The sequence below is a fragment of the Ursus arctos genome, unplaced genomic scaffold (assembly GCF_023065955.2).
Source record: "Ursus arctos isolate Adak ecotype North America unplaced genomic scaffold, UrsArc2.0 scaffold_1, whole genome shotgun sequence".
Taxonomy (NCBI): domain Eukaryota; kingdom Metazoa; phylum Chordata; class Mammalia; order Carnivora; family Ursidae; genus Ursus; species Ursus arctos.
This window is the reverse complement of record NW_026622763.1, coordinates 74,230,448-74,374,626: the sequence shown is the minus strand read 5'-3', so window position 1 is coordinate 74,374,626 and position 144,179 is coordinate 74,230,448.

Below are 144,179 nucleotides of genomic sequence, written 5' to 3'. Positions count from 1 at the left end.
ACGCAAAGTTCTGCTGATTTTTAAAATTCTAATAAGTACAAAAGTAACCAAAGAGCTTTTAAGTGATAACTTAATAACTGAAAACTGGTGTCATAGAAAGTTCTTTAAATTTTTTTTTAGAAAACTAAGTGTAGACTTCTACAGTATTTAGAATTATTCTGGAATGGTCCCATTGTTTTGGAACGGTCCTGTTGTGTATAAAAGAAATGTGAAGGAGAGCAGTTCACTCGTCCCAAATTGCCTTGTTTTATGCTTTGCAAATGATACCAAGTTGTTTGCTTCCTTTTTGCCTAACCCAATCTCTTTTTTACCTATTTCTTCTTTGACACCCATCACTGTATTAAATCAAACAGGCACAAGTGATAGAAAAAAAAGAGACTATTTAGTACTGGATTCAGAGGCATCAGGTATAGTGGACTGTTTTTGGTAGGATAGGGCAGTTTGCTTCATGGGACCTCTGCTTGAATCATTTCTTAGGTATCCGCAGACAACCTTAGATGGGAACCCCCCCCCCCCAACCACACACACACCTGGATTCCTCTGTGTAGGCAGGAAACTGTGTTCTTATCATGAAAGCTGAGCAATTCCATCATCCTGCTTATTTCTAAATTGGATTACTGCAGTGTGACTTGTACGGGGGCATAATGTTGGATAAGGATGTTAGCAGTTCTAGAATCTAACTCAGAGCACTTTATTCTGAAGATTCCAAGGTATTCCATGAAATGAGTGCCATGATCTAGAAGAAAGGTCTGCACAGGTGAGGATGTGGGAATGTACCTGTGTCAAAACTTTATGAAATGGGCCATCAATGTTCTGTCCTTGCTGAAGATTTTTATTATAAACTTGAAACATCCCTATATCCATCCATTTATACAAATAAAGAATTCATTCAAATGTTCTTCACTTCTGCAATAACTATGTTTAAAACACTATGCTAAGAGTTGGGGGAGAGAGAGGAATAAAGAGGAATAATGCACTAATTCAGGTTTTAATTTGATAGGAATTGCCTATGGCCTTCTACCTCTCCACTTGTAAATAGTCAAAATTTATTTGGTTACACATTCTACTGGATAATATCTAGAGAGTGCCATCATTTACTGCTCAATAAATGCTCACTGAAATTAATTAAAAAAGAGAGCTATGATTATAGCTGTTGTCATTCTTAGGTGATTCCAGACAAGAGAACATCTGGGATTGTGGAACTTTCCATGCCCTTAGAAAACCTTTCTAAACGATTCTTAAACTTGGTGTGTATGCGTTTTAGCCTTAATTTCCTTGCATTCCCTACAGCTCTCCCATTACCCACCTTATTTTGCTCCATTCAAAAGGCCTAATTCTCAAATCATGTGCCAGTTTTGTGATGGGCATTTTACAAGAACTTTGGATTGAACTGCGTTAGTTTAGTTTGCTTCTAGGGTTGCTGCCATTATGATGGGGTTGGTCATTAATGCCCCATGGCTTAGTGGGAGGGAATTAGAAGCTATCACAATTGTGGGGCCAGTGAAGAATAGAAGAAACCTGATGGAAGATGAATTTCTTTGAACACAGCCTACCAACAAGGCCATGTGGCAGCCACTTCAGCCCATCAAAGCTTTCTTGGAACATTTTCAGGAAGAACTTGATTGCAAGCTATGCCTGGCTGCTTTCACTTCTCATTTCAACAACACTGGGCATATTTTCTAAACTCTTCTGAGCATAATAACAGACAAGCTACCCTGTAATGCAAGGCTATAATTCCACCAAGGGGTGCTGGCGGTGACATGTACCATGAAGTCAGAATCTGAGTGGTTTGTCACCAGAACCCCCAGGGTGGAATTATAGCCTCATTCATTTCTTGCTTATTTCTTTAATATGTAGATGTCACTTTGCCTCTTCCATCATCTCCCCTATAGTTCTTGCCCCTCATTTCCTGGCCACCAAACAATACTTTATCTCCTACTGTTTTGATAATTTCCTAATCAGTTAACATTTTTAACTCTGTGATATGGATATGTTTCTGCTTGCTTATTCTTGTCAGAGGTTTGCTGCTGCAGGGTCAGATTACAAAAGGGTCATTAAATTTGGGCCCTGGAACTAGTGACCATAGGGCCCTGTTCAGTCTTGCTTATAAAGGAGGTTAACTTTAGATGTAGAGAAGCAAGACCAGAACAGGGTGACGCTTGGGGGAGGCTGTAAGGAAAGACTGATAGAGCAAAGAAGGTCCAGATTCAAACATGGAAGAAGGAGCTTCCTAATAGTTTGGTGAGTCTGTAAATAAATAAGTACATATACATTTCCCCACGTGTATATAGTTTTCATGAATATGTACATATGTGTGTGTTCATGAAAACTAGCATAAAGATAACAATTATAATAGCTTTAAACTGTGAGAACTTACTTTAACCTTCCCAAAAACCTAGGGTCCCACATGGTTCTACTGTCATTTGTCTGATTTTTTTGGTAACAGAAGCCTTGATGAAGAGCATGTCTTTACTGTAGATTTCCTCTAAGTGAGAATTCAGGGATTTAACCTATTACAACCCATAGGAGACATTACATGTCTCTCTTAACCTAGAGTTTCTCATTGATTGCTGCCAAAAGCCTTTTTCATTTGAATGGCCCCTTCAGTATTTATTTTTTTTTCCCTCCTGTGTCTCTCTACTGTTTTTATCCTGAGCTCTCACGTAGGATATCCCCAGTTGCTATACCTGACCTGGAAATTTGAGTTTATCTTTCATTCAGATGGTTTTTCCTATAAAGATTTAACATCCCAGGCCCTGGAATTCTGGTGAATGATTCTGAGTGAGTGTTTTTACTAAGTTCCAAGCACTAGGTTAGTTCATTTATGTTTTATGATAGCCCATTAGATTTGTATATGGTTGCTATCCCATCTTATACCTGTAGACAGTGAAACATCAGTTCTGTTAGGTAGGTTGCCTACGGTCATCACATTAGTAGCTAGAAGTCATGACTTGAACTCAGGTCTTCTGCCTTGAAAACTGATAAGCTGGAAGGTAGGTCAACAGCAGGGTTTCTTTGGGTATTAACTGTTGGAGGTGAGCTCAGTGATTAGGTGAAAGCATAGAAAGGGCCAACAGGCTCTTTACCTTAATTTCCCCACTTGGATTTCTCCCTCCATTCTCTGGTTGAAGCACGGTAGTGCTGTCCCACCATCTAACAGTCTAATTATCTCTTCCATCTAACACAGCCCATAATGTTCCTTGGTTGTGATGTTAATATTTGCTTTACTTAAATATCCACTTCCACTGGACTTCTGTGTTTTGTAGGACAATAAATTCTCTGTCGCTCAAGCCTGTTTGTTTTTCCTGTACTGATAAACAAAAACATTTCAAATGATATTATTTCCAATAATGCGTACTTCATTTCATTTTTCTTCAGTGGCTTAACTAGCGAACAACATTGAGCATATCTTTTTGTTTCTTCCTCTTTCTAATGGAGTGTCTCTAATTTTTTATGATTCAGTGTGAATTTTGTTGCTGATTTTTAATTCCTTTTTCATACAGTTAAAACAGCATCCTTTTATTCTTTACTTTTTTTTTTGTTTTTAGAACTTCAGCTTAAATTTTATCAATAATATTTTGGCACTTACTAATTATATGGTTTTCTTCTTTAACCTATTAACTTGGTGCACAGCATTAATAGAATGTCTAATGTTAAGCCATTCTTGGAGTCTGAAAGAAATCTACTTAGTCATGGTATATTCTTCTTTTAATACACTGCTGGATTCAATTTGCTGATGTAGTATTTAGAATTTATGCATCCATATCCATGAGTATTCTATTTTGTAGTAGTGTGCATTATTTTTGTGAGGGTTATGTAAGACTTGTAAAGTGAATTAGGAAGCTTTCTATTTCTACTTCTAAGTTCTGGAATAGCTTAAACAGATAATTTTTCTCCTGTTGTTTTAATGGAACTTGCCCATAAAACTGACAGGGCCTGGCATCTTTTCTATTTCTTCAATAATCTTAAAAATCTTTTTTTATCTTTTTCTGATTTCCCTTCTCTTACTAAGTGGACTCTGGTAACTTTTATGTTTATTTTATTCAGTCTTTTAAATTTACTTGCTTGATTTGTATGCTTTTTATTACTTTCTAAATCACTCCAGAGCAGATTTTATTCTCATTCCTGGCTAATAGTGAGTTTTGACTATATGCCAGGCACTGTTCTAGGCATCAAGACACAACTGTTACGAAGACAGGCAGGGTCCTGCTGTCATGGGGTTCATTAAGGAACATTTTTGTTCTCTCTCTCAAGACAATTGCCAAATGTTTGGGTTTTATTTATCGCTTTGCCTGTTTAAAACCCCTTTCTTTTTTGTCTTCTAATAAATTAAGAGTTTATTTTTGTATTCTTTCCTTCCATTTTCTTTTATTTACTTTCTTGCCACTCTTTTAACGTTTTATATTAAGTTCTACTTAGTGTTAATATTGACTTTTCTTTTTAACTAAATTTGTCTAGGACAGTTTGCCTATTCTTTCATTTTCAGCAATTTTGATTCTATTGTCTTTTATAACTAGTACATTATTTAATTTTTTCTTTGATCCAATATAGTAGTCTTTTAAAAAGTATATTTACTTTAAAATATGAAAAAGCCTTTTTTATTATAAAAATATGTATTTACCATTAAACAGCAAATGAACAATAAAATTAAAGTATAAAACAAAATATAAAATTTCTATCCCTAGAAATAAAAATAATATTTTCCTGACAGATCATTCTTTTTATATGGGTGCACACACAGACACTTAACTTTAGTCAAGTGGGATTATATTCTGCATGCTATTTGTAACCTTCTTTTTCTTCACTCAAAAATATGTCAGGTTCACCTTTCCATATTTTTAAATATAGCTCTGTAGTATCCATTTCAATGATTGTATACGACTCCATCTATCTTGTAATAGGAAAATTAACTCATTCATATTTGGAGTGCTCACTACTATGTTTGGCTTTTATTTTTATCAAGTTATTTTATTTTTATGTTTATGATTCCTTGCTTCTGTTTTCCTATGTTTTGGTGTACTGATTGTTACTCATTTCTTTGAATGTCTTAAAAGTTATAGAACCTTGGTATATTCTTATGATTTACTTGGAATGTTTTAAAGTTTTCGATGTTTTTTCTTTTTAAGTATTAAGAATGAAACTATGATTTTATCTTTAAATAGAATTTTAGCACATTTTAAGTACTGCTGTCCCTTGACTGTTATAACAGAATACCATAAACTGGATGGCTTAAACAACAGAAATTTATTCTCACAGTTCTTGAGGCTGGGAAGTCCAAAATCAAGGTACTAGCAGATACCGGTCTGGTGAGGTCACTCTTCCTGTTTTGCAGATACCTGTCTTTCTGTTGTATCCTCATATGGTAGAAAGCAGAGAGGGAGGGAGGTAAGGAGGGAGAGTTACGGATCTCATATCTGTGTTGTTGTTGTCTTTTGTTCTTGTTCTTCTAGTTCTTCTTCTTCTTCTAGTTCTTCTTGTTCTTGCTCTTCTTCTTCTTTCTCTTCCTCTTCCTCTTCTTCTTCCTCCTCTTCCTCTTCAATTTTATCTTTAAGGAATCCCTACACCCAATGTGGGGCTCAACCTTAACCCTGAGATCAAGAATTGCATGCTCTACTGACTGAGGCAGCCCGATGCCCCTGTGTCTCTTCTTATAAGGACAATAATCCCATTCATGGGGGCTCTACTGTCATGACCTAATTACCCCCCAAAGACCTCACCTCCTAATACTGTTATGTTGGGGGATAGGATTTTAACATATGCATTTGGGGAGAACACAAATGTTCAGTTCGTAATCATGGGCAAGGAATTGGTCAGAGACTTAGAATGGTTCCAAATTAGCTTTTGGCCCACACCACCCTAACTTCTCTTAGACTTCTTGAGTATACTAGATATCAGGAGATCTCCTGCATCAGTATCCTTCTCACCTGCACTAATTCCCATTAAATCCTTTAACATTTCAGAAACGTAAGTAGAACTTCCTTCTAGTATCGAAAAGCGGTACTTCTCTATCATATTTGCTGGGCTATTTTGGCAAGAAACTGAAAGAGTAGGTATTATATATATATGAGTTTAGTTTGCCATCTTTGTACTTCAGTAACAAAACCTATGATATTCACTATCATGTCTATCTTTACTATATATTGCTGCATAACAAACCACCTCAAAACTTAGTGGCTTAAAGCAAAAATTGACTTCTCATGATACTCTGGGTACACTGTATGTAACAGGGTGTTTTTTTTCTTGGAGTCTCTCCTACAGTTCTAGTCAGTACCTAGAGCTGGAGTATCTGAAGGCTCATTTGGGCTGGACTTTCAGGGTAGCTTTTTCACTCACATGTCTGCTGCCTTAATGCAGCATGTGGACTCTTTCTCTGCATAGTAGACTAGACAGACTTTTTTTTTTTTTAAGATTTTATTCATTTATTTGACAGAGAGAGCGCACAAGCAGGAGGGGCAGCAGGGAGAGGGAGAAGCAGGCACCCCACTGAGCAGGGAGCCCAATGTGGGACTCGATCCCAAGACCCTGGCATCATGACCTGAGCAGAAGGCAGATGCTTAATTGGCTGAGCTACCTGGGCATCCCTGGACAGACTTCTTACAAGAATCCAAGAAATTGGAAGTAGAAACTACCAGTTCTCTTATAGGCTAGGCCTAGAATTAGCATATCATCCTTTCCACCACGTTCTTTTGTCCAAAGTAGACAGAGCTTGTATCTGGTATTTTTGCTGTAAGCATCTTTACCATAGACATCTTTGCTGCAAGCATTTTCATTGCAAATATTTTTGCCAAATAACTAATTGGCTGTAAGGCAACTTTGCCATAAAAGATGAAACCAAACTGTCAACCAGTTATTTTATTTCTCCATTGGCAAAGTTCCCATTTATATATTATAAAAATCTTAGCCCTCATAATGGTCTATACAGTGACAAGCAGATGTGGTGGTCTTAAAATACTGGCTGATAATAACGATATATATTGACTTTATAGAAAATATGGTGATAAAACTTACTAGAATTGTTAAATAAGAGAGTGTAAAGCCAGATTGTATACTATACTATACTATACCAGAAAATGAAAACATATCAGTTACAATGATAACAAAGCTCAGTTACAAATATGTTACAGTGTTAGCATTCTTTCCACATTTCTAATAGAACTTTGAAATGTCTATCAACAGATATGTGACAATATGGCAAGAACAAACAACAGTGAAGGCTTTCACAATTCAATACAAAGCTCAGTTATAAATACGCATCCTAGTTATTTGGAAAACTGATACCTCTCTTAATGAAGGAAGGAATTCATAATTCATTAATTTTTTCATGTTTCTTTTTTTAATGTTCCCCTTTTATTTTTTGTTATTGTACCTTTACAATAGTAAATTCCTTACTAATAGCCAATTAGTAATGTGGCAAAAATGTTTGTGGTGAAAATGCTTGCAACAAAGATGTCTACAGGAAAGATGTTGACCGTGAAACTACCTAGACCTGACAGAGCCAACCCTGATTCAGTGAGGTAGAGGAATACATTCCATCTCTTCATGGAGGAGTGGCATGCATTACAGGGAGGGAAGGAACTGATGGTGGCCATCTTTTGGAAACATGCTGTTCACAGTTATAATAGTGATTCAGGGAAATGCTAACACAATTCAAACATTTTAGCAGGCAAAAAATAGTAATAATAATTAAAAAGAGAAACCTAAGTCCCGCTTTCTTTCACTCCTCACCTTTAGTCTCAGTTTTCACAGTAAATTTTTCCTGTTTTTAACTATTATGCATCTCTATCTTTATCACTTTTATTAATAACTTGCATGGGATATGATAAATTCAAATTGACCTGCTCTATGTTTGCTCTCCTTGAATATTTTCTGCCAAATATTTATACAAGTTCTTTTATTAGCTGTTCTTATAGCTTTAAATAATATCTGAACTTTTTATATCTTGGTCCATCAACTTTAAGGATTTTTTAAAAGATTTTATTTATTAATTATGAGAGAGAGAAAGCACACACAAGTGCCATGCAGACTCCACACTGACTATGGAGTCCGATGCCGGGTTTGGTCTCACAACCTTGAGATCACGACCAGAGCAGAAACCAAGAGTTGGACACTTGGCTGGCTGAGCCACCCTGATACCCCTCGGCCCATCAAACTTTAGACTGTATCTCATAACTTCTGATTGTATACATTGTTAATTGGTTGTTTAGCTCGTTATGGAATTGAAGATTCAGTATCATTATTCCTTCAGAACTTTGAAAATACGGCTCTTTTGTCTTCTAACATCTAATCTTTTCTAAATTTTTCTCTGTAGAAGCTTTTTGAAACTTCAATTTGGTATTTTGAAATTTCACTGTATGTTTGTAGATGTCAGTATTTTTCATTCATGTAGTTTAGTACTTGGTTGACTCTTTGAATTTCATGATTTTTATCTCCTATTAGCTCTAGGATATTGCCTTGTATGATTTACTCAAGATTTCTTTGTTCTCTCTTTTCAGAACTTCTTTTAGTTAGATATTGAAACTTCTACATTTATTCTTTTATTTTCATCTGTTTGTGAATGTGATTTACTTTCTAGGAGAGTCACAACTTTATTGTCCAGTTCCTCCATTAAGTTATTTTTTGTCAGTTAAGTTATTCAGGGTTCAACATTTAACTTTAATTATTTTAAAGTTTTAGCTTTTAAGAGCTCTGTCATGTAGGACTCATTAATTACAACTCTATGTTTTTGCTTTATGAATGTGATACATAAAATCTCTCCAAGCATATTCTATTGTTTCTCAAAATTCTGTTTTCTTTATCCTATCGTGTGTTTAATTCCTTTTGGTCTTTCCTTCTTTTTTTTTTAATCCTGTTGCTTTATTTTTTTAATTTAGTTTTTTATTTTTTTAAAGATTTTATTTATTTGTCAGAGAGAGAGAGAGAGCGAGCACGCACAAGCAGGGGGAAGGGGCAGAAAGAGAGGGAGAAATGGGCTCCCTGCTGAGCTGGGAGCCTGATGTGAGACTCGATCCCAGGACCCTGGGATCATGACCTGAGCCATAGGCAGATGTTTAACAGACTGAGCCACCAGGCGCCCTGTTGTTGCTTTATTCTTAAATATACAGTGGTTGTTTGGTTATGTGTTATTAAATATGAATAAATAAATAAATAGTTAAATATAGGGAGCTAGCTTAGGTTTTTGTCTTGTAAAGTTTGTTTCCCAACAGGTCTCTTTCTTGGATGGAAAGGTTGATCTTGAGTTTTGGGAAGTTGCACTATGTGTCAACAGGCTTGCTTCTTTCATGTTAGTTGGCAAGGAGTTGGTGGAAATCAGTCGGGTAACTAAATTGGATTCACCCCAACCAGTGAAAGCTCAAATAAGGAGGGCTTCATTGTGGAATGCCACCAGCTCTTAAGGACACTTAAGACTGAACTGGAGTTCTATGGAGTTCAGTTGAACTGTTCAGCTATATGATTTTTAGCCTTGGCATATTGAGGGTACTTCAGGAATTGTTTTGTGTAATCCTACAAATAATCCCCTAGATTTTTGCTTTATTTCTTGAACTCCTCTTTGTTGATTCTAATATGGCTCTACCTTTGGGAGAAAAAAAAAAAGTCTCTTGTATTCTGGGCAGAGCTCCAACAGGTTTATTCTCTAATAGATTCTTTCCACTTTCAGTATTGCAAAAATTAGTCGAGATATGTGATTTTCTCAGGACCCTGCTTCCTATATTCTGATTAATTCTTAATTCATCCCCTTTTTGTACATTGTGATATTTGTTGGGTTTTGAAAAGGAGGGGAAATAAACATATAAATTTAGTTTTCAACATCACTAATCATTAGGGAAATGCAAACCAAAATTATAATGAGATGCCACCTTGGACTCACTAGGATGGCTACTATTTAAAAAAAAAGAAGAGAGAGAGAGAGAGAAAATAACAAGTGTTGGTGAGGACGTGGAGAAATTGGAACCCTTTTGAACTGTTGTTGGGAATGTAAAATATAAACTAGTATAGCCACTATAGAAAACCATAGGCCAGTTCCTCAAAAAATTCAAAATAGAATTTCCATATGATCCAGCAATTTCACTTCTGGATATGTAACAAGAGTATTGAAAGCAAGGACTCAAACAGATAGTTGTGTGCCCATGTTCATAGAAATAACCAAAAGAATGAAGCAACCCAAATGTCCATTTATGGATGAATGCATCAACAAAACGTGTATACATATATGAAATATTGTTCAGCTTGAAAAAGGGGGTAAATTCTGCATGTGCTACAACACGGATGAATTTGAGAGGACTAAGATGGTCATGCAAGTACTAATACTGTATGATCCCACTTACATAAGGTACCTAGAGGAGTCCTATTCATAGAGACAAAAGTGGAATGGTGTGTGTGTGTGTGTGTGTGTGTGTGTGTGTGTGTGTGTGTAGAGAATTAGAGTTATGGATACGGAGAAACAGCTTTGTAAAATGAAGAGTTTTGTGGATAGAGGATGGTGATAGCAGCACAACCATGTGAATGTATGTATTTAATGCCAACGAAGTGTGCACTTAAAAATGGTTAAGGTGGCAAGTTTTACAGTATGTTTTACCACCATTAAAAAAAAGATGGGTCATTTTACATTTCCACCAATAGTGCATGAGGGTTCTATTTTTACCCCATCCTTGCTAACACTTGTTATTACTTGTCGTTTTGATTTTAGCTGTTCTAACTGATGTAAAGTGATACTTCATTGAGGTTTTGATTTGCATTTCCCTTATGATTAGTGATGTTGAACATTTTTTCATGTGTCTCTTGGCCTTCTGTATGTCTTCTTTGGAAAAATGTTCATTCAGGTCCTCTGCCCATTTTTCAATCAGATTTTTTGTAGGTTTTTTTTTGGTGTTGTGTTGTATAAGTTTTTTAAAATATATTTTGGATATTAAACCCTTTTTGGATAGTTTATTTACAAATATCTTCTGCCATTCAGTAGGTTGTCTTTTTGTTTTGTTGATAGTTTACTTTGTTGTGCAAAAGTTTTTTATTTTGATGTAGTTTCAGTAGTTTATTTATTTTTTTTGTTTCCATTGCCTTAGGATACGTATCTAGAAAAATGTTGCTGTGGTTGATGTCAGAGAAATTACTGCCTTTGCTGTCTTCTAAGATTTTTATGGTTTCAAGTCTCACATTCAGGTCTTTAATCTGTTTTGAGTTTATTTTTGTATATGGTGTTAGAAAGTCGTCATGTAGTTGTCCTGTTTTCCTAGCACCGTTTGTTGAAGAGAATGTCTTTTCCTCATTGTATATTCTTGCCTCCTTTAGGTCATAGATTAATTGATCATATAATTGTGGGCTTATTTCTTGGATCTCTGTTCTGTCCCATTGATCTGTGTGTCTATTTTTGGGCCAACACTATACTGTTTTGATTACTACATATTTGTAGTATATCTTGAAATCTGGTATTGGGATATCTTCAGCTTTGTTCTTTTTCCACATTCCTTTGGCTATTTGAGGTCTTCTGTGGTTCCATACAAATGTGAGGATTATTAGTTCTAGTCTTATGAAAATGCTGTTGGTATTTTAATAGCGATTGCATTGAATCTGTGTCTGCTTTGGGTAATACAGACGTTTTAACAGTATTAATTCTTCCAATCCATGAACATGGAATACCTTTCCATTTGTTTGTGTCATCTTCAATTTCTTTCATCAGTGCTTTATTTTCAGAATATAGGTCTTTCACCTCTTTGATTAAGTTTATTCTTAGGTATTTTATTCTTTTAGGTGCAATTACAAATGGTGTTTTTCTTTTTTAATTTCTCTTTCTAGTATTTTGTTATTAGTGTTTAGAAACACTACCGATTTCTGGTTATTAATTTTGTATCCTGCCACTTTACTGAATTTGTTTATAATTCTAGTAGTTTTTTGGTGGAGTCTTTAGGATTTTCTATGTATAGTATCATATTGTCTGCAAATAGTGACAGTTTAACTTCTTTACCAATTTAGATACCTCTAATTTTTTTTTCTTGTCTGATTGCTGTGGCTAGGACTTCTAGTACTATGTTGAACAAAAGTGTTAAGAGTGGTCGTCCTTGTCTTGCTCCTGACCTTGAGGGAAAAACTCTTTTTTTTTTTTTTTTGCCATTGAGGATGATGTTAGCTATGGGTTTTCATATCTGGCCTTTATTTTGTTTAGGTATGTTTCCTCCAGCCCCACTTCGTTGAGCATTTTTATTATGAATGAATGTTGAATCTTACCAAATGCTTGTTTCGCATCTATTGAGATGATCGTGTGACTTTTATCCTTCGTTTTTTTGATGTGGTGTGTGACATTGATTGATTTGCTAATATTGAACCATGTTTGTACCCCAGGAATAAATCCCACCTGATTGTGGTGGATGATGTTTTTAATGTATTGTTGTACGCATTTTCCTAATATTTTGTTGAGGATTTTTACATCTATATTCATCAGGGAAATTGGCCTGTAATTTTACTTTTTTGTGTGGTGTTTTTGTCTGGTTTTGGTATCCAGTAATGGTGGCCTGGTGGAATGTATTTGTACACCTGAAACTAATGTAACATTTTGTGTCAGCTATACTTAAATTTAAAAAAATGTTAAAAGAAAAAGATATTGGAGGCAGTTTTAGGGATTTGAACTCCAGAGGCAGACTTTTAGCACTCAAATCTCAGGTAAGTTGTATATGCTAGCTGAGTCATCTTAGGCACGTTACCTCAATTCCACACACTTCAGTTCTACTGTCTATAAAATGGGGCTACCTCATAGGGTTGTTGCAAATATTTAATCAGTAGCAAATGTAAACACTTATATAGTGCCTGGCATATAATACTGGCTTATTAGAAATGTTCCTACAGCAACCTCTTCTCTGATTTTTATCTTTTTTCTTTGACTGTTCCCCATTATATTATTTGGTCCCTCTCAGGTTTGTCCATTCTAGTTGCTCTAATTCCTTTTTTTTTTTTTTTTTTAAAGATTTTATTTATTTATTTGACAGAGATAGAGACAGCCAGCGAGAGAGGGAACACAAGCAGGGGGAGTGGGAGAGGAAGAAGCAGGCTCAAAGCGGAGGAGCCTGATGTGGGGCTCGATCCCATAACGCCGGGATCACGCCCTGAGCCGAAGGCAGATGCTTAACCGCTGTGCCACCCAGGCGCCCCTAGTTGCTCTAATTCCTAATGCTGTTGAAATCTTATCTTTCCTCTCCCTGATTTTTTGTGTCTTGTGCTTCTTCTCTACCCTCAACTCTCTTGAAAAATGGTTAATTTACTATTCACATTACCAACCAATTAGAATATTGATTTTTTTCACATGATGACATTTCTGTGAGGTCTCCGATACCTTTTTTTATTGTCCAAGCATGCTTTCTTACCATTTATTGGAAGCTTAAGAACCCTAGAAGAGTAGTTTCTGGATATTTTAAGTCGTATCCTATTAGATAATAAAAAGAATGATAACACTTTTCATTGCCAGGTTTTAATCTTAGTCAATTCAGTGTTCTCCCTGTTTTAGCCTAGGTGCTCCTAGAAGCCAGGCCAGAGACAAAGGACCACAGGCAGTTTATTTGGAAGAAATCACAGGGAAGAGAATTACAGATTGAGGAGTAAAAGAGAGAAGAAAGGAAAGCAAATTCAAGAAAACATGTTTTGGCCACGGATATGTATAACTGGTGCTTGCTTCTGAGAGATCTTCTATGAACTTTTAAGAAATGCATTTCAAAGAGGGGAAAAAAAGAAGCATTTATTTATCTTTCGGCTCAGGATGACCCCAAGGGCATTAGTTTTACTACAGTTCTGTGTTTCATGTGCATGACTCTAAGCAGATCTCTGTGGGTGTTTCATACCACATATCATTGAGCTTTGCGACAGAAAGTGATATGTGTGCAGCATTGGTCTGAGATAAAGTACTCTTAGCTTGCACCTGTGAAAAATTAGTCAAAGGCCACGTGGAACTTGTTCTGACAGAAGCTGTTGTAAGGAGTGGTACTGAAAACATTTTGAGTGGTGCACCAAAAGTGTCCAATGCAGTATACTCCTTACACCACTCAGAGCTACTTATGTTCTCCTTAAATTCGATCTGTCATACCTTCCTCTTCAAAGTGGAGACCAGATACCATCTCTGTAAAAGTTTAAATGAGAGAGTTAGTGGAACAGTTTATATTCACTACTGTTGAAGCTGGTTCTGAGGCTATAATTTGTATGTGTTATCTCACTCTTCCATGTGTAGTTCTAATTTTTTCTCACCCTTGGCTAGAACACTGGTTAATCAAGTTGCCTTAGATTGATCCAGATCATTATTGTCTGGCTGAGCACTTAGACCTTGTTAGGCTTTGGTTGCAAGAACTTTACATTTATCATTAACATGGGTCATTGAAGTGCCAACGGACATTCCAGTAAATCCAAGACATTTTCTTTCTGGACCACAGTGTTTAGTACCTGCTCTAGTTGCCCATTGTAATAAAGGTTGGTTACTTCCTGTAAACACCTTTATTTACTTTCATGCATTGTAATAAACCCTAAATGACTATATGGCAGTAGTTTCTCCAAATATAGTGGTGCTCTTTCAAGTGTCTCCATGTAGAAGCACTGCCTTTTGGAATCAGGACTTTTAATGAAGCAGAAACTAAGCTTCTGGGAAGAAGAGCACAAATTCTGCAAGTAAGTCGTAAGAAGTGATGGTGAGAGGTGACAATTCCATTTCACCCCTTGGTTTTGGGGCTTATAAATTCTAGTTTGGGAAACACAGCACCAAATATTTCCATTAAGTTAGTTCATACATTATATCACATAGAAGATAGTGTGCCAAACATGAAAGGTATTTTTCCTGAGCAGATACTTAACTGAGGTTGTAATATTTCTTTAATATGCTATTCTTTTAGGTTAGCTGCTTATAAGTAATGAGGTGTGTAAGACCAGTTGACTGTGGTCGTATGCTCACTGGCATACTTTGTTATAAAATGGATCTCTTGATCAAAGACAGTGTTGTTCATGATATCATGCCGATGGATCAAATACTCTGTAATCCTCTGAGTGATGATTCTGGAAGAGACACAGTGAGCAAGGAAGATACAGGTTTAATTCTAGTAAGCACAAACTGTTCTTCCCTTCAGAATGTAAGGGATCAGATGTAGTCCACCTGGCATTGAGTGGTTAGCTGGTATACTTGAGGGGCGGTATCATATCAAAGGCTCATCGTTAGTTTTTGCCAGTGGCTGGTTGGGCTTTCTTCAGTGACAGTAGCTATATCAGGCTTGATGACAGAGGGAGCCCATGTTGTTTCCCTGCATAACCTCCATTCCTGCCATCATTGTTACTCCATTATGGACCCATGGTTCCAGCACTGAAGTAGCGAAGAGCAGAGGCTGAATGACATCCTTAGGTTTATTCTATCCCCTTAGTTGTTGAGTGCCTCTGTGATAGATGCTGTCTTATGAGTATTAACCTGAGACCCAAAGATTCACATACTTTATACCTTCTCACGTAGGTTATTCACATGCTTCTCCTTCCTTCTGCATTGTCTCTTGATTTTTCAGTTATGCTTCTTCCATATTCCTAACCAGCTGTCCAGCTCTGGGAATCTATGTATAATTGTCCTTTATGCCACTCCTGTCTCCATGTAATTGAATAGGTAAGTGTTCTGTCCATAGGACTTCTCCACACCCCCTTTATAGCTAGCACCAACACATCACACTGTGAACTATGCCTAGTTTTTTCTCTCTCCATCAATTAGTGTTGGTAAAATCCTCCTGAGCCCATGATTGTCAATTAAAGAAGAGATGCTCAATGCAACAATAGTAGATGCCTCGGGAATTTTCACTGCCTTTTTATGTGATTTATTTGTGCCTTCTGGACTTCGAACATACCATTTCCATCAGATGATGTATTGTTGCTTTGTCTGTCTGACCTTATGGCTCTATGGATTGATAATGCCTAATTCATTGTAGGCAGCTTTGGTTGTGTAGTCGTCTGGTTTCTCATGGTCAGATGCTCAGACGTTACTAAGGGTTAATAACAAGCCAGGATTAATTTTGTAAACTTTAAATGGTTCTCTGTAGCAGAAAGCATGGCTTTGCTACAGAATGCAAGGATATGTGCTGAATCTCCTATGACTTGCCAGAGACTCCACATAGTGTTCTTATCTACCATGGCTATGTCTGTCACCATTGGCTTACTTTGCCAAGTAATATGGTATGAGTGTCAGGGCAATTTATACTATGGTCTAAAATTGCTATAGATCCTTCTCTTGCTCTGGGTCCACATAAAACTATCACTTCAGAGTTATTTTATAAATAGTACATTCTCAGATGTTGAGTATGTCACTTTCAAAATCCAGAAAGTCCCCCAAAAGGGTTGTATCTTATTATTAAGTTTTAGGGAACAAACTAGTAATAGTTTGCAGCAACATATATTTTTACCTCAGAGGAGATGCCCTAGCTTTGTCCAAGTCTTTGGATCCTTGAAATATTTGCTTAACATGGCAGACTTCTAATTTTTTGTGGGTATTTCTGCAGCATGATGTTCTCCAGAAGGTCAGGATGTTCAAAATCCCCCACAGATTATATTCTGACAGAGAGCAATAGAGTTAATATGGCTCTGAGGCAAGACAATGACTGTGCATTGGGTCCTTCCTATTATGCAGGTGAATAGTTTTGATCCTCTTTAATGAAGTGAATTCAGAAGAATGTAGTCTTCATTTCAGGAGCTGTATAACAACTACCAGAGGTGGTGTTCATCTATATCAGTAAAAATGTCATATTCACAGTAGCTGTTTAGGGAGCTACCACTTAGTTAAATTTTGTTGTGGCCCACTCTCATTTTTAATGATCCATCTGGTGTTTGTAGTGACCAAACAGGTGAACCAAATGGGATTATGATGAAGAATATTATCCTTTGTCCTTGTGGTGCTAGTCTCTGCACATTCTCCCAGAACACAATATTGCTCATGATTTATTATCTTGATTAAATAAGAGCAATTTTAGGGGCTTCGTTTAACCTCTTTTCATAGTATAACTTACTCCACTGATCAGGGAACCAAGGTGAAGATTCTGCTAGTTACTAGGTATGTCTTTAACAGTTATACAGTTAGTGCCGTAAAAAAACCCCATCATAGTTACATAGACGCAGTGAACCTACCATGAGGTGGACTTGGGCCAAGATTCCATATTAGGTCTGGCTAAGGTATCTTTGTAAGGTGTTGCCCTGGATGAATGATCCTATATTAATAAATTCTTTCTTATCCAGTCTTACATTTTAGTTTCTTAGTCTAACCCTTTTAAGGTACTCTTTCACACATAGTCCCATGATTCTTACCAAAAACATTTAGACATGATTTCCTTTCGTTTGTAAGCTGTTCCCTCTCCGAAGAGTTAATAGTGTATTTTCTTGCTGAAGCTGTGTTGATATTCAATCCGGGTCACTGTCTTGGTGGCAATCAGGAGAGCTAGGAGCAAATCTTAAGGTAACCTAGCATTATCTTGTGAGGTTGTTGGCTCAGGTGTACTCATTATGGGGTCTTCAGTCAGTGGAAGACTGCTCTCCTCAAGCAAAGGAAAGGAGACTGCTTTTGTCAGCATTGAAAATTCAATGGAATTTAGTTCAAGATATAAGCATACATGCCCAGATGTCCCTATTGCAGGTCCTAGAGCCCTCTTTTTCCCTAGCAGGGCACTTCTTTGGCATAAGACACCTGTCGATGTTACACATGTAGTTATACTTGTACCTCTGACATCCTTGTACCTCTATCCCTAATTCTCATCACATTTTTTCCTGCAACTTCAGGAGATAAGGGAGGCTCTGATTCTTACATTTCCTTAAGGCTTCCAAAGCAGTTAACAAAAGTTGGTCAAACTCTGACTCCAATTGATGGAGAAGTCTGTTGGTTCAGCAAAAGTCAGCTGAAGTAAATAGTGTGACTGAGAGGATGTATAAGAAATGTCTGATACATCACAGTTCTCACATATTGTAGGATAAGCCCCCTAATTTCGTAAAGCTCTTTCTCCCAAAAATGCTTTAACTGAGTCTCCTATGGGCCATTTGACTGTTCCATAAGGCCAGCTTCCTTTTCGTGATGATTTGGATAGTAAAATCAGTGAAATCCCTGGATGTCAGCTCATTGTCTAACTTACTTCACTGGACTCCACCACCAGATACTACTGCTATCATCATCTCTAATCACTGTTGCTGGGCTGTCACATATAATAAATCTTAAATTTTCCTTAGATATTCAGGCTATTTTAGGAACTTAGCCCAAACTAGGGAATTTATTATATACAAATAGGGCCATCCCTCATGAGCAAAGGCAACTTTAGAGACTGACTGCTCTCTGTTTCTGATTATTCCTCCCAACCCCCTCACTACACAAATCCGTGTCCTTTTCTGCATTACGGGATTTGCTTATCTATGGATTTTGTTTCCTTGTAACTTTAGCTTGCCCTGACTCTGTGTCATAGTTTCTGTCTGTGGATCATCCACCTTCAGTTCCTTGCTGTTAACTGTCTCAATCTCCCAGTATCTCCCAGTTCAGATTTTTTAAAGTGACTTTATTCTAGGTCATGTTATTCCTATCTCGGTGGTCATAGGTCAATTGTCTGCATCTGGCTTTGGGATTTACCAGTTTTTCAATAAGCTGGGGATGGTGGGGAAAGAAGATGTGTAGTATTAAACCTGCCTAAGTATAGCTTCCTTCTCAATGAGAGCAATGGGTGAAGCATCTTTCCCTGGAAGAGGCTGTGAGTGCAGTAGCTGCTAGCAGTGGTCTATTAACATGTAAACTTTCATAATCGAACTGTTTTAATCAAGATGGAAACCCCATGGTCTGTCTCATGAATGGAAGGAGACACAGAAAAACATTTTCTAAGTCTGCTTATTGTTTTTTCTTCTGTTGATTTATTTGTGTATCTCAAATATGGCAACAAATAATGAATGGATAAGAGTTAAATAACTTTCATTCTCTTTTAATTTACAATTAGTTAAGCACTTTATTTTGTTAATCCAATTAATTCCCCACAATTAAATTAATCATCTTTATATGTAGATTTGTTATATGAAATACTATCAAATGTTTTATTATGCTTTAAATTTTAGAAAGCAGTTTTGTACCCATTACAACATTAAGTCCTCACAATAACTAGATTTAGGTGTGACAGAGATTGGACTAAACTCTTAATGTAAATGAAGAAACTGCTGAACATTTTGCCTGTGTCATATACCTAAAAATTAGCAATGTGCAAATAGAATCCTTTTCTAGATTACCATTCAAGTGCAGTATCCTTTATATCATACCATATCATGTATGTTTATATATGTACATACAGATTATATCAATGAGATCCTGCTTTGTACAATTTCATTTTGTTTTTACAGGACTCTGGAAATACATACACACATGCACACACCCACCCACACACACAGAATCTGTGATAGTTTCTTTAGATGTGAAAGAAAGGGGTTGGGCTAGATGATTTCTAACATCTCTTTTATTTCTTACATTCAGATTTTTAAAACTTAGGCACCATAGCATCCTTGGAAAGTCTGCTTTTATCATACTTTAAGCCATAATTAGTATATTTCTCTCTTTCACTAGAAAGGCCTCCTGAAGGCTGTGCCAGTCCAGATATGTATTTGTGCTCTTAGTGCCAAGGATGGCACCTTTCACATAGTAGGCATTCAATACATTCATCAGAATGAAGCAACAATTGGAAATCAAATTTTAGTTCATAATTCTGAAGACATCACATCTTATTATTCATGGTTATATTGAATTAGAGGCCTTGAACAATTGAAAATCAAATTTTAGTTTTCAGTTTAGAGCATTAATATTATTAGAGTCAACCTAAGGCAAAATGATGAAGTAGGCCAAGTGAGTCTTCAGTGATTCTACATTAACTCCTCTTTTCCATTTGGTGGTGAGTATATAATTCATTCACCAAAATGTTCAGAATCCATAGAAATAGAAAGATAGACATTGAAAAAGGCAGAACTGGATAGTAAGGATTTAATAAAGTTGAGTTAATAAAATACATTTAATGAGATCTAAGATACTCTTCTGTAAGCAAATAAATGACTATGAAAAGTAAACATGGCTTGATTTTTGTTTAGATGATTCAAGCAGAATAGTATAAGAATGAAATAATCCACTTAACAGTAAAGTGAACTGTGTTCTTCATTCTATAGCTGTCACTAGCTTGCTTAATTCATTGTGATTGGTTCCAGTGTCAATGACTTATCTTAAAAATAACAAACTTAAATGAGACTTAGGATTTGCTGCAATGAAAATATTTCTTAAAATGTACCTCTTGCTATAAAATTGACACTGTGTTTCTGTTTTGAGGACAAAAAAGAACTTAATAATGTTGAAATACATATTTTGTGCTAGTATAATACAAATAGTAGATATTTACTATTATTGGCATAGATCTGATGACTGCATATCAATTTTTATTCTTGTAATTCATTAATAATGTAAAAATCATCTGGAAGTTTAAGCCTCCACAATGGAAGGATGATTGAATATGTTGATGTGTATGTGAGCTCTCAATTAGGTGTCAGAAGTACTTGGATATCAGAAGTACGAGGATAATTTTAGTACTATGAGTTTGGGATGACCACACTTCTCATAAGTTGAAATTCCATGCCTGATTTATGCTTGTTTTCATTTTTAAGAGGCAATTCATTTTTAATAACTGCACCCCATATTTTGTTTATGTCACATATGTTCAATCTAATAATTTATTTTGTTCACTTTATGTGATTTTCTTGACTCCTTCTGCTTTTTCCTTTTCAAGCATTAAAGTTACCATGGAAATGGTGCCATTGGCGTCATGGGTGGGCCTTTTAAACAAGTATATTTAGTTGCATTTTGTGAGGTTTTAAGATTCAGACCATGTCACCAAGCGAGAAAAATCAAGGTTGATGTGCGTTTTACCTCCAATATATATTTTAGCACATTAGTTACAGAAAGCTATGTTTAAGTAACATTTTGATCAGGAATTGAATGACAGAAAAATGAAAGTTAAAGTTCTGCTAGTAATGCTGATTGGTTCATATTATTGAACCTCATATATTGTTACTCATATATTGTTAATAGTCTAATACTAATGGTGTATAACAAAAATCATCTGTGGCATAATGTATTATCTGTGTACCTCCATTTGCAAAATTTAAATTAAGAAAATTCAGCATATGTGTTTTTTTTTTTAAATATTGGTACTATGACATGCCTTTATAGGTCATGTGACAAGAGGATTTTAAACCGTTTACTTGTATTTCTAACAGAAGTCTTGATATGGAGAGAATTCTATACTATGAAAAGAACTTATCATTTTAGTATATTTTTTGTAGATTTGGAATATAAAGATGCCATAGGTATTTTTTATTTTCAGTATTAGTTTATATTCTTACCCCCAAAACTCACATTCACGAGTGTAGATTTTCATAAATGGTGTCTTGAAACATTTCTCTAATAATATTTGCTGAAATTTTATACAGTATTGCTTAGAAAAATGTTTAAAAATGTCATTAAATTAGCAAATCTTAATCTGTCAAAATATTTTGTTGCTAATAAAAAGTCATATTTAAATTTAAATATAAATTATATGATATAAATTAATATTTAAATTAAATACAGATATGAATTTAAATATAAATTTAAAAATATAATACACTGGTGGTCAAATTATGGCCCATAGGACATATCCAGTTAACTATCTCTTTTTGTAAATGAAGTCTTACTGGAATATGGCCATAATCATTTATTTGTATTAATTACCTATGACTACTCTCATGCTATTAATGGCAGACTTGAATAGTTGCAAGAAAGCTCACATAGCCCACAAAACAAATTATTTACTCTGTCCCTTTACAGAAATTGGCCTACCCCTGACATAATAATCTCATATTAACCCCATTTCTAAGCCAACAGCCAAACTAATGGAAAAATGCAATAAAACTGACAGACATATAAGACCATTTGCTAACAACGTAAGACCTATATACATTGTTTTGGGGGCAAATTCTCCCCCCTCCCAATGTTTCCTTCCATGTAGAATGTGCTCTGTGAATGTAATGATGCTGGCATCTTTCCAGATCCTTAGTTATACTATATGAGAAATAGGTGAGTTACCTGATTGGTAAGTTGGGGAGAAGAACTGGAAATATATCTGTCAGGGGAAATGATTATTTCCCTTTTTGCCTGGGAGCCAGCTGCTTCAAAGACCATGCTGAATTTGGCCATGTTGTAAGTATTCTGGTAAGTGCTATCCCTATGTAAGGAAGTGTACCTTGGGACAGTACTACTTGAGACTGGACTTCTCCAGTATTTGGAACCCTTTAGACCAAAGATACAAACCACATTCTCAGTATCTGCCTTATTAGTAATTAAATTGGCATTGTAGGTACCCATCTGATTTAGTCTTTTTTTGATAAAGTAGATGTATATTTATTAATACAGAAAGATAAATTCATAATGAAATTAACTAGAGAGAAATAGAGAAGCTCCTTCTGTATTCCCACCAACCTTCCATTTCAGCGAACACTCTTGCCAGTTAATAAGACATCAGTTTTTTTATTCTAAATTTTACACTTAAAAGGAAAGAAGTAAGCTCTCCTTATAGAAACATTGTGTTAAGTTAAGCAGTAGCCTCAATAAGTGTGAGAAAGTCCTCTACAAAAGAATTACAGGTAGTAAAAATGGAAAGAATGATAGAAAGTCATCATTTTGTAACCCCTAATGCAATAATCAATTTAAGCAACAATCATGAATGGTTGAACCTAATAAGTGAAAGGCTGATGGGGATCCTTATAATGAAGGAATTAGGAGATTACTACACAAATCCACTGATGAATCTTAGTTTAAATAAAGAGAAACAGACATTGTGGTGCCTGATGTGATGCAACACAAAAAAACACCACGCACTGTTCCTGCCAAAAGTTAACCTGAATCTAATTAAGACTCAGGGGCTCGCTTGTAGTTACAGAAAATATGGGAGAAAGAAACAAATGAAGTGATGGCACAGTGAAGAAAATAGACAAATCCACAATAAGAAATATTCTATAGGACAAATCAATGATATGAGGAAAGAATTTAGAATAGATTACTCTGGATTCAGAGAGACTTAAGAGAAATAGCAACCAAATGTGGTATAGGGACCTTATTTAGATCCTGTATGAACAAAGGTAAACATAACAAGAAAAAATGTTTACCCTCTTTAAATTACTTTTTCTTGATATTGTTTTATTGCGATAAAAAACACAGTCTTACATTTACCATTGTAACCATTCTAAAGTGTACAGTTCAACGATGTTAAGTATATTTACATTGTTGTGCAGTAGAGCTCTAGAATTTGTCATCTTTCAGAACTGAAATTCTACACATTAAACACTAATTATCTCTCCCCTTAGCAACCACCTTTCTTTTTTTTTCTGTTTCTATGATTTTGACTACTTCAAATACTTCGTCAGAGTGGAATCATACAGTATTTGCCCATTTGTGATTAGCTTATTTTGCTTAGCACAATATCCTTGAGGTTCATTCATATTATAGCATGTGACAGGATTTCCTTCTTTTTTAAGGCTTAATGATATTCCAATATATGTATATATCATATTTTCTTTATCCATTCATCATTTCATGGACATATGTGTTGCTTCTACCTCTTGGCTATTGTGAATAATATTGCAAAGAGCTTGGATGTGCAAATATCTCTTCAAGATCCTGCTTTGAATTCTTTTGGATATATAATCAGAAATGGGATTGCTGGATCATATGATAATTTTATTTTTAATTCTCAAGAAACCTCTGACTGTTTTCCACAATGGCTCCACCATTTTACAATCCCACCAATGGTGCACAAGGATTCTGATTTCCCCACATTCTTGCCAACATTTGTTATTTTCTGTTCTTTTGATAGTACCCACGCTAACGGATATGAAGTGATAACTAATTGATTTGCATTTATTTTCTTATAAATAAGTTATGGATTCTTTATTGATATTCTTAATCCATTTTTTAAAATTATTTTTAAGTAGAGTTGACACAGTGTTACATTAATTTCAGGTATATAACTTAGATTTGACAAATTAATACATTGTATGTCACAAGTATAGCTACCATCCGCTTCAATACACTTCTATATCCTTGACTATGTTCCTTATGCTGTGCCTTTATCCCCATGACTTAATTATTCCATAACCAGAGTCCTGTATCTTCCACTCCCTTTCACTGGTTTTGCCCAGTCCCTCCCCACTGGCAACCATCAGTTTGTTCTCTGTATTTATAGGTCTGATTCTGCTTTTTGTTTATTTATTCTTTTTTTTTTTTAAGATTCTATTTATGACTGCAATCATGTGGTATTTATCTTTCTCAGTCTGCCTATTTTACTAAGCATTCTACTTTGTAGGTCCATCCCTCTTGTCTCAAATGTCATGATCTCATACATTTTTACAGCTCTGTAATATTCCATTGTGTATATATACCACTTTTTTAAATGCATTCATTTATTGATAGATACTTAGGTTGTGTCCATGTCTTGGCTATTGGAAATAATGCTGCACTAAACATAGGGGTGCATGTATTTTTTTGAGTCAATGTTTTCATTTTCCCTGGGTAAATACCAGTGCAGAATTACTGGATCATATGGTATTTCTATTTTTAATTTCTTAAGGAATCTCTGTACTGTTATGAAATATTTACCACCATCACTTCACATAGTTATCTTTTTTTGTAAGTCTGGTGAGAATGCTTAAGATCTACTCACTTAACAAATTTCAAATATACAGTATAGTATTTTAACTATAATCCCCATGTTGTATGAATCCTCAGAACTTAATCCATTTTATAATAAAAATTTTGTACCCTTTGACCAATATATGCCCATTTTCCCCACTCCTCACCCTCTGAAAACCACCATTCTGCTCTTTGTTTCTATGAGTTTATTTCTTAATACATATTCAACATGTAAGTGATACAATATAATATTTGCCTTTTTCTGTCTGGCTTATTTCACTTAGCATTGTATCCCCCAGGTTCATCTATGTTATTGTGAATGGCAAGATTTTTTTTTTAATGGATGAATGATATTCCATTGTATATATACATGATATTTTCTTTATCCATTAATCTGTTGATGGACACTTGGGTTGTTTCATATATTGACTATTGTGAATAATGCTTTGATGAACATGGGAGTGCAGATATTTCTTCAGGATAGTGGTTTTGTTTTTCTTGGATATACCCAGAAGTAGGTAGCTGGATCATTGTCTCTGTTTACAAATGACATCTCATTTATCAAAAATCCTAAAGACTCCACCAAAAATCTCGTAGAATTAATAAATGAATAGAGGGAGCTCAGGAAGATGGTGGAGTAGGAGGATACTAACCTCACCCCATCCCATATTTACAACTAGATATCACTCACATCTGCGTAAATTTTCTAGAGAGTGATCTAAAGACTGACAGAACAAACTCCACAACTAAATGTAGAGAAGCAGCTGCATCTGAGAGAGTTAGAAAGGCCAGAAATGTGTTTGGGAGCTGTGTTCAGGAGAGGAGGGAGATGTTGGTGAGCAGAGGGAAAGAAATAGTCCCTCACACCAAGGAGCCCATATGAGGAAGGTGAATCCTCATAATATCTGGCTTTAAGAACCAGACGGGATGAATTCTGTGAGTTTGTATAACCAGTGGGACTTGGAGCTTGGAACTTTAAAAGTCAGCTGGCTCAGTACTGGGTGAGCAGGGAGGATGAGTGATAGCTGGGTCCCTACCTTTAAAGAGAAGGTAGCCTGCAGAGAGGCAATATAGAAGCCATAGTTCGTACAACTCCTGTGGCAAATAGGAGGAAGATCTGTATATACATTTTGGAGCACGTTGGGGACTTCTCTGGAAACAAAAAAGCTGGCAGGTGCCATTTTCCTCCCCTGTGCCTCAGCATAAACACAGGGCCACCTGCGAGAGGCAGCCCTATACAGACACTTGATACCTAACCTGCTAATAGTGTGCCCTGGCCATGCATTGTCCTAAGGACTTGCCCACTCCAAGCCTGCTGGCCTTGGCCCTGGGCTCAGCATGAGTACTGTTAATTCCATTTATGCCACATGTGCACCCTGCCCAACTGCCACATTCAGAGATGCTGCATGCCTCTAGCTGCCATGCTTCAGGGATCTGGCTTAGGACTAGCAGCTCAGTGAAAATTTTGTTAACACTGCTGAGCCACCCTAGGGTCACACCTTCTCAGAGCTGGCCTGCCTGGGTCTCACTAACACCACAGAGAGCAAGCATAGCCCACAACAGGCAGAGAGTGAAGATGCCTGGACTGAAGGAGAAAGCAACTCAGACAACAGCAGGATGCAAGCAACACACATATTAGACTCCCCTGAAGTGCCATGCTCTGGTGAGCAGGGGACAATGCACTGGAGGGCACTATAGGACCTCTTTTTCATAAAGCCATTACTTTCAAGAGCAGAAGACATAGCTGACTTTCCTAACACGGAGAGTTAGACAAAATGGGGAGATAGAGGAATATGTCCCAAATGAAAGAACAGGACAAAATCACAGCAGGAGATCTAAGTGAAATAGAAATGAGTAATATGCCTGATAGAGAATTTAAGGAATATAAAGATACTCACTGGACCTCAGAAAAGGGTAGAGGACATCAGTAAGTTTCTTGACAAAGAGATAAGAAATAAGATGTCAGAGATAAAGAGATCAATAAGTGAAATTAAAAATATAATATATGGAATAAATAGTCCGCTACAGGAAGTACAGGAATATGAAAGTGCCCTGGAGGATAGAGTAATGGAAGGGAATGAAGCTTAACAAATGAGAGACAAACAAATACTGCATAATGAGAATAGACTTTAGAGAACTCGGCAACACCATCAAGTGTAATAACATCCCCATTATAGGGATCCCAGAAAGAGAAGAGGGGAGGGGCAGAAAACATATTTGAAGCAATAGCTGAAAACTTCATGAATCTGGGGAAGGAAACAGAGAACCAGATTCAGGAGGCACAGAGATCTCACAAATTCAACTCAAGGAGGTCCACACTAAGACACAGAGTAATTAAAATGGCAAAAAATAGTGATAAAGAATTTTAGAAGTTGAAAGAAAAAAGACAGTTACATGCAAAAGAATCGCCATAAGACTATCAGGTGATTTTTCAGTAGAAACTTAGCAGGCCAGAAGAGAGTGGCACAATAGATTCAAAGTGCTGATAAGGGAAAAATCTGTATCCAAGAATACTCTATCCAGCAAGGCTATCATTCAGCATAGAAGGAGAGATAAAGAGTTTCTCATACAAAAATTAAAAGAATTCATTACTACTAAACCAACCTTACCAGAAATGTTAAGGGAGACTCTGAGTGGAAAACAACCATAAATAAGAATAAGAACAATAAGATACAGAAAGCAAAAAAAAAAAAAAAAGTTACTTTGTAAAAATCTATCAAGAGAAGCACAAAATAAAAGGATGTAAAATATGATACCAAATATCTGAAACATGGAAGGGAGAGGAGTAAAGAACGAATTCAGAATTAAGTGAACATCAGTTTAATATAAGCTGTTAGATGCAGATGTTATGTATAAACCTAATGGTAACCACAAATCAAAATACAGTAATAGATATGGAAAAAAAAGAGTAAGAAATCCAAGTATTTCACAAAAGAAACTCACTAATCATGAGGAGAGCAAGAAAAGAAAGGAATAGGGAGGAACTACAAAAAAACCCCATAAAACAAGGGGAAAATGGCAATTAATACATATCAATAATTACTTTATAAAAGGACTAAATGATCCAGTCAAAAGATGTAGGGTGACAGAATAGATTAAAAACAAAACCAAAAAAACCCCAAGACCCATGTATATGCCACCTTCAAGAGACTCATTTCAGACCTACTGACACTTGTAGACTGAAAGTGAGGGAATAAAGAGAGATTTATGCAAATGGGAGTGAAAAGAAAGCCAGAGTAGCAATACTTATGTTGGACAAAATAGATTTTAAAGTAAAGACTGTAACAAGACACAAATAAATGGTACAATCCAACAAGAAGATACAACAGTTGTAAATATTTATGCACCCAACGTGGGAGCACCCAAATACATAAAGCAGTTAATAACAAACATAAAGGAAATAATCGATAGTAATAAAATAATCGATAGTAATAAGATAAAATAATAATAAAATATAATAATAGTAGTAAGTGGACTTAAAACTCCACTTACATCAATGAATAGATCAAACAGAAAATGAACAAGAAACTGGCTTTGAATGACACATTGGACCAGATGTTTTTAACAAAAAATTCAGAATATTCCACCCTAAAACAGCAGAATACACATTCTTTTCAAGTGCAAATGGACCGTTCTCCAGAACAGATCACATATTAGGCTGCAAAACAAGTCTCAACATATTCAGAAAGATCGAAGTCATAGTATGATGCTATAGAACTAGAAATCAACCGTAAGAAAACACCTGGAAATCACACAAACACATGGAGGCTAAATAACATGCTACTAAACAATGGATAAGTCAACCAAGAAATCAAGACAAAATCCAAAAATACCTGGAGTCAAATGAAAATGAAAACACAATGGTTCAATATCTTTGGGATATAGCAAAAGACATTCTGAGAGGGAAGTTTATAGCAATACTGGCCTGTGTCAAGAAGCAAGAAAAATCCTAAATAACCTGACCTTACATCTAAAGGAACTAGAAAAAGAACAAACAAAAGCTAAAATCAGCAGAAGGAAGAAAGTAATAAAGATTAGAGCAGAAATAAACAAGGAGCTGGTTCTTTGAAAAGATCAACAAAGTTGATTAAACTTTAGCCAGACTCATCAAAAGAGAGAGGACGAGAGAGAGGACACAAATAAATAAAATCAAAAATGAAAAGGGAGAAATAGTAACTGACACCATAAAAAGACAAAAGCTTATAAGAGAATATTATGAAAAATATATGCCACAAATTGGACAACCCAGAAGAAATGGATAAATTCCTAGAAACGTAACCTCCCAAAATTGAATCAGGAAGAAATAGAAAATTTAACATACCAATTACCAGCAATGAAATTTAATCAGTAATCAAAAAACTTTCAGCAAACAGAAGTCTAGGGCCAGATGGCTTCACAGGTGAATTCTACCAAATATTTTAAGAAGAGTTAATACATATTCTTCTCAGACTATTCAAAAAAATAGAAGAGGAAAGAAAACATCTTAATTCATTCTATGAAGCCAGCATTACCCTGATACCAAAACCAGATAAAGAGACTACCAAAAAAAAAAAAAAAGAGAGAGAGAGAGAGAATACAGGCCAATATCTCTGATGAACATAGATGCAAAAATCCTCAACAAAATATTAGGAAACCAAATTCAATAATATATTTAATCATTCATCACAATCAAGTGAGGTTAATCCCTGGGATGCAAGGGTGGTTCAGTATTTTCAGGTCAATCAATGTGATACATCACATCAGTAAAGGAAGGGATAAAAACCATATGATCATTTCATTAGATGCAGAGAAAGCATTTGAGAAAGTACAACACCCACCCATGATAAAAACCCTCAACAAAGTAGGATTAGATGGACTATATCTCAACCTAATAAAGGTCATGAAAAACCCACAGCTATCATCATACATAATGGTGAACAACTGAGAGTGTGTCTGCTAAGGTCAGGAACAGGACAGGGTTGTTTACTCTCACCACTATGATTTAATATAGTACTGGAATTTCTAGCCACCACAATCAGACAAGAGGAAGGAGAAAAAAGACATCCAAATTGGTAAGGAAGGAGTAAAACGTCCACTATTTGCAGAAGACACATTGTATGTAGAAAACCCTAAAGAGTGCACTAAAAAACTATTGTAACTGATAAGTGAATTCAGTAAGGTTGCAGAGTAGAAAATCAATGTATAGCAATCCATGGCATTTTTATATACTAATATTGAGGTAACCAAAAGAGAAATTGAAAAGATAATAAAATTTTGGTGAATGAGAAAGAGAAATTTAAAAAAGCAATGTCATTTATGGCTATAGAAAAGATAATAAAATACCGGCGAATAAACCTAACCAAGGAGGTGAAAGATATCTGTACTCTGAAAATGATAGAATACTGATGAAAGCAATTGAGGATGACACAAACAGGCCGAAAGATATATCATGATCATAGATTGGAAGAACAAATATTGTTAGAATGTCCATACTACCCAAAGCTGGAGGTATCACAAGTCCAGATTTCAAATTATACTTATATAAGTACATGAAAAGGTGTTCAACATCAGTAATCATCAGGGAAATTCAAATCAAAACCACAGTGAACCATCACCTCATACTTATTAGGATGTCTGTTACTGAAAAGATAAGTGATAACAAGTATTGATGAAGATGCAGAGAAAAGGGAACCCTTGTACACTAGTAGTGGAAATGTAAGTTGGTACAGTTGGTATGGAAGACAATATAGAGATTCCTCAAAAATTAAAAATAGGTCTATGATATATTTTGAAATAATTTTTGCAAATGATGTGAGGCAAGAATGTTTTTTCTCTGCATATTAATGTCAGGTTGTTCCAGAAACAGTCTTAGAAAATATACTGTTTCCCCCGTGAATTACCTAAGCACCTTTCTTAAAAATCAGTTGCCAATAGAATGGTGAGTCTATTTCAGGATTGTTCTGTTCTGTTAATCTGTATGTCTGTCTTTATGCAAATTCTGCTCTGAATTGATTATGTAGATTTATAATGTCTTCAAATGAGTTAGTGCAAGTTGTCGAACTTTGATCCTTTGCAAAATTATTTTTTTTAATTTTTTTTATTTTTAAAAGATTTTATTTATTTATTTGACACAGAGAGACAGCCAGTGAGAGAGGGAACACAAGCAGGGGTAGTAGGAGAGGAAGAAGCAGGCTCCCAGTGGAGGAGCCTGATGCGGGGCTCGATCCCAGAATGCCGGGATCACGCCCTGAGCCGAAGGCAGACACCTAACGACTGAGCCACCCAGGCGCCCCTACAAAATTATTTTGTGTATTTTGTTTTTGCATTCTTCTATAAATTTTAAATTAGTCTGCCAATTTCTGCCAAAAAGCCTGGTGATATTTTATTTCAGTTTTAATTGTGAGATACTTTTACAGTTGTAGAGACATTATAAAAATAGTATAGAGGTTCCCATGTACTTTTCACCCAGATTCCAATCCCATTATGTTAACATCTTACATAACCATAGAACAACTGTTAAAACTAAAAATTCTAACCTGGATACAATAGTATCAACTAGATTATAGAGCACATTTGGATTTCATCAGTGTTTCTACTGATATGCATTTTTTATTTCAGGATGCAATCCTGAATCCAATGTTGTATTTAGTTGTTAAGTCTCTTTAGGTTTTTTGATCCTGACAGTTCTCAATCTTTCCTGTCTTTCACAACCTTGATGTTGTTGAAGTGTACAGTCAGTTATTTTGTTGACTGACTGGATTTGTCCATTGTTTTCTTTTCTTTCTGTTTTTTTTTAAAGATTTTATTTATTTATTTGAGAGACAGAGCACAAGCAGGGGGAGCAGCAGAGGGAGAGGGGAAAGCAGGCTCCCCCCTGAGCAAGGAGCCGGATGTGGGGCTCTATCCCAGGACCCTGGGAATATGACCTGAGCGAAAGGCAAATGCTTAACTGACTGAACCACCCAGGCACCCCATCTGTTGTTTTCTTACAGTAAGATTGAGGTTACGATTATTAAAAAAGATATTACAGAGGTGCTATGTCTTTCTTGGTGTATGATATCAGAATATACTTAATGTTAGTAGTATGTCAACATTCTAGTATGATGTTAACTTCAGTTACTTGGTTAAGATATCATCTTCCAAGATTCTCCACTCTAAAATTACCATTTTCCCTTTGTAATTACTAAATATTGTGGACAGATACTCTGAGACCATGCAAATTTTAGGGCACTAAAATACTCTATATTATGTAATGATGGATACATGTCATTCATTATATATTTGTCCAGACCCATAGAATGTACAACACCAAGAACGAACCCTAATGTATATTATGGACTTTCAGTGATTATGATGTGATGTGTAGGTTCGTCACTTGTAATGAACGTACCACTTTGGTGGGGGATGTTGATAATGAGGACAGATGTCCATATGTAAGGATAGTAGGTATATGAAAAGTCTTTGTACTTGCTCTCAATTTTGCTATGAACCTAAATCTTGTCTACAAAATTAAATCTTTAGAAAAATAGGTGGATGTTGCTTTGTATATATTTCCTACGTAAATTATAACTATGGTTTACTAATGGTGATTTTCTATTTCAATCAGTCTTTTACTTTCATTAATTGGAATATTTCTGTGAGGAAAAGTTGTCCATTCTCCCTCATTTGTTTACTGAATTATTTATTTAAATTATTATAGTATTTATGTTTGCTCGGGTTGTTCTGTTGTAGCTATGGGAAACTCATGTTGGCCTCTGCACTTCAATATGCTCCATCATTTTTTAAAGCATTTCTTTACTTTTGTTACTACTAGATATTCTAGGCATATTTTTAAATTTGCTTTCTCAAGCCTTGGAATCACCCAGTTTTTCAAGGATCTCTGGTTTACTTTGTGAAGGAAGCAAGATCTACGTGCTATTCATGCTTGCTGCTGTTAGGATTGATCTTAGTTCCTCAGTGATTAGAGTTAAGAAAGATATATATCTATAACTATATATCTATATATGAAATATATAGATATAATGCATCTATATACACATAATAAACCACATATGCACCTCTGTGATTATTTCCATATCCATTTGTGTGTGTGTGTGTGTATATACACACACACACAATTGTTTTTGCTCATGAGACCATGTTGACTTCATCTATCCTTAGTAGGTATTCGGAGGCCCAATTTAAGATATTATGATGGAATATGAAATTAGGAATATGGAGTTGGGAAGAGATATGTAAATAAGGTCATATAAGCTGAACAGAGGTACAACACTGGATTTATGATATTGACCAGAAAGTAGTCTTTTTTGGTAAATATCAGTGCATCCTGAAGAGTAATGCGTATACTTGTAGACGATGGAGGAGTGTTCTATTAGCAAAGTTGGTTGTTAGTTTTCTTATTTATCCTTACTGGGTTATCATATTTTGGTTGTCCCAATTCCAGAGAGAATAGTGTTACACTTTCCAACTGTAATTGTACATTTGCCTATTTCTTCTAGTAATTAGGTTTTTTTATTTATAAATTTTGAAGTTGTTATTGAATTTATACACATTTGGGATTTCTGTGTATTCGTGATGAATTGATCCTTTCTCCTTGATAGAATATCCTTTAATATCCCTGGTAACATTCTTTGTTCTGAAGTCTACTTTGTCAGGTATTATTTTTAAAAAATTACTATTTGTATTTACGTGGTGCAATTTAATCCTTCCTTTGACTTTATTCTATCAGAGATTTTATATAAGGTAGTTTTTTTTTGTACACAGTACATATTTTAGGAATTGCTTTTCAAAAAACACTCTTAATGATCATGACCTTTTAATTAGAATGCTTAATATTACATATAATTATTGATGTGCTTAGATTTTTATCATATTACTACTTGTTTCTCTTTTTCTTTTTCTATGCCTTCTTTTGGATTAAATGCATATGTATTTTTTAAAATTTTTATTTTAATTCAGTTAGTGAACATATAATGTGTTACTGGTTTCAGAGGTACAGGTCTGTGATTCATCAGTCTTACATAATACCCAGTGCTCATTATATCACATGCCCTCCTTAATGTCCATCACCCAGTTACCCCATCCCTTCTCCCTCCTCTGGCAACCCTCAGTTTGTTTCCTATGACGAAGAGTCTTTTATGGTTTGCCTCCCTCTCTGGTTTCATCTTGTTTTATTTTTTCCTCTCTTCCCCAATGATCCTCTGTTTTGTGTTTTAAATTCCACATATTAGTGAGATGATATAATAATTGTCTTTCTCTGATTGATTTATTTCGCTTAGTATTGTACCCTCTAGATATAATATATATTGTACCCTCTAGTTCCATCCACATTGTTGCAAATGCAAGATTTTTTTGATGGCTACATAATATTCCATTGTATATAATATATCCATTGTATATATGGACCACATCTTCTTAATCTAGTCATCTGTTGAAGGACATCTCTGCTCCTTCCACGATTTAGCTATTGTGGACAGTGCTGCTATGAACATTGGGGTACATATCGCCCTTCTCTTCACTACGTCTGTATCTTTGGGGTAAATACCCAGTAGTGCAATTGCTGGATCATAGGGTAGCTCAATTTTTAACTTTTTAAGGGACCTCCACACTGTTTTCCAGAGTGGCTGTACCAACTTGCATTCCCACCAACAGTGTATGAGGGATCCCCTGTCTCCACATCCTCTCCAACAATTGTTGTTTCTTGCCTTGTCCATTTTGCCATTCTAACTGGTGTAAGGTGGTATCTCAGTGTGGTTTTGATTTGAATTTCCCTGATGGCTAATGATTTTGAACATTTGTTCATGTGTCTGTTAGCCATTTGTATATCTTCATTGGAAAAGTGTCTGTTCATATATCTGCCCATTTTATGATTTATTTGTTTCTTGTGTATTGAGTTTGAGTTCTTTGTAGATCTTGGATACCAGTCTTTTATCTGTAGTATCATTTGCAAATATCTTGTCCCATTCCGTGGGCTGCCTCTTAGTTTTTTTGACTGTTTCCATGGCTGTGCAGAAGCTTTGTATCTTGATGAAGTCCCACAAGTTCATTTTTTTCTTTTGTTTCTCTTGCCTTTGGAGATGTGTCATGAACAAAGTGGCTGTGGCCGATGTCGTAGAGGTTACAGCCTATGTTCTCCTCTAGGATTTTGATGGATTCCTGTCTCACATCGAGGTCTTTCATCCATTTGGAGTTTATCTTTGTGTATGGTGTGAGAGAGTGGTCAAGTTTCATTCTTTTGCATATAGCTGTCCAAATTTGCCAGCACCATTTATTGAAGAGACTGTCTTTTTCCCACCGGATGTTTTTTCCTGCTTTATCAAAGATTAGTTGCCCAAAGAGCCGAGGGTCCATTTCTGGGTTCTCTCTTCTGTTCCATTGGTCTATGTGTCTGTTTTTGTGCCAGTACCATGCTGTCCTTGTGATCACAGCTTTGTAGTGCAGCTTGAAATCTGGCAATGTGATGCCCCTAGCTTTGTTTTTCCTTTTCAACAGTTCCTTGGCGATTCAGGGCCTTTTCTGGTTCCACACAAATTAAGAGCTGTTTGTTCCAGTTCTTTGAAAAATGTCATTGGTATTTTGATTGGAGTAGCACTGAAAGTGCAGATTGCTCTGGGTAGCATGGACATTTTAACTATGTTAATTCTTCCAATCCATGAGCATGGAATATTTTTCCATCTTTTTGTGTCTTCTTCAATGTCTTTAAGGAGTGATTTGTAGTTTCTAGAATATAGATCCTTTACGTCTCTGGTTAAGTTAATGCTGAGATAATGTATGATTTTTGGTGCTATAGTAAATGGAATGGATTCCCTAATTTCTCTTTTTTTCAGTCTCATTGTTCGTGTATAGAAATGCAATTGATTTCTGAGCATTGATTTTGTATCCCGCCACATTACTGAATTGCTCTATAACTTCTTGTAATTTGGGGGTGGATTCCTTGGGTTTTCCATATAGAGTATCATGTCATCTGCGAAGAGAGACAGTTTGACTTCTTTGCCGATTTGGATACCTTTTATCCCTTTTTGTTGTCTGATTGCTGTTGCAAGGATTTCTAGTACTATGTTGAATAATAATGGCGAGAGTGGGCATCCTTTTCGTGTTCCTGATCTTAAGGGAAAGGCTTTCAGCTTTTCCCCATTGAGAATGATATTTGCTGTAGGCTTTTCATAGATGGTTTTTATGAGATTGAGGAATGTACCCTCTATCCCTACACTCTGAAGTGTTTTAATCAGGAAAGGATGCTGTATTTTGTCAAATGCCTTTTCTGTATCTATTGATAGGATCATATGGTTCTTGACTCTTTTCTTGTTGATATAATCTATCGCACTGGTAGATTTGCGAATGTTGAACCACCCTTACATCCCAGGGATGAATCCCACTTGGTCATGATGGATAATCCTTTTAATGTACTGTTGGATTCTATTAGCCAGGATCTTATTGAGAATTTTGGCGTCCATATTCATTAGGGAAATCGATCTGTAATTCTCCTTTTTGATGGGGTCTTTGCCTGGTTTGGGGATCAAGGTAGTATTGGCCTCATAGAATGAATTTGGTAGTTTTCCTTCTGTTTCTATTTTTTGAAACAGCTTCAGGAGAATAGGTATTATTTCTTCTTTGAATGTTTGGTAGAATTCCCGGGGAATCCATCAGGCCCTGGGGTTTTGTTTTTCGGAAGGTTTTTATCACTGCTTCATTCTCTTCATCATTCATTGATCTGTTTAAAAAATCAATTTCTTCCTGTTTCAGTCTTGGTAGTTCATAGGTTTCCAGGAAGGCATCCATCTCTTCCAGGTTGTTTAATTTGTTGTCATAAAGCTGTTGATACAAGTTTCTAATGATCCTTCCTATTTCCTTGGTGTTGGTTTTGACCTCTCCCTTTCATTCATAATTTCATTAATTTGGGTCCTTTCTCTATTCTTTTGGGTAAGTCTTGCCAGCGGCTTATCTATTTTATTTATTCTTTCAAAGAACCAGCTTCTAGTTCTGTTGATCTGCTCTGCTGTCCTGGTTTTTAATTCATTGATCTCTGCTCTTATCTTGGTCAGCTGCTTTCTCGTGCATGGATTAGGCCTGTTCTTTTGTTGCTGTTCCAGCTCTTGAGGTGAGAATATAAAAACTGCATTTGAGATTTTTCTATTCTTTTGAGTGAGGCTTGGATGTCTATGTATTTTCCCCGTAGGACTGCCTTTGCAATGTCCCATAGGTTTTGGACCATTGTGTTTTCATTCTCGTTGGTCTCCATAAATTGTTTAAATTGATTTTTGATTTCCTGGTTTATCAAATCATTCTTGAGCAGGATGGTTCTTAGTTTCCAAGTGTTTGAGTTTCTTCCAAATTTCTCCTTGTGATTGAGTTCCAATTTCAAAGCATTGTGGTCTGAGAATATGCAGGGAATAATCTCAGTCTTTTGGTATCGGTTGAAACCTGTTTTATGACCCAGCACGTGATCTATTCTGGAGAGTGTTCCATGTGTATTCGAATAGAATGAATATTCTGTTTTTCTGGGATGTAGTGTTCTATATATATCTATGAGGTTCATCTGGTCTAGTATGGCATTCAAAGCTCATTTCTTTGTTGATTTTCTGCTTAGGTGATGTATCGCTGATAGTGGAGTCCCCTATTATTAACGTATTTTTATCTATATGTCTCTTTATTCTGGTTAAGAGTTGGCTTGTGTATCTTGCTGCTCCCTTTTTGGGGGCATAGATATTTATAATTGTCATATCCACTTGTTCGATACATCCTTTAAGAATAATATAGTGTCCTTCTGTATCTCTAACTACAGTCTTTAGTTTAAAATCCAATCTGTCTGAATGAGAATTGCTACCCCAGCTTTCTTTTGAGGTCCATTGGCATGAAAAATGGTTTTCCATCCCTTAACTTTACAGTCTGGATGTATCCGTAGGTTCAAAATGAGTCTCTTGTAGACAGCAAATGGATGCGTCATGTCTTTTTATCCAATCTGCAACCCTGTGGCGCTTTATGGGAGCGTTTAGGCCATTCACATTGAGAGTGATTATTGAGAGATATGATTTTAATGATGTCATGTTGCCTGTAAAGTCTTTGTTTCTATAGATTGTAACTTTCTGTTCTGTATCACTCTTTGGTCCTTTTTACTTTTATAGAACCCCCCCTTAATATCTCCTGTAGGGCTGGTTTCGTGGTTACAAAATTGTTCAGTGACTGGCAATTCTGGAAGGTCCTTATCTCTCCATCAATTCTGAATGACAGCCTTGCTGGATAAAGGATCCTTGGCTGCATGTTTTTCTCTGAAAGAGCTTTAAAAATGCCCCCCATCCCTTTCTCTCATTCCAGGTCTGTATAGACAGGTCTGACATAATCCTGATACTTTTGCCTTCATATGTGAGAAATTTCTTTGGCCTGGCCACTTTCAATACTGTATCCTTGAAGCTAATATTTGCGAAATGCACTATGACATGACGTGGTGTAGGTTTGTCATGGTTGAATTTGGAGGGGTTCTCTCTGCTTCTTGGACATGAATGCTTGTTTCCTTTGCTAGATTAGGGACGTTTTCAGCTACAGTTTGTTCAAATATCTCTTCTAGACCTCTGTTTTTCTCCACCCCCTTGGGGATGCCGATGATTCTGACATTGGAACGTTTAGTTGAGTCAGTAAACGCCCGTAACCTACATTCTTGAGATTGGATTTTTTTGAGCTAAGTTTCCGTTTTAACTTTCTCTTCTACCATCCCATCTTCCAATTTGCTAATTCGTTCTTCTGCCTCATTTACCCTGGCCGTCAGAGCATCTTATTTTGACTGCATTTAATTCATAGCATTTTTAATTTCTGCCAGATTCGCTCTCATTTCTGCTCTTAGAGATTCTATATTCTCCTTAATATTTTCATTAATATTTTTTTCAAGTCTACACATCATCTTGACCATTGTTACTCTGAACTCCATTTCTGATAATTTGGTTATATCCATATCCATCAGTTCTGTGGCAGAGGCCACAGACTCATCATCTTTTCTTTGATGGGGGGGATTTCTCCTTCTCGTCATTTTGATGAGGAGAGTTTGTGGGGTTGTCCAGAGCCCAAATTATTGACCAGGACCCAGGCAGTGTGCTCTTTTTTTATATGACCTTAGGGATGTGGGCTTCTTTACTTTTCAGCCTACCTTCTTGGGGAGGGGCTTGCTGCGCTGATACTCAGGCAACCCTGTTTGGGTAGAGTCGCCCTGTGCCCTGCGAGGGGGGCTGGGGTTGAGCACAATGTGAGCCAGTATTTCTGGACTTTTGTTTTCTGGCGGCTTTCCCTATTGGTTTTCTTTGCCTCTTCTGAGAGTCAGAGCAGCAGTGGCTGAATCCTAGCCTCTGTCTCAGAACAGAGAGATTGCAGTCCACTCTCCCCTGAGCTCTCCTGGCCTCTTTAACTCTCTTTGTGTCGGTGCTGCTAAAAATCCTGCATTATCCCGGGATTTGCGCCCCACAGCCTGTGTCCCAGCCCTCACTTCCAGGGCTAGCACGTCTCTGTCCTTTGTGTTTCTAACACCGCCAGCCTCCCCCGCGTGCTCCAGAGATCCGTTTCAGTGTGGTTTGCGTGCGCTCCGGAGCTCTGGTTTTCAGACTGGTCGCACGCGTTCTCCTGCTCATGGTCTCAGTCTGCTCTCTCACGGGTGCCGGTCCGCGAGTCCGGCCTGCTCCCTAGTGCAGGTGACTACCGCTTCCCAGCTCCCGAACACGGAGGCTTCCTCCCCCTTCCGTTTATCTTCCGATATCTGTGTGCGGATTCACGGCTCCCCGCTTTGTACCTCAATACTCAGAGCTGGAGATGTTAATTTGTAGAGATCCAGATGTATCTTCCTATGTCTCAGACTGATTTCATGGGTGTTTAGGATGATCTGGTAGATACCCAGCTCGACTTAGGGGACCAGCTGAAAAAGGGGACACCTACTACTCTGCCATCTTAACTCCTATAGTTTTCTGAGTACAGATCCTCTGCCTTTTTTGGTTAGGTTTATTCCTAGGTATCTTATGGTTTTGGGTGCAATTATAAATGGCAGTGACTCCTTTAATTTCTCTTTCTTCTGTCTCATTGTTTATGTATGGAAATGCAACTGATTTCTGTGCATTGATTTTCTATCCTGCCATGTTGCTGTATTGCTGTATGAGTTTTAGAAATTTTGGGGTGGAGTCTTTTGGGTTTTCCATATAAGGTATCATGTCATCTGCAAAGAGTGATAGTTTGACTTTTTTGCTGATTCAGATGCCTTTTATTTCTTTTTGTTGTCTGATTGCTGAGGCTAGGCCTTCTAGTACTATGTTGAGCAGCAGTGGTGGTAGAGGACATCCCTGCTGTGTTTCTTACCTTATGGAAAAGCTCTCAGATATTCTGCTTTGAGAATAATATTTGCTGTGGGCTTTTCGAATATGACTTTTTTGATACTGAGGTATGTTCCTACTATCCCTACACTGTGAAGAGGTTTAATCAAGAAAGGATGCTGTACTTTGTCGGATGCTTTTTCTGCATCAATTGAGAGGATCATATGGTTCTTGTCCCTTCTTTTATTTATGTAGTGTATCACATTGATTAATTTGCAGATGTTGAACCACGCTTTCATTCCAGGAATAAATCCCACTTGGTTGTGGTATATAATCCTTTTAACATACTTTGGATCCTATTGGCTAGTATCTTGGTGAGAGATTTTGCATCCATGTTCATCAGCGATATTGGTCTGTAATTCTCCTTTTTGGTTTTGTCTTAGTCTGGTTTTGGGATCAAGGTCATGCTGGTGTCATAGAAAGAGTTTGGAAGTTTTCCTTGCATTTCTATTTTTTTGAAAGAACTTCAGAATAGGTATTAGTTCTTCCTTTAATGTTTGGTAGAATTCCCCTGGGAAGCCATCTGGCCCTGAATTCTTATTTATTGGGAGATTTTTGATTAAGTCTTCAATTTCCTTGCTCATTATGGGTCTGTTCAGGTTTTCTGTTTCTTCCTATTTCAGTTTTTGTAGTTTATATATCTCTAGGAATGCATCCATTTCTTCAAGATTGCCTAATTTGTTGGCATATAATTGCTCATAATATGTTCTTAAAATTGTATTTCCTTGGTTTGGTTGGGACCTCTCCCCTTTCATTCATGATTTTATTAATTTGGGTCTTTTCTCTTTGCTTTTTGATTAAATCTGGCCAGAGATTTATCGATCTTATTAGTTCTTTCAAAGAACTGGCTTCTAGTTTCGTTGATCTGTTCTACTGTTCTTTTGGTTTCTATTTCATTGATTTCTGTTCTAATCTTTATTATTTCTCTTCTCCTGCTGGGTTTAGGCTTTATTTGCTGTTATTTTTCCAGGTCCTTTAGATGTAAGCTTAGCTTGTGTATTTGGGACTTTTCTAATTTTTTGAGGGTGGCTTGTGTTGCTATGTACTTCCCTCTTAGGACCGCTTTTGCTGTATCACAGAGGTTTTGAACCGATGTGTTCATTCTCATTAGTTTCCATGAATTTTTTAAGTTCTATAATTTCCTGGTTGACCCGTTCATTCTTCAGCAGGGTGCTCTTTTACCTCCCATTGTTTGAGTTCCTTCTAAATTTCCTTTTGCGATTGAGTTCAAGTTTCAAAGCATTGTGGTTTGAAAATGTGCAGGGAGTAATCTCAGTCTTTTGTCACCAGTTGAGACCTGGTTTGTGACCCAGTATGTGATCTATTCTGGAGAAAGGGCCATGTGCACTTGAGAAGAATGAGTATTCTGTTGTTTTAGGATGGAATTTCTCTATATATCCCTGAAATCTATCTGGTGCAGTGTGTCATTCAAAGCCCTGTTTCTTTGTTGATTATATGCTTAGATGATCTATCCATTGCTGTGAGTGGGGTGTTGAAGTCCCCTACTATTAATGTATTATTATCAATGTGATTTTTTACTTTGGCTATTAATTGGTTTATATAAGTGGCTGCTCCCATGTTGGGGGCATAAATATTTACAATTGTTTGATCTTCATGTTGGATTGACCATTTAAATATGATATAGTGTTCCTCTACATCTCTTACTCTACAGTTTTTGGGTTAAAATCTATTTTGTCTGATACGAGGATTGCTACCCCAGCTTGCTTTTGAGGTCCATTAGCATGGTAAATGGTTCTCTACCTCTTCACTTTCAGTCTGGAGGTGTCTTTAGGTCTAAAATGAGTCTCTTATAGATAGTATATGGATGGGTCTTTTTTATCCAATCTGATACCCTGTGTCTTTTGATTGAAGCATTTAGCCCATTTACATTCAAGAGTACATACAAGAGTAAATATTGAAAAGTATGAATTTTGTGCCATTGTATTGCCTGAAAAGTCCCTGTTTCTGTAGATTTTCTGTTTCTTTCAGGTCTATGTTATCTTGGGGGTCTCTCTTCGCTTACAGAGTCAACTTCAGTATTTCTTACAGGGCTGGCTTGGTATTCACATATTCTTTCAGTTTCTGTCTGTCTTGGAAGCTCTTTATCTTTCCTTCCATTCTGAATGACAGCCTCGCTGTATAAAGTATTCTTGATTGCATGTTCTTCTCATTTAGTACCCTGAATATATCATACCGGCCCTTTCTGGCCTGCAAGTTTTCTGTGGATAGGTCTGACGTTATTCTGATGTTCCTCCCTCCATACCTAAGGAACCTCCTTTCGTGAGCTGCTCTCAGGATAGGTTCATATTTGCATGCTTCACTATTATATGTCAGAGTGTTGATCTATTTTTATTGATTTTGGGATGAGCCCTCTCTGTCTGTTGGACATGAATGCTTGTTTACTTCCCCAGACTGGGGAAGTTCTCTGCTATGATTTGCTCAAATATACCTTCTAGCCCTCTTTCCCTGCACCCCCTCAGACACCTCAATAATTCTGACAGTTTTTCTTTTCAGGGCATCATTAAATTATCAAACCCTTTATTCATGGGCACCGAGTTGTCTTTCTCTCTATTCCTGAACTTCCTTCCTTTGATCAGCCTGTCCTCTAGATCACTAATTCTCTCTTCTGCCTCACTTGCGCTAGGTGTTAGAACATCCAATTTAGACTGCATCTCATTCATAACATTTTTAAGTTTGGCCTGATTAGATCTTATTTCTGCCCTTAATGATTCTATACTGACATTTTTGGTTTTTTCAAGCTCAGCTGTTAACTTCATGATTACTATCCTGAATTCTATGTCTGACATCTTACTTATATCCATATTGATTAGCTCTTGTGGCAGAGAACATTGCTTCTCTTTCTTTCTTTTGTTGTGAATTTCTCCTTCTAGTCATTTTGCCCAGAGAAGGATAGGTGAGTGAGTGAGCAGAGTCCAAAATATCAACCACAACCCAAGCAAAATACATCCTAGACAAATCCAAAGTGGTTGGAAATGACAACAGAAAAGCAAACAAAACCAAATTTAAACAAAACAAAAAACAAAACAAAAAAAGGCAAGGGGAGAGACTATAATCTTGCATGATGGACAAAGCAGGGTTATCCACCTGTTCCTCACTGAATTTTGGTCTGTGTGTTAGAAGATATTACATCCCAAAATTGCTAAGAAAGTAAAACTTTGAATAGAGTGAAAAAAGGACTAAAATGAAGCATGTATCTATAAAACGTAGATGTAAAAAATAAAAGTTAAAAAGCAACTTAAAAACATAAGTTGGTAAGATAAGAATCTATTTGAAATGGGAAAAACTTAAGAAATGGAAAATTTTTTACTGAAAATTAAACGAGTCATGAGAAAACACCTGGAGCTCAATATACTCTTTTCCCCTGGCACCGGAGTTTTAGTTTTGTGAGATCCATAAAGTTGTTGTCCACTTGTTCTTCCAGTCTGTCTTCTGAGGGAGGGTCCTGCTGTGCTGCTTTTCAGGTGTCTTTGCCTGTGTGGAGTTGCCCCACTCCTTGTCAGGGAGCTGGACTCAGTGTAAGCTGTTCCTCTGTGTAAGCTGTTCCTCTGTGTGGCTTTTTTTCCCTGGAGGCTTTCTGCACCTTTTTAGAGGATGAGAGTAAAAATAGCCATACCCGGATCTCCAGCCGAGAGCTAAAAGATTGTGGTCCCCTCTCTTCAGTAAACCCTCTGGGACAAACAGTTTTCACTTTTGTATATGCCAGACTACTCAGACTCTTGTGGTGTGTGCTACTGTAATCCTCCTGCGGGGAGTCCAGGGACCGGCACGCATCACTGCCCTTTGTGTCCTTGGAACTGTGAGAGGTTACGGACTCATGCACCTACCCTGCTCCTCTGCTCCCAGGCCGCAGCTGGCTGTCGCCCTGTGTCATTTCCAGGGCCACTGCTGCCCTCAGAGCTGTTGCTGTGTCATGGGTGCAGGTGTTTCACCCCTCCCAGGAGATGGTAAATGGCCCACACATTCCAGTCCTTTTCAGGGTGCTCAGGCAAAGAGAGGTCACCCGACTGACCTGGCTCGAGGTTTATGGCAACCATTGCTGAGAGTCCTCTCCTGGGCTGCTGACCGTAATCACTTTCCCTGCTCTACTCCTTAGGCACTCTATCCATTCAGGCATCTACATTAGTTCTGTGTCTTCTGGGATCCTCAGACCACATTGACCCACCTAGAATTCTGCCCTTTTCATCCCCTGAGCCCCTTCCAGAAAGGGATGTTTCTCACTGGAGCAGATTTCTAAGGGTTCTGATTGTGTGCTCTGGTGTTATATCACTTTCCAGTAGCCAGCTTGTGGAGGCTCCCACCCCCCTCCATTTATCTTCCAATATCTCCCCTGCAGATTCACTACTCTGCACCTCCCACCTTGCAAAAACCAGTTGCTTTTGTACTTGTAGTGTTCCAGATAAATTCTTACATCTCAGGCTAAATTCATGGGAATTCAGAATGGTTTGATGGATATCCAGTTAAATTCAAGGGACCAGATGAAACAAGGTCTTCTACTCTTTGCTATCTTCCCTCTCCCTCCATTTTGAATTAGTTTTTAAAATCATGCGAGGTAAGGGTCCAACTTCATTCTTTTGCTTTTGGTTATACAGTTTTCCCAGCACTAGTTGTTGAAAAGACATTTCAACAATTGACTTGGTGCTCTTGTTAAAAACTAGTTGACCATATACATATGGGGTTTATTTCTTACTCTGAATTCTTTTCTATTGATCTGTATGTCTGTCCTTGTGACAATACTACACTATAGTGGTTATCATTGCTTTGTAATAAATTTGGGATTGAGAAGTGTGTCTTTCATATTTTCTTCTTTTTAAAGAATCTTTTGGAGGGGCTCCTGGGTGGCTCAGTCAGTTAAGCATGTGCCTTAAGCCCAGGTCCTGATCTCAAGGTCCTGGGATCGAATTCCTGGCTCCCTGCTCAGCAGGGAGTGTTCTTCTCCCTGCTCAGCAGGGAGTCTTCTTCTCCCTCTGCCCCTCCCCCCTCATGCACATGCTCTCTCTCTTTCTCAAATAAAGAAATAAAATTTTTTAAAAAATAAACTTTTGGCTATTCTTGGTCTTTTGTCATTTTATATAAATTTTAAAATAAGCTTGTTAGTTTCTCCATAGAAGTCTGCTGGATTCTGATAGGGCTTACACTGAATAAGTAGATCTATTTGGAGAGTGTTGCTGTCTTAACAATATTAAGTCTTCTGATCCATGAACCTGGATGTTTTTCCATTCATTTAGCTGTTCTTTAATTTCTTTCAGCAATATTTTGTAGTTTTCAAAGTCTGAGTTGTGCATTCCTTTCCTAGGTTATTCCTAGTATTGTATTCTTTTTGATGCTCTTATATGTGGAATTGTTTTCTCAATTTTTGGATTATTTGAGAGTGTATAAAAATACAATTTATTTTTGTATATTGATACAACATCGATGAACTTGTTTATTCTAAAAGGTTTTTTGAAAGTGGATTTCTTAAGCTTTCCTATGTAAAAGACTCTGATCTACAAATGGAGATAGCTGTACTTCTATCGCATTCTGGATGCTGCTTCTTTTTTTTTTTTTTCCTTGCCTAATTGCCCTACCTAGATCCATTATTACAATTTTGAGTAGAAGTGGTGAGAATGAATATCCTTCTCTTGTTTTTGATGTAAGGGAGAAATCAGTAAGTCTTTTATCTTTAAAATATGTTTACTTTAGGTTTGTTATAGATGTCTTTGATCAGAATAAGAAAGTTCCTTTGTATTCCTATTTTGGTGAGTGTTTATATCATGAAAAAGTATTGGATATTATCAAATGCTTTTCTGCATTTGTGATTTTTGTTTTTGTTTGTTTGCTCTTTATTGATATGGGGTATTACATTATGGATATTGAACTAATCTTGTATAGGTGGGATAGATCCCCACTTATCCACAATTTATAATTCTTTTTTTGCCAGATTCAGTTTGCTAATATTTGGTTAAGGATTTTCATGTCCATATTCATGAAAATCATGTCCATATTCATAAGAGATATTGGTCTGTAGTTTTTCTCTCTTGCAATATCTTTGTATTGTTTTAATAGCATTGTAATATTGGCTTATAGAATGAGTTATAAAAAATGTTTCTTCTGTTTTTGGACGACTTTGTGAACAATTGGTATTTTTCTTTAAATGGTACAAATCAGCAATGAAGCATATGGCCGTGAGTTGTTGTTTGTTGGACATTGTTTTATTAGTAATTTAATTACTTGTTGTAGGTCATTCAGATGGTGCATTTGTTTCTTGAGTCAGTTTTAGTGGTTTGTTTCTTTCCAGAAATTTGTTCATTAAATCTATTATTGAATTTAATTTCAAACAGTTGGTCAGTAATCTTTTATTTCTGTAAGGTGATTAGCAATGTCTTTTTTTTAATTTAAATTCAAGTAAGTTAACATATTGTGTATTATTAGTTTCAGGGTAGAGTTTAGTGATTCATTAGTTACATATAACACCAAGTGCTCATTAAATCAAATGCCCACCTTAATGCCTATCACACAATTACCCCAATCCCCCACCTACCACTCCTCCAGCAACCATCATTTTGTTCCCTAGAGTTAAGGGTCTCTTATGGTTTGCTTCTCCCTGTTTTTATCTTATTTTATATTTCTTTCCCTTCCCCTATGATCTCTATTTTGTTTCTTAAATCCCACATATGAGTGAAATCATATGGTATTTGTCTTCTCTGACTTACTTCGCTTAGCATAATAACCTCTAGTTCCATCCATCTTGTTGCAAATGGCAAGATTTCATTCTTTTTGATGGTTATTTTCCATTGTATATATTTATATACTGCATCTTCTTTATCCATTGATCTGTCAATGGACATATGGGCTCTTTCCATAGTTTGGTAATTGTGGATATTGCTGCTATAAACATTAGGGCACATGTGCCCCTTCAGATCACTATTTTTGCGTCCTTTGGATAAATACCTAATAGTGCAATTGCTGGGTTTTAGGGTAGTTCTATTTTTAACTTTTTGAGGAACATCCATACTGTTTTCCAGAGTGCTTGCACCAGTTTGCATTCCCATCAACAGTATAAGAGGGTTCCTCTTTCTCCACATCTTCTCCAACAACTGTTGTTTCCTGCTTTGTTAATTTTAGCCATTCTGACTGGAGTGAGGTGGTATCTCATTGTGGCTTTGATTTGTCTTTCCCTGATGATGAGCAGCGTTGAGTATTTTTTCATGTGTCTTTTGGCCATTTATATGTCTTATTTGGAGAAATGTCTATTCATGTCTTCTGCTCTTTCCTTTAGTAGAGTTTTCGTTTTTTGGGTGTTGCATTTGATAAGTTCTTTATAGATTTTGAATGCTAGCTCTTTATCTGATATGTCACTTGCAGATATCTTCTCCCATACTTTAGGTTGCTTTTTAGTTTTGCTGATTGTTTCCTTTGCTGTGCAAAAGCTTTTTATCCTGATGAGATCCCAGTAGTTCACTGTTGCTTTTGTCTCTTGCCTTTGGAGACGTGTCTAGAAGTTTCCGCAGCTGAGATAAAGAGGTTGCTGCCTATGTTCTCCTCTAGGATTTTGATGGATTCCTGTCTCATGTTTAGGTCGTTCAGGATTCCTGTCTCACCTTTAGGTCTTTCATCCATTTTGAGTATATTTTTAGGTATGGTGTAAGAAAGTGGTCCAGTTTCTTTCTTCTGCATGTGGCTATCCAGTTTTATGAGTACCATTTGTTGAAAAGACTGTCTTTATTCCACTGGATGTTTTATCCTGCTTTGTCAAAGATTAGTTGACCATAAAGTTGAGGGTCCATTTCTGGGTTCTTTATTCTGTTCCATTGATCAATGTGTCTGTTTTTGTGCCGGTACCAGACTGTCATGATGATTCCAGCTTTGTGATGACAGTTTGAGGTCTGGAATTCTGATGCCACCAGCTTTGCTTTTCTTTTTCAACATTACTTTGACTTTTCGGGGTCTTTTCTGGTTCCATACAAATTTTAGGATTGTTTCTTCCAGCTCTGTGAAAAATGCTGGTGCTATTTTGAAAGGAATTGCATTGAATATGCAGATCACTTTGAGTAGTATACCCACTTTAACCCATATTTGTTCTTCCAGTCCTCGGGCATGGAATGTTTTTCCATTTCTTTGTATTATCCTCGATTTCTTTCATAAGTATTCTATAGTTTTCAGAGTACAGATCTTTTACATGTCTGGTTAGGTTTGTCCTAGGTATCTTTTGGTTTTTGGTGCTATTGTAAATGGAATCGATTTCCTAATTTCTCTTTCTTCAGTCTCATTGTTCATATATAAAAATGCAGCTGATTTCTGAGCATTGATTTTGTATCCTGCCACATTACCGAATTGTTCTATGAGTTCTAGTAATTTGGGGGTGGAGTCCTTTGTGTTTTCCATATAAAGTATCATGTCATCTGCGAAGAGAGTTTGACTTCTTCTTTGCCAATTTGAATACCTTTTATTCTTTTTTGTTGTCTGATTGCTGTTGCTAGGACTTCTAGTACTATGTTGAACAATAATGGTGAGAGTGGACAATCTTGTCGTGTTCCTGATCTTAAGGGAAAGGCTTTCAGCTTTTCCCCATTGAAAATGCTATTCGCTGTAGGCTTTTCATAGATGGTTTTTATGAAATTGAGGGATGTACCTTCTATCCCTACACTCTGAAGGGTTTTAAGAGGAAACGATGCTGTATTTTGTCAAATGCTTTTTCTGCATCTATTGAAAGGATCATATGGTTCTTGTCTCCTCTCTTATTAATGTGATCTGTCACACTGATGGATTTGTGAATGTAGAACCACCCTTGCATCCAAGGGATGAATCCTGCTTGGTCCTGATGGATAATCCTTTTAATGTACTGTTGGATCCCATTAGCTAGGATCTTGTTGAGAATTTTGGCATTCATATTCATCAGGGATATTGGTCTGTAATTCTCCTTTTTGATGGGGTCTTTGCCTGGTTTGGGGATCAAGGTAATACTGGCCTCAAAGAATGAGATTGGTAATTTTCCTTCTGTTTCTATCTTTTGAAACAGCTTCAGGAGAATAGCTATTATTTCTTCTTTGAATGTTTGGTAGAATTCCCTGGGTAATCCGTCAGGCCCTGGACTCTTGTTTTTTGGAAGGTTTTTGATCACTGCTTCAATGTCCACATGATTAATCAGTCTGTTTAGATAATTAATTTCTTCCTGTTTCAGTCTTGTTAGTTTATAGGTTTCCAGGAAGGCATCTATTTCTTCCAGGTTGTTTAATTTATTGGCGTATAGTTGTTGATAATAGTTTCTAATGATTGTTTCTATTTGCTTGGTGTTGGTGGTGGTCTCTCCCCTTTCATTCATAATTTTATTAATTTGGGTCCTTTATTCTTTTGAATAAGTCTGGCCAGTGGCTTATCGATCTTATTTATTCTTTCAAAGAACCAGCTTCTGGTTTTGTTGATCTGCTCTACTGTGCTCCTGGTTTCTAATCCCTTGACCTCTGTTCTGATCTTGATCAACTGCCTTCTCGTGCGTGGGTTAGGCCTGTTCTTCTCTTCCAGCTCCAGTTTCTTAAGGTGAGAATATAAAAACTGCATTTTAGATTATTCTATTCCTTTGAGTGAAGCTTGGATGGCTATGTATTTTCCTTTTAGGACCGCCTTTGCGGTGTTCCATAGGTTTTGGACCGATGTGTTTTCATTGTCATTGGTTGCCATAAATTGCTTACGTTCTTCTTTAATTCCCTGGTTTACCCAATCATTCTTAAGCAGGATGGTTCTTAGTTTCCAAGTGTTTGAGTTTCTTTTAAATTTTTCCTTGTGATTGAGTTCCAATTTCAAAGCACTGTGGTCTGAGAATATGCAGGGAATAATCTCAGTCTTTTGGTATCGGTTGAGACCTGTTTTGTGACCCAGTATATGGTCTAATCTGGAGAAAGTTCCATGTGCATTTGGAAAGAAAGAGTATTCTGTTGTTCTGGGGTGTAGCGTTCTGTATATATGTATGAGGTCCATCTGGTCCAGTATGTCATTCAAAACTCTTGTTTCTTTGTTGATTTTCTGCTTAGGTGATCTGTCTGTTGCTGAAAGTGGGGTGTTGAGGTCCCTTACTATTAACGTATTCGTATCTACATGTCTCTGTATTCTGGTTAAGAGTTGGGCTGTGTATGTAGCTGCTCCCCTGTTGGGAGGCATAATTACTTATAATTGTCATATCCTCTTGTTGGATACACCCTTTGAGAATAATATAGTGTCTTTCTGTATCTCTAACTGCAGTCTTTAGCTTCAAATCTAATCTGTCCGATATGAGAACTGCTACCCCAGCTTTCTTTTGAGGTCTGTTGGCATGAAAAATGGTTCTCCATCCCTTCACTTTCAGTCTGGATGTATCTTTAAGTTCAAAATGAGTCTCTTGTAGACAGCATATGGATGGGTCATGTCTTTTTATCCAATCTGCGACCCTGTGGTGTTTGTATGGAAGCATTTAGGCCATTCACATTGAAAGTGATTTTTGAGAGATATGATTTTAATGATATCATGCTGCCTGTGAAGTCTTTATTTCTATAGATTGTAAATTTCTGTTCTGTATTACTCTTGGGGTCTTTTTACTTTTATAGAATCCCCTTAATATTTCTTGTAGGGCTGGCTTGGTGGTCACATATTCTTTCAGTTTCTGCTGGTCTTGGAAGGTCCTTGTCTCTCCATCCATTCTGAATGACAGCCTTCCTGGATAAAGGATCCTTGGCTGCATGTTCTTTTCACTTAGTGCTCTGAATATGTCTTGCCAGCTTTCTCTGGCTTGCCAGGTCTCTGTAGACAGGTCTTACTTTATTCTGATGTTCCTCCCTTTGTAGGTGAGCATTATCTTCCCCCTGGCCATTTTCAAGATTTTATCTTTGGATCTACGATTTGCAAATTGTACTATTATGTGACGTGGTATTTGTCTATTCTCACTGATCTTGGGAGGGGTCCTCTCTGCCTCTTGGACACGAATGCCTGTTTCCTTCACCAGATTAGGGAAGTTCTCAGCTACAGTTTGCTCAAATATCTCTTCTAGACCTCTCTCTTTCTCCACCCCATCAGGGATGCTGATTCTGACATTGGAACGTTTCATTGAATCAGTAATCTTTCATATTCTTGAAATTTCTTGAAATTGGAGTTTTTAAAGCCATGTTCCTTCTTTTTCCTTCTTTTCTATCATCTCATCTTCCAACTCACTAAATCGTTCTTCTTCCTCGTTTAACCTGGCCGTGAGAGCATCCAGTTTAGACTGCATTTGATTCATAGCATTTTTAATTTCTGCCAGATTCACTCTCATTTCCGCCTTTAGAGGGTCTATATTCTCGTTAATATTTTTGTTAATATTTTTTTCAAGCCTACATATCATCTTGACCATTGTTACTCTGTTCTCCATTGCTGACAATTTGGTTATATCCATATCCATTATTTCTGTGGCAGAGGCCATCGTCTCTGTGTCTTTCCTTTGTTAGGGGTTCCTCCTTGTCGTTCTGATGAGGTGTCATTGGGGGATTTACAGAGCCCAAATTATTGACCAGGACCCAAGCAAGGTGCACTTGTTTTATAGGGACCTTAAGGATGTGGGCTTCTTGATTTTTCAGCCTGCCTTCTGGGGGCAGGGGCTGCCGCTCTGATACTCAGGCAACCCTGTTTGGGTAGAGTCACCCTGTCCCCTGTGGAGGGTGGGAGATGGGCCCAGTGCAAACCGGTTTTTCTGGGCTTTTGTTCTCTGGTGGCTTTCCCCTGGATATTTTCTGTGATTCTTCTGGGAGTCAGAGCCACAGTGGCCGTATGGTAACCTCTGTCTCAGAACAGAGAGATCACAGTCCGCTCTCCACTGAGCTCTCCTGGCCACTTTAACTCTGTTTCCGTTGGTGCTGCTAAAAACCCCACAGGGTCCCAGGTTGTGCGCCCCACAGCCGTTCTCCCAGTCCTCGCTCCCAGAGCTGGCACATCTCTGTCCTTTGTGCTTCTAACACCGCCAGCCGCCCCCAGTTCCCGCACGTGATCCCGAGCTCCCTGTTTCAGTGCGGTTCACGTGCCTTCCGGAGCTCCGGTTTTCAGTCTGGTCACGCGCGAGCTCCCGGTTTCAGTCCGGTTCCAGTGAGCACTCCAGAGCTCCGGTTTTCAGTCTGATCGCAGGCGTTCCCAGGCTCCCAGTCTCAGTCTGCTCTCTTGCGGTTGCCGGTCCGCGAATGGGGCCTGCTCCCCAGTGCAGGTGGCTACTGCTTCCCTCTGCCCAAGCGCAGCGGCTCCCTCCCCCTTCCATTTATCTTCAGGTATCTGTGCATGGATTCACGGCTCCCTGCTTCGTACCTCAATACTCAGCACCAGAGATGTTCATTTGTAGAGATCCAGATGTATGTCCCTACGTCTCAGGCTGATTTTGTGGGTGGATGTTCTGGTAGATATCCAGCTCGATTCGGGGGACTAACTGAAAGAGCTCCCCTGCTCCTCCGCCATCTTTTTTTCCTCCTCCATAATTTTTATCTCGTATATCAACTATCCTCTCTTCTGCTTCTTTATTTTCATGGTGATTATATGCAATCTGTTTTGCATCTCAATTATAGTATTTTTTATTTCAGCCTCACTGGTTTTTAGGTCCTTTATATCTGCAGCAAACGTTTCTCTTGTGTCTTCTATGCTTTTTTCAAGTTCAGCTAGTAGTCTTATAATTGTTGATCTATATTCTTGTTCAGATATATTGCTTATATCTGCTTTGAACAAATCTCTGGCAGTGATACGTTCATGACATTTCTTTTTGGGAGAATTCCTCCATCTTGTCATTTGGGCTAACTTTCTACCTTTAGTGCCTTATGAAAGCATATTATGTTTCCTGCACCTCAGAGTAATGCTATATTAAAAAGAGATTATAGACTGTCCACGGCCTGGCACATCAGGAAGTCTTTGTGTGTATGCTGCATGCACTCTGTTATTGCTTTTTGCCTGCTCTTTCCCAGTGGCTTATCCTCTGCAGAGTTCTTCCTTGCTTGCAGTGGGGAGTGTTTGGACCGTTATCTAGGCTGCTTTGATTTGTTTGTTTAAAAAAAAAAACAAAACGAAAAGTCTTGCACCTTGGGCCCCTGGGTGGCTCAATTGGTTAAGTGGCCAACTCTTGGTTTTGGCCCAGGTCATGATCTCAGGGTTCCCACTTCCAGCTCCAAGCTCAGTGGGGAGTCTGCTTAACGACTCTCTCCGTCTCCCTTTGCCCCTACTTCTGCTCACACACTCTCTCTCAAATAAATAAATGTTTAAAAATTGAAAGCCTTGTACCTGCCACATTGTATCCCTCCAACTGTAGAAATCCTGTTCAAATCCTCAGATCAGTTTCCTGGGTATTGCAAGTGATCTTACCTCAGTACAGCTATTTACAAAGGACAAGGAAAGCCCCAGGTTCTCCTACTTCTCCACCATCTTAACTCCTCTCCAGCAATGTCTTTTATTTTTGATAACAGTAAATAGAGTCATCTCCCTTTTTATCTTGGTCAATCTAGCTAAGTATTTGTCAATTTTGTTGACCTTTCAGAGAGCCAGGTTTTAGTTTCAATAATTTTCTCTACTGTTTTCCCATTTTCTATTTCATTAATATTCACTGTGATTTTTATTACTTCCTTTCTTCTATCTGCTTTAGGTTTAATTTGTTGTTCTTTTCCTTTGTCTTAGATGGAAGGTTAGGTTATTGATTTGATATATTTCTTCTTTATTAATATAGGCATTTAAAGCTACATATTTTACTCTAAGCACTTTTAAGCTGCATTATGTAAGTTTTGGTATGTAGAGTCTTTATTCCTATTCATTTCAAAGCATTTTATGATTTCCCCTTTTATTTCTTTGATCCATTCATTATTTAAAAGTATGTTGTTTAATTTCTACATAATTGTGAGCTTCCCAAATATCTTTTTGTTATTGATTTTTAAATTCCATTCCATCGTGATTGGGGAACTACTTTGAAGACATTATTAAAGTTTAAAATTCATTAAATTTTTTTTATGTCCTACTTAATTATCTATCCTGGAGAATGTGCCATGACCCTTGAGAAGAATGTATATTCTGTTGCTATTGGGTAGGTTGTTTTTTAGATGACTGTTAGGCCTTGTTGTCTTACAGGGTTGTCCATGTCATATATTTTCTTGTTGATCTTCTGCCTAGTTGTTCTATCCATTATATTGAAAGAAGTGATTTGAAGTCTCCACCTTTTATTTTTGTATTGTCTAATTCTTCCTTAATTTTGATTATTTTTTGCTGCACGTATTTTGGTGCTCTGTTATTAGGTGAATGTATGTTTATAATCAGACTGATTCCTTATAAAATGTTTCTTTTAATCTCTAACATATTTTCTTTGAAAGTCTGTTGTGTCTGATTTCGTACAGTCACTCCATCTTTCTTGTGATTGCATGATATATCTTTTCCATCACCTTACTTTCATTCTATTTGTATCTTTGAATTTAAAATGTATTTCCTACAGACATCATATAGTTTGATTTTTTAAAAATCCTGTCTGACAAACTTTGCCTTTTGATTAGATTGTTTATTTATATTTATGTTAGTATCAGTAGAGGTGGATTTATGTTTGCCATTTTACTTTTTGTTTTCTGTATGTTTCATATCTTTTTTTCCTCCTTTGCTGCTTCCTTTTGTATACTTTCTAATATGGCATTTTGATTTTTAAATATATTTTTAGTATGTATTCTGAATTATTTATCTACTGATCTAAAACTGACCATATACATCTTAAGTTATGAGAATTAGCTTCAGATTTTCAGTATGTCTAAGCTAAGCAAACAACTGTTGATAATAAGAAAATTGGTTAAGCATCACATGATAGCTGTGATTTTCAGTTTGTGAATCTTCTTGAATAAGAGGTAGAGGTAGAAGAAATGACATATGTTGAACTCTTATACATCTTGCCTAATTTTATATTTGTAATAGGCCCATGAAATACGTTGTCTATTCAACAGAGAAAATTGAAGTTAAGTAACTTGCCCAGTCACATAACTAAAAAGGGTGAAACCAAGCTTGAGAATGCTTGATCCCAAAATGTATGATCTTTTTTATAACATGAAATCCAGAAGAATGGAAATGTAAATGTTTTTAATTTTGAAATAATTTTAGATTTATATAATAGTTGCAAAAAAAGAAAAGTACAGAGAGCTCCCTTATCCTCCCTCTTGAGGCAACCTAAGCTAATGTACAAAATTTCTTTCAAAATGCTTATTAAAATTATTTTAATAGTAAGTTATTAAACAATTAAATAAAATTTAAAATAAATTCATTGAGCTCAAAATCAAGATGGGACAATTCACAGTAGTGTGAAATAAGACTTAACCCAAAGTAAGTGAGGGATTGATGCCAAAATAGTCACAGGAGTATAGGAACCAGATACAAGTCTTAAAGTTTATGACCTCCAGTTTTAATTTCTATTCAAAAAGAGCAGTATAGGCCATAAGCTTGCGCTACTAAGATAAGGCTTGTATTAGGAGGTATTTCCTACCAATGAACTAAAGACTAGAAAATTCTCTATTGCAGTCTTGTGGAGGCAATAAGAAAGTTTGTTGTTGTTCATCTAGGACTTTGGATAAAAGGAAGTGATCCAGTACAAATTGGAACTCCAAGCCAGTTTTCATCGATAACCAAAAGCTCCTAGACATGGTAAGTACTCAATATTTGCTGAATATTTAAGCATTTTACAAAAGGACCTTCCCTCCTACATTGCCTTAGACTTCTGTGAATGTATGTTAGCAATGAAGCAACACATGTCACTTTTGATATGCACCAATGAGGTATCAAGCCCTTTGCTGCCCAAGTAAAGTCATATTCAGCCTTTATTTTGCCACAGTGTAAGGGATTGTATGAGTCCTTTTGAGGAACACGATGCCACTGAGTGTCATTTGGGAGGCTCAGACCTGGCAGTCGCTGGTAGAAAGGCCCTGGTGCTCACTGGCTTGGCTGGCATCTGAGTGCATATTATTTCCCAGCAGATGAGATGTCAAAGTCTGTGGACACACAGAGGGAAGAGCAGCTGTTGACCTCTGATCCACAGCCTTCTGGCACATTTCCTTTTTTTCTTCAATTGAAAAACCATTTATAGTAAATTGTTAATGTTCTCTTCATTCCACCTTGTCCCTAATGCCACCTGCCATTAGCCAGTGCTTTGCATGGTGCTGTAAAGACTGTTCTCTCTCTCCAGAAAAATAGAAATATTACCTTTAAAGTTTGCTGTGTATTCTCTTCCTGTATCACAGGTTAGAGCATGAAGAGTTCCAGCAGCTTTATTGTACTGGGGAGGGGGGAGAGTGGCATTTATCATAATGTGGCAGCAAAATCCAGAGTTCCAGATGGAAGAAAACGGTTTTCTATTAGAATCTGATGGACCTGACTTTGATCTGTAGTCATGTGACTTTAAGCAAATTGCTAAACAGCTCTGAACATCATCTGTTTTCTTATATGTAAAATAATAATACCTTCCTAATAGGTTTGGCTATTAATATTATATACAAAATACATACTAATGATGTAATTAATACAACATATAAAGTATTATATGTATAACTGAAATAATGCCTATTAAAGAGAGTCTTTAAAATTATTATTTCTAATAGTTACCTTTCTCCTTTTCTTCCACTAAATAATCTTTATTACTCTGTAACCCAATTTTGGTGTCTCTTACTTATTTTGCATGGTATGTTTCCAGTGATCTCCTGGAGATGAGAAAGGTGGGGAGTAGACTTTATTGTTTCTTCATTTATGTAGTTGTCTCTGGGCTAAAGTTCTTCCCTGTCCCAGTGGTCTTCAGTAAGGATAATCCTGGAAGAAGTGGATATCTGTTCGCTACCTGTTGTAATTACTGTAGACTACATCTTTTCCTAAGATAAATCCACTGTTCCCAGATGAGGGTTTGTTGTGGTTACTTTGGCTATATGACAAATAACTCCAAACCTTAGTGTCTTAAAACAATGGCAGCATTTATTTTGCTCATGAATCTGCAAGTTGGCCATGGATTGGTAGGGGTAGTTTCTCTGCTAGTGAGGGTGGCTCGAAGGATGGGCTCTGGGGTCATCTAAAGGCTAGGCACTCTATATCTAGAGGTGGATGCTGAAAAGACTTGAGCAGTTGGAGTATGGAACTTTTAAGAGACTTGCCTTACTGAGACCTTTTACAGTGAGAGGTTGATTAATAGAGCAATGAACAGCCGGACTATGAATATGAGATACCTAGGTTCAAATCCTGGCTCTCCTGATTTTCAACCTTGTGACTCTAGTTAAGATGCTTTGCTTCTGACTCTTTGTCTATAAAATGGGGATGCTACTACCATTGGCCCCATAATGTGATAGTGAGTTAAGTGCTTGGACTGGCATCTAGCATGCAGTAAGGATTAGGTATAGTTTACTGTTGCTTTTAAGCTCTCCTGCCTAAGTTTGATCATACTTGTTTGATAGCGAAGAATGCCATGCTTCTTTCTAACTGGGGATAGGCAGCAGTAGAAGGAAATCCTGTTCTTCCCTACCAAGTAATAACAGATAGCTCTTTTTATTTCCCAGATATTATTCCCTTTATGTGTAGTTTAAAGAGCATAGATGATCCTGGAGGTTGTAAAACTATTAGGGCAAGTGGAGAACAAGGCATATAACCATGGGTGTGTGAAAGAAAGCCTGTGAATATCAGTGCTTTTCAGATAAAAAGATAAGAACTGAATCTAATGGCTAACTTGCTTTGCTATATTACTGTGTGGTATACACTGTTTCTAAGCCTCAAATTAAATATAATTTAATCTTTACATGAATTATTTCATTATTGCAACAAGCAGGAACAATTAATACCTAGATTTTTAAAGATGGGATAACTGAGATACAAAAGATAAAGTTCTTTGTACAAAGTTACATAGGCTGGGATTCAAACTCAGGTTGTCTTGTTTTCACATCTATGCGCTGAACCACTGTGACATTTAAATAAAATCCTGAGCAGCTTCCATTCCTTGCAGGTAAGTAGATTGATATCTGTACAGGTTGCCATAGGTCCAGGCAGAAGCAAGAGGTATGAACAGAGAACTGCCCCAAACCAAAATATTACTATGTAGGTGAAAGTTCCTTGGACCATAAACCTGTGTGTACATAACCATGAATCTCCTCTCCCCTTGGTTTGGAAAGACATACAAATTCTTTACTTACCAGCAGGAAAAAAACAAGACAGACAGATGTGATGAGCATTTCAGCATATGTACATGGTCTCTTACCAAGAGCAAAATGTTTGGGAGACTGGGATGCAGTCGGGAAATCCAACCACAAAGCCACTTTGGGCTTGAAAACAGAGAGGTACATGTAAGTACTTGAAATAAATCTTAAGAACATTATTGCTACTGTTAAGCACAAAGAAAAGAGGAATCAACTCTGGAAAGGAGAAGAGGCATCTTACAATAATGAAATGGTCACTTTTCAGACATTAAGTCTAAGAAAAATGTATAAACAAAGGGCCTAAAGAAACCGTTTCCTCAAAGTTGCTGTGTTAGGGAATGGCTGTTGTTTATAGATAATTGCAACTTGAGTAATATTTTATTCCTCTCAATTCATGCGAAATGATTTTGCCATTGGTTATTTTTTTCCTTAACTAAGGAAACACATTACCTCAGTTTATATTCAGGCTCGATTTTATTTTCACCTGCTTTTCAAAGGAGGTTCTAGGCTATTTTAGGCTTGATGAAAAACAATATTCTTCTCCAGAGAGGACATGGATAATATCTTGTGGTCTTAGAAAGCATTCTGGTATCTATGAACGCATGAAACTTCAGCGTACAAAGTAGTATTCTGAAAAGATCACTGATACTTTCTGGAGACCTTGCTCCCCATATTAATTTTACTTCCAAATAGCTTTGTGGTTTGATTAGATCCTTGGTCCTCAGTTTGCTCCTCTGTAAAATAACAGGTGTATTCTATAAGGCAGTTCCTATCTAGTTCTTAAATTTTATGGGTTCTTACATTTATAGATCATCTAGTTTTAATCTTGGTAAGCTACAGGGGCATAGACAATAATCTTGAACTCAGAGATGGATGAGTTTTGTTCAAGTAAAAGTTGCTCCACATAATAATGGAGTTGGAGAACAAGTGGTTTATCTTCCCAGGGTTTGGGATTCCTGTGGGTAAGTCAGGATTAGAAATAACTACCTGCCTACTGCACAGGGTGGAGGATCAAATGCAAAATCCTTTTGAAGCCATACTGCTTTTTGTTACTCACCCTAGGCTAATGAGAGCAGAGATCTTGTCTTTTTTGTTCTCCCCATCTCCTTGGAGTCCAGATAGTCCATGACATGACAGACACCCAATGAATAACATTTTTAAATGAATGAATAAAACCCTTTTTTCTGGGCATAACTCCATGGAGTCTTTGTGACTTTCAGAAACAAACCACTGCACTATGATAATAAAAATGTATAGAGATTAGATTTTTTGCAGTGATGCTCATGGACAGGCAATTGCTACTTAACCCTCAACACCCTCTGGATAATAATGATACACTTGCTTTGTTTATTAGTTTGTGAACTATGGATTCCCTGATTTTACTTTATGAATCTGTAAGATACAATTAGCATAGACACAATTTTTGAATGTGAATTTTCAAAACTATTCCTTCTTTTAACTGAAAAGTTAAGGCAATCAAATTTCAAGTGTAAATTTTCAGGGTTTTGGAATGTGGAATTACTCCGCTATTATTGGTGACTTGATTTACCCATTGTCAGCTGCCAGAAAGCTCTTCCTGTGTGCTAATGTTCTAGGCTGTTTTCATGGATGCATAATTTTTAAGAGGGACTCATTTTGTGGAGAATTCATGATGATGTGAAATTTTCTGCTGAACACAATGCAAACGTTTTGACTTAGTCTGTTTCTTGGCCTTCTTTTAATCAATCGGCCTTATTTAGAATTCCTGGAATAGATGTCTGTGACTAGTGGTAAAGAACAATGAATATACTGGATTGAGAAATAAGAGATCTGGTAAAAGTTGAATAAATAAATTTAAATACTTTAGATTGTAATTAAATGAATTTGGTGATTGCTTATGGCCAGGTGTTATACTTTCGAGGTTTTCAGAGTTAAGAAACTTTAAGTTGAAAAAAATACGGATACTGTGAAATCAAAGTTCAGCTAGTAAATGATTTATTTAATCAATTCATTTGAATACACCATCCATCCTCAACATTTCTGAGGGCTGTACATTATAACTACGTGGCTGAATATAATGCCTAATAATTTGCAGATTGCTTTGTTGGTCCTGACATACCCCTCCATTTATAATGAAGAGTCTTTTGTGAATAAGCATCGTAACCTTCACAAGCTCTTGAGAAGGCCAAGTTGAAGTAAAAAACAAAGCCCTATAAAACTACCTCACTGTAAATTGGCTTTAATCTGAATGCGGTTTTCCTTGGAATATAGGAAATGTTTTTATTCTTGTCTTGGACCTCATGTAACATTTTTCTTAGACTCTGCAATGAAGGATTTTATTGGGCTCTATTATTTGTTCAAGTGTTTTTATAGCTAGATAGTAAGGACATGAAGGGGTTAGAGAGATTAATAATGCAAGGAATGCACATTGCTGACAGAATAGCAGCAATTTTTTTTAATATTGCAAAGTTCATTAATACAAGACTACATCATAATTTTAAAAGCTGTAGTGATGCCCATCGTACAAGGACAATGTGAGTGTTAGTTGGGTTTTGTACACGGTTCTTCCACACAGTTTTCAATGCCACTCTTTACCAACAATTTACTCTTCTCAAGGTTACTTGATTTTCCATGTAGAAGTGTCTCTAACTTTCCTTGGATAGGAAAATACAGAGGTGAAGTTATAGGCTTTCTGTAGATGGTAAATTTGAAAAAAAAAAATTTCCTTTCAAAAATGTACTTTCACCATTTTGATGACATCAGGACTTCTCTTCTTAAATGAAGTCTGTAGATAGTAATACCAGTATTTTGTATAAAAATTTTCTGCAAATAAGCAAAAGTAGATACTGTGGTTATATTTTGTCATGGACTCTTGGACAAAAGGCAGGAGATTTGGATTCTAGTTTGAACTTTGATTAGCTACTGTTATTTTGAGCAAGTCACAGAATTGCAGTGCATTAAACTTCAACGTAATCCTCACTACATCAGCTTTTTCACAATGGAAACATAGTAAAAGTGTGCTGTGAAGACACCAATCAACCCGTTTAAGTAAGGTGTTTGGGATGAAAATAGTTTAATTTGCTTTGTAAAAATAGGTGATTTGTTAAGGAAATATTTCAGGTTTTTATTGAGATATAATTGACACATAACAGTATACTAGTTTCAGATGTATAGCACAATGACTTGGTATTTGTACATATTGCAAAATGATCACCACAGTAAGTCTAGTTAGTATCCATCATCATATATAGTTACAAAGTTTTTTCTTGTGATGAGAACTTTTAAGATCTGCTCTCTTAAAAACATTTGAATATATGATACAATATTCTTAACTATAATCACCATGCTATAAATCACATCCCCCTGACTTGTTTATTTTATAATAGAAGTTTGTACCTTTTGACTCCCTTCACCCATTTTGTCCATCCCCCACTGCCCACTTCTGGCCACCACCAGTCTGTCCTCTGTATCTTTGAGTTTTGGTTATTTTTTTTCTTTTAGATTCCACATATAAGTGAGGATCATACAGTATTTGTCTTTCTCTGACTTGTTTCACTTAGCATAATGCCCTAGAGGTCCATCGGTGTTGTCTCCAATGGCAAGATTTCTACATATATGTGCGTGTGTGTGTGTGTATACATGTCACATTTTCTTTATCCGTTCATCCATGGATAGACACTTAGGTTGTCTCCATGTCTTGGTTATTGTAAATAATGCTACAGTGAACATGGGAGTGCAGATATCTTTTCAAGTTAATATTTTCATTTCCTTTAAATAAATATCCAGAAGTGGAATTGCTTTGTCATATGGTAATTCTATTTTTACTTTTTGAGGAACTTCCATACAGATTTCCATGGTGGCTGCACCAATTTACATTCCCACCAGCAGTGCACAAAGGTTCCCTTTTCTCCACATCCTTGCCAGTACTTGTTATTTCTTCTCTTTTTGATAATAGCCATTATAATAGATGTGAGGTTATTATCTCATTGTGGTTTGATTTGTATTTCCCTAATGATTAATGATGTTCAGCACCATTTCATGTAGCTGTTGGCATTCTATATTTCTTCTTTGGAAACAAAGTCTATTCAGATCCTCTGCTCATTTTTAAATTAGATCATTTGGTTGTTTTGCTATTGAGTTGTATGAATTCTTTATATATTTTGAGTATTAACTCTTTATCAGATATATGATTTGCAGATATTTTGTCCCATGCAGTAGATTGCTTTTTCATCTTGTTAATTGTTTCCTTTGCTGTGGAGAAGTTTTTAGTTTGATGTAGTCCCTCTTGTTTATTTTTACTTTTGTTGTCTTAGCTTTTGGTGTCAAATCCAAAAAAATCATTGCCAAGACCCGTGTGAAAGATCTAACCCTCTATTGTTTTCTTCCAGGAGTTTTATCACTTACGTTAAAATCTTTAATAAATTTTGAGTTGATTTTTGTGATGTCATAAGATAGGAGTCCAGTTTCATTCTTTGACATGTGGCTATCCAGTTTTCCAGAAACCGTTTATTGAAGAGACTGTTTTTTCCCTCTTGTATGTTCTTGGCTCTTTTGTCAAAAATTAATCACCTGTATATGCATGAGTTTGTTTCTGGGCTCTCTATTATGTTCCATTGATGTATGTGTCTGTTTTTTTTGTCAATATCATGCTGTATTGATTACTGTAGATTTGAACATAGTTAAACATGTTTATATTTTTAGCATTGCATATAAATATGTATTAGTCTATGTAATGTGTCTAGACAATTTTATATTTATTGAAGTTCTATATTTTATGAATATCAGATACAAGGTGATATAAAGGAAAGAGTCCTAGAGTAGGAATAAAGAAATCTTTATGTTTTACCTTTTTCAGCTCTCTTAAGATATGTGATTAAGATGTATTTCATGACTCTATGTGTATTATCTTAAATTATAATACACTGAACTCTTAAAACGTTAGAAATGACTGAATAATGCATTTCTTTATAAGTCATTCTCAAAGAGCAAACCAAATATATTCCTAGATATTTTATTTTTTAATAGGAAGGAACAGTAATAACATTTCTAATAAGTACTACTCTCCTATTTTTAATTCATCATCATATTATTATTACTAGTCATTTATTAAAAAACTTACTAGTTGCCTTAGTCTAATTCTTTCCTGCCTGGTAGGTAGATAGTAAAATTCTGTCTCTTCTGTCTGCTGTAGGCATGTTCTATCAATCTAACTAGTGATGATACTAGGAGAAGCCTATCAGGTAGAGGTAAACCCATTGCATTGTAAGCCAAGGGGTTGAAAGCCAAAATGAATTCAGTAATGGTAATAATTCTTTAATTTTGGTATTGCAATTTCCAGTCATGGGTACAGGTTAATTTTCTGACAAAGAGCCATTCATTTATTTGTTCCTTCACCAGCATTTCTCAGGTAATGACTGGTCATTGTGCTAACGCTGGAGCTAGAGATGAGTACCCTGAAGATGTTCAGTCTCAGGCTCACTTTGAATATTCTTCCTGACAGTTTTCAAATTTGATTTAAGCTAAACTAGTGGCTTCTGGGTTTTTTCTCCAAAAGGCCATTCTCATTTACAAATCATATTCAGCTAGTATTCATATACAGTGCTGCTTTTGAGTCTGAATTGTCACCTCAAGTTGCCTTTCAACCCCCTCCAAACATTTTAGTTATGTTTGTCCTCAGTTTTGTTTAATTAATAACTGGTTTACTAAAGAATTAACGTGCATGGTACAGGCAGAAAAATGTTTTAAAGGGTTGACTTTATTGTTTCTCACCACTGACTTTCAAACTAGTGAGGTCCGGGGGAGCAGAGGTTCCCTCTTCGTCTTGGGACATCTTAAACGGATTCCAGAGTTTCTTTAGTGCTTTTTCTCAAGTAAGAGTTTCTTGTGTGATAAAATATTGTTTAACTATTATCGAAGCTTTAATATTTATTCCGATTTAAAGCTTTTCCCATACCCACTGGGCTTGGTAATCTGTTCCGGTTACTATTGCTAAGTAACAAACCGCCCCAAAACTTAGTGGCTTTGAACCACAACAGAAATTTGTTTTTCTCGTCAGCCTGCAATTTGGACAAGGCTGGGTGGGGATAGCTAATTTCTACCCCACGTATGTCCGCTGGGGTGAGTCAATGGTGGCTAGAACGTCGGCTCTCAAGGTAGCTATTTCACATGACCTGCAGGTAGGTTCCGGCTGTTGTCTGGGAACTCAGCCAGAGATCGGTTTCTCTTCACATAGGATTCTTCTTAACCTGCTTAGACTTCCTCACAATATGGTGACTCAGTTCCAAAAGTAGTATACCAAGAGAACACAGATGAGAATATATTGCCTTCATTATGCTGCTCTGGGCCCTTTGGGATCAGGGGAGGGGAGGGAGTACGGGAAGGAGAAATGAGAAGGTATTATTTGATTGGTCAGGTAGTAATCTGGCATTAGTGTTCTCTGGGTTAGAAAAATGGTCAAAAGCTTTCTTTTTCTCTTCTTGGGAAATTTTGTGGCCTTTTAGAGCATTCGCCCTCGCAAGGGACTCCTTTCACTGGTTCCCTGAAGCAAATGATACCGCTTCAACTGGCCCCTTATAAGTTCTTTGTTTAGATCATTTTCTGCTGGTACAAACCACTTAAACTCTTTTTTGGGGGTGACTTAGCTCTGGTATTCGGAATTAATGACTTAAGCTGACTTAATCCCAACTACTTTCAAGTGGTTTCCTTCTGTCCATCACAGATAGAAATGAAATTTTCTCACATTGTAGCTGCCTTTTTTTTTTTTGTCATTAGAGACAGCTTCATGTAATCTTTTATAAGTAGGACTCAGCTTCCAGTATCCAGATCAACACAGACTCATCTCAACTTTTTGGGAGGTTCATAAAGCTCTTCCTTCCCCCCAAATGGGTCTAAAGTTGTTGGCAAGAAGTTCTCTTTAGGAGGAGAGGGAGAAACACAAAATACCCCAACAGCTTGCTCCTCAGGGATTCTGTTAATGAACCATTTTTATCTATCATCATCACCTTTCTTTGTTTTATATAGTCTAGAGATAGGTAATAGGCTGAAAGTGGCAGAACAAGTTTTTGTCTCCATGCTAATAAATCCTACATATATATTCTGGTACTACATAGAATATATGAACATTTAACAGCTTACAGTTTTTGTTCTCAGTGTTGGACACTTAGTTACAACTGATAGAGCAGCGTCTCACTTCCACATCCTGTAACAGGCACATTTTAAGTAAGTATAAATTCCTTGATCTTAAGGCCACATATTTTGGTGGCATACAGAGCAATTATATACCTAGTCAAATGAATAACTAATGGACTAAAGAAATTCCCCTTTTCAACAACAGCCTCAAGCCAACTCACATCACTGAAGGTATATTTCTAATTGGCAAGTCTTGCACTGTGGTATTCGAGTTCTTACATCATTATGGTAGCTATGGTTTTGTGGCACTGTGTGGAGTCTGGAATAAAATTAGTCATTGTTTCAGTGCAGTCAATAAAATAAGTTGAACTCATTGTATTCACAGAGCAGGCATGTGTAACCAGCACATCTGGCATTGTCTGAAATGTAGGTGAATTCCCAAAGTTGGAAATTCAATTTCTTGTAACTCATAGAGAGGTAAACCATACCCGCTACAGTCCAAAGACTAGAAAAAAATCTTCAAAAATTTTGATTGAGAAAGAGACATAATGGCTTGAGTCATATAGGGCTTCACATCAGATATAACATTAGCTTAAACCTTGTCTTTCTATATAAAAAACGTGTATTGAGAAAATACTGTTGGGAGTCTCTGCTAGGCAATGAAGAGAATAGTAAGCTTTCCCACCCCAATCAAGGAGATTATATTTTAATTAGGAGGTAAGAGGTATGAAGGCCAATGAATATATGTCTGTATCAGCTCAATACCATACAAGAACCACTATCTAGATAGTGCATGGTCCCTCAATGGGCACTGAGTAAACATTTGTTAAATAGATAGACAAACAAATAGATAGTGAAGAGGTTGTACTGAGCTGTCCTAGGGTACCAGGAATAGTCAGGAAGGATCTTGTGGGTCAAAAGGGAGGTTCTTGATGTTTTATTTTATCTGTTAACTCCTAATCGATGTGACTGCAGTGTGATGAATGAAATTGTTTTTCTTAGATAAGATAGATTTCACTGTTTCAGTGACTTCAATAGGAGAAAAGATCGAGTCACTGCCTTGGGAATGAAATAAATGGAGGAAAAGAAGGAATAAATCAGGTGAAGATGAAAACCCTCAGCTTGGGGCTCTTTATATTCAGCCATAGAATCACTGCAGAAACTTTCCTACTCTGATTTTCACGTTAATCTGACAGACACAGTCCATAAGTAGGAATAGAGGTAGAGTTTTGTTTATTTTTAATGTTGATTTTTTTTTTTTTTTGGTCCTGTCAATACACAAGTGGTAGATTTGGCCAGGGGCTGCAATTCAAACTTTTTTCTTTTAAGTTTTGAGGAGGAGCAGAGTTGACCTGACTTACTTAAATTTATTGTGAGAAGTTTTTCTTAAATGAAATTCTGGCTTAGGGAAAGGGAATTTGAGTGATAGAGAAGTGGGAAGGGGTGGAGGGTGTTTGATTTAACCGGTGCAGAGGTATAATGCTTAAGGGAAGTAGAGCTTAACCTTCTAGAAATGAGCCAAGAAAGTATTTCATTAAAAAAGGAAAAACATCATGAAGAAGCACTGTCTGTACCATTTACTATCATACAGTGAAAGTTACTGAAATATTTAGTTTATTTTCTTATGCTGTGAAATTTATAGTTGATTTTCTTTTCTAAATCTATTTTCCAATCTGTAAGTACCTATGGATAGAGGGCTTCTAAATGTCAAAACCTGAAAGAAAATCCTTGCCCTTATGCTTCTATATTATACTTGTTTGCTGGAAAAAAAAAATATTTGAAATTTTTTTTTTTTCTGTCTTAAAAAAAGACCTTTACATTACCAGGGCCATTCTGCTGAATAATTAGTTTGTGCAAACATACCTTTGCACCCCTGTGTGAGAGGGGTTCCCCCCCCCTTTTTTCTTTTCTCTTTTTTCTTTTCCCTTTTTTCTTTTTGGCCCTGTTAGAGAAACCCTGGTGTGTGAAGTTAATTTGGAGGGATACCTTCCTCCTTCAAACAAGCTCTTGATCCTTCGCACTCAGAAGGGTACTGATTTGTGTTTTAGTATTATTCTAATTTGTGTGTGTATGTTAAAAACAGTCTGTTCAACACAGGACTGAAAGGTTGTACTGTTCTTCTTTATTCATGTGTTGATGTTTGTTTGAATCTGTGTATTAGAGCTGGCATCTCTGTGGTTTATTTTAGGTTATAAATTCTTAGAGGACAGGAATTGTTACTCTCAGATTAACTTTGTATATCTTCCAGCATGGGTCTATGTATATACAAAAGCTTAATGCATTCAATCTGTTGAAAAATTACTGGGCCTGGGATTCTTCAAGGGTAAAATTGTATTCTATAATATTTTTACTTAAACATGGAATTCGTCCAGATTGATTCTTTCACAGAGCTGTCCTAATGTAAGATTATATATGAAGGAGAATGAAAGCAAAATGTTTTCATTTTATCAACATGTAAGAACAGAAAGGGGGATAATTCACATTTAATGTGCATCTACTGTGTGATAGGTTAGTCTGTTTTAGATAGGTTATCTCAGTGACTATTCACAAGGTAAGAAGTAGAGGATAATAACAATCTACTGAACAATCATAGTATTTAGAGTGGACTTATGTGAGTTTGAATTCCTGTTTTACTAAGCAGTGTAATCCTGCAAATTTTACTTAACTTTTCTGAAATTCTGTTTACTAATTATAATACATGTCTTACAGAGTCATTATAAGAATTGTAAATGGATGTTATTGTCATCAAAGTAAGAGTTACTGTGCTCATATGTTAAATGAAGAAACTGAAGACAGTACTGTTACATGATTTACCCAAGGTCACGTTGCAAGTGCCTGGCATGTTTTCTGTTCCAAGTCCTGTGAAAATTTAAATGCTGAACAGCATTAGAAAGTATATAGTTAACTTGGGCTTTGGATATGATTGTGCTGAGAGGTATTCTCAACACTGAGCAAGGAGCAGTCATGATATCTGAGTGGCAGTAGAATGGAGAAGCTAGTCTGGGATGTTTGCCATTTGTATTAGTTAAGATGAGATTTGCTCATGAGTGGAAGAAGACCCAAAGCCACACTGGATTTAAAAAGAGAGATGTATGCTTCTCCCTCACAGAAATGTAGGCGGTCTAGAGTTGATGTGTTGACACCAGAAGGGTTCATTTAGGCTTACTTAGTTTCATGCTCTGCTACTTATGAACACCCAGCTTCCATCTTGTGATTCAAAGTGGCTGCTTTCTGGTTAGCCAGCCTGTCTACATTTTAAAGAGCAGAAAGTAGGGGAAGAGGCAGGAGAAGGCAAGCCCTCACCCCTTTAGGACCCTTCCAGAAAGTTGTATTCATCACTTCTACTTACATTCTGTTGGCCAGAATGTGGTCATATGACCACATGAGCTTCAAGAAGCCATGAGCTAACCTGGGAGTTCTGTGACTGATATAAAGAGGAGGATGCTTAACCAACTGAGCCATGTAGGTGCCCCCCAAGAACCTTTTCTTCTTTGCCTTTGTATCTTGGGCAAACTAGTCTACAGTAGGCTTTTGCCTATAGTAGTGGTAGTGTGTGTGGGTATGTTTGCAAAACTGGTTTGAATGAAGCTGTTTCTTTTCTACTGGTTCCTATGCTTTCAATTTGATTAAGAAACTTTTTATTAAGGAGGGGTCTTAGTTTCATAGCTGAAACATTTGGGTTTTCAGCTATAGACATAAGTCATTCAAAGGAATATATAGAATCTTCTACAAATTATAATTTTTTATTAATAAAATGTTATCAAAACAGCTCAATTTTAATGATAGTTTTACGTTTAAAAATATACATATTAAGGACTATTTAAGGAAATGAAATGTCTAAGAATAATGAGCACTTCCTCTAGTAAGATGTAACTCTTCTTTATATATTAGTCTAAACTTGTACTGAGGCTTGAGTAAATCACAAACTTGCTCTACTGTAACCCAAGAACCATTTTTTTAAAGATTTTGTTTATTTATTTGACACAGAGAGAGAGAGCATAAGCAGGGGAAGCAGCAGGCAGAGGGAGAGAGAGAAGCAGGCCCCCTGCTGAGCAGAGAGCCTGACATGGGGCTCGATTCCAGGACCCTGGGATCATGACCTGAGCTGAAGGCAGATGCTTAACCAACTGAGCCATGTAGGTGCCCCCCAAGAACCATTTCTTCCTTGCCTTTGTATCTTGGGCAAACTAGTCTACAGTAGGCTTTTGCCTATAGTAGATAGAAGAGGCTAAATGGCCTATAAATGAATAAATAGAAGAATGAATACTTGGAGTGTAGGATGGAGTAATAAATGTCCCTTCAAAGTAGAGAAATAATGTTAGCTATAGTCTTTTGTGATTTTAGGGTAGCTTTATTTCAGATGTCTAGCCATTAGGACTTCAGACGATTTTCATTTCAAAAGCCCTTAAAGAAAGCTTAGTTTTTCAGGCAGAATAAGTTTTTGGTAGTTGTTAATAGTTTATAAGGGGAAAAGTCCCAGTTAATCTAGGCATCTTCTTTCTTCCTTGGTTTAATTTTCCTTTAGACTTCTAAAAACACAAAGAAACCATTCTAGAAGTATAGATAAGCTGGCTTTCATGAAAAGCCAATGATAGTTATTGTCTTATTAACTTTTGAGTTTCTACAAAACCTTAATAATCCCGATTTAGAATCTAAAGTATAGATTTAACAAAAAAAATAATATTGTTTTCTCTGCTTATCAGACAAGATAGCTGATGATTGTAGAAATAAGAGAAAAATATATAGGTGATGATTCAAAATCATCTCGAATCACCTAGAGTTTATATAGTTTAAGAAATGCTTTAATGTATTTTTCTAGGGTTTTTACTTTTTCTCTCACTTTCTCCCTCACTCCTGTCCTGTGCCTTTGCTCTCTTTCTTCCTATCTTCCTTCTTTCTCTCCTTAAATCTATAAAAATGAATCATATTGCAGATCTAGTTTGGTATCTTCTTTAACACTTAAAATCATATCATAAGTGCTTTTCCATATCATTAAGAATTACTAGATAAATAATTTAGAACACTATCATATGTTTCTATAGCATGGATATAGTATAATCAAAAATTCCTCTATTTTTGAGCATTTTTGTGTGGCACGAGATTTTATACATTGCTGCAATAAATATCTCTGTATATGATTAATTGGCATCTTTCTAATTTCCTTATGCTAGATTTCTAGTTGTGGGATTACCAAGTCAAATATATATATCACCTTTGAAAGAGGCCAAATAGTTATTGTTTTATGTTCCAGAAAGGGACTCTGTTTCCATTCCCAGCTGTGTGGGAGTGTAATATTAAGAATTAATACCTAAAACCATAAGATACCTAGGAATAAACCAAACCAAAGAGGTAAAAGATCTGTACTCTGAAAACCATAAAACACTGATGAAAGAAATTGAAAGTGACATAAAGAAATGGAAAAACATTCCATGCTCATGGACTAGAAGAACAAATATTGTGAAAATATCTATACTACCCAAAGTGATTTAAACATTTAAGGCAATCCCTATCAAAATACCAACAACATTTTTCACAGAGCTAGAGCAAGCAGTCCCAAAATTTGTATGAAACCACAAAAGACCCTGAGTAGCCAAAGCAACCTTGAAAAGAAAAGCACAGCTGGCGGTATCACAATTCCAGACTTCAAGTTATATTACAAAGCTGTAGTGATGAAGACAGTATGGCATTGCCACAAAAATAGACATATTGATCAATGGAACAGCATAGAAAACACAGAAATGAACCCACAACTGCATGGTCTTTGACAAAGCAGGAAAGAATATTCAAGGGTAAAAAGGAAGTCTCTTCAACAAATGGCATTGGGAAAACTGGACAGCAATATGCAGAAGAATGAAACTGGACTGCTTTCTTACACCATACACAAAAATAAATTCAAAATGGGTGAAAGACCTAAATGTGAGACAAGAAACCATTAAAATCAAGAAGAGAACACAGGCAGTAACATCTTTGATGTTGGCCATGACAACTTCCTGCTAGATGTGCCTCCTGACGCAAGAGAAACAAAAGCAAAAATAAACTATTGGGACTTCAACAAAATGAAAATCTTCTGCACAGTGAAGGAAACAGTCAATAAAACTAAAGGCATCCTATGGAATGGGAGAAAATATTTGCGAATGATATATCTGATAAAGGGTTAGTATCCAAACTATATAAAGAACTTCTAAAACTCAACACCCTAAACCCAAATAGTCAAAAAATGGGTGGAAGACATGAATAGACATTTTCCTAAGAACACATATAGATGGGCAGTACACATGTGAAAAGATGCTCAACATCACTCATCATAAGGGAAATACAAATCAAAACTACAGTGAGATATCACCTCACACCTGTTAGAACAGCTAAAAACAATAGTACAAGAAATAAGTGTTGGTGAGGATGTGGAGAAAGGGGAATGGTCTTACTCTGTTACTGGGAATGCAAATTGGTGCAGCCACTCTGGAAAACAGTATGTAGGTTTGTCAAAAAGCTAACAATAGGACTAACCTATGACCCAGCAATTGCACTACTAGGTATTTACCCAAAGAATACAAAAATAATAATTCAAAGGGATACATGCACCCCTGTGTTTACAGCAGCTTTATCTACAATAGCCAAATTATGGAAACAGCCCAAGAGCCCATCGTATATCCAATGGATGAAGAAGATATATATGTATAATGGAATATTACTCAGCCATAAAAAAGAACAAAATCCTGCCATTTGCAATGATTTGGGTGGAACTAGAGAGTATTATGCTAAGTGAAATATGTCAGCCAGAGAAAGACAAATACCATATGATTTAATTAATATGTGGACTTTAAGAAACAAATTATCGCAAGGGAAAAAAAGAGGCAGCAAGAAACAGACTATAGTGAACAAACGGATGGTTACCAGAGGGAAAGTGGGTGGGGGGATAGGTTAAACAGGTGATGGGGATTAAGGAGTACATGTGTTGTGATGAGCACCAGGTGTTGTATTAAGTGTTAAATCACTAAATTGTACGCCTGAAACTAATGTCACACTGTATGTTAGCAAGTTTAAATAAAAACTTAAAAAAGTTAAAAAAAAAAAAAAAGGTTAGAGTATGAAAAGAGGAGGTAGGAGTATGAAAAGTGCCAGTATCTTGAACCTAAACAATGAAAGGAAGCAATCTTGAAATAAAATAACTTCTGGTAGATTACAATTTATTTTGTGTAATTTATCCAATTGTGTAATACTACTTATACAGCGTTCTGGAAAAAGCAAACCTATAGGAATTGGAAACACTCATGTGTTGTTATAATCATTTCACTTCCTATTTTTAAAACTGTTATTTAGGTGTTTGATTAGCAGTACTATCCACTCTTAACTCTCATATATAAAATCTAACATGCACATCTTGTGTCCATAGTTTGATTTTTTTTTTTTTAAAGATTTTTCATTTATTTATTTGACAGAGATAGAGACAGCCAGCGAGAGAGGGAACACAAGCAGGGGGAGTGGGAGAGGAAGAAGCAGGCTCCCAGCGGAGGAGCCTGATGTGGGGCTCGATCCCATAACGCCAGGATCACGCCCTGAGCCGAAGGCAGACGCTTAACCGCTGTGCCACCCAGGCGCCCCCATAGTTTGATTTCTGATGGCTGTTTTGTGGCTCTGGAGAAAATAGTTGACTCTGTTTTTTGTATTAGAGGAGTTCAGACAGGTTTGTAGTATCTTAATATTATCAGAAAGCAGAAATGCTTTAAAAATATAGAAGTACAAATGAACGAGCTTAATTTCTTTGCTCCCAGCCAAGTTGGGATAACTTGAGCTTTAAAAATTCTTTGAAAATCCATGAATCTAGTAGTGTTACTCAAGTGATGTAGATAATGTGATTTATGCATATAGAGATTATGTTTTATTTTTATTGATAAACTACATTAACACTATACCTAATTCTGGTTAATGAAAACCAGACAGAAATAAGTTTAGTTGAGAATTTAAAATATATCTACCATATGCTCCAGCAATGCTAATTCTGGGTATATATCCAAAGGAAATGAAATCAGGACATAAGAGATATTTGTACTCCTGTGTTCATTGCAAAATTATTCACAATGGCCAAGATATGGTAACAAGCTACATGCTCATCAACAGATGAATGGGTAAAGAAAATGTGATCTATCTACCATATATTTATCTATAAGGGAATATTATTCAATCATGAAAATTATAACTCAGAAAAGTTGAGAGGAGAATGGAGGTTACCAGGACTTGCAGACAGTTAGAAATGGTGAGAAGTTAGTCATTAGCACAAACTTTCAGATGTGAGATAAGTAAGTTCTGGGGAATTAAATATATAGAATGGTGGCTATAGTTAGTAACACTGAGCTGTATACTTTAAATTTTCTAAGAATAGTTTTTAAGTGTTCCCACTACACACACACACACACACACACACACACACACACACAGAAGGTAACTTGTGAGGTAAAAAAATGTTAATTAGCTTGATTGCAGTAATCATTTCACAATGTAAATGCATATCATATTATAATATTGTTTGGCTTAAATACATGATTTGTGTCAGTTATATCTAAAGCTGAAAAAAATTTTTTTTTTTTTTTAAGTTTAGTTGCAGTCCATACAGACGTGCTGAATCCTATCAAACCTAATTAGGTCCTTAAACACAAAATATGTTATAATAAAAGTTGTAAAAAGAAAAAAAGAGTAAAAGTAAAGCAATTAAGAGTACTTATGCCTAATGTCTGAGGTTGCATGAATATCAATGGACTTGCAGAAGGAGCTCAGCCCAAAAGTAGCAGCTCAGTTAGAATTATCAGACACCTAGATATGTGTTCCAATATGAAATCTTTGATGGTTTACTCAATTCTATGACCTCTATATTAGGAAAACTTCATTGTTTTACTTTTTGGTCATCATTTGGAATTTCTATTTTTAATTCTATACTTTTTCCTCTAAAACACACATACACATTCAAACATTCAAACCTATGATTATCAGTGTAAGATATCAACCAATATGTAATGACTTCTAGCCTAATATGATATTAGAATGGTTTACCCTAATCTTTGACCTAATTCACTGAATCCCTTCCTGAGTTTTATTTTGATGATATAGAAGTTTTAGGTCTAAATTATTATTACTAATTTTATCTTTCATCAATAATCTTTGTCCTACTTTCCTCTTAAACTTTCTATATTATGGGTTTAATGATAAGCAGTTCACAGTACAGTTTCCTAATTTGTGAGTTAATCATTTTGATACTTCACTTAAAAGACATTTTTCCAAATAACTCATTCCTAAATGGTATGGGGAAGTTTACTTATTTTAGACCTTGGCCATGTTAAATTAGACATGCATCACAAAATTGCATTCTAGGATCTGTAGTCATCAGGCTGTTTTTTGTTTTGAAATGTTCTTTTTTTATTTTTCTGGAACTTTATGTGGTAGAAAAGTCTGAGATCAATCTGATTTTGGTAACTTTATAGGTGACTTTTTTATTCTTTCTGTAATTTTTTTTTTTTACTTCGTGCTTGAAATTTTAAAATATAGCAACATATGCCTATGTTTTGTTATTAACACTACTATTTACTGAATTCTTTGACTCTTTAGATTAATGCTGGTTTAGCCTGCTGCTGTTCAAAATAGATTAAATATGTTCATGTGCCTCTCCTTCCTTTCTAATTCCAATAAGCAATATAAAAATGAAAAATTCATTGCAGCATTGGAAACCCATGAAGGTGTCCACAGAGCTTCAGAACTCACCACCCTGAAATATGACAAAAGTAATGTAGTCCCAGAGAAACCCAAGAATCACCTCAACATCATCAAGAAAAATAGCTTCGTTTTGTTTACCTATTAGACTTGTTCCCTATGTTTTTTATTGTATATAAATTTCATACTTTCTGATCTATGGGTTAAATATTCAAGTTTTTCAAAATTGCAGTGTCCTAAGATACGTGTTTCTGAAATGATATTTCTGACAAGAGGTACTCTTAAACTGATCCACAGAAGTGAGGCAATGTCTGACTGACCAGCAAGTACCAGGAGTTAAATCTGCGAAAAAATTTCTCAAGGGTGTATATTTCTACAAACCAAAAAATAAATTCATCTACAACATACTGCCCCCCTACTTTCTGGATGTGGACACTGGTAATCACATCCTCCATTTATTTTCAGCCAATCAGGAATTCCCATTTGGGCTGAATAAATAAACTACAACTGTTGATGTGAATTTGAATTTACATATACAGATAACGAACAAACAACAAAAAACATTAAATGATTGAAGAAACATGCTTCATATGAGAAACCTACCTAACTTAACAAATAAAATGAACTCTCAGTGAAAGTTGGAAGAGCGAATAATATCAAATTTTGAAATAGTTATAATTAATATTAGCTAGAAATTTAATAGGCTATTGCATCCATTACAAGAAGACTGCAATGAAAAGGACTCCAGTGAAAATTGCTTATAAATTTGAAATATGGTTGCCAGAATATCCTGTTTGGGGGCTGAATATGGTTAAAGACTGGCAATGTGCAACACTGAGCTAAGATATAGACAGAGTGAGATAGGATGGAGTGCAATAATACAAATATGTGGAAAATGAGGAGAAAGCAGGAATGGGGCCACTGGTTCCAACAGCTTTGTAATAGTAGAAACCCAAGGGAATAGAAAGAAAGGAATGATCAAGGAAATAATGGAAGAGATCTTCTGAAGAAAGACATCTTTGTTATCAAAGTACACAGTAGGATTAAAATAAAAACTAAGCTAACAACAAAAACTGAAAATCAAAACAAAACAAAAGCCACATCAATCAGTATCCTAAGCAAATTTACTTAATGATAAAGAGAAAGCGTATAACATTTTTCAGAGGGGAAAAAGGCAATTTATAAATACTAAAGAAAAACTATTAACATATTTTTCTTTGTAGAGGATGCTAAAAAGAATATTTTTAGAACTATGAGGGAAGATGTTAATAAAACTAGAGTTGCATTCCCAATCAAAGTAGAAGTCAGTATGGATCTGAAAGAATTATTCAATGATGTTCATACCCTAAACAAAAATAAAACCCTAAAAAAAAAAAAAAGAAAAATAGGGAGAATTAAAAGGAACATAAAATATATATCTAGTATAAATAATAGAAAATAAGAGTAAAATGCTTAATTATGAAGAATTGAAAGTAGCAGAATAATGATTTTAAATAATATGTAACTAAATTTATATATGAGTGGATAAAGTTGGAATATGAGACAAAGTTTATGGGAAGTGAAATTTTATTGTCTTTAGTCCAAGGGATATATAGCCCACTTGTTTAGTCCAAAGATACAGAGACTGATTAGATTATCAAATAGATACTGCTAGAAAAAGGCAACTTTAAATATTGCAAGAGCTAGGATGATTCAGCTGCAATAATAGGAATTATAACTAACCCCCCCCCCCCAAAAAAAAACTAACAATAGGGTCACTCTATCTTCCTCCTGTTTTCCATCCTGCCATCCTCACAGGTGGACTTATCTTCAGGTTAGAAGATAGCAACAGCTTTTCTGAATTATTTCTGTTTTGGACAACATGCAGTGAAGGAAGAGAATCTGTGTCTCCTTATGTGTGTTATTTTTAATCAAACCAGAAAATGTTTTCCAATAACTCACAAGTAGATTTAGTATTATTAGATAGAAATTATATTCCATGACCATGATTAAACTAATGATAGTTAAAAGATTTTCATAACTGACTTTGACATATAATAAGTCATTCCCTGTGGTACCTGCCTTCCCTGATACACATGGATGTCCAGAAGAGAATGAATACTTAAATGGAAGCAAGGTTTCATTAGAAAGGATAGGCAGAGAGACCTAACGAATGTTGACAGTGTATAAAATATCCAAGCCACTAAAGGAATGAATATGAATTCAACAGATTTTCTTGAATTAGATAAAAATCTGGTAATAAAATAATAAAAGAGTAGCAAAAAGGCATGAAAAAATTTTAAATTAATGAATTTAACATATCAATGATTACAGTAATTGTAAATGGATAAAATTCAGCTTTTTATATGTTTATAGTTTGGGTAATAAAAGAATACACATATACATGCATACATACACATATATGTATACAATTGAAAGAGCTGTAACAGGAAAATTACATTATATTTCAATAAAAGTTTGCTTAAAAACTACAGAAAATATTAAAATGACATAGATATTTTGAAAATAAATGGAATAAAAAGAAAAAAGTATATATAATTATGTAAACAATAGAACATTAAATGATAAAGTCCACCAAATATGGGGTGAAATAATATAGCTGCAAATAATATAACATTCAATATATATATAGAAAAAATTTTAGAAATTTCAAACACTGAATGGCATTAACATGGTCCTCTGAGTATTCAAAAGATTGAGTTTACAAATATAAATAGGGATTTAGAATTTAACTTAATCATTACAAATAAATATACATACATAATACATAAACACATACATAAATCATGTACACACTTTATTCAAATGTGTATGCAAAATACATAAAAATTGACCTTGACTTTATTATGTACCAAGCACGATTCTAAGCTCCAGCCTACACTCTTAATCATTATGCTGGGCCACAAAACAATGTTAAATAAATTCTTCAAAACGGAAATCATACTGAGCATGAAGTCTGGCCACAGTGCAGTAAAATTAGGAATTAGGAACAAAGAGAAATGAAAAATACCAATCCACTTAAATTTAAAACACCCAATAAATAATTCTTGGGTTAAAGAGAAAATAAAAATTCAAATAAACTATTTCAAAATTGAAGCATGATGAGAGCATTATAAATTTAAAAACTCTGTGATTTGGCCAAATGGTTGCTAAGAGAAGAAAATAATGACCTTAAATTCATGTATTAGGAAACAAGAAAGATGAAAACTGAATTAATCAAGTATTCAACTCAGTGAGTTGGAAAAGGAATAAAAAGTAAACAAAATATAAGAGGAGGAAGTTAATAAAGATAAAAGCAGAAATTAATAAAATAGAACACAGACTGCCAGATGTAAGGGTAGTAGAATCCATCAATAAGACTAGAAGCTGGTTCTTTGAAAAGAACAATACAAGAGACCAATTTTGTACAAGCTTGAGAAAAATTGACTTTAGAAGCACATTGTAATAAAGAAATAGAGATATAGAGTGGATTTTTAAAAGGAAATCTATTTTCCAGAAAAATATACATTACCAAGAGACTCCTAAAACACAACAGAAATCCTGATTAGATTAATAATCATAAGAAATTAAAAAGCTATTTTAGTAATTATTGAATGAGCAACAGCCACAGTCTACAAGAAAGACTTGCAGTCTTTCCTATCCTCTCAACCGTCCAGCTCTTAGAATCAGGCTAAATATTTCTCAATTTTTTTCTGTAAGAGACAACTACCATGGTACTAAAATTAGGCAAGGACTATAGAACAAAATAGATCTATCTCACTTATGAATAGAGTGAAAAGTCCTAAAAGAATAAAACTGAGCAACATAAACCCAGCAGTGTACACATAATGATATATGTATAAAACAGGATGGTTTAAGCATAAGAAATCTAAAATGTAACTGGTCACTGTCACTGATTAGAGAAGAAGCACATGATCAACTTGAAAGTTCTGGACAGGTTATTCCTGGGATCAAGCTAAGAATAGAAGAAAATTCTCTTAACTTGATAAAGTATATCTATTAGAAAGTTCTTAGTAATATGGTGAAAATTAGAAGGGTTCTATTAAACAAAAATAATAATAATTGCAGTGAAAGTTATAATTGTAGTGCAGAGGGTGAACCTTGTTCAGGTATGTTACAGCTCTAAGGATTTTCTCACTTATTGTTTAATTTACTCTTATCAATATTGTTCTGTGGTAGATGTTGTAATTATTGAAACAACAATATTACAAGTAAGGAAATTAAAGCTAGGGAGGGCCTTTTGGTTTAATTTTTAACACTGTGCTGATACCTTAGGCTGTGCAATAAGATAGGAAGAATAATTTGGAGATATGTAAAATCTCAAACTTTATTTTTTTGCAGAAAAAAAGGAACATACAATTGGATCATTCAAGAGTCTATTGAACAATATTTAAAAAGAGGGTTCAGTAACATGATCATGATTCCAAAATTGGAATTTTTTTACATTTCTGAAATAACCAACTAGAAAAAAGTAATGGGAAAAAAGATCCATTTAAAATAGTCATGAAAACTATGAAACTTAAAACATCTAGGGATAAATGTAAAAAGAATTGTGCAGACATACATGTTGAAAGTTGTAACACTTAACTGAATGACAGAAGCAGACATGAAAAAAGAAAGGGCAGGACATATCATGACATGGCAAGGGAATTCTCAGTAATGAAAATATACCATTTCTTGCTAAATTACTCTATCAAATCAATTTGGATCTCATGTAACTCCTATTGAAATCCCAATTGATTTTTAAAAAATGGAATTTTACAAGCTTATCTTAAAATTTACCTCCAAAAGGAAATTTATGAAAATAGCCAAGTGGACTTTGACATGAAAATAATGAAGGGACGCTTGGCCTAGCAGGCCTAACCATAGAGCTACAGTGGTATAGGCATAGAAATGGACTTTATGGTCACATACATGTATGAACAAAATTAATTAATACATGTGGGATTTCATATAGTGGGGTGCTGTATTGCGGTTTTAAGAGCTTTCTCTGGAGTCTGACCTCATTGGTTAGATTGATAATAACTTCTGGCAAATAATTTGTCTTCATTTATAAAATAGGAATGAAAATCTTCACAGTATTGTTAGCAGGATTAAATATTTTTGTATAAGTTCTTTCTTTTTTTGCAGTAATTTTCCTTATATAACTATAATTGACACACAATGTTACATTACTTTCATGTGTACATCTTAGTGATTTGACAAGTTTATACATTATGCTATGTTCAAAAGTATAGCTACACTCTCTCCCATTACATCACTATTACAGTATCATTGAGTGGATTCCTTATGCTCTGATTTTTATTCCAGTAACTTACTCGTTCCATAACTGGAAGTTTGGATCCCTTTCCCCTTCACCCATTTTGCCCAACCCCTCACCCCTCTTGCCCTTGGCAACCACAGTTTGTTGTCTGTATTTGTAGTTCTGATTTTGCTTTTTGTTTATTCATTTTTTAGGTTCCATTTATGAGTGTAATAATATGGCATTCGTTTTTCTCATTCTGACTTATTTCCCTTAGCATAATACCCTCTAGCTCAAATGTCATGCTCTCATCCTTTTTTTTATGGCTGTGTAATATTCCATTGTCTTTATAACCTCATCTTCTTTATCCATTTATCTTTGGTGGAACCTTTGGTTCTTTCCATGTCTTGATTATTGTAAATAATGCTGCAATAAACATAGGGGTACATGTGTCTTTTCAAGTTAGTGTTTTCATTTTCTCTGGGTAAATACCCAGTGAGGGAATTATTGGATCATATGGTATTTCTGTTTTTAATTTATTGAGGAACCTCCATACTGTTTTCCAGAGTGGCTGCACCAGTTTGTATTCCCATCAATAGTGTAAGAGGGTTCTTTTTTCTTCACATCCTTGCCAACACTTGTATCTTGTTTTCTTGTTTGTAGCAATAGTGACAGTTAAACTTCTTCTTTAACACTTTGGATGCCCCTTATTTCTTGTTTGATTGCTGTCACTAGGAGTTCCAGTACTGTGTGGAATAAAAGTGGTGAGAGTGGACATCCTGTCTTGTTCCTGATCTTAGGGGGAAACTCAGTTTTTCATCATTGAGGATGATGTTAGCTGTTGTTTTTTCATATGTGGCCTTTGTAATGTTGAGGTGTGTTCCCTCTAACCCCATTTTTGTTTAAAGTTTTTATCATGAATGAATGTTGAATCTTGTCAAATGCTTTTTCTGCATCCATTGAGATTATCATATGATTTTTATCATTGGTTTTGTTTATGTGGTGTATGATGGGATTGATTTGTGAATATTGAACCATCCTTTCATCCCGGGAATAAATCCCACCTGATTGTGGTGAGTAATGTTTTTAATGTATTGTTGTATGCAGTTTACTAATATTTTGTTGAGAATTTTGCATCTGTGTTCATCTAGAATACTGGCCTGTAGTTTTTTTTGTGGTGTTTTTGTCTGGTTTTGGTATCAGGGTAATGCTGTCCTCATTGTATGTACTGAGAAGCTTTTCTTTCTTTCTGTTTCTTGAAATAGTTTGAGGAGAATAGGTATTAACCCTTCTTCAAATGTCTGGTAGAATTCACTTGTGAATCCAACTGGTCCTGGACTTTTATTTCTTGGGTGTTTTTTGATTACTGATTCAATTTTGTTTCTTGTAATTGATCTATTCAGATTTTCTATTTCTTCCTGGTTCAGTTTTGAAAGATTGTGGGTTTCTGGGAACTTACCCATTTCTCCTGGGTTGTCCAGTTTGTTGTCATATAATTTTTCATATTACTTATTATAATCTTTTGTATTGAGGGTTTGTTGATTTTGTTTATCTTTCAAAGAACCAACTCTTGGTTTCATTGTTTTTTTTTTTGGTCTCTATGTCATTTATTTCTGCTCTGATCTTTATTATTTCCTCTCTTCTCCTCACCCTCATCTTTGTTCTTTTTTTCCCCAGCTACTTTATTTTTTTAAAAGATTTTATTTATTTATTGGACAGAGAGAGACACAGCGAGAGAGGGAACACCAGCAGGGGGAGCGGGAGAGAGAGAAGCAGGCTTCCTGCTGAGCAGGGAGCCCAATGTGGGGCTCGATCCCAGGACCCTGGGATCATGACCTGAGCCGAAGGCAGATGCTTAACGACTGAGCCACCGAGGCACCCCTCCCCAGCTACTTCAGGTGTGAGTTTTGACTGTTTGAGGGTTTTTTCCTTGTTTCTTGCGGTAGGTCTGTATTGCTATAGTCTTCCCTCTTAAAATTGCTTTTGCTGTGTCCCAGAGATTTTGGCCTGTTGTGTTTTCATTTTTATTTGTCTCATGTGTTTTTTAAATTTCTTCTTTGATTGCTTCATTGACCCATTGGTTGTTTAGTATCCTGTTATTTAGTCTTCACATGTTTGTGTTTTTTTCCAGGTTTTTTTTTTTTTTACTTGTAATTTATTTCTAGTTTTATACTGTTATGATTGGAAAAGACTCATGGTATGATTTCAGTCTTCTTAAATTTATTAAGGCTTGTTTCATGGCCTAGTATGTGATCTGTTCTAGAAAAGATTCCATGTGCACTTGAAAGGAGTATGTATTCTATTGCTTTGGGTTGGACTGTTCTGTATATATCTGTTATGTCCATCTGGTGCAATTTGTCATTCAAAGATATTGTTTCCTTATTGATTTTTGGTCCACTGATGTAAGTGGAGTGTTAAAGTCCCCTACTATTATTGTATTACCATCAGTTTCTCTCTTACTGTCCATTAATGTTTGCTTTATGTACTTAGGTGCTACAGTGTTTGATGTGTAGTTATTCACAATTGTTATATCATTTTGCTGGATTGATTATCATTATGTAATGCCCGTCTTTATCTCTTGTTGCAGTCTTCGTTTTAAGGTCTATTTTGTCCGAATAAGTATTGCTACCCTGGCTTTTTTCCCCCTTCCATTTGCATGGTGAGTATGTTTTCATCCCTTTACTTTCAATCTTTATACATCTTTTGGTCCAAGGTAAGTCTCTTATAGGCAGCATATAGATGGGTCTTTTTTTTTTTTAATCCATTCTGCCACTTTATGTCTTTTGATTGGAGCGTTTAGGCCATTTACATTTAAAGTAATTACTGATAGGTATGTACTGATTGCCATTTTAAAAATCTGTTTTCTGGTTGCTTTTGTAGTTCTTTCTTTTTCTCTTTCTGTCTTTGCGATTGATGAATATCTATGGTGTTTTGTTTTGCCTTCTCTCCCTTTATTTTTTTGTGTATTTTTTGTAGTTTTTGAGTTTAGTTACTAGGAGCTTCATATATAACATCCTAAATAAATAGCAGTCCATATTAATTTGTTGCTCATTTAAGTTCAAGCACATTCTAAAAAACCAAACAAAAGCAAAAGAACAGAAAAAGGAAAATATTTTTTCTCTTTTTCTTCTTCTCCTCACTCCCTTACCCACATTTTATGTGTATTCTGTCATATTTTACATCTTTTTCATGCTTTTCATATGCCTAATTGTGCCCATTTCTTTTCCTCTTAAAGGAGTCCCTTTAACATTTTTTGTAAGGCTGGTTTAGTGGTGGTAAGCTCCTTTATCTTTTGTTTGTCTGGGAAATTCTTCATCTCACCTTTTTTTTTTTTTTTTTAAAGATTCTATTTATTTATTCAACAGAGATAGAGACAGCCAGCGAGAGAGGGAACACAAGCAGGGGGAGTGGGAGAGGAAGAAGCAGGCTCATAGCGGAAGAGCCTGACGTGGGGCTTGATCCCAGATCGCCGGGATCACACCCTGAGCTGAAGGCAGACGCTTAACCACTGTGCCACGCAGGCGCCCCTTCATCTCACCTTTTAATCTGAATGATAACTTTTCCAGGTAGAGTATCCTTGGTTATAGGTTTTTTTCCTTTTAGCAAATTGACTATGTCATGCCACTCCGCTCTGGCTTGCAAAGTTTCTGCTGAGAAATCAGCTGATAGTCATAGGTTTTTTCTTCTAGGTAATTTTTTGTTTCTCTCTTGCTACTTTTATATTCTCTTTGACATTTTAATTATTATGTGCCCTGGTGTGGACCCCCTTGGGTTCATATTGTTAGGAAGTCTCTGTGCTTCTCAATCTTGGATGTCTATTTCCCTCCTTAAGTTAGGGAAGTTTGCAGTTATTATTTCTTCAAATAAGTTTTCTATACCTTTCTTCTTTGGGACCTCTATAATGTGAATGTTCACTTGTTGTGATCCAAGAGATCTCTTAATCAGTCCTCATTTCTTTTAATTTTTTTCTCTTTTTGCTTTTCAGCTTGTGTGCTTTCCATTACCCTGCCTTCCAGATTGCCAGTGTGTTCTTTTGCATCTTCTAATCCATTGTTGACTCCCTCTAGTATGTTTTTTATTTCAGTTATTGTGTTCCTCAACTCTTATTGTCCCTTTTAATATTTTCTATCTCGTTATTGAACATCTCACTAAGTTCTTCCATTTTTTTTCTCCAGCCCAGTGAGTATCATTATGGTCATTATTTAAAACTCTTTTTTCAGGCGTATTGCTTATTTCCATTTCATTTGATTCTTTTACTGATTTTTATTCTTGTTTTTTCTTTTGGAGCATATTCCTCTGCCTTTCCATTTTGGTTGACTTTCTGTATTTGTTTCTGTGGATTAGGCAAAATGCCTACTTCCACTAAAATTGGAGTGGTCTTTCTTGTATATGGTGTCTTTTGTGTAGCCTGTGTGCTTGGTGACTTTTGCTGGCTGGCTGTAGCTGTAGCTATATATGCTAGTTAGTCTTATTTTTTTTTAATTTATTTTATTTATTTATTTATTTATTTTTAATTAATGATTTTTTATTATATTATGTTAGTCACCATACAGTACGTCCCCGGTTTCCGATGTAAAGCTCGATGATTCATTAGTTGCGTATAACACCCAGTGCACCATGCAATACGTGCCCTCCTTACTACCCATCACCGGTCTATCCCATTCCCCCACCCCCTCCCCTCTGAGGCCCTCAGTTTGTTTCTCAGAGTCCCTAGTCTCTCATGGTTCATTCCCCCTTTTGATTACCCCCCCTTTCTTTATCCCTTTCTTCCCCTACCGATCATCCTAGTTCTTATGTTCCATAGATGAGAGAAATCATATGATAGTTGTCTTTCTCTGCTTAACTTATCTCACTTAGCATTATCTCCTCCAGTGCCGTCCATGTTGCAGCAAATGTTGAGAATTCGTTCTTTCTGATAGCTGAGTAATATTTCATTGTATATATGGACCACAACTTCTTAATCCAGTCATCTGTTGAAGGGCATCTCGGCTCCTTCCACGATTTAGCTATTGTGGACATTGCTGCTATGAACATTGGGGTGCATATGGCCCTTCTCTTCACTACGTCTGTATCTTTGGGGTAAACACCCAGTAGTGCAATGGCTGGGTCATAGGGTAGCTCAATTTTTAACTTTTTAAGGGACACTGTTTTCTAGAGTGGCTGTACCAACTTGCATTCCCACCAACAATTTAGGAGGGATCCCCTTTCTCCACATCCTCTCCAACAATTGTTGTTTGTTGCCTTGTCTATTTTTGCCAATCTAACTAGCGTAAGGTGGTATCTCAGTGTGGTTTTGATTTGAATTTCCCTGATGGCTAATGATTTTGAACATTTTTTCATGTGTCTGTTAGCCATTTGTATGTCTTCATTGGAAAAGTGTCTGTTCATATCTTCTGCCCATTTTTGATTTGTTTATTTGTTTCTCGTGTATTGAGTTTGAGAAGTTCTTTGTAGATCTTGGATACCAGTCCTTTATCTGTAGTGTCATTTGCAAATATATTCTCCCATTCTGTGGGCTGCCTCTTAGTTTTTTTGACTGTTTCCTTGGCTGTGCAGAAGCTTTTTATCTTGATGAAGTCCCATAAGTTCATTTTATCTTTTGTTTCTCTTGCCTTTGGGGATGTGTCATGAAAAAGGTTGCTTTGGCCGATGTCATAGAGGTTGCTGCCTATGTTCTCCTCTAGAATTTTGATGGATTCCTGTCTCACATCAAGGTCTTTCATCCATTTGGAGTTTATTTTTGTGTATGGTGTGAGAGAGTGGTCAAGTTTCATTCTTTTGCATGTAGCTGTCCAATTTTCCCAGCACCATTTATTGAAGATACTGTCCTTTTCCCACCGGATGTTTTTTCCTGCTTTATCAAATATTAGTTGCCCAAAGAGCCGAGGGTCCATTTCTGGGTTTTCTATTCTGTTCCATTGGTCTGTGTGTCTGTTTTTGTGCCAGTACCATGCTGTCTTTGTGATCACAGCTTTGTAGTACAGCTCGAAATCCGGCATTGTGATGCCCCCAGCTTTGTTTTTCCTTTTCAACAGTTCCTTGGCGATTCGGGGCCTTTTCTGTTTCCATACAAATTTAAGGACTATTTGTTCCAGTTCTTTGAAAAATGTCCTCGGTATTTTCATAGGGATAGCATTGAAAGTGTAGATTGCTCTGGGTAGCATGGAATTAACTATGTTAATTCTTCCAATCCATGAGCATGGAATATTTTTCCATCTTTTTATGTCTTCCTCAATGTCTTTCAAGAGTGATTTATAGTTTCTAGAATATAGGTCCTTTACGTCTCTGGGTAAGTTAATTCCAAGGTAACGTATGGTTTTTGGTGCTATTGTAAATGGGATGGATTCCCTAATTTCTCTTTCTTCGGTCTCGTTATTCGTGTATAGAAATGCAACTGATTTCTGAGCATTGATTTTGTATCCCACCACGTTACTGAATTGCTCTATAACTTCTAATAGTTTGGGAGTGGATTCTTTTGGGTTTCCCATATAGAGTATCATGTCATCTGCGAAGAGAGACATTTTGACTTCTTCTCTGCCGATTTGGATACCTTTGATCCCTTTTTGTCGTCTGATTGCTGTTGCAAGGACTTCTAGTACTATGTTGAATAATAGTGGCGAGAGTGGGCATCCTTGTCGTGTTCCTGATCTTAAGGGAAAGGCTTCCAGCTTTTCCCCATTGAGAATAATATTTGCTGTAGGCTTTTCATAGATGGCTTTAATGAGATTGAGAAATGTACCCTCTATTCCTACACTCTGAAGGGTTTTAATCAGGAAAGGATGCTGTATTTTGTCAAATGCTTTTTCTGCATCAATTGAGAGGATCATATGTTTCCTGTGTCTTTTCTTGTTGATATGATGTATTACGCTGATCGATTTGTGAATGTTGAACCACGCTTGCATCCCAGGTATGAATCCCACTTGGTCATGATGGATAATCCTTTTAATGTACTGTTGGATTCTATTAGCAAGTATCTTGTTGAGGATTTTGGCGTCCATATTCATTAGGGAAATCGGTCTGTAATTCTCCCTTTTGATGGGGTCTTTGCCTGGTTTGGGGATCAAGGTAGTATTGGCCTCATAGAATGAGTTTGGTAGCTTTCCTTCTGTTTCTATTTTTTGAAATAGCTTTAGGAGAATAGGTATTATTTCTTCTTTGAATGTTTGGTAGAATTCCCCAGGAAAACCATCCGGGCCTGGAATTTTGTTATTTGGAAGGTTGTTTATCACTGACTCCATCTCTTCATAATTAATTGGCCTGTTTAAGAAATCAATTTCTTCCTGTTTCAGTCTTGGTAGTTTATAGTTTCCAGGAAGTCCTCCATCTCTTCCAGATTGCTTAGTTTTTTGGCATATAGCTGTTGATAATAGTTTCTAATAATCCTTCCAATTTCATTGGTGTTGGTCATGACCTCTCCTTTTTCATTCATAATTTTAATAATTTGGGTCCTTTCTCTTTTCTCTTGGATAAGTCTTGCCAGTGGTCTGTCAATTTTATTGATTCTCTCAAAGAACCAGCTTCTAGTCCTGTTGATTTGCTCTACTGTGCTTCTGGTTTCTAATTCATTGATTTCTGCTCTCATCTTGGTCAACTGCTTCCTCGTGAGTGGATTAGGCCTGCCCCTCTGTTGCTGTTCCAGCTTCTTGAGGTGAGAATATAAAAACTGCATTTTAGATTTTTCTATTCCTTTGAGTGAGGCTTGGATGGCTATGTATTTCCCCCTTAGGACTGCCTTTGCAGTATCCCATAGGTTTTGGACCGTTGTGTTTTCATTCTCGTTGGTCTCCATAAATTGTTTAAGGTAATTTTTGATTTCCTGGTTTATCGAGTCATTCCTGAGCAGGATGGTTCTTAGTCTTCAAGTGTTTGAGTTTCTTCCAAATTTTTCCTTGTGGTTGAGTTCCAATTTCAGAGCATTGTGGTCTGAGAATATGCAGGGGATAATTTCAGTCTTTTGGTATCGGTTGAGACCTGTTTTGTGTCCCAGAACATGGTCTATTCTTGAGAACGTTCCATGGGCATTAGAATAGAATGAGTATTCTTTGGTTCTGGGGTGTAGTGTTCTATATATATCTACAGGTCCAACTCGTCGAGTGTGGCATTCAAAGCCTTTGATTCTTTGCTTAGTCTTTGCCAGGGTGTTCTGTCTATTTCTGATAGTGGAGTTTGAGGTCCCCTACTATTAATGTATTTTTATCTATATGTCTCTTTATTCTGGTTAAGAGTTGGCTTTTGTATCTTGCTGCTCCCCTGTTGGGGGCATATATATTTATAATTGTCATATCCACTTGTTGAATACTTCCCTTAAGAATAATATAGTGTCCTTCTGCATCTCTAACTATAGTCTCTAATTTAAAATCCAATCTATCTGATATGAGAATTGCTACCGCAGCTTTCTTTTGAGGTCCATTTGCGTGAAAGATGGTACTCCATCCCCTTACTCTCAGTCTGAATGCATCTTTGGGTTCGAAATGAGTCTCTTGTAGACAGCAAATGGATGGGTCATTTCTTTTTATCCAATCTGCAACCCTGTGGTGTTTATGGGAGCGTTTAAACCATTTACATTGACACTAAGAGCTGAGAGATAGAATTTTAATGATGCCATATTGCCAGTGAAGTCTTTGTTTGTATCGGTTGTGACTTTCTATTCTGTATCACTCTTGGGGCCTTTTTACCTTTATAGAACCCCCCTTAATATCTCCTGTAGGGCTCGTTTTGTGGTTACGAAATTGGTTAATGACTGGCGATTCTGGAATGTCTTTATTTCTCCATCAATTCTGAATGACAGCCTTGCTGAATGTCTTTATTTCTCCATCAATTCTGAATGACAGCCTTGCATGTTTTTCTCTGAAAGAGCTTTAAATGCCCCCCCAACCCTTTCTCTCATTCCAGGTCTGTGTAGACAGGTCTGACGTAATTCTGATGCCTTTGCCTTGGTACACGAGAAATTTCTTTGCCCTGGCCGCTTTCAATACTGTATCCTTGGATCTAATATTTGCGAAATGCACTATGACGTGACGTGGCGTAGGTTTGTCGTGGTTGAGCTTGGGAGAGGTCCTCTCTGCCTCTTGGACACGAATGTTTGTTTCCCTCGCTAGATTAGGGAAGTTTTCAGCTACAATTTGTTCAAATATCTCTTCTAGACCTCAGTTTTTCTCCACCCCCTCGGGGATGCCGATGATTCTGACATTGGATCGTTTCATTGAGTCAGTAATCTCCCGTAACCTACATTCGTGGGTGTGGATTTTTTTAAGTCCAGCTTCTATTTTTGTTTTTTCCTCTATTAACCCATCCTCCAATTCACTAACCCGTTCCTCTGCTTCGGTGACCCTGGCCGTCACAGCCTCTAGTTTTGCCTGCATTTGACTCATTAATTTCTGTTAGACTCGCTCTCATTTCTGTCCTTAGGGATTCTATATTCTCAGTAACCTTTTCGTTAATAGTTTTTTCCATTCTACTCATCATTTTGACCATCGTTACTCTGAATTCCATTTCTGATACTTTGGTTACATCCATATCCATTATTTCTGTGGCAGAGGCCACAGACTCACTGTCTTTTCTTTGCTGGGGGGGGGGGGGCTTCTCCTTCTTGTCATTCTGATGAGAAGAGGTTGCGGAGTTGTCCAGAGCCCAAATTATTGACTGGGTCCCAGGCCGTGCCCCTTGTTTTATAGGGATCTTAGGGATGTGGGCTTCTTCTTTAAAGATTTTATTTATTTATTTATGTGGCAGCCAACCAGCGAGAGAGGGAACAGAAGCAGGGGAGTGGGAGAGGAAGAAGCAGTCTCCCAGCGGAGGAGCCCGATGAGGGACTCCTTTCCGGAACGCCGGGATCACGCCCTAAGCGGAAGACAGGCACTCAATGACTGCGCCACCCAGGCGCCCGGGTTGTGGGCTTCTTGATTTTTCAGCCTGCCTTCTGTGTTCTGGGGGAGGGGCCTGCCGCGCCGATACTCAGGCAGCCCTGTTTGGGTAGAGTCTCCGTGTCCCCTGCGAGGGGGGATGGGGATGGGCACTCTCTGAGCCGGTATTTCCGGGCTTTTGTTCTCTGGTGGCTTTCCCTGGCGGTTTGCTGTGCCTCTTCTGAGAGTCAGAGCAGCAGCGGCCGAATTTCAGCCTCTGTCACAGAACCGAGGGATTGCGGCCCGTTCTCTACTAATGTTCTGGCCACTTTAACTCTGTTTCTGTTGGTGCTGCTCAACCCTGCAGCGTCCCGGGATGTGCGCCCCACACCCGGCGTCCCAGCCCTCACTTCCAGGGTTGGCGCGTCTCTGTCCTTTGTGTTTCTAACGCCGCCAGCCGCCCCGCGCGCGCTCCGGGATCTCCCGGTCTCAGTCTGGATCCAGTGAGCGCACCGGGATTCCGGGGTTCCGCGAGATGCCTGGTGGCGCGCGCACCCGGCTCACGGTCTCAGTGGTCTCAGTCTGGATCCAGTGAGCACACCGGGATTCCGGTGTTCCACGAGATGCCTGGTGGCGCGCGCACCCGGCTCACGGTCTCAGTCTGCTGTTTTGCGGGTGCCGTCCGCGAGCCCGCCCGCTCTCCCGTGCAAGTGGCTACTGCTTCCCGGCGCCCGAACGCGGTGGCTCCCTCCCCCTTCCGTTTATCTTCCGATATCTGTGCGCAGTTTCATGGCTCCCCGCTTCGTACCTCAATACTCAGCGCTGGAGATGTTCATTTGTAGAGATCCAGATGTATCTTCCTGTGTCTCAGGCTGGTTCCGTGGTTGTTTAGGCTGGTCTGGTACCTATCCAGCTCCACTCGGGGGACCGGCTGAAAAAAGTGTCTCCTACTCCTCCGCCATCTTAACTCTGCCGCCGCTAGTTAGTCTTATAAATGATGGCATGTCTCCATCTATCTTGCTGTTCTCTGTCTTTGTTTGTTCAGTAACTATTCAGTCCTCAGTTCTTCAGGAGGTATTGTTCTATTAATAGATATAATTTGATGTGCTTCCTAGAGGAGGTGAGTTCACAGTCTTCCTACATTACCATTTTGAACTGAATCTGTAGAAGTTAATTTTTTTTTGGAGAAGTTAATTTTTGTAAAAATATTGTGTAGCACATACCTGGATGAAAAAGATGTTTGATAAACTTTAGCTATTATTATTCATTCATTCAATAAATATTTATTACTTAGTATCGGTCAGGCTTGGAAAAGTCCTCATATTGTTGTTATTACTATTATTGGAGAAAGAAAGCATTATTCAAGCAATAGTAGAAGTGGTATTGGTTACTTATTTTGGGGGAAAAAGATGCTTAACCCCTAAAATCTATGCACACTATTTTCCGCATAATGTTTGAACATGATTATAAAGAAACTAACAATTTTGCCTGATATTTGGTAGACAAATGTCAACTGTATTACATATTACTTATTAATTCTCTGATAAATAATACTGTAATCAATAGTGTCTATTAACATGTACTTATATATGCCATATATATATTTCCATACACACACACACACACACACACACACACACACACAGTCTGTATTATCATTTGTAGTCTCAGAAAAGTTTTTCTGCTTATTCAAATAAGACTTCCATTCCATTTGCTCTGATCTCGTCATGGTACTAATTTGCTCATGTTAACTCTTTGTTGTCTATCTGTTACCATCTCTCTGGTATATTTCTTAGCTATTGTGTCTTTCATTTTTGAGGAACTGTTTACTTTTAACTTCCAAATCTTGATTCAGTTTTCTGCAGTGTCAGTTTACCCTTCATTTCTTAAAATGCAGATTTTAATTATCTTAAGCTTTACACTTTTAATTGTCTTAAACTCTGTTAAATTTAAGTGCCTTCCCAGGCCAGTCATTATCATTTGATCAGATTTTTCATCTCTTCCTGAGTAGAGATCCTGTTTTCTTGAATGTTATTATAAAGACAAAAAAGATGATTTCTAAAATCTAGCTTTGTTTCTGTAGCTAAACTTTGCCAGACGTGCTTCTCTTTTGAATAATCACTACTTTTTGTCTTACTCTGTATTTTAGAATTTTTTCTTTCTTCTTTTCTTGGTGGTAGTTATTTCTGTTGTTCTTTTGTTGGTTCTTCAACTTAAATGAGAGGAAGATGGCTCTCTTTGGTATACTTCACAGTCTTCCTGGTTGGTAATAGTCTCTTTCTTTCTAATTTGAACTTAGAAGAGGTGCTTACTGTGCGTATCTCAAGCCTTGTTTCTAATGCTTAGGCCTTATTTATGTGGCATGGCTCTTCTGGGCTGAGCAGGTTCTCAGGATGATCTATTCGCAAGCACTTTACTATATGCTCTACTCCCCTCTGTCTCGTGTATGAGGGACACTAGAAGTCCACAGTGCCACTCTTACAGTCTTCAGTGTGCCCCCCCAAAGGATTGAATGTCTCTCCCAGGATGCAGTCCTCTGTCACACATCAACTTTTGTTCTCAAAAGTGAATATGCAAAAACAAAAATAGAGGCTGAGGCTTAGATGGCTCTGTAACTTCAGAAAAATGTTCTCTCTCTTTTGGCCCCATGGAGACCTTATGTTTCTGATGTACATGGAGGCAATTCACAGTAGGTAGAAACCCTCAGTTCTGCCTCATAGCCTTTCAGTTAGTGGAAGTCAGGCTGTGGTGGGAGTGCAATGCCAATGACTGATCACTGCTTAGAACTTATTGTACTATGAAACACTTCTACCCTCTCAGCCTTTCAACAGTATTTCAGTGGGAAGATGAGGGTGGGTGAAATAGAGCAGTTATTCCTCAAGTTCAATTATTAGTTTTTGTTTTAAAATAAGATTATTTTCTAAATACAGAAGTAATATATTTTCATTATATAGCATTTGGATGATACAGAAAAGTAGAGTGATGAGAAGTGCTTTTGGTTAATATGGTGTTGTGTACTTAAAAATATGTAAAGTGAAGGTAGATCTCATGTTAATTTTTCTTACCACACACACACATACAAAAGCAAGGAGGCACATGAAATATTTCAGAGGTGATGGATATGTTTATTACCTTGAGTGTGCTGATTGTATCATAGGTACATGCATATGTGCAAAGTCATCAAAATGTATACATTGAATATGTGCAATTTTTAAATATTAAATATACTTTAACAAATTTAAACTAACAAAAAAGAAAATTAAAAAATTAAAGAAATGCCTGTTTTCTACCTTGTGTATTTTGGAGATCTGTTTAATTCAGTTTTGACTTCAGTTTTGAAGCTTTCCAAGAAACTTTGTTATGATTTACACAGCGTTTTCCCCCCCATAACCATGATAGATTATTACAAGGCTGTTAGAATGTTAGTACTAATTAGTATTAACCAAAAAAAAAAAGACCCTCAAAATCTAGCCACACAAAGAAGAGTATAGTATAGTGTAGTGAACATTTTATTTATATTCTTTAATGTTTTTCTGTACCTAATTTGTTCATAGCAATGATCATATTGTAGAAATTTCTTGTAGGGGTGCCTGGGTGGCTTGGTTATGCATCTGACTCTTGATTTCCAGTCAGGTCATGTTCTCAGGATTGTGAGATTGAGCCCCAAGTTAGGTTCCATGGTATGGAGCCTGCTTAAGATTCTCTCTCTCTCTCTTCAAAAAACAAACAAACAAACAAACAAAAACAAATGGAGGGAGGGAGGAAGAATTTCTTACATAATTTTTTCCCCTAAGTGTTCTGTATATGTTTCACTTTGGTACAATGATTTATAAACATCATTTTGAATAAAGTAAGTTAGGAGTAAGCTAGTAAGGTGGAAAGATTAGTTAACTTTCCTGCCATGTTCAAAGCTGTATCCCCAGGGTCAAACATGATACTTGATAAGAGGGAATAAATATTTGTTGGGGAAAATTAATTGCACAGTGTTCCTTAATTCATTCAGCCATTTACCAATTTTTGGACCTTTAGGTCATTTTTTTCTATTAATAATTTTCCACTGAACTAATCTGACTAAAGGAGTTTCCTTCTGAATTTTTATTATATTCCTTGGTATAAATTCTCAGAAGTGTAAATGTTTATGAAATGGTACAAAACATCTTGATAAAAAAATATATTGAAAATATTTAATTTGGCACCAGTAAAGTTTTTTTCCCCTCAGTTTTTTTCTTCATGATCAGTCATTGTGATTTTTTTGGCTAAATGTTTTTGATTATCATATTGTCAGATACTTCTAGTTATATCAGATGTTAAGATGAATTATAAAGCTAGGTTTTAAAACTTTTCAATTTACATAAACTCCTTTTACTCTTCCATTATAGTAATCAAAATTTGGTTCTACTCTTTGAAATTAGATAAATGACACTTTATTCTTGGCTAAAAGAAGATAATTTTCAAACATTATTACATGAATTACCTAGAGATATTTATTTGCTTCCTTGGCATATTCTGAGTAAAACATAGAGTTGTGATAAAGTCTAACTGGAAATGTAGTTAATATCATTTTCAATATTTTTAATATATAAATGGGAGAAATGGAAATATCTATAAAATGTTATAGATAAAAATGAAATTAGCTTTTTCCAGCTGGAAGTTATATTTTTGCTGTATGTTGTTTCATATATAACTATATAATTTATATAAAACTAGAGTATTATTTTTCATTTATGTGAGCTACAGTCTCTGAGCTGTTAGAGAAAGGAGGTTTGTCAAGATGAAGCCAAAGTAAGTAATAATTTCAATTTGTAAACCAGTCAGTACCATGAAAAATAATACCAAGCCCATCAAAGATCTATAGAGAAATTTTCTTTTTACACTTGAAGGTGATATTTATGAACTAACATTAGTATATCAGACACTAGGATTGTTTTGTAGTATTATTGATAGATTTGTAGTCCTGCTTATTGATAAAACATCTGGAGTTAGGGATTCTGTCTTTGGCCATAGAGCAGAGGGAATCATGAACCTTTAGAGGTATTAAATCCAGCATTTTGCTGTCATTCAGTGCAGTGCTCTAACTTAGAATATCTAAAAAAAAAACAAAAAAAAAACGGACAACAGACTTTTACATTTTTCAGACAGAAGCTTTGGTGTAACAGAGTAGCATTATAAGTCTTGCTAGATATATTCCTTTGAAGTTTCTCTGTTGATATATTTGCTAGAGGAAAATAATTCCTCATGACTTGATTCTGACTCTGAAGTATTCTTGCTCTTGTTAAGTAGCAGTTAGTTCTCTGAAAAGATATCATGGTGAAAAAATTCTTAGATTTTGTATATAGAGATACAAATTTAGATGCATAATTAAGAATGTGTATTTATTTAAACATATATAGCAAGAGTACCAAACTATAGTGGAAGCTTAAAGAAGTTTCAAAGCTCTTCTAAAGCCTGATGATATAAGTGAGGGCTGTTCTGCTCTAAGCCAGGGACTGGCCAAGGCAGACTGGGCGCCCCCACAGGGTGATGAATCTCCTCTGAGATGTTGACTCTAAAGCTCTTCTAGGGAAGATGGCATCTACTCAGACTTTGTGGTTTGCAAGGCAGGAAGCTTTTTGCATCATTGGGAGCAGAGAGTGCTGCCAGTGCCAATCAAGTCAAAGAGAAGGGCCTGGCAATTTTGTTGTAATATACAACATTCAGCAACCTGATTGGCTTTAGTTTTTTACACTATAAATTAGTAAAACTCTCTATACTGGGGAAAATGGATTATGTCAAATCTCATAAAACAGTTTTTGACAATTTATAGGATGGTGATTTCAGCATTAGATTTACTTCTGTTTGTCTTTTATGAGCTATTTGAACTATATAAAGAAGGTGAACTTTTCCCTAATTAAAGTTTAGCTGCCTGTCTTGATGGCTTCTTATGCTTCTGGACTTGATTGTAGCACAGCGCTGGCTGATGATACAGGTACTATATGTGGTTTGAATGCTTTTCAGTGGATGACTTGTCTTTATTGGCCCCCCATTTTCAATTTAGAGAGGTATTTAGGAATTACCAAATCAAGTAAGCCTTTTGGGAGCAAATACTGTTAAAGTGAAGGCTCAAAAAAAAAAAAATCAGACAAAGGCACTAAAATAGCTGTGATGGTCTAAATAATTTCATGGCAGTGAAAATGATTTATGTTTGGTTGATATTTGAAAACAAAACAAATAGTTCTCTTTTTCAGTTTTAATCTATGAATTTCATCATAATTTTAGTCATCTTGCCCTACTCATCAGCATTATAGATTGCTACATAGCAAATTATCCCCCAGTTTAGTGGTTTATTAAAGCAAGCTCATTTATTATTTCACAATTTCTATGAGTCAGGAATCCAGGCAACTTAGGCTGGACCCTCTGGCTCACAAGGCTGTGGAGAATGAGATGGGGGTGGGAGGAGTGGTGGGGGATAGAAGTCCCCATCTTTTATAAACAAATCTCAGAAGTGATATCCATCACTTTTGCCATATTTCATCAGAAGTGAGTTAGTAGTTTAATCAACATGCTTCAGGGGTAGTTCAAATAAGACAGGAATACCTGGAGGCAGGGATTTGGGGGTGCCATTGTAGAAGGCTCACAATCCAAACAATTAATTACACTAGGTGATAAACCATTTATTTTTATTTTATTTTATTTTATTTTATTTTATTTTATTTTATTTTATTTATATGATGAGGGAGAACATGAGCGTGGGGAGGGGCAGAGGGAGAGGGAGAAGCAGGCTCCCTCCTGAGCAGGGAGCCCGATGCAGGGCTTGATACCAGGACCCTGGGATCATGACCTGAGCTGAAGGCAGATGCCCAACTGACTGAGCCATCAAGGTGCCCCTTCAGGTGGTAAATTCTTGATGCTCTAAACCTGATTTCATTCACCTTCCTGAACGAAGCTCTTGGGGTTCTCTGGAATATAGTACTGGGTCTTTTGCTGTGTTGATATTTTAAATTTACATTTTAACTTTAGAAGACTTGTTAAAATTTTAGGGGTAACCTGTAAAAGACTTGAAATATAGAACTTCAAAACTGGAAGAGAGATACTGGGTGGCAGTGTGGGGATTTGAACTCAGGTCTATTTGACAGCAGAGCTTATTCCTTATCTTAGAGCTATGTACAGAAAGCCCAAAACCAACATAATAATTGTATTAAAGATCCCTTAGGACAGTGGATAGAATAAGTAAATGAAGAGTTATAAAGGACCTCAAACAACTTTTTGTGTGTATGTAATACTTATTTTAATTAATCTTATAGTTCTTTCAGAACTAAGCTATGAGAGGAGATTAATGATCACCTGCTGTCTCAGGCACTGTGTTAGGCTCTATCTTGTTTAATGCTCACATATATCCTATGAGGATGAAGAAACATATCCTGTCAGGATGAGGAAACGTATTTTACACATGAGTCATCTGAACCATTAAGAAGTTAAAAACTTGGCCAAATTTATGAGTTTTTAGGTGTTGGAATGGACATGCAGTCCAAACAAAGTATCATTAATCCTCCTAAAGCCCCAACCTCCACACCCACGAAGCTTATGCTGTTTCCTGTGTAATATGCTGTCTCCTCAGAAAGCAGAAAGGAATCAGTACTTTCTGGATCAATATTTTCTGAACACCTACCATATACCAGGTATTCTAAGTTCTTCATGTATGTTAACACATCTCCAAAAGTCCTCATGGGGTAAATATTGTTATTCTCATGTTAAAAGTCAGAAAATTAAATCAATTTAGATCTTGCTTATGTATATCTAAAAGTTTAGAGTTAACTCAAAATTTTAATAATCTAACCCCCTTTTATATACATTCCCAAATATATAGTACATGCGTTAAAAACTATCAACATTACCCCATACCCTAAAGTACTTAAATGTCTTTTGAGCCATTAAGAAAATGCTTTTTCTTTAAATAGTACTCAGATATTCTTTTCAAATGGATAATACATGAATACTGTATATGGTGACTCCTTGTTATGCAGAGTGTAGAAATGGAAAAAGCTAGTGTGGTTACTATGGCTGGCCTGTGGGAAATGCCGAATAACGTGAACACCCAAGCTTCATAATATTTGCAAAAAATGAATCATCCTGAGGCAAAATTATGAGTTAAACAAAAGTAAGGGACTTTTGTCTATTTTTTGAAAGATTCTCCTCTACTCATTGTGGAAGGCACAGAAGGCCAACCAGTTATGCATCCGACATCACTTTTTCTCAGACAGTAGGTGTAACCATCCCTAAGAGTACTCATCTCTTTGATGAGCTCTGGTGTGTTTTGTGCATCAGATAAACGTTCTTATTTTCACAAAGTCAGTGCCTGATTTTCTCAGCCATTATGACACTGTAGATTCAACTGTTTTGTTCACAGTCAAGTTATGGTCTCTCTGACTCATCCTTTTTAGAATTACAAATAAGTTTGCTAATTAGTTCATAACGAATTTCTAATAAAAATATTAAAATTCTACAATTTGATTATTATATTAACATACTAAAATAGACTCATTACATAAATAAAACTTGAAATAAGGTACAAAATTAACAAATATATAAGGTACAAAGGTAATATTTATGTACTACATGTGAAGATATCATATTAATTTGTTAGGGCTTGGTTTCTTGGGGTTTTTTTTTTTTTTTTTGGTGGTTTTTTTTGGGTTGTTTTTCCACACTAGGAAGAATTGACTATTTCCTTTCCTTAAAATATTGAGCTTTTTTTTTAGTGGCATTTGTCTTTGTTAGGGTTTCATGCAGTTTACTGAGGGGTGTGTTTTCTTTTTAAAATTAATTCACTATTATTTTCCCCTTCCTGCTCTAGTTAACTGAGTCATTTATAATTTTGTCAGATTTATTTATCTATCCAAGGCACCAAATTTATCCTCAAGTCATTCTTTTAAACAGCAAAAGAGACCAAAAAAGAAAACATTAAAGGACTCAAGTGCTCTCACAAAGAAACTGCCAGTTCAGTCAACAAAATTTAAACTTCCAGTAAAAACAGAAAACTCTCTGAGGTGTAGACCCCAATGGCTAAGAAAAGCCACAAGTTCAAGTTGACCTCGCCAAAAGCATTTATACTTTTAGCCAAACTTATTAAAAACAAAATTCATTTGAAAGGGAGAAAAAACATGCTACTGGGTTTCATAACATCAAGATGACAGGCTACAAAAGGATTTTATTTTTAATAATATTGCCTAGTGAACAGGATTTTAAATCTGTTTTTCTTTCAAGTTCCTCTGCTTCCCACTTTCCAGCTACTCCTAGAATAGGCAGTCCACCCTTGTGACTAGAAAATAAAACATAAAATTTAACAGGATTTCATTTTCAGGAAGCATTCTTTTTTCGTATTAGTATTATAATGTGAAGACTTTTCCACCCAATTTTAGGTTGAGCGATTAACCAACATTAGATCAAATGCTTTAAAAAGACAATGGCTAAGGAAAGGAATTTTCTCTCTCTCTCTCTCTCTCTCTCTCTTTTTTTTTTCATGAAAGCCTAAAATGGTTCAAAGGCAGAGCCCAAACTAAGGCTGTATGCTTCTCTCAGAAACCCAGCTTGTGTTGTATTGTGTCAGGGGAAAAATATTACTTTAAAGTTGTTTGCATTTAATAGGCTATGGCTGGCAGCTGGAGGAAGCAAAGTCAGTGATAGCCAAAAGGAAAAGGATTTGGCAGGACTTATGAAATTCTCAGTCAGCACTGATGGTCTTGAAATAGAATTTTCTACAACAAGAAAAGCTAGGACCTTCATCACTCCAGTGGCACTACACATCATGCAGAAGTGTACCCATTTTTAACATTTTCTGTCTTAATCAACAGTTTCCAATCGGTAGCTAGTATTGAGATGTCATTGCCAAAGGGAAATGGGGGAAGGTTAGAATTTGGTGGCTCTGGATGGGAGGGACATGCAGAAGTTGTATGGAGAAGGGGTTGAGGTGTGATCTGAGCAATTGGCTTGAGCTAGTTTATGAAGTCTTTGTATACAGACTAGTATTTATCTCATCATATAGATAGTTGGATGGCATGTTAAGCTGTATGTCTTATCATGAAAAGCTGTGATCAGCCTTCTTGGGAAACATGGTTAGAAAACAAGGGTGTAAGAGGATGGGTAACTTCTTATCTCCTACCATCGGCAACATTTCAGATCTTCTGTTTTAGTAATCTAAGAACAGGAGAAGAATTAAGAAAATAATCCTGACCTATGTTGAGAGAGACCTAGAAAAGTGAGAGATTAACTTTGGATAACTGTAAGAACATTTTGAATATAAGGGCATTTAAACAGAAGAAGTGCTCAGGGATACTGAATTTCCATGTTCATTTATTATTAAAAATAAAACCTATGACCAGCAAACCGTAGTAAGAGCACCTACTATGTAAACAAAGCTCTGGGCTAGTCACTGTTAAAGGTTTGTGTTGAAGTTTGAGTATTTCTGATGGCAGTGAATCCACTATTTCTAAGATCTTAAAGATGGTACCTTTTCTTAAAATGTTAAGTAACACTTGTGTCTTAGATTCTATATGGTCGGTGAGAAAGGAGTTTGGGATTTTTTCTTTTTTCTTTTCTTTTCTTTCCTTTCTTTTCTTTCTTTCTTTCTTTCTTTCTTTCTTTCTTTCTTTCTTTCTTTCTTTCTTTCTTTCTTTCCTTCTTTCCTTCCTTCCTTCCTTCCTTCCTTCCTTCCTTCCTTCTTTTTTGAGAGGTGTTATAATTCAAGTTTGCTGTATAGAGCCTTTAGAGAGTTCTCTGAATATTTGAATAAATATGGAAATAAGATACATTTAATAAGACAATGGTGGTTCCAAAAAAACACTACATGATCTCTGCATAAATCAGAGCAATTCTTTTAATTGGCATAAAGTTACAGAGATGGTTTTTAAATGGCTTAAGCTGAAGTTGAGTTTATAAACTACTACTCTGTGTAGAAAGATACACATATTACTATTTATTTATAGGAAACATATTAGTCAAACATTATTCAAGAATCAAGCCTGTATTTCCCTCCTTCTTTTATTCACACTAAATTATCCTTACATTTTATGGAGCAATAGATGCTAAAAGAGGAAAGTTCTATGGGTTTTATGATGTGGCTGTTGGGTGTGAATTATTTCAGTAGCAGAATTCATAAAACTTTGGATCACATATAATACTTCTCTACTTCTACTTAGAGATGCAGGAAGAAGTTGAGGGAAATACATCTGAGAGTGGGCAGGAAAAATGGATATACCTATAGATATGGTTCCAGAATCTCACTACATCTTTAAATGCATATACTGCCATAATTGTCAATACAAGTATATCATATTGTACACCAGGTCTTTTCTTCATAAAACATTTGCAATTGATTTTTTCTGTCGATATAAATCTTCTGTAAAAAGAATTGTATTCTCTGAGGCCAAGGATACTGTCTTTCTTATTTCCTGGTGTATTTCAAGTACCTAGAACAATTTCTGATACACATTCAATATTCAATAAATATTTACTAAGGCATTTAGAATGAGCAGGGTCCCATAATAATTTTCTATAAATTAAATAATTGTTATTATTAAAAAATATATATCTAGGCTTTCCATAATCTGATTTATTTAAAAGAGGTTATAACCAGAGTGAAGGATATTGTTAAGTTTCGGCCTTTCTTATCTTCTGATTTTGATCAAATGTCTTCAAAATTAAGGAATGAAAAGCATTTGGGAAGGTAATTCTTTTAAAGGTTGTGTGCCAGTTCTTAAGCTACTGCCTCTTATCTTTAAGTCTACCCTTCTGTACTGTGCTTTGTAATACAGGGCCTGGGACTCACCAAGCCACATTTGAGCTTCACTGGCTGGGTCTCTGTTAGGCTCAGCTGATAGGGGTGCTAGACAGGGAAGGGAAGCTGCTCCCTTACTCACATCCTAGTATGCCAGGGCATGCCCACTTCTTTTCTGCTCCTTGCTTTTGTGAGTATCACCCAGTAAACCTTCTGCATCTCAGCAGCGGCAGTGTGTTCCCATAGCAGCATGTGAATATAATTTGCAGTTTATCCAACACCTGTAGCACCAACCTTTAGACATTTGGACATTTACAGGCACCAGCATCACCCTTGCAGTCCCCTTCCTCAGAAGTCTGAATTTCAGCTCCAAGGGCCTCTTCCAGTCTTCTAAATTTTAATTGTTCTCACCTCTTGTCTTTAGTATTCTTTCAGCCCGAGGCAGGGTAGCTTCCTCCTGCAGCTATTACCTCCAACACCTTCCTGTTCCCTTTTTACTCTTTTACTTATTTAGTTAACAGCTTTATAACTAGTTAACATGTATTTATATTAAAATCTCTCTGTCCAAATAACTGGTGCCATTCCTGTCTCCTAACTGACCCCTGAGAAGTTGATTTTACTAAATCTCTCTCCTTGGTTTCTTTATTTTGTATATGCTACTTGATTAAATGCAAACAAAGAGTCAATTTAAAAAGTATCAAGAGATTTGATGTAAGCAAAATTCTAAAATCAGTAAATGTCCTGCATACTTCTACCATCTTCCCTGGCCCTTGATTCTTGTTTCATCTTATCTCTTTCTTCCTTTCCCCTCCTTCTCCTTTTATGCCCTTCCCTCTGGGTGTTGTTTCCCTGTCTTTCACCTTCTCATCTTGAAAATGCTCTCTTACCTTACTTTCAATAACCCAGTACCTCATCATCTTTTCTTCTACTATTAAACAAATCAGACACGTTAGACCCTTTGCCTCATGGGAAACAGAGAACATAGTCCCTATGTGTTAGACCCTTTACCCCATGGGAAACAGAGAGAGAACATAGTCCCTATGTGTTGCAACAAGAGAAAAGTGGGAAATTCAACATCAATCTCCCAACAGTGGAGAGAGAAGGTATTATTTTTGTGAGGGTGCTTTGACATACATTTCAGTGACACTGTGTTCTGACCATCTGGTTAGTTTGCACCTAAGTATATGCCCCCTTTCTAGTTTGTCCTACCTTTGGTGGCAGATAGAAGAGGGCAATATTATATCCTCCTGAAGAACTGGAAGAAACTGTGGCTAGGTGAGCCCCTAATATATATCAGTCTCACAGATAGACCCACATTTGCTCGCCACACTGCCAGAAACACACTGATCTTAGCTTCTTGGTTCCTATAGAGCCTTTTTACTGCTTAATGAGTGTCTCGGTGCCCATTCCTTTCCACCACCTCAAAATGAGAATTTTTCTTTTATATCCCAACTCCTAAGGGTTTTATTCTCAGCTAGCTTTCACATAGGAGTCGTTTGCTTTTTCTAATCTGTTCTAAGGTGTCAACAGTTTTATATATATTAACTTTTCCAAGGATATTTGTATTTGAAAAGGGGAAGCCCAGAGCCTCGTGTTGTAATGTGAATGTTAAGAAATTGTAAGAGGTGAACTGGGACCATAAAACAAGGATTGGTTTGGTATAGTTTTCAGAGAAGATATTTCTTCATCCTCAAATCAATCAACCTAAGAGGGAAGCCAGGCTAGACCAGACTTCTACTTCTGGAATGCAGCTTTATGGGTCAGAAAGTTTAAACATCCTATAGCTATATAAATAAAGATAAAATAACGTGCTTTTGCATCTTACTAGAGATACATTTCAAAAGAGAATAACAGTATAAGAAAAATAGTCTGTAGACTTATTACGGTAGAGTGTAAATCAGAGTAAGGTGAATTTATTTTTGTTATGCTAATTGCCAAGAATTCGTGGTCTCAGACAAGAAGTTTGTTTTTCATTTACTTTCTGACAAAATTTGAAAAATAAAAGTTTGGTGGTGGATCAGAAGAGGGCTAGAAATAAAATAACAATGAGAGAAAAAATAAGATTTTTTGTGGGGGGGGATGTTTGCCGTATTACTTAATAATATAGGCTATTTTTTTAATTAAAAAAAGCCTATTTCTGAACTTAAAAAAGGTTACAAGCTTATTATTAAAGCAGTCGTTACATACATTTCCTAATACAGTCATGTAGACTTACAGGGGCCTCACAAAGTGCTATAACACTGAGTCTTAGAATTCTTATTTGAAATACGTTGTGGTTTTATTTCTGAGAAATGTTCTCTCTGTCCTGATACTGTAGTATCAAGTAGACTAAAGTGGTTGTAGAGGACAGAAATCTGAAGGTCATGAAAGGAAAAGACAGGGATTGACTTTGCCACCAGTTTCATACTTTCTTCCACCTGGCAGAATTCTTGGACATGGAGACTACAAATGTAGAAAAATTAGCTCTCTTAAAACTGTTTGAGGTTTCACGGATGGTTTCCTTAAAATTTTACTTAGCCTTTCCTAGGCACTCATTCTAAGCTCCAGGGGGAGAAAGATAGTTCTCTTTCTTTCAGAATGCCTTCTGAAATCTGGGCAGTCTGTATAAAAAAGAAGACATAAAATACAAGGTGTTGAAATGTAAGCACTATGGATAATAAATGAAGGCCGATGACAGTGTGAGAAGATACGCATTTTCTGATGAGAAATCTCCGCTCTTCAGAGGAATGGTTTCTGTTGTGTGCATGCACACACATATACATTTGAAATTCCGGAAAGGAAGGTGAACATCTGGTCACTTCAGTCTAGTATTTCTTAATTTATAAGGATATGAAAATTTTAACATCTCATATCAGAAAGTCGTCCATCTGTGATAAGCTTCTCATTCTCTTTGACCGAATAGTTTTCTTTTGACTATGGCATGAGACTATTATTATAGCAGTTGTGTTTGTGATTCATTAGAAAAACACATCACTGAGCTGAAAAATGTAGTCCATTTATGACGTTAAGACTAGCATTCAGGTCACAAAACCCATGGCTGCTGTTATAGCATAATTTGAGATTCTGTGAAATATGTATATGTTTACGTGGCCTAAAAAGAAGCTTTCCTAAAGACAACAAATACAAATTTTGAAGAGTTTTCAGAATCTTTGATAGCACCTGTCGTTTCAGTATTCAAACACATCTTTCTTGAGTTAACTTTGAAGAAAGTTAACTTTCTTTTCTTTCTTTTTCAAATAGAAGTCAGTATGTTAAACTGCATTAGAAGTACAATATAAATGAAGACTCTCCTTCACCAACCTCCAAATGTCTCAGTGAGTTAGTTTGCTGTGCGTATGATACTCCTTTTCAGTTGATGTGGTAGAGAAGTCAAAGAATACGAGAAAGTTAGGAAACTACTGTAGATACTGGCTAAAATATTTCATGTCTCTGGAACTGTTTTATCAGCTATAATTGAAAATGATTTGAAGATACATCTGTTTCCTTCCAGTTCTAAACATTAAGATTCTGTCTGAATGTTTGTTTAACTTTTTTATTATAAAGATGATAAATACTCAAAAATTTAAGTAATAGGGAAAGCATATAGAAAATATTAAAAGATACACTTTAAATTCCACCATCTTTAAGAAAGCAGTCAACATTCTATAAACGCCCTTCCAGATTTCTCTTTAAGAGCAAACAAGGAACTTCATACACATATGAGTATGCTATAGAATATGTTGTTCTCATAACTTTTTACACTTAAAAATAAGTCAAAAGAACTTTCCATATCAATGAATATGCATATACATAATCCTTTTAAAAGGACAAAAATAGTTCCATTGTATGGATGCACTAAAATTACTTAATTTCTCTTGATTGATAATTAGGTTCTTCTGAGGTTTTCATATCATGAGCCCTACCATGATAAATTTTCTTGTGCCTATGCTTTTCCGCATGTTTGTGCATGGCTGATTTCTTCCCATGGGATACTTAAAAGAGAAATCATTGGGTAAAAGTTATGCACACTTTTGATGTATGTTACCAAGTTGCCTACCATGGGGTTGAGTAACATTCCTTCTAGCAATGTATGAAACTGTGATTTTTCTTCATCTTTAGCAACATTGAATAAATCATTAGTATTTTACTGAGAATTGAGAATTTCCCAAAGTGATAATTCATTGCTTTTTTACTTGCATTTTATTTATTATTGGTGAAGATGACCGCATCATGTTTTTTTGATCTCTTATATTTCTCATTTTTAATTGCCTTTTCATGTGTTAAATTAATTTTTTTTCTGTTGGGATTTTTATCTTTACTCATAGTGATTTTTAAAGAGTCACTGTAGTTATTAGTTTCTGATAAATCTATTGCAGAGATATTCCCCCAAGACTTTTGTTTCTTTCAACACTGTTTATGGTATGAATTTTTTGTTGTGTTTTAGTATTATTATTATTATTGATTTGGATAAAAAACAAAAAGCCAAGTCTAGGACATTCCATGTGAATAATTGGTTATGAATAGGATTTGGTGCCCAAAACCAAAATGATAATGAAGTGTGATTTCCTTGGAGCAGCCTCCTTGAAGTCTAGACTCCTTGGGAACAAGGTGGTGATATGTAGATGGACAATAATTTGAGAATTTGAGAACTGAATTGAGTTCCTGGCCATTTGAGATGCACAAGAGCAGAAGAGAATCTCCAAAAATAAACTTGGCTCTCTTTACATGTTTGGCTGGTCGCTGTTTACTGTTTGGTTTTTATCATCTATGAATACTTCTCAGCCAAAAAGGTTCAGATTGAATAGCATTCAATGGTTTAAAATTTGAATCCCAAGTCTGAAGGGATAAGAGGTCAGTGGCTCTTCCTTTATTTATATTTGCAAGTAACCTGGTAAAATTTTTGATAAGTAGAAAAAAATTATGTACTTCCTAAAACAAAATAAAGGATCTAGTCAAGCTTCTGTAAACCAGGTGTGCTTCTCACCATATAGTTTTTTACAGTGTAGTTTCTCAAACCAGTACTTTTTAAAAAATCATATATATAAATACCTATGTTATATGAGAAACATTGGAGTGTAGCAGAAATAGAATTGAATTGAGATCTGGCTCATACTTCCAATTTTTGCCAATGACATGCTGTAATTTTGGAGAAGGGCCAGAATTTCTATATTGGTCAATCTGTCCACTTTTTTTTTTTTCTATCTTCCCCCCCCCCCACTGCCCCCCCCCCCCCACTGGAGACCATGCCATTTCATGCCATCCAGATTGTCCTGAAGTCCTTTGGGAATTTATAAGAGCCAAATCATCATTTTTATTTGATCAGGAAGGAAGATACCGTATAAGCAGTTATGTCTATGTAGATGATCCTATTGAAGGAGGATTTTCATCATTCCCATTTCAGCTGCAACAGACTTTGTTTCTCCTCTAGCCTTCGACACTTCCCTCACTGCTCCTTTTCTCAGCTAGTGAGCTTACCTTGTTCTTAAAATAAAAAGATCAAGGCTATCTTTCATTGCTTGTCATCTTCATCTCATTCTGTTTTCTTCTATCACTACAGATATCTCTTCAGATTTCCCCAGTCTCTGAAGAAGAGTCTTCAAAGTGCTAACCCCTCCCCTGGTAAAACTTGATTGAGGTATCTTGCCCCACACTTGTCCCTTTCTTCTCCATTCCACTTCTCCTTCCTCTAGTTTCGTAATCACATCTCTCCATCTTAAGGAAAGCCTTTACTTGACCTTACTGCCACTCTTTCTTCCAGTAATTTCTGTCTGCTTTATTTTTGTCACAGACATCTACCTATGCTGCTTCCCCATTATTACGTCGGTCTTTACCTCTGAAACACAGTTTTCATCCCACTCACTGAAGAAACTTTCAAAACCACCATCTTTGTTGTCAAACACAATGAAAAATGCAGTCTCCTTGACCTGTTTGCAGTTTTTGGCACTATTCTGTATTTGCTTCTCGAAACGCACTACTTCTTTGTCTTTAGTGAAACGGCACTCTACTAGTCCTTTCTCATTTACTTCTGCCCTTTTATTGGATGATTTTTAATTCATTTCTCTTTTCATTTCTGTACTATTCTCTCCATCACCATGTAGAAGTGTAAAAGAATCAGGGCTCAAAACCAGCTATACCATTGATTGGTGGTATTGCTTTGGGAAGATTGCTGGATTTATTTGTCTATTGTTTTCTTTTTTGTAGCATGAAGATAAAATGCCCTCCTTGAAGAGACCAGATTAAATGAGACTCTATGTAAAGGCATCTAGCACAGTACCTGGCCAGGGTTAATGCTTATCTAGGCAAGTCACTCATGTTCAGTCTTCTTTGATAATTCCAGCCCTAAAACTTTTCTTCCTTTCTGGCCACCTATAGTTTAGGAAAGCATATGCTACACGATGTAATATTTAGTTATACATTATCTTTTATCAGTAAATGTTTTTTCATGAAATTTGTCTTTCAAATTACAACTAGAGATCCTCCCCAACAATCCCACTATACACCTCTCAGCACTCATACGTGGATCAGTTTTCAATAGGTAATAGATGTTGTGAATTAATTAACTGAAGACTTTCCCCTTGCCCCTGCTCTGGGCTTAAAGCAAGTAGTCCAGAAAACTATGAACATGCAGTTAAGTCATTCTTTGGGGGGAGTGTAGTCTAAAAAGGCTTCCAAAGAAAATAATTTCTAAAGTAAAATCTAAGAATTCATTTCAGACAATAAAAATAGTATTAACGTTATTTACGTAATTGCTTTAAAAAATAATGCACAACATTTCCTTTTAAATGTCTTCACTCCCTCCCCCTCCTTTTTTCCCCCCCAGATTACTGCCAGATTCTGGACCTGTGATACCCTAAATTAGGTTTCTAGTTAAGAGATGTTAAAAAGAATAATTTAATTTTAACCATCAAATAAAAGAAAATCTGAAAGAAGTGAATGACCAATTTATTTAGAATAGAGTTTTACCCTTTTAATCATAGAAAGGTGACAGAAAGTTTCAGACTTACTACTCTATATTAGAAGCTAAGAAACCCAATTTTTAAAATAGCATACAATGAAGAGGAAAATACCAAAATGAAAATTCAGATGGTGCAATATCAAAACTGGATAGTCAAAGATTGTCAAAGACTGAAAGTTAGACATGTGCTCCTATGACCTGCGTGAAGCAAAGGAAATGTTTTATGAGTGGAAAACGTCACACCGAAGGGCATTTATCCTGGCTGGCTTGATTGTGTGTGGAAAAGGCTTATGGTTACTTTCTTTTCTTCATGAATGAGTTTATTCAAAGTGAAGATAGCATCTATACCTCCGAGGGGTATAGAGAAAAAAAAACCCAAAGATGAGATATGCAAAGTGCCCTGACCTTCTTGGAAAAAAGTCATTGTATATTTCTTATGAATAACACAGTGCCCCCAAAAGGGTAAATATTCAAATCAATGAATTTTGTGTTGTGCCCAATTTCCTGTTTAGAGAGAAGGGAAAATGTTTCCCTTCCATTTCCCTACTGCACAATAAAATTAAAGCAAATAGAAAAGAGAATTCAGCTTATCAAAATTCCCCATTGGGAAACCAATGGCTCCCATTTTACACACTATTTGTAATTAGCTTTAGGGTCTCTCACCTAATTCTTTCCTTTGAATTAATTAAAGTATGTTTGAATGTGACAGACATTTCAAAATTCCCTGTAATCTAACAGGAAAAGCTTTTTTCTTTTTCATTCTTTTTTTTTCTTCCATAACTATAGAAGCTCCAAGCTCCAAAGATATTACCACAATGCTGCAAGGTTGTTTACCTTCGCTCCTTCACAAAAGATAATCCAACAAATTACATTAATTATAAACCAATATGTTCCGTTCAATTCCCATATGAGCCAGACCTGGGGATGAGCATCTGCTCTTATTTTCTGAGCTCGGTTTTGAGGACAAGATTCACAACAATGCTCAATCCATAATTAACAGAAAAATTAAAGATGCAACATCCCAACATCCTGCTTTTTGAAGCAGTATGCTTGAAAATATACATCCTACTCCTGGCAAGCTTTTTTTCTTCCCAACTCAGAAATAGTCTATTGTTATCCCTGGCATGTTTTTGTTTGTTTAAAATATTTACATTTATATTGGACTTAAAATAAACATGCATATATTTTCTACAAAAAGAATGAACAAAAATTTCTCACTGACAATTTTTTAAAAACTTGGGGTATCTCCTTTCCTTGCCTAATTTCCCTTCCTTTTTCCTTAAAAGTGAAATTTATTGTGCATTAAGCATTTGTTTCATGGTGGGAGAAATAGAAATAGGCAAAATTTATTTAAGATACTTGTTTTCTTTTTTTTCCCTTTTGGTCCATAAAAAAAAAATCTATTAAGTTGTACCAGATACTCCTGCATCTACATATATATTTAGTGCATATATCTTTTATTCTATTCATGAAAATCTCAGTTAAGCAGTTGGTGGTAAACAAATATTTAGAATATCTGCATTATAGATACCTAATTCATATATAGCCTCCATATGTATTGAATATAAATAGGCATGCTGTTCAAGTACATCCACATACCACACACAAAGTGAATAGAGAGCAGGAGAGCGAATGAGCTTCTCTTCCTCTTGCTCAGACGTGTGTAATACCTGAGTCCAATGCAAAGATAACGTTCTTTACATAATCATTCTGAGATCCTGAGAAGAAAGGAGTCACAAAGTCAGCATAATTTCTATGCACCTCTGAAGTGCTTTGTTGTTTATGTTTATTGCATATTCAGTCACTAAGGAAAAGTCATTCTGCTTTATTGAACTTCCTCTGCTGATCTTCAAATAATTCTCAACACCAACTATTTGCACCTAGAAGTTCTTGTCCTAATGAGGTTGACTTTTATCATTGAATTCAAGTTGTTATTGGGGAGAGGCAGATACTGTCCAAGGTTATTGGTTCTTTGAGTGATAGAAAGACCAGATAACCCTTATGGTGGTTCCACGGAGTACTGTGTGACAAGAACACACTGGCCTGGACTCTAGATGCTGAGGACTCCTAGTCTGATCTCTCACATTCTTTAAGCAGAGTAAGTTTATCAGTAGGAGTTCAGCAATGGTGGCTGACTCCAGCTTCACATTCACAAAGCGCCTGTTATTTTTTTAAAAAATTTATTCATTTATCTAGAGTGCACATGCATGGGTGCACAAGTGTGTGGGGAGGGGCAGAGGGAGAGGAAGAGAGAGAGAATCTTGAAGCAGATTCCTGCTCAGTGTGGAGCCTGCCACAGGGCTTGATCCCAAGAGCCTAAGATCATGACCTGAGCTAAAATCAAGAGCCGGCCACCCAACCCACTGAGCCACCCAGGGCCTATGATTTCTATGTTGAGTTTCTTCCAAAAGAAGTTTTACATATAATAATGAACAAGATTGAAAGAAGAAAGTAGTCGTTAAAATGCTTTCAAATACAGATAAGAAAAAGCCCAACTAAGCTATATTTAGTAAGGTTTTAGAAAAAGTTGTTTTTGGATTAATAAAATAGTCACAAGCTGGAATTTCTAGTGGGTCAATAAAGTCATTGAGGACAGATACAGACTTTCCTGTCTTCTAAAACTTCCATCATTAACACTTGGTTTTGTTCTTAGAATTATCACCTTGTTTTTTCAAAATGGCTATCACAGATCCACATAACATATCCCTACATAACATGATCCAGAGTGGAAGGAGACTAAAGGGGAGAAAAACCTTCACCTCCTATGAGGATTTCCATTTTTAAGAAGGAAATGTTTCTTATAAACCCTCAGTTAATTTTCCTTAAGGTCTCTTTGGCTAGAATTGGGTCCCATGACCACCTCTAAACCAATAATAAAGGAGAATAATATTATGAAGCTACTAGCCCAATAACAGTTCATTCCCATTATTTTCTCATACCGGGAACATTGCTGTCAATGGGGAATTTGCTACTGCATAGTAAACAAGAGTTTGCTTGCCACCAAAGTCTGTCATACACCTTTACACATGTAAGCATACTATCTGGAGTGTACTCTATATATGTGCACATATTCTCTCTCTCTTTCTCTCTCTCTCTCTCCCTTCCTCCCCCCAACACACACTCCTTCACTTATAACACAATTATTTTACATTGTATGTCTTGTGTTAATAATGCTTCTCTGTTAAACAAAACCATTTAAAAATATTACATATCTTTCAACATGGTTTGACATTTCTTCTTATACTTCTTTTAAAAATATGGAGTGGTATAGACTTCTCTTAGTCTCAGAGAGATACTGGTGGTAGAGCCTACCAGCTGTGTGACCATAAGCATTGTTACCTAACTTCTCTGTACTTCAATTTTTACACAAATGAAATCGGGATAAAATTTCTGGGCTGCCTAATCAAATCCTACTTCATGGGAAGGATCCAATTCATGCCTTACATGAAGTTTCTGGGGGGAATAACAACACTTTGTAATCTGTATTCCATACTCTTAGTATTAGATGCTGAACTAAATAAAGCTCAAAGATGCATGAGGAACCTTGCTGTGAATCCTAGGCCCCCGTGCTGGTCACCATGAGGACTTTTTGGTGAAGGAGCAGAAGGCCCACTGATTCCACTTACCATTCTTCCCTGCCTGGTTAACCACAATATGCATCAAAAGGCAAAGCATCCAAGCAGTAGCCCAACTTGTTTTAGAGGGTACTCTGAGCCTGTGAGGAGACACTTCTCAAACATCATATTATTCAATTTATTATTGTCTTGTAGGGACTGAGTTGACCTTGTAGAGATTGAAATTCATGCTTTGTAAATCCCAGGTTCCTGAGGTTTTATTTACTCTGCCAACTCTTCAATGAGTTTTACTGGCACAGGCCATGATTTTGAATGGGGTCACACCCAGTTCCACAGATGCTGGGAACGCTCAATTTGGAATTCTTAACACCCCATCAGTAAATAAACTTCTTGTATCTCGTGTGGTCCAGATGCTATCACACATGGAATATGATTGGCTTAAACCTCTGATGTGGTTGTGGGCTTACAGCATTTAGGTGAGGACTCAGTATCTCTCTTCTTTAGTTTATGGTATTTATTGAGTGTTGTCACTGGCCTGACTTTTGATGGATTTATAAGAGCATAGACATATAACCATCCATTTAAGGAGTTCAAAATCAAGATTAGGAGACAAAATCTACAAATATAAAATTGTTTTTATAACATTTATTATACTGTGTTATAATTGTGTCCTTGTCTCCCCTAAGTATCAGTAAGCTTGTTTGTTTGTTTGTTTTTTAAGACTATTTTTTTTATCAGTTTTAGGTTCACAGCAAAATTAGTAGGAAAGTACTGAGATTCCCATATACCTTTTGCCCTGACACATGCATAGCCCTCCCCATTATCGGCAATTCCCACCAGAGTGGTACATTTATTACAATCCCATGTACCCACATTAACACATCATTATCACCCAAAGCCCACAGTTTACATTAGAATTCACTCTTGGTGTTGGATAGTCTGGGTTTGGACAAATATGTAATGGCATGTATAATAATACCTCCATCATTATAGTATCATATAGTATCATACTATTTTCACTGCCCTAAAAATCCTCTTTTTTGTGCCTCTTCGTCCCCCAACCCCAACTCCTGGCACAACAGCTCTTTGTATTGTCTCCATAATTTTGCTTTCTCCAGAATGTCCTATAGTTAGAATTATATAGAAGTATGTAGCCTTCTCAGATAGACTTCTTTCACCTAGTAATACATATTTAGGTTTCTTCCATGTCTTTTCATGGCTTGGTAATATTTGGCTCTGAAATATTTCATTGTTTGGATATACCACAGTTTACTTATCCATTCACCTACTGAAGGACATCTTGGTTACTTCCAAATTTTGGCAATTATGAATAAAGCTGTTATAAACATCTATGTGCTGGTTTTTGTGTGGACATGAGTTTTTAACTCCTTTGGGTAAATACCAAGGAGTACAATTGTTGGATTGTATATTAAGAGTATGCTTGGTTTTGGAAGAAACTGCCAGCCTGTCTTCCATAGTGGCTGTATCATTTTGCGTTTCCACCAGCAATGAATGAGAATTTCCATGCTCTGCATCCTCACCAGCATTTGGTGTTGTCAGTCTCCCAGTTTGGGGTCATTCTAATAGGTGTGTCCTGGTATCTCGTTGTTTTAATTCGTGTTTTTATTGATGGCATATGATGTGGAGCATCCTTTCGAATGCTTATTTGCTGTCTGTGTATCTTTGGTGAGTATCTTTTAGGATCTTTGGCCATTTTTTAAATCTAGTTGTTTGTTTTCTTACTGTTGAATTTTAAGAATTCTTTACATATTTTGATAATGGTCCTTTATCAGATGTGTCTTTTGAAAATATTTTCACCTTTTCTATGGCTTGTCTTCTCATTCTCTTGACATTGTTTCTCACAAGTTTTTAATTGTAATGAAGTTCACCTTATCAATTATTTCTTTAATGGAGTGTGCCTTTGTTATTGTATCTAAAAAGTCATTGCCCTATCCAGTCATCTAGGGTTTTCCCTATGTTATCTTTTAGGAGTTTTATATTTTATATTTACGTCTGTAACCCATTTTGAGTTAATTTTTATGGATGTAAGGTCTGTGTCTAGATTCATTTTTGCATGTGGATGTCCAGTTATTCTAGCACTATTTTTTGGAAACACTTTGCTTCATTGTATTGCCATTGTTCCTTTGTCAAAGATCAGTTGATTATATTTATGTGGGTCTATTTTTGGATTCTCTATTCTATCGATCTATTTGTTCTTTCACTTTTACTGCACTTTCTTGATTAGTGTAGCCTGTGATAAGATATGATGTTGAGTAGTGTTAGTCCTCTAACTTTATTCTTTTCCTTCAGTATTGTGTTGGCTATTCCTAATCTTTGGTCTCTCCTTATAAACTTTAGAATCAGTTTGTCCATATCCACAAAATAACTTGCTGGGATTTTGATTGGGATATCTTTAACTTTTTTAAGAATGGGTATACATCTTCTGTTCCTCTCTGGATCTCTAGTGTGTTGGTGCCTGATATATAGCAGTTGCTCAATACATACTTAATGAATAAATGAAATTATTATGATATGATCAGAAAATTAAGTAAGTCAGATATGTAAGATGTTGGACAAGGTCAGATGAGTAATTCATAAAAGATTCCTTGGAAGAATGAGAGAGGTTAGGAGAGAAGTTGGAGTCAGATTTTGATGCATATAGGTAAAAATAACAATGAGGTAGAAATGAGGAAGTGGAAAAGTGATGGAGTAGCATTTTAAGAATCAGAAATGACACTTAGAAAGACCCAAAAGTGAGAAGCTTCCCTGAGAAGCACCATCAAGAATATATTGAAGGGAAGTTCCCCCCCCGCCAAAGCTATAACCTTATTTCTGTTACTTACTTTTACTGCATCAGGAGAGAAGCAGGTGACCACTCATAGCTTATTTTCATGTTTGTGGTATAAAAAGGAATTTCCTTTAAGATCTCTAAGGTTGGAGTATGCAAGATCATGCAAAGTCAACAATTAGAAGCCTCAAGAATTTTCACTTCGTCGATACGCAACATGACATTTGGTTAGGGTTATTTGGCAGAGAACAAATTATGAGAGAGAGGTCTTAGAAGCTGAAGAATTCTTTTCTCCTCTAAAATTTCTTTCTAGAAAAATGAATATCCTTTGTGCCTCATGGATGTTCTGACATTTTATTAGGAATCTCAGTTTTCCCTGCCTTATTATTTTCAGACACTTTAACTTCTGCTAAAATTTCCTACTTAGATAATTGTGTTTTTCTGGGACTCTAATACATCCTTGTTCTTAGAATCTCATGGAAACCAGTGGATAATGCAATGAGTCAAAGATTCTTAGCACTCCAGATCCTTTTCCAGTTCACTTGATTTTAGGGTTATAGTCAGAGAAACAAGCTGTAAGTCCAGTTAAGTAGTAAGGAAGGGGTTTGCTCCCTCTCCGTTTTTGCCTTGTGATAATTATGTCCTGAGCAGCAGTAGGCCCAGATTAGCAGGGGAGAGCAAGATGGGAGAATCCTAAAGGACTTCTGATTGGTTCTCAGTACATCAGTACATCCCTACGGCTCATGTGGTGACTAAAAGCCTCCTTTTCCTATCAGGCAATATTTTTTTCTCTTTTCTTCTTCCATTTTATCTTTACTTTCTCTCAAAAGGAAGCCCATCTAAACAGTAAAACAGGAGAAAAGTTTATTTTGTAGCCAAATGTTTTAATATGGTTCTGGAAAGTGGTCACTGAATCTTAGATTCACCAAGCTGAATATTTCTACAGATACCATGTCTGTAACTTATGAAAGTCTCTTTAAAATGGCTATTTGTCTACATGCCCCTCAATTCTTATTCTAATTAATAAATAATCAAAATTTTTATAAAACAGTGGAACAATTACAAAAAGATGTGTGTAAGGGAAGGGAATTTGAAAATGACTCATATATGAAAATGTTCACTGAAAAGATGGGCACATATTTTCTGTATAAAGCTATTTTATCTCAGAGCATCAAAAATACAATTCAATTCCTTAAAAATCTAATTTTCATCTATATTTTCAGAATTTTGCTGCAGGGACATAAGATAAGGAGGCATGCAATTTTATACTTTTTTTTTTTTTTTCTTTTGGTCACCTGCTTTCAAGAGAGAAGTTTCCTCCCACGCAGAGACCTGATTCTAGGAACCTGGGACTGGCATAGCAGAAGCCTATATTTCACTTCATGCAGTTGTGGGCTTTTTTATGAGAATAAGGATTCTCAAGTTGAGAACCATTCCTTTATGATCTTCATGGTTCTCAAGTTAAAGACCTGACCCCTAACCATGCTCAAAAATGTTTAAGACTCAATGAGCTTTAGTTTATCTGGGTTAGAGCCATGGATATTTACTGTATTAATTTTTTAAACTCAGAACATTCTAAAACTGTTTATTAATTCATTTAAAATAAAGTAATAAATCCATTATATATTCATATAAATAACATTTTCATGAGAAATAACTGTTTTTCAAACATAAAAATAGAAGAATGGTATTGTTTCACATTTTTGTCTCTTTATTGTTCAGTTTAATAGAAGTGAACTGGATTTTTATATCTGCTTCTGCATTCAGACTATTCCAATGCATGGTTGTGGTTGGAGAAAAATGGACTTATGCTGACATATAGTTGTATAGCTTTTTCAGATAATTGTGAATATTCTGCTCTGATACAATAGCAAAACTGAACAAGTGGTAGTTTAGTAAAGGTAGCTGCACTGTGTGATTTAATCCATTACTGATGAGCTTTTAGAATTCTGTTACATTAGAATAGATTATCTTACTTTGAATGCATCTTTTACCCATGCAGAATTTTATGTCCTTACGAATTGGTCATTTGAAAGATACTGAGTTATGTAGATCTTCCAGATGTTGACACATTTCATTATATAATCTTTTTAAAAATAATATTCATTAGTATCACCTTTGATCTCATCAGAAAAGTCTTTAGGTATATGGGAATTTAATAAGTTCACAGTGGCATATATGTTTTCTAAAATTTTTGTTTTTTGCTCAAAAGTTCAAATTTTACCTCTGGCAACAAATATTTTTAGTTTTTATTCCTTGAGGCAATAGGCTCACTTTGTTCATTTGTGAGAAAATGTCTGCCAAGTAACTAAACTATGTTCTGAATAACATTAGTTTGTTGGTTAGCGATTGTTTCAAGTAAAACTAGTGTTCTGGTAAAAGAAAAGTGATTAGTTCAGCTCACAGCTCAAACACACATGCCTTTCCTCAAGACTACCATTCTACTTCAGTATGCAGCGGAAGTGTTACGTACGTACTTGCTGTTTCATACACAGAATGTGACTCAGGTTTGAGCTCTAATAAATTAATAATTTTTATTGCTTCATCAAGGACTTTTTTTTAAGATCTATTTATTTTTTTGACAGAGAGAGTGAGGCAGAGGGGAGGGGAAGGGAGAGGGAGAGAGAAACTTTAGCAGACTCTGTGCTCAGCACAGAGCCCCACACAGGGGTCAGTCTCACAATCCTGAGATCACAATCTGAGCAGAAACTCAAAAGTTGGACACTTAACCAACTGCACCACCCAGGCACCCCTCAACAAGGACTTTATTAAGTGAAACTGACTTTTCCCCTAAACTGTAAGTACATAGCAGTGAAGAATACAATGACTAGTAAAGAAAATAATGAGTACAATAACAGTTTGGTGCCACCACCTTGATTCATGCTAAGGGTCAGTGGTTTCCTTCATCATTATTTTTGTATCATCAGTGCAAATGTCAACATGGAGTAAATAGTAAATAATATATGAGTATGCAAATTATGAAAATAGGTTGACCTCTTATAGATCATAAAAAGCCTTGGGGACGCCCAAGCATGCACAGACCACAGTTTCATATCCTCTGCTCTGGAACACCAGTAGATAGATGCAAGGTTTATAACGCTGCAGGTGCATATAGGTTTGCTTATTTCTCTTAGGGTGATGTCTAGAGCCTTCATCAGATTGTTAGAGAATGTCATATGACCCAAAACAGGTTAAGAAACATTGGATGTCTGGGAACACCCAGTATGTTTAAGTGTAACCAAGCAGTAATCTTCGTACCTAGCTATTTTTTCAAATAAAGAAATACAGCTTTAAAAAGTTAATATATTTGATCAAAGTCTCACTGCTTGTACATAGCAGATTCATGGTACCATTCCATTTCTGTCTGACCCTAAGGTCCATATTCTCAACCTCTGTCCCAAGGCTTAGCATAAGGCATTATGAAAAATGGTACAGGAATACAAGAATGGCAAATGCTTCAAGTATCCCTAGAATTCTGCAATTCAGAAAGGAAGATGAGACAAATAAATTTAAAACACAAATAACATAATAATGATAGGTAACATTTACCTAGAGTATTTGGGGAAGTCCCATGAAATTTCAGAGACCAAGAAAGACTTGGTGATCTTGAAAGGAAGATAGTATTTGAGATGGATCTGATAGATGGTTGGGTTTTACAGAGTAGAGGAGCTTGTTACAGATGGAAATAATGGCATAAACAAAGGCAGGAAGCCAAGAAACTGAGGGTTGTGTGGGGGAAACCATGAGTAATCTAGGTCATCTGGAGTGTCTGGGAATCCTATACAAATGAACTTAGTAAACTGTGTTGGAATCAGAGGGCCATATGCCAAGCTAGAGAATTATAGAAGACTCAGGGTTCCACAGAGGCTTTGAAAGATTTTTGAGTAGAGTTTGGATATAATTGAGCTCTTTTGCTTTGGCGCATTCTTGGAACATTGTTATTCACTGAGCAGCATTTATTTAATGCCAGAACACTTCAAATTAAGAGTTTATGAAGGACTGTTTATTATCATTGTTAAGAAGGAATGATCAAAAGATCAATTTCCTTTCTCTGGTAAAAAAAAAAAAAAAAGGAATGAACAGGATCACCTGGGTGGCTCAGTTGGTTAAGTATCTGCTTTCTGCTCAGGTCATGATCCCAGGGTCCTGGATTGGAGCCCTGCTTCTGGCTCCCCACTCAGCGGGGAGTCTGCTTCTTCCTCTCCCTCTGCCCTCCCCTTGTGCGTGCATGCGCTCTCTCTCTCTCTCTCTCTCTCTCTCTCATGTGTGCTCTCAAATTAAAAAAAAAAAAAACAGATGAATGAACAGTTTTTAGAGTATGAGTTCCCACTGATGCTTGAGAAACCTTCATTTGCGTAGACATATCCTGCTTATCATTGGATCAATAGAATGGAACAGTTACTAGTATTTCTCAAAATAATTTCTGTTCATACTGTTTGGTCAATATAAGGGCTTTGACCTGATAACTGAAAAAGGAGCACCAATCAAGGGTTCTATTTAGTCTGCTTGAACTCCAGTTTGAACTATTAAAACATGTTTAGATTCTCTTGGAAAGAATAAAGGAAGCCTCAATGTAAACCATAATACAGAAGATAATGAGTTGGTGAAAGCAGGAATTCCACATTCTTGATACAAAGAAAGACTGTGGAACAACTACAGGATTTCCTTGGCTTCTCCTGCCTAGTCTCAGTTGCCAACACCCTAAGGGTGCTTGTATTCTGAGGTTGTTTGCCTGCCTCTGGGGGCTTCAGAGAGCCATTGGATGCCCATCAAATGGCTTCTACTTCAGATGAGAAAGGCTTATGAATATGCAGCTCTCCCATAAATTCCAGCCTGTAAGATTCACATAAATCAGTATTCCATTGGCTGAATATTATTGCCACCACTACCATTGCTGGTGGTTACATATTGAGTACTAAGTACTGGACCTGTGCTAAATGCTTTATATGCAATCGACTAAGGTTTGTTTATTTCCTTGGTTTTCTACACATGAAAACTGAGACGTAAAAGAGTTAACAGTTTCTCCCAGAGGTACACAGCTAGTAAAGAAGTAGTCTGTCTAGGGGAGCCTGGGTGGCACAGCGGTTAAGCGTCTGCCTTCGGCTCAGGGCGTGATCCCGGCTTTATGGGAACGGGCCCACATCAGGCTCCTCCGCTGGAAGCCTGCTTCTTCCTCTTCCACTCCCCCTGCTTGTGTTCCCTCTCTCGCTGGCTGTCTCTATCTCTGTCAAATAAATAAATAAAATCTTTAAAAAAAAAAAAAAGTAGTAGTCTGTCTACAAAGACTCATGTCCTGGCCCTCCACCCTCACCTAGCTAATGCCTACTTAATCACAAGCCTCAATGTAAATGTCATTGCTTCAGAAGACTTGCCTGACTCACTAGACTTGGTTAAATTATCTTGTTATAAATTCCTGTATCTCCCTTACTTAACCTTTTCAATGCAAATCTTATATTGTACTCCCTGTTTAATGTCTGTCTTTACTGCCAGACTCAAAGCTCTCTTAAGGTAGGGATGGTACCTTTCTTGCCCATTTCAGTATCCCTTTGATTGAAATGATGAACTGACTTAGTCTCAGTTATTTACTGTACTTATGCTGTTAGGATGTTCCTGTCAAAAGGATGATGCTCTCTGGGAAGATACCATATTCAGATACTGTGACCATTAATGCCTCATCAGCCTTTTATCTCATTTTTGAGACCAAGAAAAATGGCATTACGGGGCAGGTAAATTTTGATGAAGCAGAAGAGGAAGTAACTGCTCAAGTGCGCTGACGTTGTTTGGTCACCGTATCAGGGGAACCCAAACAATGGAGATGGAGATTCATAATGAAAGTACTGGGAATCCAGGGTCAGAGACCCCAAAACAAATAAGAAAAGTAGAGATAATACAGCAACACGTATGTTTTTCCAGCTATGTCTCCCTTCCCCCAAAACTTTGCTTATACTTCTCCCTCAACAGTGTCTCTAGGTATGGCTCTTGGTGTAGGTAAAGCTAAGGTTGGTATAACCAGTGGGCAGAGGAGAAATTTGAAGATTGCATACTTGGAATTGTTCAAGTATAGGGAACTGTCTTCTTTCCTTTTGATTAGCAAGGTGCCTAGAGCATTGTGTGTTCAGTGTACATTCATCAACTGAGTTGTTGAAACTTCCTGAGATTCACTGGTTGTCAAAGGCTTATTCCATCTTCTTCGTGGGCATTTTTCCTTAATTCAGTTTCTTTAGATTTAGTAAACTCTTGTGAGTTTATGTCTTTTAGAAATTAGTACATGCAACTAAAGTCATAAAACAATACTTAACTTGTAATGTGTAAAATGCACACTGATATTTTCTATTTTTTAAAATGCTCATTGACACATGCAAAATTGATTTCATGTATCACTAATGGATTGCAAAATTTTTCCTTGTGAATTTATTTTCAAATATACACCCACACCCATACCTACACATTTCTGCATATACTGAGTCAGTATGTAAAATATATGTCTTACCATCCCAGGCAAATAGAACTTTGAAAGGTGCTGTTCTAAATCAATGCTGAATTCTCTTTCCCGCTTGTGGCTTGGAAACATCTGGTACGCTGTATTACAAACCATCTCAGTCAGGTCCCAAGCCCATCTATAGCCTGGAGGCAGATCTTCCTTTTGCAAAATTTGCAGGATTTCTGCACATATTATTGATGGAGAGGTCTGTCTTGCTCAGAGGCATCCAGAACATCAACAGATATTTCTTTTTTCTGGAAAAACGCTCAAGGGCGAGGAGGGACAGAGGATGAGTTCTTTAACTGATTTAGATGGCAAATCTTTTTCCCCCCTTTTTGAGCATGGCTCATAAATATCATTGTCCTACTATTTCTCAAGTACCATGTGGCAGAACTTACTAAAGTTCTATTTTATTAACCAATTTCCCCTCTCCTTGTTCTTTTTTTAAAACATGTACATTCATGGACTTTAAAGAAAAAATGACTGGGCCAAAAGGGGAAGAGAGATTGTTTCATCATTTAGTTCATCACTGTCAGTACTCTCCAAGATCAGTTACATCAGAGAAATGAAAGATGCAAAAAAAGGGAGATTATGCAAGTTGTTACAAACACACAATTTAGGCAGTGCCAAGATTAGAAGGTTAGTGGAACTAGTTCACTGGAGAATTGAATGGGACAGCATCCCGCAAACTGTTTCTACCAGAACTTAAAAACTGTTTATTTTTCTAGGGCCACATTTCAAACCTCAGACTGTGAACAAACATTTTTCTTAGTTAGTTGTTGTTTTTAAAAGCTCAGTCATCTGAATTTTGATATTAACCTTGTTTCTCATGAACATGTTTTGGATTTGGCTTGGTTATCGTTCTGCACATAACATGGAGTGGAACCATTTTATATCTTTTAATTCAGAAGTTTTTACATGCTATGTCCCAGTACGAAGAAATATAGTTGGGGATTTGAAGATGAACCTGACGTCAAAGAACACTCAAAGAAGATGCATATGTGCCTATTGAAAACCATTGTCTTTGGACATTAAAATCGCCTGAGAAACTCTTACAAAACAGAGGATCCAGATCCTCTCAAACCAGTTAAATGTGAATTTCTGTGGGTGGAGCTTCCCAGGTGATTCTGATATCTTACTGTGGTTGTAATATGTGGAGGTAGATTAGGAAGTGCCATATGGAAAGTGTAGAAAGAGCATAGAGTCCAAAACCACAATATCCAGTTCTTCAAGATCCAGTTCTAGCCCTCACTAGCTTAGTGATCCTGGGTGGTTTACTTGAAATCATGTAGCTGCAATTTTATTACAAAACCTATTTGTAAGTGTACTTCCCAGAGTATAGGAAAGATTAAGCAGTGAGTATGAAAATGCTTTTTAAAAAATTCTATATTTGCAGGAGAAGAGTAAGCAAAGGACTGAGGGAAGGTAGGCATAGCTGGTAAAACACATGTGTTGATGTCTTTTCACTATTTTTCTTGTTCTGTTTTGGGGTCTCTGATTCTAGATACTCAGTTACCTCACTGAGAATTTCCATGAATGTGGGATGTGGAGTCAAACAGGTTGGGTTTTATCTTGAAGCCAATGAGGATTCATGTAAATAATTCTAAGATACATAGTCAGATCTGTATTTTAGAAACATTGTTCTGGAAGCATCATGTAGATTGAAGTATAAATGTTTGAGACAAGACTGGAAGCAAAGAGTAGTTAGGAAGTTGCAGTAGTAATCCAGGCAAGTTTGAGTTAACAGGTTGTTAAGGTGATGGAATGAACAGAATGAGAAGAATAATTGGATGCCTCTGGCTTGGATGACTGTGTGGATGATTGTGCCCTGTCGCCACGTAGGGACTAAGGATGAACATGTTTGGTTCAGTGGTTGGGGAGCAAGGGAATGAACAAATAAAATGAGTTCTTTAATGAGGTTGTGTTGAAGATGCCAAATGGTAATTACCATGGGGCAGGTGGATTTATAGTTCTGGTGTGCAGGCAGAATTGTAGACTTAAGGATCGATTTGGGAGTCATTGGCAAAAGGATGGAAGTTGAAGCTGTGGACGTGGATGAAATCACGTGGAGAGATCATGAAGAGGAGAGGACAGAGAACTTAATAACCATTCAGAGGAGAGCTGGAAAAATGGTAGCCTTAAAGGGAGACTAAGTAGAAATGATCTGAGGGGTGGAAGAAAGACCCTGATAGAGCTGTGTCACCTAAAACAAGGAAGATGAGAGTTTTAATAAGTACTTTAATAAGAACAGTTTCAAATGCTGCAAAGATGTCAATTGAAATAAGGACTGAAATCTCCAGGGATTTAGCAACCATAAGATTATCAAAAACCATGCATTAATAACACTTTAATGTAGTGATGGGAGTACCAACCATATTGCAATGAGTTGGAAAGTGAATCCAAGACATGGAGGTAGAGACAATGAATGTAATCTACTTTTCCCAGAATATCAACTTGGCTAGGAAGGAGAAGCTAAAATGACTGCTAAAGAGAGCTTACGGTCAAGAGAGGGTTTACTTTTTAGAAGAGAGATGCAGTTGATTAGAGGATCAGATGAAGAATAAACAGAAGTTGAAGATACAGGGTACAGGTGGCATAGAAAGGACAGTTGAGATTGGAAGATACAAGATGCAGAAGAAGATGGAGGGATAGATGCCACACAGGAAGAAGTCACTCCTCTTATTGAAGCTATAAGGGAAGAGTAGATAACAGGTAGAGATGAGGATAAATTTATGTTGGGAGTAGGGACTATTTGAGAATCCCTGTTCAATGCCTCCATTTTCTTTATGATGCAGGACAATCTTCTGCTATGAGTAAGGCAGGGATTATAAGGGATGGATAAGAAGAATGGAGAATGAGTTAAAATAATAGCAGTAGAGAATAAAGGGTAGTAGAGACTGGGGTCATGTAGGATTTCAGGGCAGAGTTGAAAGTCCAGAGGATGTTTGAGACTGTTTTGACTGGGCCTTAAATTGAATAACACTAATGGGAGATTAACTTTGAAAAGTAGGTGGGTTAGGCTCACTTATGGGATATTCTAAATGCTGGGCTAGGGCTAAATTGTTAGATGGTTGTTAATGAGTGTTTGATAAAGCTTTTCATTAGGAAAGGGTATGATTAGAGTCATGCAGCTTTTGGGAGGTATATTGGGCATGTGGTGGGTTAGGGCAAAGAAGGGACAAATTGTAAGGGACATTTATATAATTGAGGCAAGAAATAATTTCACCAGTATAAGAACAGTGGGGATGATAAAAGAGCAGGAACAGAATCAAGCCATTTTTAAGTAGCGAAGCTTTGATCACTGACTTAGTGTTAGTAAGAGAAAAGAAGAAGTTGATGGTGAATTCAAGGTTTCATGTCTAGATGATTGGAGGAATAGCACTCACCTTCAAAAAAAAAAATCAGGAAACATAGGTTGGGGAGAGGTATGATGGGTTTGGGTATTGAACATTTCCAATTTGAAATGGAACCGTGACATTCAAAGGGAAATAAACAGAAGCCCTGGAAATGTAGAAAAACTATGACGTGACCATCATAACTTGAGAATCATTGACCTAAAGTGATTGTTGAAGCTATGAGTCAGGTATGAGATTTAGATAAAGAATGTACATAGAAATGTCTACTTTTATGGGGGGGGGAAGGGTTGTTGGGCGGAAGAGGAATAAATAAAAGATGAAGGGAAGAGGTGTTAGAAGAGAAAAGGAAAACCAGGAGAATATAGACCTGGGAGCCAAGAAGGAAAAGGAATCAGGTTATCAGTAATGAACGAAGAGACCAACTGCTTAAGGTGCACTAGAATAAGGGTGAAAAAGCCATCAGTAGGTTTTGACAATTAGGAATTCAATAGGACCTAAACAAGAGTGATTTCATTAACATGATGAGGCATAAAGCCAGGTTGCAAGAATATGACTAGCTTATGGATAGTAAGCAAGTAGGAGTATGGAGTACCCTTTTGAAAAGTTTATCAGTGAAAAGATAGAAAGCTATTGTGAATAGTTTAAAGGACGGTGAAGAGCTGAAAAGATGGAGAGATACGTATGGTGAATAGCGTAAATGTCTGAACATTTTTAAGGGGAGAAAAAGTATTAAAACAAAAGTGGTTGGACATGGAGGGCTCCTGAAGGGCAGGTGAGCAAACTTGTAGAGATACATTGGGTGTATTGGAGTGTGGGAGCAATTGGGAGCAGTTGAGACTGAGGACATGCCAGACTAAAGGATAATAAAAGTGTCAAAACTACAGGAGTAATTTAACTATGTAAAAGTGAAGGAGAGGAGGTTACCTGTTTTATATTTCATTGAAACTAACATGCACAGTGTTCACATCTTACTGTTTCTGAAATTGGAAGATAGTTTATAATCAATGTTAAAAGAAATTTTGCTAATCCTGAAGAGGAAAAGTTAGCTTGCATACTGTTGCTATTTTTCTGTTATATGGAAATTTAGCTATTTGTAGAAATTATCCGTCTCTTCAATTGTCCTATTAATTATTTCCCTTGCTAGCTCCACATGAAGCTGAATTAAATTTGAATTCCCGGAAATGACTTAAAAGTTTTTTAAAAGACAATAATACTTTTTTGTGGCATCTAGATGAATAGCATAGTAGAAGATTCTCTGACTTGTGTCATGCAGTGAAATTGACAAATACTCCAAACACATCAAGGGAATTTGAAATCTGGGAGAAATTAACGTGAAGAATTGATAAATTTGAAGGAATATTACTTAGTACCTAACATCATTTGGTCAATGATATCTAGTTGATGCTTGAGAGAATATTTTAAACTTCTAGAAATATATAACTCAACTAAGAAAATAAAACTATATGTTTGATGAGGTAGAAAATACATATACAACATCAATATTATTTAATATTTTGAAATCATGTCTTCATTCTTAAAGAGCCTACTGAGGTTAAGATCATGAACACCATTTTGACAGAGAAATCTGTAACCATGGTGGAGTACATACCTGCAGAAAGCCAACATTGATTTACAAAGATCTTTACTATTTGTTAAGATTTTATTTAAATTCCACTTAGTTAACATACAGTGTGATATTAGTTTCAGGTATACAATACAGGGATTCAGTACTTCCTTACAGTACCCGGTGCTCATCACAACAAGTGCACTCCTTAATCCCCATCACCTGTTTTACCCATCCCACCTCCCACCTCCCTCTGGTAACCATCCGTTTGTTTTCTATAATTAAGAGTATATTTCTTGATTTGCCCCTCTCTCTCTTTTTTCTCTTTGCTCATTTGTTTTGTTTCTTAAATTCCATGTATGAATGAAATCATATGGTATTTGTCTTTTTCTGACTTCTTTTACTTAGCCTTATACTGTCTAGCTCCATCCATATTGTTGGAGATGGCAAGATTTAATTCTCTTTTATGGCCGAGTAATATTTCATTTCATATATATATATATATATATATAGACACACATATATATACCACTTCTTTATCCATTCATTAGTCGATGGACACTTAAGCTATTTCCCTAATTTGGCTATTGTAGATGGTGCTGCTATAAACATAGGGGTGCATGTATCCTGTTGAATTACTATTTTTGTATTCTTTGGATACATACCTAGTAATATAATTGGTGGGTCATAGGGTAGTTTTTGAGGAACCTCCATACTGTTTTGCACAGTGGCTGTACCAGTTTCTATTCCTACCAACAGTGCAAGAGGGTTCCCCTTTCTCCATATCCTTGTCAGTACTTGTTTCTTGTGCTGTTGATTTTAGCCATTCTGACAGGACTGAGGTGATATCTCATTGCAGTTTTTATTTTTATTTCCCTTATCATGAGTGATGTTGAGCATCTTTTCATGTGTCTTTTGGCCATCTGTATGTCTTCTTTGGAAAAATGTCTATTCATGTCTTCTGCCCATTTTTAATTGGATTATTTGTTTTTCTGGTGTTGAGTTTTAGAAGTTCTTTCTATATTTTGGATACTAATCCTCTATCAGATATGTCACTTGCAAATATCTTCTCCCATTTAGTAGGTTGCCTTTTAGATTTGTTGATGGTTTCCTTCACTGTGCAGAAGTTTTTTATTTAGATGAATTCCCAATAGTTTACTTTTGCTTTTATTCCTCTTGCCTCTGGAGACATATCCAGAGGGAAGTTACTATAGCTGAGGTCAAAGAGATTAATGCCTATGTTCTCCTCTAGGATTTTAATGGTTTCCTGTCTCACATTTAGGTCTTTAATCCATTTTGAATTTAGTTTTGTGTTTGGTGTAAGAAAATGGTCCAGTTTCATTCTTCTACATGTGGCTGTCCAGTTTTCCCAACACCGTTTGTTGAAGAGACTGTCTTTTTCTCATTGGACATTCTTTCCTGCTTTCTTGAAGATTAATTGATCATCTAGTTTTAGATTTATTTCTTGTCTTTTTATTCTCTTACATTGATCTGTGTGTCTGTTTTTTGTACCGGCACCATACTGATTACAGCTTTGTAATATAACTTGTTTTAGACTTCTTCCAAGGAGAAAATGAAATGCTTAAAATAGAGGAGTTTGTGACCACTAAACCAGCCCTGCAAGAAATATTAAAGGGGACTCTTTTAGAGCAAAGGAGAGACCAAAAGTGACAAAGACAAGAAAGGATCACAGAAAATCTCCAGAAACAATGATAAAACAAGTAATAAAATGGCAATAGATACCTATCTATTAATAATTATTTTGAATGTAAATGGACTAAATGCTCCAATCAAAAGACATAGAGTGTTGGTATGGATAAATAAACAAGATCCATCTATATACCGCCTACAAGAGACTCATTTTAGACCTAGAGACACCTGCAGATTGAAGGTGAGGGGGTGGAGAAACATTTGTCACATAAACAGATGTCAAAAGAAAGCTGAAGTAGCAATACAAAGATCTTTAGATTCAGTAGGGATGGCTTAGATCTACTCAAACTTTGTTTAACTTGGGGAAGTCAGGGCTATTAACTGTCTAGGTTCAATGAATGCTGTTGTTAGTGTACATTTTGTAGTGAGTTACTTAACCTGTCCCCTAAAGCTATTAAGGACGCATCTTTTAGAAATTACATTTAAGCCTAAATCAAGAAAAATGATTATATGATTGAGTTTTGATTGGACATACATCTGCCAACTCCTTGAGAAAAAATTATGTAGTGAATGAATCTGATGGGACAAACTTCTGCCACTTTTCCACTTTTAGAAATTTCTCCTTCTCCCAGATTCACCTGAGCCCAGTGTCAACTTACAACCTAGCTTCTCAGTTGTCTTTGCCCTTTCTACCAGTGCTCCATCTCTAAGACTTATTAAAACTGTCTTGTCCTGTGTTCTGTTCTTCTAGGCCCTGCTGTCTGTAGAATGAATGGATAATACATTTTTTTTTAAAGATTTTATTTATTTATTTGACAGAGACAGCCAGCCAGAGAGGAAACACAGCAGGGGGAGTGGGAGAGGAAGAAGCAGGCTCCCAGCAGAGTAGGGAGCCCAATGCAGGGCTTGATCCCAGGACCCTGGGATCATGCCCTGAGCTGAAGGCAGACGCTTAATGACTGAGCCACCCAGGTGCCCCTGGATAATACATTTTTAAACTTTTATTCCACTCCCTCTGTTCTTTAAAAGCACTCAGAGCAGGTATGGTGGAAATTTAGTTTGGGGCATGAAAATATAGGGAAGAAAAAAAATCTAGTATTTAAAAAATTTATTTCATGCAGGCACACATATATACACATATGCACATTATATATACATGTGAGAATTCAGAAATACTCCCTTGGCCTAAAGACAGATGTTGGCAGTCTAGAGAAAGAATTGTATCTCTGTATGGTGTTTTAGAAGCAGTCTCCTTAGCAAAGAGTAGTAGGGGCTGAGTATTCCAGTGCCTCAAGTTCTTGCTGTCCTGACCACTGTGTCAGGACAAGGAACATCTTCCTGAAAGTCCCAGAGAAGCTGCTCCAAGGGAGTGGAGATACTTACAATGGACACTTCCCTGACCTTTGAGAATCCTGTCCTTCTCAGCTCTCTCAGAGTGTGTAGAAAATACAGTTAGTGCTTTAAATAAGAACTAATATTAGTTTGAAAAACCTAGAAGGCAACAGGGACACATAGAAGTCCAATAAGTAAAACAAGGAAAAGAACAAGAAACATGACTGGACTGTTTTGTTCTTGAACTCAAAAGGCGAATCTGTGAAATCTTAGAGATGACACTAAACTAAAGTCTCAAAGTCTGAGTTATAGTCTCTGTTCTGCTATTAACCAGCTAATGTTCCTGAGCCTGGATTTCCTTCTAAAATAAAGAGATTTGACAGTGTAAGTATTAAAATCTCTTTCTTATAGCATAATTTTTGATGACAGAACATCAAATCAGGTGACTTGAAAGTTACAAAACCGTTTATCTCACCACTCTATTTTCTCTGGTAGATCCTGGTTTATCCTTATTTCAGCATTTTCTTATATGCTAAGAAATTTATAACAAGTTCTGGTTTGGCTTCCATCTGCCCAAGTTCTCTCTAAATATTTTTTTCCCCAAAGTTGAATATATTAGAGCCTTCTAATACATTTAAAATAAATGGCATGGTTAGAAAAAAAGTATTAATTGCATCTGGAATGCTTGTCTTAGAATTGTTTTCATAACTAAAGCCTTACTGGAATTTGTACGTATGTACAGGAGCATAATAAAGCATTTGGAATTTAGTGATGATTTTACTTTATTTAGTTTGCAAAATGCATCCTTAAGTGAGCCTGGAGCCTCATTTAATGTGGGATCCTATTCTGAGTGAATGGAAAATGCAAGGGAAAAATTAAATAAAAGAACAATATAATCAGCTGAAACCAAAATAGATGGGAATTGGGATTGAGACTGCGAGTATAAAGAGGGGTGAGCAAAAGATTGAGGGTAAATAAGCACCAAAAGCATTTACTGGCCCACATTATTTATTTATTTTTCCTGGCCAATCTGCCTTTCTGTGGGGTCATGGGTAATAAAAGAAATAAAATCAGTAGGTCCTGTTTCCCAGGCAGTAATTCAAAAGTGGCACAATCAGTTAATATTAGGCAACTGTGGTTGGCATGGAATGTAGTAATAATGCAGTAAGCTGGAAGGGGCCTTAGGAAGGGAGTCGTGCCCAAGATAAACCCAGACAAGCAACCAGTGACCAACTAAGCTTGCAGCCAGGGTTTCTGCTTTAAATCCAGTGTCATTTTCACCGCGCTGCTCAACTGAGAGAAAGTAAATATAATTAATTTGCAAGATAACTCAAAGAAAACAATGAAACTTATAATAAACAATGGAAATAGCTCAAAAGTAGAAGTACGTGAAATAAAATGGGCTAATTGACAAAATAAATTTTTTCCTAGGCTCAGCTCTGTTATTAATGGGATTAGATCTGGTCTTTAACCACCTCTCCCCAAACCTCAAAAAAGCAAATCATGTTGAACCTCCTTACTTTGGCCCCAGAACGGTCTTGGTCTTTCTTCTGTCAGTCTCTATTCTAGCCTGACTTCTCTCTTACATTCCGTGTTATAGCCCCACTATTGCTAGAGGACCCAGATCATCCTGCTCTTGCACTGAGGCTCAGTCACCTTTTAGTTGTGTTCTTGGGCACGTTGCTTAGTCTCCTTAAGCTTTTATATTCTCATCTCTGAAGTGGGTAGTAATATCTACTTCACAGAGTTTTTATAAAAAGTAAATGATGCAGTGCAACTTATGATATTTATAATATACTAGTCTTGCACATAGTAAGTATTTAATACGTGGCAGCTCCTGCGAATTTGTCGTTAGCTGCTTAACTTTTATCCCATTAAATTGCATATATTGAATTCACTTTTCTTAGACAAAACAGTCTCTGATCTGCTTTTGTGTTTGTCCAAGTTGCTCACTAACGTTGAACATTTGTTCAACAAATAAAACTCTTGCTATGGACCAGGACTGGCCTCAAACCGAAAGCTTCCCTACTGTAGCCCAGCTAACATTAAAAGCCCATTTCAGTTTTACTTTATATGTGGTTTTCCCAGATGTCCTAAGGAACACCAAAATTTCTTTCCAAACTCAGTGTCTATATTGTAAAAGTAAAATTTATTGCTTTATTTACCAATTCTTTTTTTATATATTTATTTACCAATTCTTTAATGGTAAGTTTTTCCCTCCCGCATCTATGCCATATCATAAACTTCTGGGACAGAAAGTTTCCTATCACCCAGCACAGTGGTGGGCGCAGGATGGGAAAACATCAATACTTGACTGAATAATTAATTTATTTCCAAACTGGCTAAACTGGCTAATCTGGACCATAATTGTATATACCTGATTTCTTAGACCCCTTGCTTCTCCATACAAAACTCTTCTAAATGTTAGTTGGCACTTTGGCAGAAAGTAGCTGTACTTAGCTGTATTATTGTCCTTGTTAAAAGACACAATGAGATACAAAGATTTAACTCCCATTTTGAAATGTGCTAGTCAATTTTCTATAAGAAAAAATAATGGAAGTGTTGAAAAACAGTATCTTACATATCATACACGCTCTATGTATCTCGTTAGCCTTCTTCATCTTGGATATCTGAATCAATCTACCTACCTACCTCATTTTGCATGAGGGAAAACCACAGGAGCTGTAGCACTCTTTTTAGAAATCTGTAGCTAAGGGAAGCATCCAGCTCTTACGTGTGTTGACTAGTTTCTAATGGACCAAATCATTCTTAAAGTAGCTCCTTTGAAGCTCATTGAAGTGCTAGAAGCTGCTAAAAATGATTTCCAGTTTTCTAAAAAAATATATGTATATTCGTTGCATTCAGATTTAGATAGAAGCATCTTAAGTGGGAATTTCTTCTCCTTGGACCAGACCCAAGGCTAAGAAAATAATTATGCTCCTTTTCTTTCTTTCTTATTTCTCTCTCTCTCTTTCTCTTTCTTTCTGACAATTCTAAAGTTAATGGTATACTTCTTGCAGTTGTGGGCAAGTCAGGTTTCATGTTAGAATACTTCAAATATTATAATAGGGTCTACTAACTATCCTTTTTTTCCATGGAACTAAACTGTTATGTTCCACAGAATTTTATTGAAACTGGAATTTATGACTCACATTTGAATTCATCACTTTAAAATACATTGCAACCCTCTATTATTTTTTTTTAACCCATCTTCTCATAAAACAACCCTGGTTAGCCACTTTAATGAGCAATTTTGTCCCTACTTTTATTTCTTAATGAACTTTTCCCCTCTGGCTGAATCCTAGGCTCATAGTTTATTTTCATTGCTATAGTGACATCGGTCAGGGACAGCTCTGTAAAATTAATCATCACATTAGACCAGGCTTCAGCAAGAATTCTTTTTTGAAGCAAAAGGAAGTTCCATAATCCCACTAGTATATCGTCTTCTGGTGTTACATTTCTTTTTTTTTTTTTTCCCACCCTAAAGATTAGGTTCCATAAATCAATCGAATACAGCAAGTTTGGGACAGAGTAGAAAATAGAATGACTTTCTAACAAGCCAAAGGTATGAGAGAATTACTTCCCTTCATGTTTATATTATGGTTAGTTAAATATGTATCATAAATTATTGCTGAATTAGGCTACGAAGTATTTTAAATGAAAACATTCAAGTTATTTATGATTTGTCTAACTTCTCAAGTAAATTTATATAATAAATCAAGATGCTGGTTCAAAGACTTAATGAGGGTAAGCATGTTGGTTGACCACTCAGCTTCCCTTAACCATAGCTGAATCACAAATTCCAGCAGACATGACTCAAATAAATGATCGCTCTTTAGAGACTCGGGCTTGAGATGGTTGCCTTTGTGGAACTCTTATCGACTCTGTCCCCAAGGGGTAAGGCGGTGATTCTTAATGAAATGTTTATGCAGTTTAGATGAATTTGAGGTGAGCTTTTGAAGTAAGAGGTTAAGAGGGTCTCTAAGCTAAAAATCAAACCTGACTGTTCAACAGGACATTATTAAGTTAGGTGTCTAGTATCCAGTGGATTAAACAACTCCACTTTATTTGGGGTGAAGGAGTGTGGACAGTGAAAAAAAAATTGTCCTCATACTCTCCGCTTTCATATCGCTCCTATTTGTTTCATTGCTGGATTGGTCATACTGTAAATATACCACAGTACATTATAGCATTGTCGTCATTCTAAAGAGACCGTTGGTTGGTTTAGTTATTTACTTCTTCTGTGCAACAATTCAAGCTTCTAGTAGGAGCGTCTTCTCTATAATAAACTCTGACCTTTGGTTCCCACCCTCCTGGGCATTAACCCTAGATTCCGTGTGGGCCAAAAGTGTTCAAGGCCTCAGAAAATCAGAGACTCCAAGGAATTCGGTGATTTGCAGAAGATCTATGGCTGATTGGTTCTAGAACTTCATTCTCTTCATTCCCAGGGCAACTTTTTATGAGCTTCCATTACAATCTCCCCTGTGTTTATTGCTCAATCATGGGGAAATCTTGCCATATGTATATATATGGGGTGTGTGTGTGTATATATATATATTTTTTTTTTTTCTTTTTAAATTTGGGATATGTGCAACAATGGCAAATTTGAAATTTCCTCACATCTCTCTGAACCCTAGCCTGATCCACAAACTGCATAGGTCACCAGATGTATAGATGTATATAATTTAATTGTAAAACCACAAACAAACAAACTCTTGTCTATTCAGATCTAAGTCTCTCTCTCTCTCTCTCTCTCTCTCTTTTTTTTTTACCTGTAGCCTTTGAATTGTGTGAAATCGTTCAGGCAAGGTAGATACATTAGCACTAGCAACAGTAATTTACAAAGTCCTGGGAATAAACTTTTAACTTAATCAGGAAAGTAGGTTTTATTAGTAGGGTGGACAGTGAGCAAATGTCAGGAGGCAAGGGTAAACTGGCTGTCAGAGAGAAATTCTCCCTTCCCTGTCACTCTGGATCATTTAATTCTGGGGAACCATCATAAAGTACTTTTTAAACATACTTTTAATGATTGCACATGCTGACAAAAGGTGCTGGCATCAGGATCCATTCTCCCCCCCTCTCCCAAATACTCTGGTCCTAGCAAATAAATTAACATTCGCATCCTGACTTGTCTCTTTGGCCTGAATGGGGGAGGGGGGGTGTCTACTTGCAAGTATAAATAGAAAGTGAAGGAAAAGGAGGAAGAGGGGGAAGGGAGAGGCATTTGCCAGCACCTCACTTTGAGCTGTGCCTTGATATTCCTTATGTGGATAATGATCATTGCTGTTCATTGATGAGAACTTTCAGTAGCCTCTCTCGGAACCTCTGCTGAATGTGCTCCCCCTTGGTCAGAGTGTTTTTGTAAAGTACACTGACTTTTACAATATTGGAGTGTACTTTTGAGTCCCCAGTTACTGAAACTACCCAACTATAGGTCAGTTGATTCTTCTAAATTCCCAGATTTTTAAAGAATAATTTTAAAGATGTAGCAGTGTTGAAAAGAACTTTACAGTAAACACCCATATACTCACCTCCCAGATGCAATTAATGACAGATTGTTATATTTGCTTTATCGCATACTCATCTTTCTATTCATTACCCATTCAGTAATCTTATCTTATTTCAAATTATGCATTTCAAGTTAAATTACAGACGTCAGATCAGTTTTTGCTAAATATTTCATTGTGCATTTCATTAACAAGGGTTCAATAGTTACAGTTTTTCTCGTGATGTAAAATTTACATACCACAAAATACATAAATCTTATGTAAATAGACTATAAATTTTGATAAATGAATATATCTGTAACCTAAACCATTAGCAAAACATAATACTGGGGAAACTTTGTCTGGCTCAGTCAGACAAGCATGTGACTCTTCATCTTGGGATTGTGAGTTCAAGCCCCATGTTGGCTGTAGAGATTACTAAAAAACAAACAAAAGCATAATATTGCCATCTCCCTAGAAAGGTCTCTCATGTGTCTTCCCAATTCCTGCTGTTAAACTCCCAGTGGGAGCCACTGTTTGAATTTTTCCCGTCAATAGCTTTTAGAATTTCATAGCTTTTAGTTTTAGAATTTCATATAGTTGGACTTACGTGACATAATGCTCATTGATATACATTTTCCTTAATGCAGCATAGTATTTTTGAGATTGATGCATGTTTTGTATGTAGCACTGGTTTTCCTTTTTTTTCCCTCCCCTGCTGAGTAATATTCTGTAGGAATATACCATAGTAGTTTACTCCTCCTATTGGTGGTCACCTGGGCACTCTCCGGTTTTTGACAATTATGAATAAAGCTGCTATAAATATTCTTATACAAGTTTTTTGCTAATGTTTTCATTTCTCTAGAGTAAATGTCTGGGAGTTGAACTGCTGGTCATCAGCCATGGGTAGGCTTGATTTTATAAGAAACTGACATTTTTTTCTCCAAAATGGTTGTTGGCATTGTCATCTATAATACATGAGTTTCAATTTCTCTACATCCTTACTATATTTGGAGTTTGCACTCTCCTCAATTTTAGCCATCCTGGGAGTGGTGTGTATTGGTATTTTATTGTAGTTTAGAAAGAAACTCCCTGGTAACAAAGTACAGCATTTTTTTCAAGTGCTGATTGGCTAATTTGTATAATTGTTCAAATGTTCTGCCCATTTATCATTGGGTTGTCTCTTTTATAGAACTTCTTTCTGTTTCCTCGATACTATTTTTTGTCAGATACATATTTTGTGAATTTTTTCTCACAATCTGTACACTGATTATTTCATATAATGAGAAGGTTTTTTAAGATTGGTTAAGTCTTAATTAGCAATTATTTCTTTTTACGGTTATTGCTTCTTGCTATCTAAGAAATCTTTGCCTACCTCCAAGTCACGAAGCTTTCTTCTTACGTTTTCCTTGAAAATTTTATGGTTTTAGCTTTTATGTTTCAATCTTTGTCTATCTCAAATTTATGTTTGTGTATGATGTAAGTTAGGGGTTTGAGGTTCTTTTTTTTCTGTATTAATAGCCAGTTATTTTAGCACTATTTGCTAAAAGTATGTTTTTCTCTTTTGGATTGCTTTGTTACCTCATCAAAAAGCAAATAACTGTATAAATGTGGATTTATTTCTGGGCTCTCTTCTCCATTCATCTGTTTGTCCATCCTTATGGCAGTGCCACTCTGTATTGATTCCTGTAGTTTTACAGCAAGCCTTGAAATCAGGTGGTGTAAATTTTCAACTCTGTTCCTTTTTTCAGGATTGCTTGGACATTATACGTCCTTTTACACTTCACGTAAATTTTCAAATGAGTTTGTTAATTCCTACAAAAATCTCTAATAGGATTATAATTAGAAAATAGCGAATCTATAGATCAATTTTGAGAAAATAGACTTTTTTTTTAACTTTTAAATACTTTTAACATTACAGGCAATTCACAGAAACATGAGAGAGTTCTCATACATCTTTCAACCCAGCTTCTCCTAATGCTAACATCTTATTTCACTGTAGTACCAACGATTAAAACCAGGAAATTAACATTGGCACAATGCTATTCACTGATCTACATCTGAACAATATTGATCTGCCAATCCAGGAACATGGTACATATCTTCATTTTTTTTGAGTTGTCGTTAAATTCCATCAGTGATATTTTAACAGTTTTTAGTGTAGAAGGTCTTGACTATCTTTTGTTAAATACATTCTTATTTTTTATTTTTGACATTATTACAAATGGATTTTATTTCATATTTTAATTATTTGCTGCTGGTTTATAGAAATACAATTGATTTTCTTCATAAACAATAATACCATCTTAGAATAAAAACAGTTCTACCCATTTCTTTCCCATTCTTGGCTTATTGCCAATTTTAGAAGAAAGTGTATAATATTTCACCATTAAGTGTGATGCCAGCTATAGGTTTCATTGAAGATGACCCTTACCAGGTTGAGGAAATTTATTTTTTATCCCTAGTTAATACTTAGTTTTGCTTGTTTATTTGTTTTTAATGGACAGTTGTTGAATTTGGCAAATGCTCTTCTCTTTCTGCTGACATGATCATAGGGCTTTTCTCCTTTATTCCCTTAATATGATTTTCATGTGTTAAACCTACCTGACATTTGTAGGATAAACCCTACTCAATCATGCTATATTATCCTTTTTGTAAATTGCTGGATTTAATTTGCTAATATTTTGTTAAGTACTTTTTGGATCTATGTTTATGAGGGATATTGACCTGTAAATTCATTTTTTTTTTTGCCATGCCGTCATCAAATTTTTATGTTATGCTTGCCTCGTAGAACAATTTAGGATGTATTTTCTTCACCTCTATTTTCTGAAAGAATTTGGATAAGACTGGTATTTCTTCCTTAAATACCTGATGGAATTTATTGTTGACATCAGCTAATTTTAGAGTTTTCTTTGTAAGATTCAAAAAATATATATAGCGCATTCAGTTTCTTCAAAAGATATAGGCTAATTTCTTATTTGTCGTTGGGTTAGTATTTTTCAAGGATTTTTTTCCCCTTTTGTGTGAGTTATGAAATTTATTGCCGTAAAATTGTTCTAATTCTGGGTGGATCTATTGCCTTCTAGTAATCAGATCTGGAGGGTTTGGGAAGAGGCAGTGGTAGAAGTAGACAAAATGGTTCTCCTCCAGCCCCCCATGGCCAGTTCCATGTGCCTGACCTTATTGCTACTTAGTATCTTGCTGGAACAAATTCTCATAGGCCATTTTTCCATCCTGTAATACTAGTTTCTGCCCAGAACGCTCTCCCACTCCTCTTCCAGATAAAGGGCAGAAATGGTAGACAAATCTTATAGAATTTAACCAGGGAACTTGGGAACTTGCTGCTCTGTGGGTATTACGTCATCTATGGTACTTTATCTGCTTTTTCCCTCTAGGCCACCATCTTTAGCAATTCTTATAATCATATTTATTTTCTTATTTGTCTTTCTGATGGTTCTGGATCAGGATTATTTCTCATTTCCTCATCTGCCTTTCAGCTGGGGAAGACACAGGGTGAAATCTTATCATTTTTCCTCATTTATTCCCTCAGCATGGTGGAAGTTGACACATGGCTTCCAGAACTAATATTGTGGGAATGTTATTGAGCATTTGCTGAGCTCAGTATTTTCCCTTCTCCTTTCTCTCCCCTAAATGCTTCCTTCCCCTTCCTGAACGTTGGAGAAGCAGAAGTAGAACTGTGCTTTTTTTTCCCCTAGAAATTTATTGTGGCACATATCATTGCTGTTCACTGTATCCAGCTCTTCTCTACTTCTGAGCACATGGATACATTGTGTTTCCCATTTCTCTGTAGGCAGATAGGGCCAAATGCCTTAATTTGACCAGTAAAATATTAGCAGAAATAATGTGTGCCTCTTCTGGGTGGAAGTGTTTTTAATTGCTGGTTCTTAATTATCCAGTTCCTCCCTCCCCTGCCTCAACAAATAAGAGAGCACATGTTGATATATAGGTTTACAGGATGGAAGCAGTGGGAATGCTAACCCGACCTGTAGAGAAGAGCTGCCTTGGGAAATCAGCTAATTTGGAACAGACTATGTGAGTGAGTAATGATCATTTTTTAAATTTAGGGGCTACTCTGACAAAACTCTGACACAATCCTCCTCTCTTGGACTGAGGTGCCAATTTTTAAAGATATGTTTCTCACATGTGCCATTTCTGTTGTTTGGGTGCTGCCAGTAGATTATTTGCTATTACATTTACTTCTTTTCACTATGTTTGTCTTTGGAAGTGAGATCCTGTGAGTCACTCTGCCACTTACCCCAGATATCCCAATATTAGCACATAAAATAATCCAAAATTTTCAATTTTAATAATTAAAGAAAAAGCCGACCTTTTTCACTGGAAAAGATTTTTTTTTTCCCCTTGACACCACAGTGGATATCAGATGCACCCCTTTCTGTCATCCATCCCAACACACCAAAAAAGTTTTCACTCAATACTCATTTACAAAAAGTTAAGGAATGAAGGAGTGGGCACATGTTTGGAGAGGAAGAGAATGAGTTCTTTTGAACTGCAAGTTTGAGGTGCATGCAGAACAACAATATAGAGATGGTACTTGAAAATATGAGACTTAATAAGATGCTTTAGACAAAGCTTATAACAAGAGGGAAGAATAAATAAAAGAGTAAATACCTAGAAATTACCCCCTGCAAGGACCTACAGAGAAGGAGTCAGCCAAGAATTTGCAAAAGCAGGAGGAGAACCGAAGAGATTAAAAAACAAAAAATGGTGGAGAGAGTTTTAAGATGAAGGAGATGATGTGGACTATCAGTAGGTGAAATTAGTTTGATTAGAATGAGGACCAAAGGGACGCCTGGGTAGCTCAGTGGGTTAAGCATATGCCTTCAGCTCAGGTCATGATCCCAGGCCTGGGATCAAGCCCCACATTGGGCTCCCTGCTAACCAGGAATCCTGTTTCTCCCGCTCCCCCTGCTTGTGCTCTTTCTCTCTCCTCTTCCCCCTCTCTACCTCTGTCAAAGAAAGAAAGAAAGAAAGAGAGAGAGAGAGGGAGGGAGGGAGGAAGGAAGGGAAAGAGAAAGGAAAGAAAGAAAGAAAGAAAGAAAGAAAGAAAGAAAGAAAGAAAGAAAGCCAAATCTATACGTGAGTATTTAGCATTAATGTCAAGAGCTATTTCAGAAGAATGATGAAAATAGAACATGGAGTCTAACTCCTGATATGACTTTAAAAGCATGTGCAAACTCTAATCCACAGTTATCATGGGCATTTATAAAGGATCTTGCAGTATGGCCAGGAACAAGCACATTAAAGGCTCTACATCCATACTGATCGTATAGCCCCAAATCAACTATCAATCCAGTCAAATGCCTTCTATGTTCCAGGCACTGTTTAGGCCCAGGGATTGCAGCAAGTAATGGAACAAAGTCCCTGTGCTCTCTTCTTAGTCATAGATTGAAAGATGAAGATTAACCTAAATGACATCATTTTGAAATACTGAAAAGAGAAGTATTTATTCCTAAATGCATAGAATATAAAGCAGCAGTATTTTAAAAATTGTCAAAGCACGTTCATACATACACTAAAACAATCATTTGGGTGATTTTCCAGAGGTAAATACTCATTTTGGAAAATGAAATATACCTTGACTATCTTACTTAGTCATCAGGTGCAATCAGTAATTTTCTAATGATGGACTCATGCACAAAACAAATCTGTTAGCTGGCGTTTGAAGTCCTTCTTACTTTCTATCCCAGCTATCCCAACAAACAAAACCATAGAGGAAAAAGCAACAAAAATAAAATCCGGTGATAATTGCCAAGGTAGTGCAACTGCGTAACCATTGCAGGGTCCTACAACCAGTGTAATGCCCATTAAGTTTCTGAGCAGTGTCTCGTCAAGTAATAGAGCTATGAAGAACATGGCACAAAAGTCATCTTCCAGAGATCACCTTTTGACAATGTAAGTCATTTTCTCTGCCCTTACCATGTTTCAGTTATCCCTGTTCATTTATGATTGTTCCAGTAGCCTTCAACGCTTCACTTGTGTATTTTACATCATCACAAAGAATGACATCTTAACATGCTACTATGGAAACACATTTTTCGTCAAAAATATATTGCTGGGTCACTTGTGATGTTTGAGAAGAATTTTTTTAAAAATTACGTCAATTAAGTCACTACTACGTAGACACTTTATGGTAAATCACACTAAGGCAGTGAAATAAATCATTGTTAACTAACAAAGAAGATGCAACTTTTTGAAAATATGTATGAAAAACATTTAATCAGGGTTCTCAAGATATATATCCCACTCCATATGATTCCTTTTTATTAATATGAAACACTAGCAACACACTTTATGGAGTAAATGTTCATTACACAACTGAATCTGTAGATCTCATATCCTAAGACTTCATTTCAACCTGACTCTCTTATGACATTAAATTCTAGTAATTAATAACAATTCGGGTAGAGATCAGGGAGGAAATTGTGGCCACCTTAAATAACTCCGTGCACTCCTTAGGAAATAAAGATTGGGTAACTTGTAAAACATATTCCTGAAAATACATGTTTACCTGTTGCCACGGACTTAGATCATGGAATCTGAGAGCATTGTACAGTATAAATGAGATTTCAATTTGACCTGAAGTTAATGAGTAACTACTTCAGAGAACTTTGCTTAATATATCTGGTTCAAATTGGTGTAACAATAGACTTACCTAAATATTATTTATACCTTAAGAATGAAATCAATTAAATGTAAGCAGTGTACCATCTGAAAACAACCCTAGGTTTTTCTTTTACTGTATGACAAATATAATTCAAGGTCAATAGAGTAGACCCTTTACATTTGCAAAGTCTATCAGCTGAGACTTTGAAACATTGCAATGTATGAATACCACTAGAGCACCAAGATTATTAGAAGCAATGCAGCTGATCTTGCCCTGCTCCTGGATTTTTATTTGATTAAATATATATTGCACAAAACAATGCTTTCTTGTACTTCAGTGTCCTGGAGCTTTTATGGTAGAATATATATAACTTAATATTTTTTTCCTATTTTTTAAATAATTTTTTGTTATGTTATGTTAGTCACCATAGTACATCCTTAGTTTTTGATGTAGTGTTCCACGATTCATTGTTTGCGTATAGCACCCTTAATCTTAAAGCTAGCTGGGCTGCCATCAAATACACGGTCTCCCCACGGCTGCCTGATATCTTATCCTTCTCATTCTTGGATGTGAATCTTCTTGAAGGCATTTTCTTACATTATAGGCCAGTTTCATCTGCTTTCAAGACATTTTCCTGATTCTAATCTTTCTCCTCTGTGAGTTTTCAGGTCTTGAAAAAATCCCTCAGTAGCAATGTGGTCAGCTGGTGCTGCTTCTCCTATAAGTTCACTTTTATGAAAAACAACCAAACAAACTCCTCAAAATTTATCAACCAGTTTTTACTTGTGGTAAAGATTAATTTTGTAGACCATTGACTTCATCTCTTACTGCTTCGCTTTACAGCTGCTTGACTTCTTTTCTTAATCACAAAACCACATAGAATTCGTCGTTCTGTGCATATGTACTCAAGCCACAATCGACTGAAGTTTCTCCTTGACCAAGTTGTTATCCCTTTTTGATAAGGCATTTGTATGGATTAAAGGAGATTCCTGATTTAATCTTTCTTCTTGTGTATGTGTTTTGAACATAACTTGGAAAGCTGTCATGGAGTTCAACATTCTGTCGTTTATAATTAGTTTATGAGTTCAGCGTGCGTTCCTCACCCCTGCTCAAACAACTCCCCCTCCCCATTTTGTTTTCTCTATACTTCTGACTGTAGCACTAAAACTTGACTTGGGGAATCAAGTAACTTTAAAAAAAAAACACAACTTGGGGCGCCTGGGTGGCACAGCGGTTAAGCGTCTGCCTTCGGCTCAGGGCGTGATCCCGGCGTTATGGGATCGAGCCCCACATCAGGCTCTTCTGCTATGAGCCTGCTTCTTCCTCTCCCACTCCCCCTGCTTGTGTTCCTTCTCTCGCTGGCTGTCTATCTCTGTCAAATAAATAAATAAAATCTTAAAAAAAAAAAAAAAGAGAGAAACATAAACTTAAAAAAAAAAAAAAAACCACAACTTATTTTTATCAGTTCGACAGTTTCTGCCATACCTGATGCCAGAACAGAGAGACAAGGCCATGAATATATGAAGGATATACAGCTGGCTAGGTTTACGCAGTCAAATCAGTCTTTCATACGAATCAACGAAGCTTCAATTATTTAAGGCAAAACAAATGATCACCCGAGAGGTGGAGTGGTTCTATGACTGCTAAACAAATATTTTAACTAAGGTGTTCATTTTAACTGGTCATGTATTCATTTCCCTGCACATCTTTTATATGACCAAGAATTTTTTCTAGCAACCACCCAATTCATCTGAAATTAAAAAAAAAAAAAAATATATATATATATATATATATATGAGGACAATTACCACGATATAATAATATAAAATAAAAATACCACCTTTGAGGTAGGGAATAGTAATATACTAATTAATGAAGTTTTTTTTTTAGGAAACACCATTTATGTAAGGCAATTATCCAGAACAAGCAAGGTAGGGCTAGTGTTGGCAAAGTTTCCTTTCAGGTGTGCACAGTTCTTTCTCCATGTATTATATATTTATGGAGATATTGTGTTTTAGGAAACATGGCTCCTTAAGCTTGTAAATAGACCACTGAATATAGCAGCACATTGGGAAAGTTGCCTCAGAGAAATATGTAAGTCAGATATTTCTGACAGTGTCACATTTGCAAGGCTTTCTAGAAAGGATGAAGATGGGAGATTCCAAGTCTAGTGATTCTGGTGAGTTCAGAGGCACCACTTAGATAAGGACCCACTGAGGACCTTCTAGTTTTGTATCCTAATAATAGTTTCTATAACATGCTCTTTAAGTGCCCATCAAAGGCCATGAACCACAGTAATAATGGACTTAATGTTAACATTTCTCCTAAGCCAATGCTTGAGTAGGTTGGTGGGAAGGGGATGGGAAGTAATTATTATGTTGTTGTTCTCGATTTTCATTTCTCTCTTCCATCTTCCTTATACCCTAAGATGCAGTCATCAAAGGATAAAACTTAAGATGGAAAATAATAATTACATTAAAAACAGTAGTTGTCACTTATTTAGTACTTAGTATTCTTACAATGGCAAGTACATATAACACATATAAACCTACCAACAACCCTTTGAATTCAGCG